The 144,179-nt window shown below is 47.6% G+C and overlaps 1 pseudogene across 1 annotated transcript; it reads left to right on the forward strand.

Moving 5' to 3' along the window:
* The first annotated feature begins 26,197 nt into the window (after positions 1–26,197).
* Positions 26,198–90,320, forward strand: LOC117005098 (annotated as a pseudogene). Its single transcript, XR_004419769.2, has 2 exons — positions 26,198–28,076; positions 89,380–90,320. The product of XR_004419769.2 is annotated as a sorting nexin-18-like (transcript).
* The last annotated feature ends 53,859 nt before the right edge of the window (positions 90,321–144,179 follow it).

The raw sequence follows: 144,179 nt of genomic DNA on the forward strand, positions 1-144,179 counted from the left end.
TACCAAAGGCCCCAAGGGCAGTCAGGTTACCAGCAGCTCCTGGGAAACTCCTGGCAGAGTGCAGGATGGCCCTGCACACAGACAACAAATCAAAAGCTCTTTTGCCCCATCCAGCATGCGAAATCCACCACTGAGTGTCGGGACCAGGACCGTGGATGCTCGGAGACACCATCACCACAGGAGATCCCAGAAAACATGAAGAAGTTCTGACACACGGAGCAATACAGGTGGGAACCCAGTGCTAGCTGGTAACCATGCTGTCCATTGACTTTATGGATGACTGTTTTTACCATATTCCCACAGGAAAGTACGGGCTGCAAGATGGTCCATGGGACATTCTCATCCTAGATGACACTTTTCATGGTCCAAGTAAAATTTTTGTTTTACCAGAAATTACACCCTGGACAAGAAATCTTTGTCCAGCTTCGCTGCACAGACACACCCTTTTACCTTTCTCAAGGTACACCAATCGCACAGGCCTTTTTACTCCCACAGAACTACACAGAACTGGTTTCCCTCAATCCAACAATAATGTGGGTACAGAGTGTGGGCTCCAACAAACCAATTATAGAATGTGGTCTGTTCTGTAAGGGGGAGAAGATCCACCAACCAGGGATATTGGACACTGGGGTGGATGTGACCATCATCACCTGTTCCAAGTGGCCAGCGAACTGGGAACTACAGTTGTTGGTGGGCATGATTTCTGGGATTGGTGGAATCACAGTGTCTATGAGGATCAAGCGGAATGTCATCGTCAAAGGTCCCGAGGGCAAGATGGCAACCATCCGGCCATTCGTGGTAAGAGCCCCCATCACCCTATGGGGCAGGGACCTTCTATCCCAATGAGGGGTTTCCATCCAAATTCCCAGCGGGGATTTCTGATTGGGGCCACTGAGGAGCGCGCACTACCATCTATCCCTCGGCTCACCTGGAAATGCGAGGATTCAGTCTGGGTCGAGCAATGACCCCTTTCAGAAACAAAACTGCGTGCACTGGAAGACATCTAGGAGGAGTAGCTTGCCAAAGGTCACATAACACCAACCACCAGCCCTTGGAACTCTCCTGTCTTTGTGTTGAAAAAGCCCAGCAAGGACAGGTGGAGGCTCCTCCATGACCTCTGCAAGATCAATGACGCCATTGAGGATATGGGTCCCCTCCAACCCGGACTTCTCTCACCAGCAATGCTGCCCTGGGACTGGATGCTTGCCATCATAGACATAAAAGACTGTTTCTTCAATATATCGCTCCATCCCCAGGATGCCCCCTGGTTTGCTTTCTCTGTTCCCTCCCTTAACAGACAGGCCCCACTCAGAGGATACCACTGGCTTGTCCTTCCCCAAGGCATGAAAAACGGCCCGACCATATGCCAATGGTACATCATCCACATTCTGTCCCCCATCAGATGCCTGTTTCCAGATGCCATAATCCATCACTATATGGTCAACATCTTGGTCTGTGTGCTGGTAAAAACTTATCTGGACATGAGTATAAAAAAAACTATTAAAGCCCTAGAGTACGCTGGGTTTGAGATTCATGAAGACAAAGTACAGTACACCAGCCCCTGGACTAACCTCGGTCTCCAGATCTGTGAAAGAATTGTCATGGTCAAGCAGTTTATCATCAAGGATGACCCTAGGACCCTAAGATACCTTGACCAATTATGTGGATCCATCAACTGGGTATGTCCCCTGTTGGGGATCATGATGGAAGACCTCGCCCCTCTCTTCAACCTTCTATGCCGCAGTGAGGATCTGGACTCCTCACGAGCTCTGACCCTGGAGGCCCGAGGTGCCACCTGCAAAGTCCAGGAGGCCCTGTCCTCATGACAGGCACACCATGTTGAGCCCAGTCTACCTCTCTTGTTTATTACACTTGGTAAGGGTCCCGTTTCTACGGGTTGATTTTTCAATGGGATCCGCAACTTGGAGACCATTTATTAATATTTGAGTGGATCTTTAAAAGTAATCAGCCTACAAAAACAATAACCACTCCTCAGGAAATGATGGTACATTTAATTAAAAAGGCAAGAACTTGCTTCCTCTGTCTTGCTGGGTATGGATCATAGAGTCCAATGTCTCTGTCACGGACTCGGCACCAGTCAACATTACAACTGGTGAGGGTCAATGTGATTCAACATAGCCATAACCTGCGAAAAGCAGGGGAGACAAAAAATGCCCAGAAAGAGAGGTAGGATATTTTGGCCAAGAGCCAGGGAAAGCTGTCTGGAAAGAGAGATGGAACGAAAATTTTGGTCGAGAGACAGGGAAAACATGGAAGGAAACAGCTCCACAGAAAAACACCCAGTCATCCAGGTATGGACTGAGGTTTTGAATGAATGGGAGATAGATTATGAGGAAGAATTGCTTTTTGACTTAATATCATGGACAAAAAGCCAAGAGGTAGAACCAACTAGAGGAACTGCATTAGATATGGACAACTGGACAAAAATTGGAGAACAAATCATAGATGAAGTTTTAATAAACGATCCAGAGGCAGTCAAGATGGTAAAACCTTGGAGGCTCATTCTAAAATTGATAAAACAGATAAAATCCAAAGTGCAGAGTAAAAAGGAGGGTGGTAGTTGAGCCCAGCTGATCCCCTACAGGTGGCAGCATGGAGGAAAAAATACCTTCTCAGTGCTCAGTGGCTCAGTGACTCTAGCAGGCTGCAGTGCTGAAAGGGTTAATCTGGTATTCGGGGGAACAATGGAGACAATCCCGGCGACTGGTAAACAGCCTCCCACAAGATGGGGCGACCACATGGTCACCAGTGGGAAAAGGGAAGCCCAGCCTCCTTCATGGGGAGTGGCTCCTACTCCAACCATTCCCTGGTGGGTGGTAACTCCCCCCTCCCCCCCGCTTCTATCCAGACTTGGTGGGTGGTACCTGTAATAAGGGTAAAACATAGTTTGTTCATCAAACTTAGTACAAGTTTTTACTGCAGCCTTAGAGACTTAGTTTCTTTTACTAACAAAACTCTGTTTACTAACAAAGTTTAGTTTGTTTGCTAATAAAGTAAAAGCTTTAAGTTGCTTAAACTATATAGCTTTAGAAGTTTGTTGTTTTTTGGGTTTTTTTTGGTTTTTTTGGCTACTCAGTATAACTAGGGCCCCAAAACTTATCAAATGGGGAATAGATAAGCTTGTAGAGCAATTATCTTTAACCATATATGGTAAAGTTGTTTCAAGTTTGCCAGGACAGCCAGACCCGAGAAACCAGTCTCCCCCAACCACCTGAACGAACATTACCTAGCAAATGAGACCAGCATGCGAACAAAGAAGCTGAAAGAGATAACAAATCCAGGAAACGATTCCAGATAAAAGGGGTTGGAAGAAAAAGAACCGTGTGAATTGCTGGAGAAAAACGGAATTGTAACGGGTTTTTCTCAGCAGCACCCAGATCTGTTTGCTCACTTGTTATTGCTTGCTCTATTATAATAAATTATCTTTAATTGACTACTGCCGATTCACTTCAAAATTTATTACAATTTGGTGCCGTGACTCGGATCGCGGTGTGTGTGGGGAAAGGGGCCCTCGGCGGGGGCGCCCCACCTGGAGTTAAGGCGGCCCCAGGGCGATCTCCTTTTCCCCCTACCTCGACCAACGAACCTAAATTCAATAACAAGTGAGAGGAAAGGCCGGTAACCCCTTAATCTTTGTGCACAAAGCCCGTGCGAAGACACAGACGTGAGTATATTAAAAACGGGAAACCATCCGGTCGGGGTGGGTACCCCAGAATGTAACGTATGAAACATCTCGAAGAGACGGCGCAAGTGTGGTCCCCAGAGTAGTGCGGTTCCTACGATCCCGCGAGGGACTAGGCCACTAAACGGGGGAAGTGCTTTTTGTGTGTGTGTGATTGAAGGCATTCCGGAAGATGGGACAAAGGAACAGCAAGCCCTTTGATCTCATGGGGAAAGGGGGGAGTCGTATTCAACTTCCCCTCATTTCGCCAGATAGTCCGTTAGGATTGATGATTAAACACTGGAATGATCCAGAATCCCAATGCAGGACAGGTGGGGCAGCCTGCACAGATCCCAGGGGTGGGCTATATAGCTTCGCCCCTGAATTCGGGGGACCTGAGGGACTTTAAGAAGGAGATGGGGCATCTCCTAGAGGATCCCTTAGGAGTTGGGGATGGACTAGATCAGTTTGTGGGGCCTAACATATATACTTGGGATGAATTGCAAGCTATCCTGAGCATATTATTCACCCCAGAAGAACGGGGAATGATTCGGATAGCGGGAATGAGAATCTGGGACAGAGATCATCAGGCAGGCCCACAGGCAGATGTTAAGTGGCCTATACAAAAGCCCAACTGGGATAATCAGAACCCAGAACATCGGGCTCACATGGCAGATTTGAGAGCAATGATAATCCAAGGGGTTAAGGAGTCAGTTCCCAGGGGGAGAAATGTGGGGAAGGCCTTCAGTGAACAACAGAAGCAAGAGGAAAATCCTACCAAATGGTTGGAGAGGCTAAAGAAAAGTTTTCAACTATATTCAGGAGTGGACCCTAATTCAGAGATAGGACAGGCTTTACTCAAAACGCAGTTTGTAGCTAAATCCTGGCCGGATATTAGAAAGAAGTTGGAGAAACTGGATGATTGGCAGGATAAGGGACTGGATGAATTGCTGAAAGAGGTTCAGAGGGTGTATATTGAAGGTCTGAGGAAGAGGAGAAGAGGCAAGATGAGAGACACGAGCAACAGATGAGAATAATGATGGTTGCTATCCAGGAGGGACAAAGGAAAACATTTCCTAAGCGGGATGAGGTTTCTGGCTCCCGAGGAAGGGAAGCAGCAGGGAGAGGAGAAAGGGACCGAGGGATGGTATGTTATTATTGTGGAAAGAAAGGACACATGAGGAGGGAATGCAAGAAAGCAGTAGCATATCTATCAAAATTCCTAGACCCAGTCGGTAGGGGGTGGCCCACTTGTTTGCAGGCAGTGGTGGCAGCAGCATTACTGGTGGAAGATGTGGGAAAAATTACAGTAATTTCACGACCATAAGGCGCACCGGACTATAAGGCGCACCCCCCGGGAGCCGGCACATTTTGCAACTTTGTAGATCAGATAAGGCGCACCGGTCTATAAGGCGCACCGGGTTTTTTTTTGCAGCGAGGCTCCGCCCCCAGCTCCTCCCGCACGCTTGCTGGCCGAGGCCCCGCCTCAATCCGGCAGCCATTGGCTCCCGGGCCTGCCTGTACCCGGCAGGGCCGGGCTATGCCCACCGCCGCTCCGTGCAGCATCCCCAGGACCCCGCTGTTCCGGGAGTTCCCTGGCGCTCCGGGTGACCCAATGCCGGCAGGCTTGCCCCGTGCCGCCGCTGCCCCGATTCCAGCTGCTTGCCCCCTCCCCGCGTGGCAGCCGCTCCGATTCTGGCGGTTTTCCCCCTCTCCGCATGGCGGCCGCCGTGCTTCCGGCGGTTTTCGCCCCCCCCCGCGCGGCGGCCACGGTGATTCCGGGGGCTTTCACCCACCCCGCGCGGCGGCCGCCGTGATTCCGGGGGCTTTCGCCCACCCCGCGCGGCGGCCGCCGTGCTTCTGGGGGTTTTCGCCCCGCCTGCGCGGCGACCGCCGTGATTCCGGGGGCTTTCGCCCCCCCCGCGCGGCGGCCGCCGTGCTTCCGGGGGCTTTCGCCCACCCCGCGCGGCGGCCGCCGTGATTCCGGGGGCTTTCGCCCCGCCCGCGCGGCGGCCGCCGTGATTCTGGGGGCTTTCGCCCCGCCCGCGCGGCGGCCGCCGTGTTTCCGGGGGCTTTCGCCCCCCCCGCGCAGCGGCCGCCGTGCTTCTGGGGGTTTTCGCCCCGCCCGCGCGGCGGCCGCCGTGATTCCGGGGGCTTTCGCCCCGCCCGCGCGGCGGCCGTCGTGCTTCCGGGGGCTTTCGCCCCGCCCGCGCGGCGACCGCCGTGATTCCGAGGGCTTTCGCCCCCCCCCGCGCGGCGGCCGCCGTGATTCCGGGGGCTTTCGCCCCGCCCGCGCAGCAGCCGATCCGATCCCTGCGGCTTTCGCCCCCCCCGCGCAGCAGCCGATCCGATCCCTGCGGCTTTCGCCCCCCCCCGCACAGCAGCCGATCCGATCCCTGCGGCTTTCGCCCCCCCCGCGCAGCAGCCGATCCGATCCCTGCGGCTTTCGCCCCCCCCGCGCAGCAGCCGATCCGATCCCTGCGGCTTTCGCCCCCCCCGCGCAGCAGCCGATCCGATCCCTGCGGCTTTAACACCCCCCGCAAGGGAGCCGTCCCAATGTCGGCGGGCCGGCCCCGCGCGGGGGTGGCCCCGAAGCCGGCGGGACGGCCCTGCGCGGGGGAGGCCCCGATGCCGGTGGGGAGGCCCCGAAGCCGGCGGGTCCGCCCCGCGCGGGGGCGGCCCCGAAGCCGGCGCGTCCGCCCCGCGCGGGGGAGGCCCCGATGCCGACGGGCTCTCACTTCCGGGGTGGCAAATGTCGCAACTTTGTAGATCAGATAAGGCGCACCGGACTATAAGGCGCACTTCCGGTTTTGGGGGGAGATTTTAGTCAAAAGGGTGCGCCTTATAGTCGTGAAATTACTGTACATTTGGGGGAGAGATTCAGGTAAAATCACCTCACAATATTAGGGGAGTTTTGCAACAAAAGGCAGAAAAATGGATCACAGATGCTCGGTTTTTGAAATATGAGGGTATTTTGCTAGAATCTCCAAAGCTGAAATTGGAGGTAACCTCAATACAGAACCCTGCTCAGTTTCTGTATGGAGAGCCTTTAACAGAAAATACTCTATTGCCTTTGGCAAATAGAGGGGCAGACAAAAATTCGGCCAGATTTGGAGGAAGAAGAATTAGAAGATGGGGACAGACTATTTGTAGATGGTTCCTCACAAGTAATTGAAGGCAGGAGATGATCTGGGTATGCAATAATAGAGGGAAAGACATTGTCTGTAATAGAATCTGGGTCTTTAAGTCCCAGTTGGTCGGCCCAAGCATGTGAACTCTATGCAGTATTAAGGGCTTTGGAGTTGTTAAAGGGAAAAGCAGGAACAATTTACACAGACTCGAAATATGCTTATGGGGTTGTGCATACCTTTGGCAAGATATGGGAAGAAAGAGGCTTAATCAATTCCCAGGGGAAAAGTTTAATACATGAAAAACTCATAAGGGAAATCCTAAAAGCCATCAGATACCCTAAGGAAATAGCAGTAGTTCATGTGAAAGGGCATCAGAAGGGGGTAGGAATGGTAACTAGAGGAAATAACTGGGCAGATCTGGAAGCCAAAGCAGCAACCTTGGGAAAAGAACCAAAAACTAAACAGGTGGTAACTAAAAGAGAGGACTGTGAAACTTGTGGGAAAGATTTAGAAGAAGACCCCTGTTATGGGTGTTGAAAGGCTTTTGGGGTAGATGCTATACAATGTGCTTGTGACACTCCCTCTAAGACCAGATGCTGGCATCACAGCCCATAATATATTCTCTCCTTCACAATCCAAGAAAAAGAGAAGTTGAGACAGATGGGGATTAGGGAAACTGAGGTAAGCAAGTGGATACTACCAGATGGATGGGAAATGCTTCCGAAATCTCTTGCGCTCAGAATACTACAAAATATACATGATAAAACATATTGGGGTACACAAGCCTTAGTAGATCAATTTTCTATTAAATACATGTGCATTGGGGTGCATGATTTGGCAAAACAAATTACTCAACGTTGTTTAACTTGTCAAAAAGTTAACAGAGGACAAATGAGAAAACAGCCCCCGGGCGGGTGGCCACTGGCACATAGGCCTTTTTCTCACATACAAGTTGATTTCACAGAACTCCCAAAGGTGGGCAGATACAAATACCTATTAGTTCTAGTAGATCATTTGACACATTATGTGGAAGCATTTCCTGTAGCCAGAGCTACAGCTCAGGTGGTAGTCAGAAAAATCCTGGAAGAAATAATTCCCAGATATGGGCTAATAGAGACCATTGACTCTGATCAAGGACCTCACTTCACATCAAAAGTGATTAAAGAGGTGTTCTCAGCCTTGGACATAGTATGGCAATATCACACTCCTTGGCATCCTCAGAGCTCTGGAAGGGTGGAACAAATGAATGGGGAACTAAAGAAACACCTCACTAAATTAATGTTAGAAACTAAAATGTCATGGGTAAAGTGTCTGCCGCTGGCTTTGCTAAACATTCGCACCCAACCCCGAACAGATGTGGGAATCTCCTCTTTTGAAATGCTGTATGGGGTTCCCTATGATATTGAGGTCCCTGGGGATCACCCAATGTTAGAAAATAACCAAATAAAAGGGTATATCATACAGCTAATGAACTGGAGGAAGGAACTCCATAAGAAGGGGTTAACAGCGCAAAGACCGCCCTTAGATGTGGCAATCCATCAACTTAAGCCTGGAGATAAGGTACTAATTAAATCCTGGAAAGAAACCTCTGTAACCCCTCGTTGGGAGGGTCCTAATGTTGTATTACTCACTACAGAAACTGCGATCCATACAGCAGAGAAGGGGTGGACACACGCCAGTCGAGTGAAAGGACCCGTTGAAGCTGACAACCCGTGGAGAGTAGAGGTTACCCCGAAAATCTGAAACTTAGGATCACTCGAACTTAATTGACTCATGAACTCGGTATTGGCTATTCAAATAACTCACAGGGGAGAGAGAAACGGATACCCCTATCCGCTGGTTAGAGATTACATTATATATTGTGGAACCAAGGGATGCAACTGTTACCCATTTGTGTGTTTTGTCTGTAAGGTTTGCCAAGAACGGTAGTGGGTCCATTGCCATAAAGGGAAACCACCAGTTGAGGTGTGTAGAGAGTGTTATAGAAAGGAAAGGAAACAGACAGAAGCTGTTTTGAGGATTGGAGAAATTTTTGGGAAGTGGTAAAAAGGATCCTCTGAATGGTGGGAAATATTTACTAAAGGAGTAAATCCGGAGAACTTCTGTTTCCATTCAAACAAGCCTTCCCCTTTCGTAGCTCATCTGGTAAAGAGCTGCTGTCAGCACAGAGTACCGGGAGTTCCCTGTAATGCACCTCCTGTAAAGGACAGGAATTGGGAACAATACCGGGTGAGGCAGGAGCTGAAAGGGAGACCCGACAGTGAGTACCCCTGTTGCCGAGAAGATGGTACACCCCGCGGCTCGAGGCAACCGAGTCGGCGGGCAAGGCAGAGGAGGGAAAGCAGGGGTACTTACCCAGTAGAGCCAGACAGGCTCCAGATGCTCCAAAAACTACCAGCCGACTATTGAGCCTTACCAAGGAGTAATTGGTGAAGGAAAGGGGAAAAGCGGAAACAAGAATCAATCGAGAACATCCAAGGGACAACAAGGTAGAGGAAAATTGAATACTGGGTGATTTGGACTCCACCCTTACTGGCAAACTATCTTAGTCCATGTAATTTTGTGGGGACAAGGGTTGTCGGAGGTGATAGACCACCAGCCTTTTAATTGGACACTGGCACGAGCTGATGGTGAAATAATCCAAGAATGGGTGGGGTAGGATCCCCCAGTTTTCACGTTACAGGATGTCAGTTAATTCCCACTAAACCATGTCCGTACAAGTGGTGTTATATGTGTCCTGCTTCAAATCCTGGTAAAGGCTATTGTAACTATCCAGAAGAATACTTCTGTGGGTACTGGGGATGTGAAACTATTGCTACCTGCTTGGATCAGGGAAAAGGGAAAGGATAGATTCTTACAGGTAGCATATGGTCCTAGCGGGTGTACCCTCCTGTTGTAACCCTATACTCTGCTACTTTAAGAATGGTATGTCCCTTTAACCCTGTAACCCCTGCAAGACCGATGGACTGACCCCTGCGATGGGATTGGCAAGAAGCCAAGGCTATCCCCTCCCCTTTCCTGACCCTTAAAAACCTGAGCCCTCCATTGGGACTTCCTCTTTATCCTCCTCCTCTCCCGCTCTGCCCACATGGAAGCCTAAGAATAAAACAGAATAACCATCCCTGGGATTAAGAGCCTCTGATATCTCATCTGTTCTACATGAAACAGCACCCCAGGCCAGCTCTGCAGGATATTTGAGGTACAGGGCCAGGCTAGGGTGGTGTTTCAGTTGGCGCCCAGCCCGTGGTGTTTTTTTAAATTAAAACCCACGTGAGAGGCTGTGACCCTTGAAGGGTTAGGAAGCCGATGGGAAGTCAACTGCCCTGTGGGCGAAACTTGCTTTGTAGCAAGTCTAGCTTAAGGGGAGGAAATCTACAAAATCATCCAGCCCAAGGGTGAGCAGATTTCAGAACAGACTACAAAGTACAGTTTTTCAGCTCCTTGGCACTTCGCAGACATTGGTAAGTATAAATTTTCCTCCGTGGGGGGAATTTTGAGGTGCTTTCTCTGTAACATCGAGGTGTCGGGGGCTGGACTGCACAGCATCCGCCCTGGGGGTTTTGGAGCTGTATGCAGCCGGAGACGGTGGTGGGGGTAGCAAGGCCGCCTTGAAACAGTTTTCTGCCGTGTGAAGTATCACGCCAAACAGCTGATTTTAAAAAGAGGCGCCGCTTTTGCTGAAGTCAGTGAGTCTCTGTGGGGGGAGGTGCCAGTTTTGCCGGTAGCTAGCACCCTTCTCTTTCAGTGTCATCTTACTGTGTTTTAACTGTGCATCGTAGTGAGATATTAGAGTAAATTGCTGTGAAAAAAATATGGGTACACAGCAATCTAGTTTGAAACAGAGCTTGGCTTCACGAATTACAGAACTTTTAAAGATTGCAAATGTGAATATTACTAACAGAAAACTAGAACGCTTTGCTAAGTGGCTGTCTGTGGAAAAATCTGATCTTAATTTGGAAGATATGAATTCGGTTTTATTTTGGAATGAAATTGGAGATTTATTAACTTTAAAAGTCGAAAATGGAAATAAAAAAGCCTTAATATTCATCCCAATATTTTTGCAAATTAGAAAACTGTTACTTCAAACAGAAAATAACAACCAGCCACAGCAAACTGCTTCAGAGTCAACCAGTTCTTCTATCTGTCCTTCTACATGTAATATTCCCTCTTCACCTAAGAAATCTGACTCCTCTGTCTCTCTAACTCAGTCTATCAGCCACGTGTCTCCTGCTGAAAGCAGACCCCAACATGACTCCAACCACATGGCTCTCAACTCTTCTTCTTCCCATAATACTCCTTCTCCCCTGCTAACACCCTTAAACCCCTCCCCAAACTCATCCTCACCCCTGGGTATTCAGGACTGTTCTCCCTCTGATCAGGTTTCGAATCTATACCCCCAAGCGATCAGGCTAGCAAAGAGGGGGGTGGGGGTGGGGGTGGGAATGCCGGTTCTACAGGTTCTACACAACCTCCCTCTGAGATAAGACCCTCGGCACCGCCCATTCCTCAAGACACTGTCTCTGTAGAGGCACATAATCAACAGATAACACAGTCCACAGCAGAGGGAGGGGTAGTGCCTATCCCTAAAACCCTGGATCTGGAAACGCAGATTCCGTCTGTGGCTCCTGTCATTTATATGGGTAGGAGAAATGGCAGAAGAACATATCAGCCACTAACATACCAAGATAAAAAGGAAATTTGTAAGGTTCAAAGAGAATTTGGCAGACACAGTGAAATGTTTAAAGGATTTTTAAGAGCAACATTCAGTTCTCATGAGATGGTACCAAATGATATTAAGGATTTATTTAGATGTTTGTTATCCCCTTCTGAATTTATTTTATGGGAAAGCATTTGGAAAAGATCATTAAGAGTGCTTTTGCAGGAACTTCAACAAAGCCCAGAAAGTGCAAAAGATGAGGATAATAATGATATTGCACAGGAACTTCTCTCAGGTGATGGGGAGTACCAAAGCCCTGATAAAAAGGCACGCTTATTAACTAAATTTGTTTTGGATAAGATCTCTCTAGCAGCAGAAAAAGCTTTCCATCAGTTACCTACTACTGAAGTTACAGGTAGTTATGTTAATATTAAACAGTTTCCTTCAGAAAGTTTCTTGCAGTTTCTGGATCGCCTCCGTGCACAGGTGGAGAGACAAGTCTCGGACCCAAAGGTGCAGGCAGAGCTATTAAAGGAGATGGCTCAGAAAAACGCTAATGAATCATGTCGCAGGGTTATACTTAGTCTTGCCCTCGACCCACCACCTAGCTTAGCACAGATGATAGAAGCCTGCACCAGAAAAGCAGAACTGTTCAGTGCACCAGAGAGAAATCCAGGACCAGCACAATCAAGGTCTGCAGCAGCTATGACATCAGGACCAAGGAAGCAACCGGTACCATCACAACAACTGCAGCACATCACCTGCTTCCAGTGCAAGAAAACAGGACACTATGCAAGGGACTGCCCACACAACCAGAAACAGAAGAAAACCAACAAACAAAAAAACTAGGTGTACAGCGTGTACCCGCCATAAATATCATAACGCGCAAAGATATAAATACTGCGGGTTCCACACGGGAAAAAACCTCTCCCTTTAAAAGTAAGGGGGAGGACGGGACAAGTGGTATGGGGATTAATGACAGCATTAATGTTAAATATTCAATTAGCAAGGGTTGGAAGCCTTTTGGTCGTCTCAATCTTAAGACTACTAAAGGTGTTTATTTTATGTCAAGAGAGTGGACAGCGATTACAGTGGACCTGTCTAGCAATTCACTGGACCTGACGCTGTTGCATTTGGAACTGCGCTGTGAGTATTTAGTTATGGGGGACACAGCACACACACCCTTGGAGATGGAGTTACTTCCATTATCCAAGAAGGAAAACGTTTCAGGTTTCGTTCTCTTAGCACGCTGCTCTCAACCACCTTATTACCTGAACGAGGGGCAAATCCTCGCCCAGGCCATTCCTGTTCCAAAGGAAATCACAGCAGAAGGAAAATCACCTGAAGTCTATTGGGCAGAGGTGGTGGGTGAGGAAAACCCTCTCTGGCATGCAATCTGACCCATGGTTCAGACCATCTCCATGTGGAGGGGGTACTGGACACAGGGGCAGATGTGACGATCATACCCGAAAGGATGTGGCTGTCACAATGGGAATTACAACCCGTGGCAGGAAAAATCCAAGGTATAGGAGGAATCAAATTGGCTAAAATATCAAAAAGCATCGTGCAAATTGAGGGGCCGGATGGAAAAATAGCTAGTGTCCGTCCGTTTGTTACAGACTATAAGTGCCCCCTGTGGGGAAGAGATACCATGTCTCAGTGGGGAATTAAAATGGTAATCCCCAAAAGTCCTCAGGATTTTTAAAGGCGGCCACTGAGGAGCGCCCTGCCCACAAATTGACATGGTTAGATGATTCTCCAATCTGGACAGCTCAGTGGTCGATGAGTAAAGAAAAACTTAACGCACTGGAGGAGCTTGTAGCAGAACAATTGGCAAAAGGACACATAGAAGAAAGTACAAGTCCTTGGAATTCCCCGGTATTTGTAATTAAGAAACCAGGGAAGGACAAATGGAGATTGTTACATGATCTCCGGGAAATAAACAAAATTATAGCAGACATGGGATCACTTCAACCAGGGATGCCCTCCCCAACGATGCTTCCTCAAAATTGGAAATTGGCTGTTTTAGATATTACGGACTGTTTCTTTCAAATCCCTTTACACCCAGCAGATGCTCCACGGTTTGCCTTCTCTGTTGCTACTATCAACAGAGAAGCCCCAATGAAGCACTACCACTGGAAAGTACTCCCGCAAGGGATGAAGTACAGTCCTTTCATATGCCAGTGGTATGTGGCCTCATTGCTGTCCCCAGTGCGTGCTCAGAGAAAGGAAGCTATCATCCTACATTATGTAGATTATTTACTTGTGTGTGCCCCCGATGACTCTATACTCCAACACACACTTGACCTAGTGGTTAAGGTTTTAACCTCTGCTGGATTTCAATTGCAGGATGATCAAGTTCAAAGGATGCCACCTTGGAAATACCTGGGCCTGGAAATCACTGCAAGGACCATTGTTCCTCAAAAATTGGACATTAATTGTAATCCAAAGACCTTAGCAGATCTCCATTCCTTGTCTGGGTCTTTGAATTGGGTTAGGCCCTGGCTAGGTCTCACAAATGAGGACCTAGAGCCCCTTTTCAATTTATTGAAGGGGGAGAGAGAGCTGATTTCTCCCAGGGAACTGACCCCAGAGGCAAAAACTGCAATCGAAAAGGTACAGAAAGCTCTAGCAGAGAGGCAGGCTCATTGCTACAAACCTGAACTGCCTTTCAAATTCATAATTTTGGGAAAACTTCCACACTTACACGGTTTGATATTCCAGTGGATCGAGGGGCAGAGAGATTCACTCTTAATCATAGAGTGGGTATTCCTCTCCCACCATGAAACTACACCCTATTGCCTCGCCCCCCAAATACCTTGCAGAGCTGGCCTTGGATGCTGTTTCATGTAGAACAGTAAGACATTAGAGGCTCTTTCTCCCAGGGTTGGTATTCTGCTTTATTCTTAGGCTTCCATGTGGTCAGAGCGAGAGATGGGGATAAAGAGAGAGTCCACACGTGGGCTCAGGGTTTTTCTCTGGGTCAGGAAAGGGAAGGGGTCAGCCTTGGCCTCTGGCCAATCCCACTGCAGGGGCCAGTCCACCGGTCCTGCAGGGGTCACAGGGCTAAAGGGACATACCATCCCCAAAACAGTAGGGTATTGGGTTACAACATCTCACTCTTTTTTTGTTTAAAAGAAGAGAGAAAGGTATTAGGTTGTTAAAAGGAAAACAAATATTTTAAAACATGTTAAAAGCCTCTGAGTCTGCCGGAAGGTCATCTTCTGTGTCAGTTCTCTCTCCTCTCCGGCGGCGTCTTCTTTTCGAAGCAACTGCGACTTGCTTCTCTTCCTCTTCAGCTGGAGCTGGCTGTTTAGGGACATAAGGCTTCACCCATTTCTGGGGAATCCACCGAGGGCCTGAGGGAGTGGATACGCACGCATAACCACGTCCCCAGGTAACAAGCTCATAGGGACCTTTGGTTTCCCATGTTTCTGGATCCCTAATCAAAACTGGTGGATGCTCAGACAGCTTGAACTGTTTGCCACTGTTAAAATGACGAACCACAGGAGGATTCATGTTTTCAAATGAACAGTTCAAGAAATTGATAGTGAACAGGGCTTTGCACAGCTTCTGCTGTCGAGACATCCACACAGTTGAATTGCTCTGTCTAGCCAGAACATGCTTGAGCGTCTGGTGTGCACGCTCAATCACAGCTTGGCCTGTGGGGGAGTGGGGGATGCCTGTCTTATGTTCCACTCCCCACTGCTGGAAGAATTCCAGGAACTCCTTGGACATATACGCTGGGCCATTATCTGTTTTGATTTCCTTAGGGATCCCCAATACTGAAAAAGCTTGCACTAGGTGTTGTTTGGCATGCACAGCTCTTTCTCCTGCGTGGGCAGAGGCATAAACCGCACCTGAATATGTGTCAATGCTTACATGAACATATTTGAGGCGACCAAAACTGGGAATGTGTGTGATGTCTGTCTGCCACACCTCACAGCTGCCAAGGCCTCGGGGGTTAACCCCTGCACCTAGCGATGGCATGGCCTGGAGCTGGCAGCTGGGACAGGTGGCCACAATGGCTCGAGCCTGACTCCGTGTTAGCTTGAACTGACGGATCAGACCTGGCACATTCTGATGGTATTGCTGGTGGCTCAGCTTTGCCTGTTGGAAGATGTCTGGGAGGCGTGCTTGTTCAGCTGGGGTGGCAAGGGAGTCTGCCTGACGATTCCCTTCTGCGATCTCACCTGGCAAATCGGTGTGTGACCTCACATGCATCACATAGAACGGATGTTCTCTATGAGAAATCAGATAGATTAGTTTTGACAGCAACCTGAAAAGCTGCTCATTGTCAACCTCTTTGAGCACTGCCTGCTCTGCCCTGGACACTACTCCCGCTACATAAGCCGAGTCTGTTACCAAGTTGATTGGCTCTGAGAACTTCTCAAAAGCTCTTACCACTGCAGCCAGTTCAGCTACCTGAGGCGAACCCTCCACAAACTCAACATCAGCTTCCCAATGCTGAGTCTGAGGATTTCTCCAAGTCATCACCGACTTGTGGGAAGCCCCAGAAGCGTCTGTGAACACTGTGAGAGCTTTGAGTGGTCTCCGACTCCTCTTCTCACGAGGAATGAGGTGGAATTCCTCATTGAACAGCTTGTGAGACGGGGCATGGACTGATATTTGTCCACTGTAGCTGTCCAGAGACAACTGGAGACTGGCATTGCTCTGGAGCAAGTGCTCGAACATCTCCTTTGTCAGCCTCTCAGGAGAGTTCTTTCCCTCCTCAGAGAGTTTGACTGGAAGGTGAATACATGTAAAGTCACAACCTGCCAGCTCATACAGTCTCATCCTTGCCTTACGAATCAGCTGAGCTATGAGTTCTTGTGGCTTAGTGATGGTTTTGGATCTTTGGTGGTGTTGTAACCCAATACCCTACTGTTTTGGGGATGGTATGTCCCTTTAGCCCTGTGACCCCTGCAGGACCGGTGGACTGGCCCCTGCGGTGGGATTGGCCAGAGGCCAAGGCTGACCCCTCCCCTTTCCTGACCCAGAGAAAAACCCTGAGCCCACGTGTGGACTCTCTCTTTATCCCCATCTCTCGATCTGACCACATGGAAGCCTAAGAATAAAGCAGAATACCAACCCTGGGAGAAAGAGCCTCTAATGTCTTACTGTTCTACATGAAACAGCATCCAAGGCCAGCTCTGCAAGGTATTTGGGGGGCGAGGCAATAGGGTGCAGTTTCAGTTGCCGCCCGGAACGTGGTGCTTTTTAAATTAAAACCCACGTGAGAGGCTGTGACCCTTAGAAGGGTTAGGAAGCCGACGGGAAGTCAACTGCCCTGTGGGCGAAACTTGCTTTCTAGCAGGTCTAGCTTAAGGGGACGAAACCGGTAAACCTTCCAGCCCAAGGGAGGTCGGTTTTCAGGAACAGATTACAAAGTACAGTTCTTCAGCTCCTCGGTACTTCGCAGAGAGTGGTAAGTATAAATTTTCCTCCATGGGGAGGGGGATTTTGAGGTGCTTTCTCTGTAGCAAAAATCTGCCTCACAGAAGAAGGCTCAAGGACAGGGTAATGTCAATTCACCCTGTGACCGATGTGGAAAACCTGGACGTGAAACCAAGGTATGCAAATCCAAAAATCATATTAATGGTCAACTTCTTAAGGATCAGGGAAATCCGAAGCTGAGCACGGTGGAGGAACGCGCCAAGATAGAAGAACTTCCTCAACCCACGGCACAAGCCTTTGTGACCAGCTCACAGCAAGGACAAGGGGATTGGCTGGCCTGGATGTTTACACCTCAGCCACAATAACCATAGACTCATTAGAGGTGCATAGGGTCCCCCTCGAGGCCCAGGGGCCCATAGGGAAAGGCCTAAGTGCTTTTCTTTTGGGAAGATCCAGTGCTACATTGAAAGGTATTTTTGTACACCCTGGTGTTATAGATCCAGATTTTACAGGACAAATACATGCTATGGTATCCACTCCTTCTCCACCTGTAACTATCCCTGAAAAAAAACAGAATTGCTCAGCTTATCTTTTTTAAGTCTTGTGTCCCCAATGCAGATTCTAGGGAGCAAGGAAACCAAGGCTTCAGATCAATGGGACAATCAGAGGTATTTTGGACTCAAATCATAGGTAATGACAGATCTATTACAGAGTGTACTGTTACTATGCCTAAAGCCAAGCCTTTGAAGATAGAGATCAAGGGTTTAATCATCATAGGATCTGATGTCGCTATCATTGCTGCTCACAAATGGCCTTTATCTTGGCCTACTTAACTTACAGGAACTACTATTTCTGGTATTGGAGGCACCACACAAAGCTATTTAAGCGATAATCCTGTGCTGATCAAAAGTGATAAAGGACAAACAGCCACAGTTCAGCCATACGTGGTTGTAGGATATATGAACATATGAGGGAGGGATGTGTTATCAGCATGGGGAGTCCAGGTGCGGACAGATTTTTTACAGGGGCCATTGTAATAGAGCGTGAAAAGCGTTCCACATTTGCTTTGAAATGGCTCACTACACAGCCAGTGCAGGTTCCACAGTGGCCCCTAACAGAAGAGAAAGTAGAAGCCCTCAAAACCCTGGTACAGGAACAACTGGATCAAGGGCGCATAGAACCATCTATGAGCCCTTGGAACACTGCAGTATTTGTCATAAAAAAGAAATCTGGAAAGTGGAAGTTACTCCATGATCTAAAAAAAATTAATGCTGTAATGGAAAGCATGGGTGCTTTGCAACCAGGTATGCCATCCCCCACAATGATACCTGCCTCCTGGGACATCCTGATTGTAGACTTTAAAGATTGTTTTTTCACCATTCCATTACACCCAGATGATGCTCCAAAGTTTGCTTTTACAGTGCCTTCCATTAATAATGCTGCACCAGGGCAACGTTACCAATGGCATGTGCTCCCACAGGGCATATGAAAGAGTCCTATGATCTGTCAGTGGTATGTGGCACAAGCACTCTCCTCCGTGAGAGAGCAATTTCCAGGGGCATATTGCTACCATTATATGGATAATATTTTGGTAGCAACCCAAACAAAAGAGGAACTCTCAAGAAATTCAGCCAAGCTTGTTGAAAGCATTGAAAACATTTGGGCTGCAAGTAGCTCCTGAAAAGGTGCAGCAGCAAGTACTCTGGAAATATTTGGGACCCAAAATTTTAGATCAGACCATACAGCCACAAACCATTCAATTTTCAACTAAGATTGAAACTTAAAATGATGCATAGAAACTTTTGGGCTCAGTCAACTGGGTCAGGCGATACCTAGGATTAACTGATTCACAATTGGCACCATTATTCAACCTTTTAGAAGGTGATTCTGAGTTAACTTCTCCCAGAAAATTAAATCCAGAAGCAAAAGCTGCTCTTGAGATAGTAGAGCAAGCCATAACAAACAAACAAGTTATGCCCAGAGGTGTATATCACTGTTTATCATCACTGTTAAGTTTCATCCAACTGGAACTATTGGGCAGTGGAATTCACACTGGCCTGATCCTTTGTATATATTAGAATGGATGTTTTTGCCTCACCAGCTCAAAAAGATGCCTCCCACCGTCTTTGAGTTAATTGCACAGTTAATTATCGAATGTCATTACAGGTGTTTACAATTAAATGCTAAAGACCCCTCAAAAATCGTTATTCCTGTGACACAAGAACAGTTTGAATGGCGCTTTGCAAATTGCACAGCCTTGTGAAGTGTCTTGCAAGATTTCTCGGGTCAGATTACTTATCATTTGCCAAACCATAGATTGCTTAACCTGAGTGGGGAAACTGCACTCTCAAACCTCTGAGTAGCCACACACCCTTAAAAGGTGTCACAGTGTTTACAGATGGCTCTGGGAAAACAGGAAAAGCCATTGTGACATGGAAAGAGGAAGGTAATTGGCAAACCCTAGAGGAATATGAGAGTGGATCACCTCAAATAGTAGAGCTACCAGTTGTTGCTATGGCTTTTCAACATTTCCCCCACACTCCTCTAAATGTGGTAACTGATTCTGCATATGTAGCCAATATCACTCAAAGATTGGACTGAGCATTATTAAAAGAAGTTGATAATGTACAATTATTTAAGTTACTTAAAACTCTGTGCCTCACTATACAAGCCAGAAATTGTCCTTACTATGTATTACACATTATAAGTCACACAAATTTACCAGGTTTCATCACAGAAGGCAATGCTCGAGCAGATAAGCTAGCTGCTCCTGCCTGGACAGCACCACAGCCAGATATGCTAACACAAGCAAGAATGTCACATGATTTCTTCCACCAAGGTGTCCAAGCCTTGCAGTGGCAATTTCAGCTGTCAAACACACAAGCTCATAACATTCTTAACACCTGCACTGACTGCCAAGGTCACACTGCACCACTGAAGATGGGGGTAAATCCTCGTAGACTGCATGCTTTGCAAATCTGGCAAACTGATGTAATACATATTGCTGAATTTGGCTGTCTAAAATATGTACATGTCTCAATTGACACATCCTCATCAGCAATATGGATTACAGTACACACAGGAGAAAAGGGTCGGGATGCCATCGCACATTGGCGATCTGCCTTTACTGCTTTAGATATTGCCCATATCATCAAAACCGATAACGGTCCTGCATACATGTCACAGAAAACAAGACATTTCTTACAGCTTTGGGGTGTGTCACACTGCACTGGCATTGCAAAAATAGCAACAGGACAAGCCATCGTGGAAAGAGTACATGGCACCTTAAAAATTACACTTGAAAAACAAAAGGGAGGAATGTGTGGTGAGACCCCAAAGAGCAGGATAGCAAAAGCTGTTTACACACTAAAACATTTGAGAGTAATAGAAAACTCCTAGAACTCAGTTATTTTAAATCACTTCTTATCACTACAATCGTGGTGATGAACAATTACAGTAATTTCACGAATACAAGCCGCACCATTTTGACTAAAATTTTGCTCCCACACTGGAAATGCGGCTTATACTCAGGAGCGGCTAATATGTGAATAATTTTCTGACATTTACAACCCCAGAAGTGCCAGCCAGGGTGCCAAGTCGAGCACCTGCCAGTAAAACCCAGGATTTCACGATTGTTACAAATTGGTTACTGTGTTGCGCGGCGGGTGGGGCCAGCTCAGCGCCGGCAGCGCGGGGGGAGGGAGGGAGGCAGGGGAGTTCCCTACTTCAGGCGGGGGGCTTTGTGCTGACATCCCCACGGTTCGGGGAGGAGGCGGGGGCTCTGTGCTGCCATCCCTGTGGCCCGTGGGGTAAGCGGGGGGCTCCATCCCCCGCCTGCCGTGGCAGGAATAGGCAGGCTCCGCCCCCGCCCTCCGCCGCCACGGTGGGAGCGGGGGTGCTCCGTCCCCGCCTGCCACCGCGGGGCAGCGCCGGGCCGGGGCGAGCAAGCCCAGAGGCGGCAGCCAGCCCCGAGTGGCCCCGCTGAGCGGCCCCACCGAATTGGGCCACCTTGCCCCGTCAGCAGCCCCGAGCGGGCCGAGCCTGGACAGCCTTAGCTGAGCCAGTAAACCTCCCGCCATGCCACGGTTCTGTTACTATTTGGCAACTTTGTTGCACGCGGGTCCTCACTGCGAACGACAGAGCGGCTTATACTCAGGTGCGGCTTATTTATGGACAAAGAACAAAATGTTTGCCAACACCCAGAGATGCAGCTTATAGTCCGTGCGGTTTGTATTCGTGAAATTACTGTACCTAAACCCAAGGTAATGGTGCAAGACCTTGACACCAGTAAGTGGGGGGGGTCCATGGAATCTCATCACCTGCGGACAGGGGTATGCATGTGTAACCACAGACACAGGTACGCATTGAGTGCCTGCCAGATGTGTTCATCTTGCATGGAATCACAGACAGCATCCTCCTGAAAGTTCCTGGACAGACATGAGGGAGCAAGATGCAGAACAATAATTGGAACAATTTACTCATCTATCTCACAGAATTACAGAACATTGAAATAACAGAGTCGTTTGTTTACAAAATACTTTCCTATTTACAAATCGTCTGTTTGGCTAAGTTGGAATTTTTCACAGTTCTACAGCTGAATGTTTTTTTAAGTTATAATTCCAAAAGAAGTTTAAAGTTTTATGGTTATACAGTTAAGTTATAATTCTATTTTCAAGCAGTTAAATTATGACATGTGAAACCAGAAGGTAGTAAATTTACCTAACCGCTCCTGAACACAAGCACTGCAGCTTCAGATACATGGAACTCATCACCATCTAAGAAAGCCAAATATATTAAGCTAGGTAAAAACCTCATTCAAATTGACCTTATGCTGTCTATGTCATCTTGCATGCAAAAGGGTCCTTGCAGGTAAGATAACAAGCTGCATATTTGTATTTTGAAATTTTTTTTCAAATTAATAAAAAAGAAATGAAGAATTGTCACAGTACAAGCTGGTTTGTTGCTGGGCAATTGATTCGGCCATAAATGGAAGAAGTAGCCTGGTCTGATAGACAGGCCTCTAGGGAACAATGATAGGACAGATTCAGAACCAGACAGGGATTTTACCCAATGAGTTCCAGCCTAAGCTGCAGAAGCTATTGGTCAGATATCTGAGCAGCCTAAACTTTCAACCAATCATAAGTGCTTGTCCAGGAACATTAAGATGGGTATTTAAGGTGAAGCTGAGAACAATAAAGTGGTTTTTGTCACATGGATCATAGAGTGCCGTGTCTCTGTCTCGGACTCGGCACCAGTCAACATTACACCCTCGATTAGTGTTTTCCTCCTTGAGTTGATGCACCTGTGCTGCCAGGACAGAAGGAGGTTTTCCATCCCACCTTCTCATATCTTCCCCATGGTCACACAGTAAGAGCCACAGGTCAGCTTGTGGGGTGTACCCCCTCTCCCTAGCTGGGGGGCACCGGGATCTGATGTTGGGGCCTGTGACTCCCACTGGTGCCACATGGGAGCTCTTCCTCCTCATGTCCTCCATCACCTCCCTAATCTCTTCTTGAAGGCTCTTAACCACGGCAGAGACATGAGCATGCATCGGGCCATTGACCATACTCTCATAATTCCTGAGCTTGTTGGCTATGGAACCCATTGTCTCTCGGTTGTCCTTGGCATTAATCATTGCAATGAAGGTGGTGTATTGGGATGGTCCTAGATTTGCCAGGTTTCACAACATTTGCCCTGTGCACCTGACCTTGTCAGGTTCATTACTGTGCTCTCCATCCCTTCCAAAGAGTGCTTCCAGTACTGTCGCTTCTCTCAGGTGTTCCTCAATGGTCTTCCAGGGAATTCTATGATGGTAGTCCTGCATTCTGTCTCTGTAAACAAACATCTCTCTTACACTCATAAAAAGCCGCTCCCAGAGAGAAAGGGGCCTTGGCTCCCTCACAAACATCTGATCAACACTCATATCCTGGGTCAAGGATCCCAAATTCCTTGCCTCGCCACTATCCAGTTGCACGCCTGGACCCATAAGGTCCCAAACCCAAAGTAACCATGTCAATAAGCCTCATGCCCCCATCGCATAATGTCTTTTCACAGATTATGGAGACTGTCCTATGACAGGGACTCGGTGATGATTTCAGGCTCCAGCTCCCTTGCTGGTTGTGAGGGTCCTGATTTGCCATCATCATTAACTGGGCATACTGATTTGGCCTTATAATTCCTCCTCTGCACAGGGGTGACTGCTGCTGGCTGTGGTTGCCCTTGCAGTTCACCTGGAATCTGGACTGTTGTAATGTCTGAGGGTTCCACAGCTGCACTGTTGGAGTCAGCGAGACAAGAGTCTGCCTGAATCCCTCAGGCAGAAATCAGAGAGCAGGGATTGAATTAAAGTCCTTGGATGGATTGAAGTATATCAAGCCACCCACACATAGAGTGGAAGTTTAAATAGAAGACTAAGCATAAGTTTAAGTGCAAGTTTAAGTTTTAGGATAAGTAAGTAAGTCAGTAAGTAAGTTTTAGTATGAGCTGCAGTGCTTTTAGTGAGTGAAAGGTTTAGATGCCAGAGTAGAAGAGCAAATTCTAGTGAAGGTTAACAAACATACTAATGTTTTTAGTAGAGGCTCCAGAAGCTCGTTGGAAGACCATGCTTAGACATAACAGAACTCCAGTAAGAATATTGCTTACATTTTTCAGATAGAACAAGATGGATCATATACGTAGTTTATACATATCCTAACATGTTAAGAAATTAGAATTCTAATAGGTTAAGAAGTAGTGGTCCGAGTTTATGTGTTAGCTTGTTGGAAAAATCCTATATAAGATTATGTATTGGGGAGAGCTAGTGCTTTTTGCCATTGCTTTTCTATTTTGCTTTGCTATTGCTATTGCTTTGCTTGCCAGCATCATCAACACCCGAGGAGAAGATAGGAGCTGCGGCAGCATCATTGGCCCTCACCGGGACCCCCAGGAGCAGCTCCTGCTTCTATTTGGGACTTTATACTAAAACTTAGCATGGACTTTAATGTCTGTGACTGTGCCTTTTGAGACTGATGTGCTTTTGCAATAAACAGCGTTTTAGCAACTATTAGCTGCTTTAATCATTTGGAAGATAACCCGACACGAAGTGGTGCGTCGAGAGCACCGGAGGTCTCGGTGATGATTTCAGGCTCCAGCTCCCTTGCTGGTTGTGTGGGTCCTGATTCGCCATCATCATTAACTGGGCATACTGATTTGGCCTTATAATTCCTCCTCTGCACAGGGGTGACTGCTGCTGGCTGTGGCTGCCCTTGCAGTTCAGCTGGAATCTGGACTGTTGTAATGTCTGAGGGTTCCACAGTTGCACCATCAGACTCTCCCTCTTTGAGGCAGGAAGAGGATTTCCCACCAGCTGGGGAAGTGTATTTCCTCAGCGTCTGGGGTATCTTCTCCATTACCCCCATCCAATCCAAGTGGTTCATTTCTGAGGTGGGCTGTTGGGCAGTGTCAGGCTGTGGGGCAGCATCTCTCGGGTAGATGTTAGAGTAGTTAGCCAAGGCAATCTCACTTTATGCCTGAATGCTAAACATAATAGGCCTATCAGCAGCACCAGTCATTGTACAATATGGTTAGCCTCTATAGAATATTTGACCCCTTCGAAAGCTGGTAGGATAGGCCCAAAGAACTGGGTGAAGCTTTGGGAGAAAACTTCCCCTGGTGTTACCTCTTCACAAGGGGTACAATTAATAATGAAACCCCAAAAACATACACTTAGTGTGTGATAGCCATGTATCCATGTGCCACATTCCCCTGAGGCACCCGAGTAGGTGGTGAGGGTCCTTTCCAGTGGTCTAACATGCTAGGCTGGCGTGAGCTGATGTATTCAAAAAATGTTAAGTATACAAGCCAAGCAACAGTAATAGAAAAGCACTGTGATAATATATGCACTAACATTGGGAAAATGAAGGTCAGAAGAAAAAAGTGAATAAAAGTAAAACCCAGATATCAAACACTAAAACCAGCAATGAAAGCAAGTAATGGGTCTTGTAGGATTCTAGTGAATTGCCCCAGACAAATTATTTGGCACAAAAACCTTTGAGAAGTAACATACGCTTTGAACTATGTCAGAGAAATTAATGAGAACTGTGTATCTGGCAGGATGTTGATAGGAAAGCATAAAGAACTGAGAGTCAAACAGGAACAATCTCTTCTAGAGGACTTCTTTCCTAGCAGGGGCAAGAAAGCTCACCATATGGCAAAGGCAGCGTTTACACCAAGGAGGAAGAGAGCAGGCAGGAAAAATATTTGTAACCAGTGCATGACACAAAATTTATTTCAAATTGTTCTTTAACAGGTAGAAATCTTGAGAGAAACTTGTATAAAGGGATCCAAAGACAGTCCATCATTAATGGGATAGGATCCATGTGATCAGACAACACTGGACCAAGTGTCACAGGAGTTATGAGAAGAAATTATCAGGGTGGGGAAAAACCCACGGGGATGGGATTGAGGCTGTTTCACAGAAAACCAACATAAGCAGCATGACCACATTTTTCAGGAGGGATAAAATATGTATTATCCACAACTAAAACACATGCTTTCCTATTTCTAGCTACTTTTCTTGCTTCTTTGTAAGCAAGAACCAGTTGGAGAAGGACCACCAGAAACAGTGTAACCTTTCCATAGTATCGGCCTAATACTTAACACCACCTTTGCCTCAGTTTACAACAGAAAGACAGGTTCTCCTCAAGACAACTGTCCTCCTGGGCTGGTAGATGGTGTCAGGGAGCAGAATAGTCCCCCTGTTATCCAGGAGGAAGCAGTCAGAGATCTGATGAGCCACTTAGATGTTGGCAAATCTATAGAACCAGATGGGATTCATCCTAGGGTGATGAGGGAACCGGCAGATGAGCTTGCGAAGCCACTGTCCACCGTTTACCATCAGTCCTGGCTCACCGGGGAGGTCCCAGATGACTGGAAGCTGGCCAATGTGACAGGAAGGGACAGCATAAATTCTTATCACAACATGGAAACCCTGAAAAGAAAACAAAGCATATGAGAAGACCCACAAGCTTCTTTGCCAAACTCGAGACGTGCTGAAACATCTTTGAGGAGGATTGGAAGTAATCATCATTTATTTGAATCAAGGAAATCTTGTAGACTTATGAAAATTTAATCGACAGATTTAAAGAGGCTGAACTTGGAATATTGCTACCTGCAAAACTTGGTAAAATCCACTCAAAACGCTACCAGATTATAGCCGTGTTATTGTTCTGGCCATGAGAATGGGATGCCTTTCTCGGATGAAGGAAGAGGACATGGAGGGGAGGGTAGGCGGGAGCACGACCGGAGTTTGGCGCTTACCCCTCGACCGGTCGGACGTCAGGGTCCGGGCGGGGAAGGGGCGGGCCGGACCGTGACCATCGATGGGGGCGGCCGCTCTGCTCTCGGCTCCTCTGTCCTGCCTCTCGGCTCTGGATTAGCGAAACTGGCGACGTGGGACATCCTCCGACTCGGCCCCTGCGCCCTGCCTCGCCCGCCGAGGTGAGGCGGGGACTGGGAGCCAGCCACGCCGCAGCGCAGGGGAGGTTGGGGAGCCAGCCGCCCCAGTGTTCCCGGGGCCCAGACGCAGTGGGCCGCGGCTCTCTCCTGCACAGCCCCGCCAGCGTGGTGAGGGGCGGCGGCGGCGAGCTCCCGGTTGGGCGATTGGGCGGTGGGGCCATGGCGCTGCGGGCCCGGGCGTTGTACGACTTCAGATCGGAGAACCCGGGGGAAATCTCGCTGCGGGAGCACGAGGTGCTGAGCCTCTGCAGTGAGCAGGACATCGAGGGTTGGCTGGAGGGTATCAACAGCCACGGCGACCGCGGTCTCTTCCCGGCCTCCTACGTGCAGGTGATCCGCGCCGCTGAGACGCCGCTGCCCGCCCGCTACACCAACCTGCCTGCCGGCGGTTTAGAGCCGCTGCTGCACCCTGCCGCCTTCAAGCCGGCAATACTAGAGGCCCCGCCGGCGGCGGCGCCTGAGCCCTTTTCGTTGCCCCCCCGCCGCCGCCGGGTACCCTTTCCTGCCTACGCCCTACGGCGGCTCCTGCCAGATCAGCAGCCAGGGCAGCGATGACGACTGGGACGATGACTGGGACGAAAGCTCCACGGTGGCCGATGAGCCAGGCTCCCTGAGCAGCTCCTACCCCGTCTACGAGGTGTCAGGCAGATGGGCCTCTGGCCACTACCGCCTGTCCATGCAGTCTGAGGTGTCTTTAAGCTCCCACAGTGGCCATCTAGCAGGCCACCTGCACCTGCCCAGCAGCAGCACCAAGAGTTCGGCCGTGGTAAGCCGCAACCTCAACCGCTTCTCAACCTTTGTCAAGTCCGGTGGGGAGGCTTTCGTGCTGGGTGAGGTATCAGGCTTTGTGAACGATGGGGACAAGCTGTGCGTGGTGCTGGGCCCCCGGGGCCCTGAATGGCAGGAGAAGCCCTACCCCTTTCAGTGCTCCATTGAGGACCCCACCAAACAGACTAAATTCAAGGGCATGAAGAGTTACATCGCCTACAAGCTGGTGTCCAGCCACACTGGGAAGCAGGTGCACCGCCGCTACAAACACTTTGGCTCTATGGGTGCCTGGCTGAGAAGTTCCCTGTCATCTCTGTGCCCCACTTGCCAGAGAAGCAGGCCACTGGCCGCTTTGAGGAGGACTTCATCTCCAAACGTCGCAAAGGCCTGGCCTGGTGGATGGACCACATGTGCAGCCACCCCGTGCTGGCTCAGTGTGATGCTTTCCAGCACTTCCTCACCTGTCCCAGCACAGATGAAAAGACATGGAAACAAGGTAAGCGCAAGGCTGAGAAGGATGAGATGGTGGGTGCCAACTTTTTCCTGACCATCAGTGTCCCTGCTGGCTCTGGGGCTGGCCTGGACTTGCATGAGGTAGAAAGTCAGGTGGATGGCTTCAAAGCCTTCATGAAGAAGATGGATGAAAGTGCCCTGCAGCTTAATCACATAGCCAATGAATTTGCTCGCAAACAAGTCACTGGTTTCAAGAAGGAATACCAGAAGGTGGGACACTCCTTTAAGTGTCTCAGTCAGGCATTCGAGCTGGACCAGCAAGCCTTTTCGACTGGCCTCAACCAAGCCATAACCTTCACTGCAGAAGCCTATGATGCCATTGGGGACTTCTTTGCAGATCAGCCCCGGTAGGACCTCGATGCTGTGATGGATTTGTTAGCACTGTATCAGGGGCATTTGGCCAACTTTCCAGATATCATCCAGGTCCAGAAAGGTAACACCCTTACATGTTTTCTGAAACTATAAAGTTTCAGTGGTATGCACACAGATATGGGGACAAAGGGCTAAATTTGCTCTGCATATGGCTTACTGGCCTTGAGTTAAATCTTTCAGTGTTTACTCAGGTAAGCTGTTGCTAAAAATACAAAGTAACACATCAGTGGCAATTTACATTCTGTGCCAGAGGTCTATAAATTGTTTGGAATTTTATTGGTCAGAGATTACTGTGTTTGTGTATCTCTGAAAGAAACTGCATCTTCCTACACTGCTGATACATTAGAGATTAATGGGCTTGTTTACAAAACTTGAAGACAAAGTGGTATGAAAACATCTATTACTCTTTGATGTATGTTAGTTATCTTAAATCTCTGACCTATTAGGTAATAAATATGAAGTAAACTGAAGATGGAGATATCTGATTGACTACTCTGAGGTGCACATGGTGGTGTGTGCATTTTTCAGTGTCAGATATTCAGATGAGATGTTTAAAGCTGCTGGGGTTTGTCAGTTCAACCATACATGAAACTCTCTTGCTACCTTTGTAAGGATGATGGTCTACCATGATGTTCTTAGTTGGAGTTATTTATCCTTTGCCCTTATTATCACAAAAAGATGTTGCTCACCTGTTATCCTTTTATCATCTTTCTAGCTGAAAATTTCTTCTGATGTTCAGGTTGGTGTTTGTATGATGCTTTGTGATCCACTGGAGTAAAAGGAACTCCAAATATGAAAAAATCATCTGCTATATAACTAGTGTTCAGACAAATCTAAGTTTATAGCATGATATATGTGTAGATGATTTCCCAGCTGTTAAGTTAATACTAGTAATATATTCATCATTATGAAAAGACCAGCCCATCATTCATTCTTTTTGCTGTTATATATGATCAGGGATGTGTGGGGACTAGAGCTGTAAAACAGTTGGAAGAGTTTTTTCACTAGATCAAAAAGGCAGGCTTCCAGGAGGTGTGCATTATTGCTGGGAAAAACTGAGGAGGCAAAGTTGGTATAAAGTACACAAATTGTTATTTTAAAAAAGTAAACTTTTCATTAAAATTACATGTATCAAAGTCAGATTTCCATTCTTCTGTCAAATCTTGAAACTTAGGAGTGGAAACTTAAACAATCACTATTGTTTTGAATGGAAAAGGGAAGTGTGGAATCTAATCTTAAAGGAGTTGTTCTGTTAGTTGCTGTGTCATTGTGTTCTGATAACAAATTTAAAGTATTTTAAATTTGGAAAGAAGGATGATCTTGGTAATGCCTCGTGTTTGAAAGTAGAGAATTTTGGAGTGAGTTGTCAAATAGGATTATTTGTAAGCTTCTGGAAAGAAAACAGAGGGAAAGATTTTTAATTACGTGGAATAAGACAGCAGATGATATACACTATTTAAATACTGTATTCTCAAGATTTAAGACTGTATAAAGTTATTCAATTTAATATTATTGGAGACTTTACTCTGAGGATTGTGAATAATAAGTTACGTGCTTGATTCAATCCATATTTCCTTCAACTTGTATAGGTCTGTTTCCTTTATAGTTCTGCTTAAATCTGCACTTATTGCTTAGGTTTACCATACCGAACCAGAGAAAGATCATCTAACTGAGCTTCCACTAGAGCAGTGCATGAGCATGACATATGTAGAGCTGATTTTGTGCCAGAGCACTGTGTTGGAACTGGTTGGAGAAATGTACAGTCAGTCTGTGTGCAGATATTGATGCTCCAGCACCTCTTGTCTAAAACTGCCTTTAACACAATATTATCCCTGGTACATAACTGCCTTTAGAAAATGGCATGCTGTATTGGTTTTGCATGGCCTGGTTTTCGGTAGTGGGGGGGGCACAGAGGTACCTTCTGTGAGAAGCTGCTAGAAGCTTCTACCATGTCTGGTACAGCCAATCCCTGATGGCTCTGAAAATGGACATACTGCTGGCCCAATTATAGAGATTGGTAAAGCCTCTGTGATAAAATATTTAAGAAAAAAAAAATGGGGGCAGTTTTAATTCCAACTAGAGAAGAGGAAGAGGTGTGAACATGTGAGGGAAACAACATGGAGACAGTTTCCAGTCAGTGGAGAAGGAGTGGGAGGAGGTGGTCCAGGTGCCAGAGCCAAGAGTCCTCTGCAGGCTGTGGTGAAGACCATGGTGAAGCAAGCAGCTGCCCCCCTGCAGCCCATGGAGGTTCATGGGGAATACAGAGATCCACTTCCAGCCCATAGGGGAGGTTCTCATGCCAAAGCAAGTGGATGCCTGGAGGAGGCTGTGATCCAGTGAGGACCCCTGCTTCCAGGCTGGAGCAGCCTGTCCTTGGAGGGCTATACCCTGTGGAAGAGTGACCTACGCTGCAGCAGTTTTGGAATGACTGTTTGCCCATGGGAGGGACTCGTGTTGCAGCAGATTTGGGAGGACTGCTGCTCGTGAGATTGGAACCACGCTGGAGAAGTTGGCAGAAAACTGTCTCATGTGGGAAGGGACCCCACGGCGTAGCAGGGGAAGGACTCCTCTCCCTGAGCAGCAGAAGAAAATCTCAGGTGATAAACTGACCAAAACCCCCATCCCCTGTCTCCATGTGCTGTTCGTGGGAAGGAGGGAGGGGCTGGGGGAAAAAAGATGGTTTAAAAGTCTTATTTTTTTCTTATTTTTGTACTGTGTTCTTCTTAGTAATAAGTGCACTTTATATCTTTTAGTCAAGCCTGTTTTGCCCTTGTTTTCTCCCCATCCTTATCTCAACTCATGAACCCTTTGTTTAAATATTTCTCTCCTCATTCCAACTGTGGCAGGGGAGGGCGAGTGAACAGCTGTTGTGGGTGCCTGGCATTTGACCAGTGTCTAACCACCACACATGCTTTTGAGATACTGGTCTTCTGAGTGCCCATGTTAATCATAGGAATAGGGTTAGAGCCAGGTTAAAAGTTTGTTGTTGTCATTCCCTTTACAAAATAGGGAAACTAGAAGAAAACTGAGAGGAAGATCTTTTTTACTACCAATATATTGCTGTTTTATTACAGTAATTTCACGACTATAAGGTGCACCAGATTATAAGGTGCACCTCCGGGAGCTGGCAAATTTCGCAACTTTGTACATTATATAAGGCACACCGGACTATAAGGCGCACCTTTTTTTTGCAGCGAGGATCCGCGCCGCGTGCAACAAAGTAACGAATTAGTAACGGAATCGCGCGATCACGGGGTTTACTGGCAGGTACTTAATTTGCAAACATTTTTCACAGATTGGCGTAGCTTTTAAACGCAGCCCCAGACGCCCTCCCCGTGCCGCAGGCCTTGACACTCCCACCGGCCCCTGGCGCCAGCTGGTGAGGCGCAGCTCGGGGCGGCCACGGCTCGCGGTGGTCCAGGGCAGCTTGGGGCTGCCCGCGGTCTGGGGCGGCTTGGGGCGACCCGGGGCTGCCGTGGCGTGGCCACAACTCGCACTTCCAGGTTGGCTCGGGGTGGCCATGGGTCCCGGCTTCTGTGGCCGCCAGCTCCCTCCCTCCCCGCGCAGCTCCTACTGACCGGGGCTGCCGGCTCCCTGCCCCCCCTCGCAGCTCCTGCCGGACCGGGGCCGCTGGCTTGCTACCCCCCCTCGCGGCTCCTACAGGGCTGGCGCTGCCTGCTCCCACCCACCCTCGCGTCTTGGCGCTCCTGCGGCGCTGCCCCCCCTCGCGGCTTCCACTTCCGGGTTGGAAAATTTCACAACTTTTTCCATTTATATAAGGCGCACCGGACTATAAGGCGCACTTCCAGGTTCGGGCCAAAATTTTAGTCGAAAGGGTGCACCTTATAGTTGTGAAATAACTGTACTTTAATAAAGTTACTTGTAACAAGGTATCACTTTTTGGATCAGATGAAAATATTAACTTTTTGGTGTTCTTGCAACATAAGAACTGTCTTTTAAATTTACTGTGATAGTTGTCAGTGTTTGAGAATTATTGTCTGTATAGACCAAACAAAAATCTTTCAGTGTGCAACTTCTTTTTGCGTGTCCTTAGAAGTGGTAGAAACAAGCTGTTTGATATATTGCTTACATGATCACGACTTTAAAAAGATGAACTCTGTAGTTAGGAGTACTTTTCCATTTTTATTCTACATAATGCAAATGTATTGTCCACTCGGGGCAAAACTTGAAGCATTTTCTAGACTCCATTTCTATATTGTCCTAGACCTGAGAAGGACCAAAAAATAATGGCTGCTATGCTCAAAACATACCTGTGGGTAAAATGAGACTCCCTTGCCCTGTTATAGGTTTGCTCTACTGCAGATAGTTGACCAGGTGCTTAATGTGATTTGGAAGTGTGTTTTGTGGTATGGACTGAGAAGTCTGCATGTCTGGGGTTTTTGAATAATTTCTGCAACTCTTCTGCAAAAAGAAGGCCAGAGGATCTCTGAGCCAGAGACAAAAATTTCCCTCCATTCGGGCTTTATCTTTTCTCTTAGAATTATGAACCAAAGCCATGTAAGCCTCACTACTGCTTTGTCTGTGTATGAGCAGGAAGATATGCTAATTATTGTGATCTTTTAATGTTTTGGCGTCCAGGTCTTTCTGCTTCCCATGTTGAGGATACCATACATGATCTGAAGTGTGTCAAAAGAGGTTGTCATTTTGGTCACTTGTGTAAAATATGTGGGCCACTGGACTGTGTGAATATTTTCAAGCTGTTTATTATCTTATTAATATTGTAAGTATTTTATTAAATGGCAATAACTTCAATGGGAAGTTTTAAATATTCCTCACCTTCCTCCTGTGCACCCAGAATTTAAGGAATGTTCTGTGAAAAAAGAAAAAATTGAACTTCCTACTCTGGAAGAGACAGAGGAAATATTTGAACTCCCATATGCCATTTGAGGACCAACTTTTATTTTAGTAGGCTTTGTCACGACCCACTGGTAGGGGACGTGATGTTCATTGTAAGTTCTCATCAGGCTGAACAAAGACACCAGACCAAGGGTCAGGGAACTTGTCTGTTTTATTCTACAATCATCTTAACTCTGGCAAGTAACCCATTGCTTAGACTCAAAAAGTGGTGACTAGCAAGCCCTTAATTTACAGTACATTTCAATAAGCTCTCAACTCCTGCAACAAAATTCTCAAAGGTACTGGCTCACAAACCACAAAAAAATCTGCAAATCTTGAAACCTCCCATCTTCACAGCTGTGTTTGTGGACCATGTCCAATTCATGGGGTATTACTTTTAAGGGTAAGTTGTTCAAAGGCAAAAGTTATTTTTTATCTGTTTTTCTTCAAATCCCTCTGTTCATACTTTATTCTCCAGGAACAGCGATCCCCCTTTCCCTCGGGGCAAAGGATCTTTTTCTCAAACACTTCAACTCCCTCGTGTTTTTCTTCACGATTTATAGGAATCTTCAATGCAGTACAGTCTAAACCATAGCTTACAAAAAAGATTTTTCAGCCAACTTTCATGGCGTTTCCTCAATTTCTTCCCATCTTGAAACTGAGCTCTTACTTCACTGACTTTAGTGTATTTTCTTTCTGCTCTATTACTTCTTAATCAAAGGAGGAGGATAGGTCTGCAAGTCTCATCCGAGCATTGGAAGGGTTAAAATTTCCCACAGTAGGTGCAGGGGGCTGGGCCAGGCCATGCTGGAATCGTGCCAGGATTTTCAGGCCACAAAGGCCACGCTCGAGGGGGAGGGGGCTGGATGAAACTGCAAAGCCCAGCAAGTACATGCGTGGGGGTGCTCTGTTAAAACGGAGTCCAGCTGCATTCCCCTAAGCCCCGTAAGTGGCTGGGGGGCTTCGCCTCTCCACGGCTGCTCCGAAACGGCGGCAGGGCCCCGCTGAGCTGTGGCCACGTTGGAGGGCGAAAGCTAGGATCTTAGCAAAGGCTTCTCTTTCCCCTGGCCATCAGGGCCACTGGTTGAAAACAGGAGGAGCCCACCCCTGCCCGGCCGGGCCGCATGGAGAGGGGGCCGGGCCGGGCAGGCCGGTATTACAGTAATTTCACGATTATAAGCCGCACTGAGTATAAACCGCACTTCTGGGTTTCAGCAACTTTTTGTTCTTTGTCCATATATAAGCCGCACCTGATTATAAGCCGCATGTTACAATACAGAGTGTGATAAAAGGTATCTGTTCGATCACCATCTGTTGAGGGTGGGGACAGTGATCCTTATCTCAATGGCAGATAATCTACTAATGGGCCATCCATTGAAACTAGGCAGGGCATTGTTCTTTATCTTTTCACAACCCATCCTTCCTCCAGAGAGTCATTGTCTGCTAATGGCCCATTGAGTCCCACTGTGTGACTGATAAAATTACTGCATCCCATGGAAAGTTGCTCCACCCAGGGGGAAGAGCCCAACATTTCTTACCAAGATAAAAACAGAGGTTTTGGGACACTAAGGTAACCCCTTTCTCCACTGGACTCCAGAGGAAAACTGGATTTCTCCACATCACCACTGGACCTCCGGAGGAAAACTGCACCTTCTGCAGGAGCACTGCTTCAACTGAATCACATCTGTCACTGTAGGAGGATGCAGCCACCATTTAATGGGACTGCTACCAACACCCTGCCTGACAGGGTGTCAGGTTGTGCTCTGACTTTGTCAGGGTTTGGAGTTTGTTCCTTTGTAGTACTGTATTTCTATTTTGATTTCCCTAGAAAAGAACTGTTATTCCTAATTTCCATATTTTTGCCTGAAAGCCCCTTGATTTCCAAATTATAATAATTTGGAGAGAGGGCGTTTACATTCTCCATTTCAAAGAGAAGTTCCTGCCTTTCTCAGCAGACACCTGTCCTCCAAACTAAAACAGCAACTTTTTGTTCTTTGTCCATATATAAGCCGCACCTGATTATAAGCCGCACTTTGGGTTCGGACCAAAATTTTAGTCAAAATGGTGCGGCTTATAATCGTGAAATTACTGTACTTGCTCGACAGCGGGAAGAGAAAGAGAATTTTTCTGACTTTTTCTTGCTTTTACCAATGTGATTCATGGAGGCAAAGTAGCTTCTCTAATTGGTTTCCCAGGCTGTCAGTTATTAAATCAGCTTCCAATGGTTCCATCAACTCACAGAGGAAGTTCTCATAGAGAAAAACCTCTCCGTGTGTGTGTGTGTGTGTGTGCCCTCCTCCTAAGTGACTTCTATGCAAAACCAGCACACTCTAACACAAGCTCCCCACTCCCACAAAAATCTTTCGTACAGAGTACAGAGTAGAATATGATACCTGTACTTTGCTCAGACAAAGCAAGGGAGAAGAGAATTAAAGGCAGAAAAGAGAGAGAAAGATCACCAATCCTTAGATCCCCCATTGGTACTGCTGCGTGGATTGTCTGGAGCTGGTGAAGCAAAGAAAGCAAAAGAGAAGAGGGAAAGCTATCAGTTTGCTTTTATAGTTAATCTGGTGCATGCCTCATGTAAACTAGACTTTTCACGTTGTTTTCTTCATATGTGTTCAGTCAGCCCTTTGAGCCCTCCTTCGGGGAGGGAGAGATGATGGGAGTATGAGTCTCAAGGAGGAGCAGGAAGCTGGCTCAGAACAGGGCTACCCCACCTCTGCAGGACCCGCTCTTCCAATCACATCTTTCTTGTAACAGAATGTTTGAGACAAAACATGCTTACACCTGGTCCTCCATAGGCTTGAAATATGAGTTGCACTTCTGTAATTTCTTTTGCAGAAATGGTGTAACTTTCAAGATATGCTAGTTTTAGTGACTCTAATTTCGAGAAGAAAAGCAGCCTCTCATCTTCATTTGTAATGGATAATGCCTTTTTTCCTGTGTTTTTAAGGTCTGCTATGATGGGTTGACCCTGGCTGGAGGCCCCTCTGTCACTTGCCTCCTCAACTAGACAAGGAAGAAAAAACATAACAAAAGGCTTGTGGGGGAAGATAACGACAGGGAAAGATCACTGAGATTACTGTCATGGGCAAAACCGAATTGACTTAGGGAAAATTTTAACAGATTTGAGAAAGTGGCCTAAATGTTTTCTAAGATCTAAGCAGCAATTCCATTTCATCTGCAGGGCAAGATTTAAAATAATTATTTTCAAAAATATCTGAATTACTCTTTTGCTTCTTTATCACCATTTGTTCAAGTAAAGTAAGGCAAATGGTCTTATTTACCTAAAGCAAACTTAATTCTAAAAATGTCTAAAGAATATTTGAACAGTCTACTGGGAGTATTTTTAGAATAACTCTCAAAATTATAATAAAAAAACCCCATTCCATATAGGCATACATCAAAATTTCAAGCATTGAAAAACCCCAAACAGCACTGAAACCTGGATTTTTATAACGATTTTAGGGTTTTTTTGAGTGAGGGTATATGTGTTCATAAGTAAATCAGACTGGTCAAAATGCACACCTAAAATTTTATATCACAATTTAAAATCAGTTCTCTTGCTTGATTTCTTGCCTCTTAAATTTGTTGTGCAGACATGTTTTTTCTGTCCCTATTTTTCCTTTATCCACTTATCCCTCCCTCCATCCCTCAGATACATACAGTTTCCAAGGGGTGTTGCCGAAGAACAAAAGGACAAAATCTTGCAGCAAGTGTTAAAATGGTAAGATAAAAAGCAGATAATTAATGAAAGCTTTCAGGTCCACAAAACATGGGTATGCGCACAAGTGATAAAGAATTACTACAATTTTTATAAGGTTAATTAATTAGTATATCTAGCCGATATATCCAATAGGAAATCAGTTACCCCAGTAACCCACCCTTGGGTCTGCCCCTTGGAATTGTTCCAGGGACTTCTTTGCCCTATTTCTTGTTATGTCTTCTCAGATTCTGGTTGAAAAACAAAATGTCCTTGTTAGAAGTTCTTTTTTTTTATAATAAGACTAAACAGAATTTCAGGAATGGTCAAAACATTAGCTTATTATTCTAAAATCAAAGAGAAAGGGTAGAAAAAATACTGGGAGCTATATAACCATGTATTAACAGTCTACAGAGCTACAAATATATGAAAAATATATAAAAAGCAAAAATCTTTAGGCATCAAAGGTCCAATTTTATTGTCTAAAAGCTAAGCATGTAAACCTAGCAAGATGACCCTCACAAAGGGAACAAATAGTTGTGTATTTACATATCATCTGTTTAAGCATTTTAATGAAAAAAGTTGAATTGCTCTAGGATGACTTTTTTCTTGCCCTGTCAGGTTCCCCATTTCTATTACAGCAATGATGTAGTGCTGTCTACTTGCTGATAAATCACCCAATATTACCTCCCAGTAACCTGAAGGAAAGTGAGACTTTAGCATGTTTAAAATATGAAAGAATCTAGAAACCATATAAAATTCTAGGTTTCTTGGTGTTTGTAAATCACACAGAAGACAGCAATGAACAGGACTAAAACTGAGCAATGGCTTAATTTGAGGAAGATTAAACAGGGGAAAATATTTGACTTAATGTCCTGTCTACCAAAAATGTGCATAGGTATTTTTTAATATGTTTGTTTTTTCTCTTTTCCTCTCCCTCCCCCCAATCTCACCTCACCTTACCTTACCTTACCTTACCTTACCTTACCTTACCTTACCTTTCTAAAAGAGCAAGATTCACTTAGTCACGATGAGTTTCTCAATTCAAGTACAGTTATTTCATGACCATAAGGCGCACTGGACTATAAGGCGCACCCCCCGGGAGTCGACAAAATTCACAACTTTGTAGATCATATAAGGCGCACTGGACTATAGGGTGCACTTTTTTTTGCCGCAAAGATCCGTGCCGCGCTCAACAAAGTAACTAATTAGTAACGGAATCCCGCGATTGTGGAGTTTACTGGCGTGTGCTCAAATTGGAAACATTTTTCACAGATTGGTGTAGCCTTTAAACGCAGTCCCAAGCACCCTCCCCGTGTGTGGGCCCCGGCACTCCCGCCCGCCCCCGACGCCAGCTGGCGAGGCGAGGCTTGGAGCTGGTGCCGCTCGGAATGGCCGTGGTACCGAGCGGGCGGTGCACAGAGTGGTGGCAGCACGAAGCGGGCGGTGCCCAGTAACTCTTCGCTCCCCCCGCGGCCAGTGGCACCCAGCGGCTCTTCGTTCTCCCCGCGGCCAGCGGCACCTGGCGGCTCTTCGCTCCCCCCGCGCCCGGGCTGGAGCCAACTACAGCTCCCTCCTTCCCTGTGCGGCTCCTGCCGGCTGCAGCCGCCCGCTCCCGCCCCCCCTCACGACTCAGCGCTCTCACACCACCGCCCCCCCATTGCAACTCACACTTCTGGGGTGGCAAATGTCGCAACTTTGTACATCATATAAGGCGCACCGGGCTATAAGGTGCACTTCTGGTGATTTACCAAAATATGAGTATTGGTCTAATACCGATACTCAACTGTGACAGACAAAAGACTCTCTAACAATTTAAAGTTAGAAAGGGTATGTTTATTCAGCGCTGGGCAGCAGCGTGGGGTAGCCCCCTAATACGCACTGCGAAATTACAGGTGGTCACAGAGTCTATTTATTAACAAAAGGTTTAAATAAATACATATTCATAATACCAACCCCTCCCATCCCCTACTTTCTATGGTAATTAGCTTGAATGGCTATTAAGCATGTGTGGTTGGCTTCTTGAATTAAGTCTGGGGTCATTTTTGTGGGGAGGGATCCTAAAAGGAGGAAGTAAGGCGAGTCTTCCTCGCCCTGAACTTTCGACCCTTTTCTATTAATGACAATACAAATGATTTCTGGGGATATTCCAATTTTTCAAAGAATGGGTTTCTGGTTGCGATTGTTCATGCTTCTTCAGGCCTGCTTACCAGTTTCGTCGTTTCCCATTGTAAGCACACCTGAGCAAACATGAGATGACAGACGATCAATCAATTATTTAAGTTTAACTAAAATCTTAATTTTTCTAAGATTAGTGTTTCACTGGGTTCGGGGGAAAATTTTAGTCAAAAGGGTGCGCCTTATAGTTGTGAAATTACTGTAGTCAGTTTGGAACCTATTTGCATGATATATAAATTAGATGGCAGATAGATGTTTCATAGCTGATAAAACTGCAGTGATTTTTTCTTAAAAATAAACTGGTAGCAGAGGAAGAGTGTGGCTTTCTTTTTTGGTCCCTGGTGGTATTTACTAGGACCAGAGAGTGCTAAAATTATTTAGCTATCTCTCAGAAAGCACACATTTTGCCAGCAGACAAAGACTGGAGGCCTTAGTTGACGAGTTCCACAAGAGTCTTTATTTCATGCGAAGGGTGATCAAGCAGGTTCTTTTGTTGTTTCTGGGGTTTGTGCAAATTATTATTAGGGTTTGGGGAAGCTGATTTTTCTGGGCAGTTTTTTACAAAGTGTCCAATTTCTCTACAGTAAAAACAGCGAGCTTTTTTTTTTAATTCACCACTGCAAAAACATCTGAGACTGCCTGTGAAATCCCTTTAGAAACTGCCAGGGCTACTGTGTTTTCAGTGGATGTGTGTTTTGTGCAGCTTTCTACCATTTGTTCAATGGTTGACTCTGTGTCTATGGGCAGAGCTCTTAAAATAGATTTGCATTGTTCATTTGCATTGCACAAGGCAAGTTTTGTCAGCAATTCTTTCTGTGCTTCGGAACTATCAATCTGTTTTTCCAGGGCATCCTTAAGTCTGTCTACAAATTTTATGAAACTCTCATCCACACCTTGTTTTATAGTAGAGAAATGCAAGGTAGGTTTTGAGTCATCAGGGGTTAGAAGGAATGAGGTCTTTGCTGCATTAGCTATTTCTTGCAGAACCTCTTCAGGGAGTGTGTCAATTTGTTTTTAAGGTTTCTCAAATTCACCTTCACCAGCAAGCTGTTGAATGGTGTATTTTGTCCCATTTGGAATCTTGTCATATTTATCAACTAACAGTAGTAAATGTTTTCTCCAGTGTCTTTCCCACAACATGAATTCAGCTGAGGTGAGGAGACATCTGAATAGGTTTTTCAGATCATGTGGAATTAGGGTGTGTCCAGAAAAGGTAGCATCTAAAGAATTTTTAAAAATTTGGGAAGACCTGCCATGTTCTGAAGCCAATTTGGACAAATCATTAATATATTTTGGGTTAAAATTGTGCCACTCTGCTTCTCGTTGAGCCCCAGGATTCCTGCTTTTCTTATAAGTAACTGGGAAAGCAGAAATTTTTTTGGGCCATTTTCCACTGATTTGAATTTGCAGCTTGAAGTTGGACAGAAGTCCATGGGTCAGGTTTATTTGCATTCAAAACATTTGGTTGAGAACCGGTGTGGTCTGAATAGGAAATGGTTTGTTGGCAACAATGTTCATGGCTTGTAGAGGATTCTGTCATGTGGTTGAGTGGGGGAGCAGTGGAGTGTTTATGTTCAGGGGGGTGTGTGATTTGTGGGACGTGAGCTGGGTAAGGTTGGTGATGTGACATGGTTTGAGCTGTAGGTGACGCTGCCTGGGGAGGGAAGCTGGGACCCAGTGGGTGCCCAGGGCAGGCTTGGGGGCATTCACTGCGCATGTGCGGGGGAGCGGCGACAACGCTGTTCAGTGCAGGTGGGGAGAGAACGGGGGGGCTCATGGTTGGGGGGCATAGAGGGGTTTGGTGAGGAGGGTAAAAGGCACCCGTGGCTTGGGGAGGGGGGTGAAGGGCTGTCGCGAATGGCTGGGGGGGACCGAGAGGGTAGGGCTGGGTGAAGGGGGATGACGACACGGACTGCGCATGTGTGTGTCTCAGCAATGGCTGCAACCGGTCCGCACCTCTGTGCGGGCAGCATGGGGAGGGACGGCACAACGGCGGGATGCCGCGCGGCAGGGGAAGCGGGGGGGAACGCAATCGGCGCGGGGGGACGCGGGGGTGGCGGAGCAGAGGCGGGGAGGGGCGGTCCAGGCAGCGGCGCAGTGGCGGCAAGGGGGATGGAAGCGAGGGGAATTGCCGGGGGGATGGGGGCAGGGTTGGGAGCTGCAGCGTGTGCGGTGGGGGAGGCAAACGAGACTGGGGGGGGTCGCGGGCATGGCTGAAGCGGGCGGGGGAGGGGCAGGGGCGGGCAGGGGCTGGCAGGGCAGAGAGGAACGGCGCAGCGGGTACAGGGGGGAACGGGGCAGGGGACGTGTGGGAGTGCGGGCACTGGGGCAGCGGCAGAAGGTTGTAGGGGGGCAGGGGGAGGAGGAGGGGGCGCAGTCATCGAGGAGGGGGCGGGGAGGTCTGTGGAGTTTGGGGGAGTAGAGGAAGGTTGTGCAGCTGCTGCGGGGGGGGACAGGCAGGGCGTGCTGAGAGGGCTCTTGGAGCTGGCTGTACTGGGGGAGGGGTGGTTTTAGGGGTGCTAGGGGAGGGGGAAGGGGGTTTTTCATGGTCAGGACACGGGGGGGAAGGGATGGGGGAGGGAGAGATGGGCTGGGACAGAGTGGGATCATTTTGAGTGGGAGGAATTTGATTTTTTACTGCATGTTCTATATGTTGGAATAAAGGAATAAAAGAAGAAACACGAAAGTTGCCTTGGGTTTGTAAGAGATAGATGTGAGTACCGATTGAATCTAAAAAGGAGGGTGAAGTAATAGTTTCAGAGTTACAGTGAGGAAATTCAACAGAAAACCATTTAATGAAATGTTTTAAGTTAGCTTTAGAAAGGTGCCCTTTTGAGAAGGTGAAATTGTTAGAAGAAAGCAGATTGAAGGTTTTTAGGAAGAGATCTTTCTCAATATGGGAAAGCTTGGGGGTTGTGAGTTTGTTTCCCATATTTTTTCAAACCAGCAGAAAAAAGAGAAAAAAAATCAAACAAAACAAAAATCCCAGAGAGTGACCCAGAGATTCCCGCGCGGGTGTTAGAAAGGGCAGAGTGAGAATACTCATGGATTCTTCAGTCAACAGGGTCGAGTTGCTGCTGGTTTGTGCTGACTTCGTCGGGTCTCAGGTCCGGACTCCTGAGGTTGTCCGACGTTCCTTCAGAGATGCTGCTCTTTTTACAACAAAGAGCAGGTTCTGAAGGGTGGTGACGACTGGAAGACAGATCAGTTCCAGAGAACTGCCATTCATCAGTGTGAAAACCCAGTTTTCAGGCACTGTTCAAGGCGCCACAAATGTGGCTTTTCTTTTTGGTCCCTGGTGGTATTTACCAGGACCAGAGAGTGCTAAACTCATTTCTCTATCTCTCAGAAAACTCACATTAAGCCAGCAGAGAAAGACCGGAGGCCTTACTTGATGAGTTCCACAAGAGTCTTTATTTCATGCGAAGGGTGATCAAGCAGGTTGTCTCAGAACAAAGGGCAGACAGCCATATTTATAAGTTCAAGGGGATTGAAACTACAACCAATAAAAGTTTATACAAAGAACAGCATCCAATTTAAGTGAGAAGTTCTAAAGGTAAACTGACCAATTACACAGACTAATTTCTAACCAATTATCTTCCAAAGTGTTAGGAGAGTGACCAAATTCTTAAGGAATTTGGCTCAACCTTGGTATCTAGGAGACCTTATCTATTATAGCAAGTTCCAGGGGCCAGGGGAAGATGGCTTTGGCAGAATTGTATCATACACAGAAGAGTATAACTATTCCTCCCCTGGCAAAGACTATATTGATTGCTACACATCAGAAAGTGTATCCAGATTGCCTATTTAGTTCCAACAGGGTGGAGAAGTTTTGATTAGAGCTTACACACATAGATTTGACCAAAGACAGTACATTGTCAGCTCTTGTGTTCTTATGGGTACTTGTTCACTGAAGGCAGTAAGATCCTATCTACTGAGAAAACCTTGTGGACAGCTAGAGAGTAGCAGAACAGTGTAGATATTGAAAAAATAAAAATTGTTTTGGAGAAAGAAGAAGTAATTTTATTTTAATGACTATCTAATACCTTTTCAGCTTGAAGCTTGCAAAGAATCTAGATAGTCAGATGGTTCTCTCTTGCAGCTGAGAGAAATCCAGGTCTTGCTAAAAGGATTTCCATCCAAACAGGGAAGACAAAAATTGGTAGCCTAAAACCAGAAAGTAACTCCCAGAGCTTTTCCAAGTCTTTTTAAGCACATAATTTAAAACAAATTACCTTTCCAATTTTGCTATTTTGCAATCACCTTTGAAACAAAATGTGCTGATTTTGGCTGGGGTAGAATTAATTGTCTGCACAGTGACCAGTATGGGGCTGTGTTTTGAATTTATGCTGAACACAAGGTTGACAATATAGAAATGTTTTTGTTATTGCTGAGCAGGGCTTGCACAGAGACAAGGCCTTTACTGCTTTTCCTAATGCTGTGCTGGCAAGGGGATTAGCAGTACATGGGAGGTTGGGAGGAGATACAACTGCGACAGGTAACCCCAAATGACCAAAGGAATATTCCAGACCATATGACATCATGCTCAGTATAGAAAGTGGTCCTGGTTTAGGGCAAATTTAAAAAAAAACAAACAAACCAACCCCCCAAGACTCCTCCCCCACCACTGGGTTCGGGAAAGAATTTCCTCAGAGGAATAAAAGTGGAAAAAACCTGTTTATTAATTAAACAAAACACTCCCAACACGAGAGAGGTAAATTAACAACCCCTGATGACAAACAAAAACTTTTTCACCGGTGTAGGAGGTGACAAGCTCAGGAAAGTCTCTCCTGTAGGTAGCGTTAGTTTCCGGGCAGGATGACTGCTGCAGGTCTCAGCTTTGCAGGGTTCCCGGTGTCCCTCGGTGATCCAAGTCCGGTCCAAACAGGTTTAAAGAGTGTACAGAAAAGAAAAAAAGGAAAAGAACAAAGAACAGTCCACAGAAAAGATTGGACTGCCTAACTAATAAGCAAAAACAAACTAAAGCTACCAGAAGCGGCTGGCATGCGGCAGCAGCAAAGCAGCAAAGCAGCAAAAGCAGCAAAGCAGCAAAGCAACCAAGCAGCAAAGCAGCAAAAGCAGCCAAGCAGCAAAGCAGCAAAAGCAGCCAAGCAGCAAAGCAGCCAAGCGGCAAGCAGCAGAGCCGAGCAGCAGAGCTAGCCTCCCAAGCACAGACATGGGGGAGGGGAGCCAACTGATAAGTAGACTAAACAAACTTCTACTTAAACAGGACACACGATTGGGGATACAGACCACCATAACGTCACCCCAGGACATTCCACCCCTTATCTCCATATCGTGAGTCCACTACTAAACACCATGTAAAACTTCATCAATTAAATACTTCCATCTCATGCCTGTGTGATCTAGTATTTTGTGTCACCCCACAACCAGATCTCCCTGAGGTACACATCGTGTTGTTCCATCTCTCTGCATTACCCACCACGTACAACCTGGTCCTTGAGCAAAAACAATCCCACGAATGGGTTTGTCTGTACTCGAGGCAGAATTTATCCATACTGTCTTTCCTAACAAACCTCTGACATGGGCCACTGGGACTTTATCTCCCTCTATTATATGAAGGGACTCAGACTGGGCAGGACCTGCTCGGTTAGTGGAGCCTCGAGTGTTAACTAACCAGGTGGCCTTTGCTAAATGTTGCTCCCAGTTTTTAAAAGAGCCCCCACCCAATGCTTTTAGAGTAGTTTTTAACAATCCATTGTACCTCTCCACTTTACCTGCAGCTGGTGCATGGTAAGGGATGTGGTACACCCACTCGATGCCATGTTCCCTAGCCCAGCTGTTTATGAGGCTGTTCTTGAAATGAGTCCCATTGTCAGACTCAATTCTCTCAGGGGTACCATGCCTCCAAAGGACCTGTTTCTCAAGGCCCAGGATGGTGTTCCGAGCAGTGGCGTGGGGCACAGGGTAGGTCTCCAACCATCCAGTGGTGGCTTCCACCATGGTCAGCACGTAGCGCTTGCCTTGGCGGGTTTGAGGCAGTGTGATATAGTCAATCTGCCAGGCCTCCCCATACTTGTACTTGGACCAACGCCCCCCATACCAGAGGGGCTTCACCCGCTTGGCCTGTTTGATGGCAGCGCACGTATCACAGTCATGGATAACCTGAGTGATACTGTCCATGGTTAGATCCACCCCTCGGTCTCGTGCCCACTTATAGGTGGCATCTCTACCCTGGTGGCCTGAGGCATCATGGGCCCATCGTGCCAAGAACAATTCTCCCTTGTGGTCCCAATCAAGGTCTATCTTTGACACCCCTATCTTTGCAGCCTGATCTACCTTCTGATTGTTTTGCTGCTCTTCATTAGCTCTACTTCTGGGGACATGGGCATCTACATGGCGAACCTTCACAGGTAGTTTCTCTAACCGGGTAGCGATGTCTTTCCATTCTTCAGCAGCCCAAATTGGTTTTCCTCTACGCTGCCAGTTCGCCTCTTTCCATCTTTCCAGCCATCCCCACAAAGCATTGGCTACCATCCAGGAATCAGTGTACAGATAAAGCTTCGGCCACTTCTCTCTTTCGGCAATGTCTAGGGCAAGCTGAATGGCTTTGAGTTCAGCAAATTGACTTGATCCACCATCTCCTTCAGTGGCCTCTGCGACCCGTCGTGTGGGGCTCCATACGGCTGCTTTCCACCTCCGATTCATCCCTACGATGCGACAGGAACCGTCGGTGAATAAAGCGTAATGAGTTTCCTCTGCTGGCAGTTGGTTATATGGCGGAGCTTCTTCAGCCCGTGTCACTGGTTCTTGTTCCTCATCTGTGACACCAAAACTTTCACCTTCGGGCCAATTTGTAATTACTTCCAAAATCCCAGGGCGATTCAGTTTTCCAATCCGGGCGCGCTGTGTGATAAGGGCAATCCACTTGCTCCATGTAGCACTGGTGGCATGGTGGGTGGAGGGAACCTTTCCTCTGAACATCCACCCCAGCACTGGTAGTCGGGGTGCCAGGAGGAGTTGTGTTTCTGTGCCGATCACCTCTGAGGCAGCTTGGACTCCTTCATAGGCGGCCAAGATTTCCTTCTCTGTTGGGGTGTAGTTGCCTTCCGACCCCCGGTAGCTCCGACTCCAGAATCCCAGAGGTCGGCCTCGAGTCTCATCGGGCGCCTTCTGCCACAGGCTCCAGGACAAACCATGGCTCCCAGCTGCAGAGTAGAGCACATTCTTTACATCTGGTCCTGTCCTGACTGGGCCAAGGGCTACGGCATGAGCAATTTCTTGCTTTATCTGGGCAAAAGCTTGTTGCTGCTCAGGGCCCCAATGGAAATCATTCTTCTTGCGGGTAACCATGTAAAGAGGACGCACAATCTGACTGTACTCAGGAATGTGCATCCTCCAAAAACCTATAGCACCTAAGAAAGCTTGTATCTCCTTCTTATTGGTTGGTGGGGACATAGCTGTGATTTTGTCGATGACATCAGTAGGAATCTGACGCCGCCCATCTTGCCACTTCACTCCCAGGAACTGGATCTCCCGAGCAGGTCCCTTAACTTTACTCTTCTTGATGGCAAAGCCGGCTTCCAGGAGGATTCGGATGATTTTCTCTCCTTTCTCAAACACTTCTGCTGCTGTACTCCCCCACACAATGATATCATCAATATATTGTAGATGTTCTGGAGCCTCACCCTTCTCTAGTGCAGCCTGGATCAGTCCATGACAGATGGTAGGACTGTGCTTCCACCCCTGGGGCAGACGATTCCAGGTGTACTGCACACCCCTCCATGTAAAGGCAAACTGAGGCCTGCACTCTGCTGCCAGGGGAATGGAGAAAAATGCATTGGCAATATCAATAGTGGCGTACCACTTTGCTGCCTTGGACTCCAGCTCGTACTGCAGTTCCAGCATGTCCGGCACAGCAGCACTAAGTGGTGGAGTCACTTCATTCAACGCTCGATAATCTACTGTTAATCTCCATTCCCCTTCAGATTTACGCACAGGCCAGATGGGGCTATTGAAGGGTGAGTGGGTTTTGCTGACCACCCCTTGGCTCTCCAGCTCTCGGATCATCTTATGGATGGGAACTACAGCATCTCGAGTTGTTCTATATTGTCGGCGATGCACTGTGGAAGTGGCAATTGGTACCTTTTGCTCTTCTCCCTTCAGAAGTCCTACTGTAGTTGGGTTCTCAGACAGTCCAGGTAAGGTGTTCAATTGCTGGATGCCCTCTGTCATCACAGCTGCTATCCCAAATGCCCACCTGAATCCTTTTGGGTCTTTAAAATACCCCCTTCGGAGGTAATCTATGCCTAAAATACATGGGGCCTCTGGGCCAGTCACAATGGGGTGTTTTTTCCATTCCTTCCCAGTCAGACTCACTTCAGCTTCCACCAAAGTAAAGTCCTGGGATCCACCTGTCACGCCAGCAATAGAGACGGATTCTGCCCCCACGTATCTCGATGGAACTAATGTGCATTGTGCACCAGTATCAACTAAAGCTTTGTACCTTTGTGGTTCCGATGTGCCAGGCCAACGGATCCACACAGTCCAGAAAACACGATTTTCCCTCACCTCACCCTGGCTAGAGGCAGGGCCCCTCTAAGCCTGTTTATCCTTCTTTCCTTGGGCACATGTTTTGGAGGTTCCTTCAAGGGGATCGGACATGTCGTCATCATCATCATACTTGGCAATTCGGCTACGGGCAACTGGAGCTGCTCTCCTTTTGGTGGAATTTCCTCTTTGAGTCTTGCCTTCCTTCAATTCATGCACTCGTTGTGCCAGAGCAGCAGTAGATTTTCCATCCCATCTCCTCATGTTTTCTCCACAATCACGCAGGAAGAACCACAGCTCAGCCCGTGGGGTGTACCTTCTCTCCCCATCGGGGGAACGTCTGCGTTGGATACCAGGGCCTCTAATTGGTGCAGCCGAGATTTGGAGAAGGTCCTCCTTAATCTCATCCCTGAGTCTCTTATGATTCTCCTCTATCTTGTCTTCTAATTTCTGCAGACGTGTTTCCACAGCTGCGATTCTGGCATGTGTTGGACCATGTACAGCATCTGCATATGCTCGGAGCTTCTTTGCCATATCGAGCACGGTCTCATCCCTCTCATCCCTCTTCATTATTGCCAAAGCAGAAGCGTATTCATGTGGTCCAAGTCGCACAAGTTTTCGCCACATCACAGATGTACATGGTACCAAGTCTGGATTTCTAGTTGTTATGTCATCTGAGAAGATAATCTCTGCCACTGCCATTTCTCTCAGGCGTTGGATTCCTTGTTCTATAGTCTTCCACTGCGTCTGCTGCATATAGAGATCGTCTGCACACAGGTATCTTTGTGCTACACTGTCCAGGACCCGTGCCCAGAGGCTGTGAGGGTTAGTCCCCCTCATCATTCCTTGATCGATGACAGGATCATGTGACAGGGATCCCAAATGCCTCGCTTCAGTGCCGTCCAGAATTGTAGCCTCGCCTGCAGCATCCCAAAGACGGACCAACCAACTAATTATAGACTCATCAGGTCGTCGAGTGTAATCCTTTCTTAGACCACGGAGGTCCTTTAGGGAAAAGGATTCAATATTGGCCTCTGATCTTGTACCAGTTGCTTTGACTCCTGGTTTTATGTCAGGAGGCGCTGAGGGTCCTTCTCCTGCATCACCATCATCATCATCATCATCCACTGGTCGATTGGTCTTGTCTGTGGATTTCCCACTTCTCGTGCTAGTAGCAACAGCCATTGGTTGAGGCTTACTGTCTGGTTTAGCTGCTGGCCTTGAGCCTGGGATGTTGGCTGCAGCCTGAGTGACTGGGATAGTGGCTGATTTATCTCCCTGTCCCCTTTCCTCTGCCTGCTGCCCTACAGTATCTAGCAGAGTGCGATAAGCATATGCCAGGGACCAGCTCACCGCAATGATCTTTTCCTCCTTGGAGTTATCATGGCATTTCTCTTTAAGGTATTTTGCCACCTCATCTGGGTTCTGAATTTGTTCAGGGGGAAAGTCCCAGACTATAGGATCTGAAAATTCCTTCAAGATTTGACCCATATGTTCCCATTTCCCACACCACTCAGGATTCCTCACACTTTGCTCTAATCCTAAATCAGGAGTCACATCAGCCCCTCTAGAAATCTCAGCTCTTATCCTATAGAAGCTGCATACTGTATAAAGCAAGGTTGCTACATTAAACAGCAGAAAGATGGTCTCTTTAGCAGTCAAGGGAAACTGAACATACTCTAATAGGAATGTAAAAAATTCAGGGGAGACGAAGGAAAACAAAGGCTGAAAAGCCTCATCCCCTGCTTCTCCTCTAACAAACTGGGCACATAACCATAACCATGAACCATACATTCCTGGAACAGACTCCAGCATCTTTATAAACCTCCTACAAGCCATTACAACTAAGCCCAGCCCAATGGATATTCTGGTCATTGCCCCCCTGCTGCAGAAACTGCGTACTAGGGAAAACACCGGAGCTATTTCTGGGTGAGAAAATAAACCCAAGGACCATAGAGGTATTAAGACCTCAAAAAACCCTAAAGAGCAAAAATACATGCAAGCCTCCACCCCCAGAGACATTATAAATTCAAACAACATTATTAGAACGAAGTTTTTTCCACTTTCTCTTGCCCACAAGGTTGGGCGCCAAAAATTTGTCCTGGTTTAGGGCAAATTTAAAAAAAAAACAAACAAACCAACCCCCCAAGACTCCTCCCCCACCACTGGGTTCGGGAAAGAATTTCCTCAGAGGAATAAAAGTGGAAAAAACCTGTTTATTAATTAAACAAAACACTCCCAACACGAGAGAGGTAAATTAACAACCCCTGATGACAAACAAAAACTTTTTCACCGGTGTAGGAGGTGACAAGCTCAGGAAAGTCTCTCCTGTAGGTAGCGTTAGTTTCCGGGCAGGATGACTGCTGCAGGTCTCAGCTTTGCAGGGTTCCCGGTGTCCCTCGGTGATCCAAGTCCGGTCCAAACAGGTTTAAAGAGTGTACAGAAAAGAAAAAAAGGAAAAGAACAAAGAACAGTCCACAGAAAAGATTGGACTGCCTAACTAATAAGCAAAAACAAACTAAAGCTACCAGAAGCGGCTGGCATGCGGCAGCAGCAAAGCAGCAAAGCAGCAAAAGCAGCAAAGCAGCAAAGCAGCCAAGCAGCAAAGCAGCAAAAGCAGCCAAGCAGCAAAGCAGCAAAAGCAGCCAAGCAGCAAAGCAGCCAAGCGGCAAGCAGCAGAGTCGAGCAGCAGAGCTAGCCTCCCAAGCACAGACATGGGGGAGGGGAGCCAACTGATAAGTAGACTAAACAAACTTCTACTTAAACAGGACACACGATTGGGGATACAGACCACCATAACGTCACCCCAGGACAGGTACCTACATGCTGGGTGAGATTTTAAGTTCAGTATTTTGGATTGGGATACTGAAGACGTTGATATATTGGTGACTTAATGGATGATGCACATTCCTGAGAGTGAGTGTGAATTTCAGACCTCCCTGACTTCAATAGATACTCAGTGCTTTATTCTAGCTATGTTGAACCAATGCTTCTTTTTCATCTCAGATGCAATATTAGTGTATGCACTTAAATCATTGTTGCTGCAGCAGTTTCTTAGATGTTTTTCAGTAAAGTGATACAGTTATGAAGTGTATGTTCAATTATTGCTTGTGTTTTTTAAGAACTGAGCAAACCCAGCCATGGAACAGATGTGTACTGTATTAAGCACTCTGCAAATAAAAACTAAAAAAAGGGTCCTGCCCTAAATAATTCCCTTTCTCTAGACTTGTCTTTATTTGGACTAATAACTAAAAACACACCTGAAGTTTTTCTCTCTACTCCTGTATGCAACACTGGAAAGCTGATGTTCGGGTACTTTGGGCAGATAGTACTCTTCTTTAGCTTCTGATTGCCCATGCTGGCAGATACAGGGCAGACCTAGCTTCAAGTGAGAGAAAGGAGTTGACGGAAGAGCAGTCTTGATTGCATTGTTGATCACCTGAGTCCTGAAACTTTTCCCTTCTGGTTACATTGCAGGCAGCAACTTGGGCTTATGTCAGGTACACTAAACATGAAGAACCAGTGTAGAGCTGGCTACTGGTAGGTTGATCATACCATGCAGTTGGAGAGCTTGGAGACATATATGTATCAGCATGGGTTTACAAGTGTATGTGTATCTCTGTGGGGGGGAAGTAAGTACAAACTCAAGTACATATTCAAACCTACCCTTCACACAATCTCAAAGTACAGTACAGTAGTTTCATGAATACAAGCCGCACCATTTTGACTAAAATTTTGCTCCCACACCAGAAATGCGGCTAATACTCAGGAGCGGCTAATATATGAATAATTTTCTGACATTTACAACCTCAGAAGTGCCAGCCAGGGTGCCGAGCCGAGCACCTGCTAGTAAAAGCCGGCATTTCGCGATTGCTAAAAATTGTTACTCTGTTGCCCCACGGGTGGAGCCTGGCTCCCTGCAGGCAGCATGGGGGGGCGGGGAGAGAGGCGAGAGAGCTCTCTCCTTCCCTCCTCTGCCGCAGCCCGGGGGAGAGACGGGGGACCCCGTGCCACCATGACCGTGGCTCGGGGAGGCGGCGGGGGCCCCGTGCCACCATGGCCGTGGCCCGGGGAGGCGGCGGGGGCCCCATGCCGCCATGACCACGGCTCAGGGAGGCGGCGGGGGTCCCATGCCGCCATGGCCGAGGCTCGGGGAGGCGGCGGGGGACTCCGTCCCCGCCCGCCTCCGCCGCCGTGGGAGCTGGGGGGGCTCCATCCCTGCCTGCCACCACGGGGCAGCGCCGGGCCAGGGCGAGTGAGCCCAGAGGCGGCGGCCGGCCACGAGCGGCCCGCCGAGTGGCAGCGCCGGACTGGGCCGCCTGGCCCCATCGGCAGCCCCGAGCGGGCCGAACCTGCACAGCCCGAGCCGAGCCAGTAAACCCCGCCCTGTTGGCGGGCTAGTCGGAGCTTTGGCTCTTGCTCTGATATATCACAAGATTCCGTAAGACCGGACAAGTAACTTTTAGGTCACTATAACCTTGGGCTTCCTCGCTTGAAAAACAAAGTCATAAATATTCTACAAGAAATGCACAAGGATGAAGGAAAAGACATCTGGAGAAGTAAGGATCCTGCTTGTTTAGTATACTATAACCACTTCAAAGAGAGTAGTTTCGCAATAGCAGGTTTTAAAAGAGTTTATCTTAGAGTATCCTGTCAGCATATACCTTGCATTATACACAGACAAAGTTATCCAATGATATTGCATGTTACATTCAAATGTATCTGAACTTTTCTCTATAAAGAGAGATTGTTAGACAATAAAACCGGACCTTTTGCTACTTGTTAGACAATAAAGCCGGACCTTTTGCTACCTGTCAGACAATAAAGCTGGACTTTTGCTACTTAAACTTCTGGTCCGTGTTTGGTCTCTCACACCGCCCTGCTGCGGTTCTGTTACTAATTGGCAACTTTGTTGCACGCGGGTCCTCGCTGCGAAGGACAGAGCGGCTTATACTCAGGTGCGGCTTATTTATGGACAAAAAGCAAAATGTTTACCAACACCTGGCAATGCAGCTTATACTCAGTGTGGCTTATATTCGTGAATTTACTGTAATTTCACGACTATAAGGCGCACCCTTTTGACTAAAATTTTGACCCGAACCCGGAAGTGCACCTTATATTCCGGTGCGCCTTATATATGGATAAAGTTCAGAAATTTGCCAACCCGGAAGTGTGAGCCGCGAGCCGCGGGGGGAACTGGCAGGGCCATGGCTGCCAGGTGGAGGCAGTGCCGTGGGGCTGCGACTGCCAGGTGGAGGTGGGGCTGTGGGGCTACGGCTGCTGGGTGCAGGCGAGCCCGGGGACCCGTGACTGCCAGGTGCAGGGGGGTCGGGGGCCCGGGGCCCCGTGGCTACCGGGTGCAGGTGAGCCCGGGGGCCTGCGGCGCTGCTCCTGCTGGGTACAGGCGGGCCTGGGGGCCCGTGGCCACCAGGTGGAGGCGGGACCTCGACCAGCAACCGCGCGGGGGGAACTGGGGGCGGATCCTCGCTGCAAAAAAAAAGTGTGCCTTATAGTTCGGTGCGCTTTATATATCGGTCAAAGTTCGGAAAATATGCCAACACCCAGAAGTCGTGAAATTACTGTACATGGTGTGTACCCCACCACCTCTGTATACTCCTTTCCCTCCCTACTGATACAAATTGTTCCAATTACTCTCTTATCCAGAAACCAACTCTCGGGTCTTTGGAGTGTTTTTGAGATTTGTGTATTATCCCCTCTCAGGAGCTGCTCTGGAGTTAAACCCTCACCTTTCCAGGACCACTTTTCTGCTGACTTAAGTCCTCCACAGATCCAGCAATTGGACAATCCTAATTCAGTTGCAATTTCTTGCATTAGGTCTATAAACAAATTCTTGTCTGAGCCCAACAATCCCCAATCGTTATATTGTTTTTCTAGTTGATCATATTGCTCACTCAAGGTCCTTAATCTTTCCTGTTCTAGTCTCTTTTTCCTCATTGCTGACTCTTGTTTTTTTATTTCTAAGGCCACTTGTTTCATTTTGCTTTCGGGATTCATGCCCTCCCTGTCCCTTGAAAAACAGAAAGTGTTATCGAATTGTGCACAGATCCGATCGTCATTTTCCTCAAGGAGGTCGATGATGACTGGTTCACTGTTAGTGACTAATCTGTTCTCATACCTCAGATTCTTGCCCACCTACCATGTCTTGCCCCCCATGACACACATTTTTAACTGAGTATGGTCATAGCACAATTGATTTACTTGAAAGTAAGCCACAAACACTGACTTCTTTTTTCTCTCTACCCATACTGTACGATTACATTGATCACATGTGGGAATGGGTGCTTGATTTGCATTTCTTTTCTGGACACAGTGAGCGAATGTCTCTGACTGCCCATTCCCATACCTTACCTTGAGATTATAACATATTATTTTCCCATCTAATTCACACCTTGCATATGGAGTGCCGTTAAAGGTACAATACTCGTCTTTTCCCCTGTTGGTGCAATTGGCTGGAGCAGGGTATGCTGGGATGTTAATCTGTGGGCATTCCCTGCACTCATCACTGAGGCTTTGTTCCACAGGGCTTGTGGAACTTCTTGGGTGTGCATTAATTGGTTGGCACACGACTAGGCTCAGGCTCCCTAGGATTCCCCATAGGCATATTTCTCTGCCTTTGCCTACGCCCACTGGGTTGCGTCCAGCGGTGAGGTTCGCCATCTTCTTGGAAACAGAAGTATTCTTCTGGGGACCAATACCCAGTCCGAGCTGCATACCGCCTCTTAAAGACATCCCACCTAGATAATTTGACCGTGTCTGCCCCGCAGAGTACTTTATTCGACCTTCGACACTCGACTGCTGGAATTTGAGCCCTGCACTCTAGTTTTCCACTAACCCCATGCCAGTACAAGAGTAACCACGCTGGAGAGTCTAATTCAATGAGATTCAAGTTAGTGGCAAGTATGAGGACTTGGTCAGTCAGAGACAACTCTTCTTCGAGACAGTGCACAGGCCCCTAGGTCTAGCTCCCCATATACAATGTGTGACCCAAACCTCGCGACAAATTTCGCGTCTGAAATGAATAAATGGAAAATATGCACACCCAGGTAATATAGACCTTATTCGATCCCTCTTGTTCATTTACTTGATCGGCACAACTTTATCTTGAGATCCCCAGGAGAGGAAGCAACTTTCCCCTTGGGTGTCTCTTCCCTTGTCTCGATCCTTTTCACCTGAGAAGCGTGTGTCCAGCCCATTTCTGCCATTCAGACAGCTGTGTCTATGGTCAAAAGGACAAGAAAAAGACCTTCCCAGTGAAGAGAGAGGGGGACCTCTTTCCAAGTTTTTGTAAGAACCCGATCTCCCGGTTGGATTTTATGTATGGCGAACCCCAAAGGAGCATTTTGAGATATAATTCCCTGCTTTCGCAGTTTCTGCAAATTTTTATTCATTGCTATTAGGTAGGTGATAAACCACCTTAAGACTAGTCCTGCTCTGTTATACCCTGCAGAGCTAGCCTGAGGTGCTATCGTGTAGAACAGGATAAGATATACAGAAGCTCTTTCCCAGGGTTTTCCTCAGTTTATTTCTTCATAGCTTCCGTGGGGAAAAAGAGAAAGATCCTTAAGGTCTGGGGTTTTTTCTAGTGTCAGGAAAGAGGAGGAGGGAACCTTTGGCTTCTTGCCAATGCCATTGCAGAGGGTCAGTCCATGGGTTTTACAGGGGTTACAGGGTTACAGGGACATACCATTGTTAAAGCATCTGGGTACAGGGTTACAATATCTCACCGTTTTTTTGTTTAAAAGATAAAAGAAGGATATTAGGTTATTCTGGATTCAAATTATGATCTTTCCCACCACTTGGAGTTAGTAGGAGAATTAGATTGTTTCAGAGTTTTCATCTCTATGTGATTTACCACTGAGACAGAAGGCATGAGACCACTAACGGCCTTGAGAACTAAGTGATGAAGGATTCCAAATGCCATTATTACAAGGAAAAGAATAACAAAGAATAACAAAATAGTTTTAACTATAGAAGTCCACCACTCAGTGAATCCCCAGCCTTTGAACAGTTCATTGAACCAATCTTCAGATTCTTGCTTCACTTGTCCGATCAAGCTGTTCGTGTCTCAGAGGGCAGCATGGATGTTAGGAGCTTTCGAGGTTAGGTTCATGCAGCAAAGTCCTTCAAATTCCTGGCACTCATGTCCATGTAGCAGCAGGAGAAAATCTCTAAAAAGAAAACAAACATTTTTAAAACATGTTAAAAGTCTCTGAATCTGCCAGAAGGTTGTCTTCTATGTAGATTCTCTTTCCTCTCCGGCGGCGTCTTCTTTTTGAAGCAACTGCGACTTGCTTCTCTTCCCCTTCAGCTGGAGTTGGCTGTTTGGGGACAAAAGGCTTCACCCATTTCTGGGGAATCCATCGTGGGCCTGAGGGAGTGGATACGCACGCACAGTCACGTCCCCAGGTAAGAAGTTCATAGGGACCTTTGGTTTCCCATGTTTCTGCATCCCTAATCAAAACTGGTGGATGCTGAGACAACTTGAACTGTTTACCACTGTTAAAATGACGAACAACAGGAGGATTCATGTTTTCAAATGAACAGTTCAGAAAATTGATCATGAACAGGACTTTACAGAGCTTCTGCTGTGGAGACATCCCCACAGTTGAACTGCTCTGCCTAGCCAGAACCTGCTTGAGCGTCTGGTGTGCACGCTCAATCACAGCTTGGCCTGTGGGGGAGTGGGAGATGCCTGTCTTATGTTCCACTCCCCACTGCTGGACAAATTCCAGGAACTCCTTGGACACATACGCTTGACCATTACCTGTTTTGATTTCCTTAGGGATCCCCAATACTGAAAAGGTTTCCACTAGATGTTGTTTGGCATGCACAGCTCTTTCTCCTGCATGGGCAGAGGCATAAACCGCACCTGAATATGTGTCAATGCTTACATGAACGTATTCGAAGCGACCAAAACTGGGAATGTGTGTGATGTCTGTCTGCCATACTTCACAGCTTCCAAGGCCTTGGGGATTAACCCCTGTACCTAGCGATGGCATGGTCTGGAGCTGGCAGCTGGGACAGGTGGCCACAATGGCCCGAGCCTGACTCCGTGTTAGTTTGAACTGATGGATCAGACCTGGCACATTCTGATGGTATTGCTGGTGGCTCAGCTTTGCCTGTTGGAAGATGTCTGGGAGGCGTGCTTTTTCAGCTGGGATTGCAAGGGAGTCTGCCTGACGATTCCCTTCTGCGATCTCACCTGGCAAATCGGTGTGTGACCTCACATGCATCACATAGAACGGATGTTCTCTATGGGAAATTAGATAGATTAGTTTTGACAGCAACCTGAAAAGCTGCTCATTGTCGACCTCTTTGAGCACTGCCTGCTCCGCCCTGGACACTACCCCCGCTACATAAGCTGAATCTGTTACCAAGTTGATTGGCTCTGAAAGCTTCTCAAAAGCTCTTACCACTGCAGCCAGTTGAGCTACCTGAGGCGATCCCTTCACAAAATCAACATCAGCTTCCCAATGCTGAGTCTGAGGATTTCTCCAAGTCATCACCGACTTGTGGGAAGTCCCAGAAACATCTGTGAACGCTGTGAGAGCTTTGAGTGGTCTCAGACTCCTCACGAGGAATGAGGTGGAATTCCTCATTGAACAGCTTGTGAGACGGGGCATGGACTGATATTTGTCCACTGTAGCTGTCCAGAGACAACTGGAGACTGGCATTGCTCTAGAGCAAGTGCTCGAACATCTCCTTTGTCAACCTCTCAGGAGAGTTCCTTCCCTCCTCAGAGAGTTTGACTGGAAGGTGGATACATGTAAAGTCACAACCAGCCAGCTCATACAGTCTCATCCTTGCCTTCCGAATCAGCTGAGCTATGAGTTCTTGTGGCTTTGTGATGGTCTTGGATCTTTGGGGGGAGAGGAAGACCCACTCTATGATTGAGAGTTAATCTCTCTGCCCCTCGATCCATTGGAATATCAAACCATGTAAGTGTGGCAGTTTTCCCAAAATTATGAATTTGAAAGGCAGTTCAGGCTTGTAGCGATGAGCCTGCCTCTCTGCTAGAGCTTTCTGTACCTTTTCGATTGCAGCTTTTGCCTCTGGGGTCAGTTCCCTGAGAGAAACCAGCTCTCTCTCCCCCTTCAATAAATTGTAAAGGGGCTGTAGGTCCTCATTAGTGAGGCCTAGCCAGGACCTATCCCAATTCAAAGACCCACACAAGGAATGGAGATCTGCTAAGGTCTTTGGATTACAATTAATGTCCAATTTTTGAGGAACAATGATCCTTGCAGTGATTTCCAAGCCCAGGTACTTCCAAGGTGGCATCCTTTGGACTTTACCATCCTGCAATTGAAATCCAGCAGAGGTTAAAACCTTAACAACTAGGTCAAACGTATGTTGGAGTATAGAGTCATCAGGGGCACACACAAGCAAATCATTTACATAATGTAGGATGATAGCTTCCTTTCTCTGAGCACGCACTGGGGACAGCAATGAGGCCACATAACACTGTGTCCTGGGGTGATGTTATGGTGGCTTGTATCCCCAATCGTGTGTTCTGTTTAAGTGAAGGTTTGTTTTCTCTACTTATCAGTTGGCTCCCCTCCCCCATCGTCTGTGCTCGGGAGTCTAGATTTTGCTCGCTGGGGCTGGCTCTGGCTTTGCTTTGCTTGCTAGCTGTCTTACTTGCTTGCTTTGCTCGTCTTGCTAGCTTTAGTTTTGCTGCCTTTTGCTTATTATTTTAGTCAGGCAGTCCAATTTCCTTCCCTGGTCTGTTTTTATGTTTTTTCCTTCTTTCCCTTTCTGCATACCATCTGAACCTGTTTTGGACCGGACCTGGAACACCGAGGAACACTGGGAGTCTGCAATTTGAGATCTGCAGTCATTCCCAGCGCCAGAGACTGATACCACTCGCAGGAAAGATTTTCTGAGTTTGTCACCCTCTCACACCGGTGTAAGAGTTTTTTTTTGTCATCTAGGGCTGTCCATATTCTTCTCTTGTGTTGGGGAGTGTTTTGTTTGATTAATAAACAGGTTTTTTCCACTATTTTTTTTCCTCTGAGGAAATTTTTCCCGAACCCGGTGGTGGGGGAGGAGTCTTGGGGGGTTTGTTTTTTTTCTGGGGGCTCCTCCCAGAGGTTTTCCCTAAATTTGCCCTAAACTAGGACACACTGGCATATGAAAGGACTACACTTCATCCCTTGCGGGAGTGCCTTCCCGTGGTAGCGCTTCATTGGGGCTTCTCTGTTGATAGTAGGAACAGAGAAGGCAAACCGTGGAGCATCATCTGGGTGTAAAGGAATTTCAAAGAAACAGTCCTTAATATCTAAAATAGCCAATTTCCAATTTTGAGGAAGCATCGTTGGGCAGGACATCCCTGGTTGAAGTGATCCCATGTCTGCTATAATTTTGTTTATTTCCCGGAGATCATGTAACAACCTCCATTTTTCCTTCCCTGGTTTCTTAATTACAAACACCGGGGAATTCCAAGGGCTTGTAGTTTCTTCTATGTGACCTTTTGCCAATTGCTCTGCTACAAGCTCCTCCAGTGCCTTGAGTTTTTCTTTACTCATCGACCACTGAGCTGTCCATCTTGGGGAATCATCTAACCATGTCAATTTGTGGGCAGGGCGCTCCTCAGTGGCCACCATTAAAAATCCTGGGGAGTTTTGGGGATAACTATTTTAATTCCCCACTGGGACATGGTATCTCTTCCCCACAGGGGGCACTTGTAGTCTGTAACAAACGGACAGACACTAGCTCTTTTTCCATCCGGCCCCTCAATTTGCACGATGCTTTTTGATATTTTTGCCAATTTGATTCCTCCTAAATCTTGGATTTTGCCTACCACAGGTTGCAATTCCCATTGTGACGGCCACATCCTTTCGGGTATGATCGTCACATCTGCCGCTTTGTCCAGCACCCCCGCCACATGGAGATGGTCTGAACCATGGGTCAGGTTGCATGCCAGAGAGGGGTTTTCCTCACCCACCACTTCTTCCCAATAGATTTCAAGTGATTTTCCTTCTGCTGTGATTTCCTTTGGAACAGGAATGGCCTGGGCGAGGATTTTCCCCTTGTCCAGGTAATAAGGTGGTTGAGGGCAGCGTGCTAAGAGAATGAAACCTGAGATGCTTCCCTTCATGGATATGGGAAGTAACTCCATCTCCAAGGGTGTGTGTGCTGTGTCCCCCATAACTAAATACTCACAGCACAGTTCCAAATGCAACAACATCAGATCCAGTGAAGTGTTAGGCCGATCCATTGTAATAACTGTCCACTCTGTTGACATAAAATAAAAATCTTTTGTAGTCTTAAGGTTGAGACGACCAAAAGGCTTCCAACCCTTGCTAATTGAATATTTAACATTTATGTTATCTTTAATCCCCACACCATTTGTCCCATCCTCCCCCTTTGTTTTCAAGAGAGAGGCTTTTGCCAGTGTGGAACCCGCTATATTTATATCTTTGCGCATTATGATATTTATGGCGGGTACGCGCTGTGCACCTAGTTGTTTTGTTTGTTGTTCTTCTTCTGTTTCTGGTTGTTTGGACAATCCGTAGCATTGTGTCCTGTCTTCTTGCACTGGAAGCAGGTGATATGCTGCTACTGTTGTGGAGGCACCGGTTGCTTCCTTGGTCCTGGTGTTACAGCTGCTGCAGACTTTGGTTGTGCTGGTCCAGGGTTCCTCTCTGGTGCACTGAACAGTTCTGCTTTTCTCGTGCAGGCTTCTATCATCTGTGCTAAAGTAGGTGCTGGCTCGAGGGGAAGACTAAGTATGACCCTGAGACAGGCTTCATTAGCATTCCTCTGAACCATTTCCTTAATTAACTCAGCTTGCACCACTGGATCTGGTACCTGTCTTTTCACCTGCACTCGAAGACGGTCCAGAAACTGCAAGAAATTTTCTGAAGGAAACTGTTTAATATTAACATAACTACCTTTAACTTCAAGAGTAGGTAATTGATTGAAGGCTTTTTCTGCTACCAGGCAGATCTTATCCAAAACAAACTTGGTTAATAACCGTGTTTGTTTTTCAGGACACTGCCAATCTCCTTCACCAGCCATATGTTCATGTGTAATATCATTATTATCCTCATCTTTTGCACCATTTGGGCTTTGTTGAAGTTCCTGCAAAAGCACTCTTAAAGATCTTTTCCACATGCTTTCCCACAGATCATACTCTGGGGGAGTTAATAGACACCTGAACAAATCCTTAATATTATTGGGTACCATCTCATTTGAACTAAATGTAGTTTTTAAAAATCCTTTAAATATTTCACTGTTTCTGTCAAATTCTCTTGGAACCTTACAAATTTCCTTTTTATCTTGATAGGATAATGGTTGATAAGTCCTTTTTCAATTTCTCCTACCCAGATAGACCACTGGTGCCACAGATGGGGTCTCAGTCCTCTCCAGGTTTAGAGTGTCAGAGCTGGGCAATACCCCCCCTTCGGGCTCTGTGATTTGTTTATCCTTTTCCTCTGCAGAGACATTGTCTCGTGGGGGTTGTGAACTCAGCCCTGGCCCACAGGAAGGTCCTGCAGAGTGTCCTCCCCCCCTCCCACCCTTCCGCCCTGATAGCTTGGAGGAAAGGAATGTGTAACCTGAGCCGGGGAGGGGTAGCTATGGAAACCAAGAGTACAGGATGGGGGTAGGAACGGATTTAAGGGTGGACCCAGAGGGAAAAAGGGATTATGGGATGAAGGAATGGGGGCCATGTGACCACTATTGTCTAACAACCCCCGGGGACAAGCCACGGGGCCGGAGCCATGTTGGCTCTTGCCCCCAGGCCTCTCAGGATCAGCCATGTGGCCGGTGCCCTGAGGGAGAGGGGAGTCGGAACTCTGCTCTGAAAGAAACACAGTAAGTAAAGAGGGGTAGAGGAAAGAACTGCTGACCATTTTTGAAAAATCCTCACATCCTGGATACTGGGGAGGTCTTTGGGACCCTGAAGTTTCCTCCAGCCCCAGGTGAGTGGATTTTAAAGAAAGGGAAAAAGAATCCAAGGTACTTTGCTGTGGCTGTCTGTTGTTTTCTGTTTGAAGTAAAAGTTTCCTAATTTGCAAAAATATTGGGAGGAATATAAAGGCTTTTTCATCTCCATTTTCCACTTTTAATGTTAATAAATCTCCAATTTCATTCCAAAATAGAACCGAATTCATATCTTCCAAATTAACATCTGATTTTTCCACAGACAGCCAATTTGCAAAATGTACTAATTTTCTGTTAGAGATGTTAACATCTGCAGAATTCAAAAGTTCTCTAATCTGAGAAACCACACTTTTTTTTAAACTAGGTTGCTGCGTGCCTATTTTGATTTTTCCCAAAGCAATCTACTCTAATATCTCCCCCGCAATGCACAGTTAAAACACAGAAAAATGCAGTTATTGTTTGTATTTCCCGCACGTTGCAAGGAGGAGGGAAAAAAACTGCCAACTCTTTGCTTCCCCCCCCTGCCAAGGAGACCTCGCTGGCTGCAGGACGGTGCTGCCATTTTTGAGACCAATTCTGGCGTGCTGAACTTCCGGCAAGGCAGATCTGTCTCGGGCTTGCACCACGCCCTCCCCCGCGTGTCTCCAGCTCTGCACAGCCCCGAGCCCCTGGCCGACCGCTGTGCGAACGAGCTTCCCTTGGCACCCCGCTGTTACACAAACACCCGTATCCTCCCCCACAGAGGGAACTTTTATGCTTACGATTCTCTAGCGAGTGCCTGGGCTGTGAAAACTGTGCACTGAAGTCTCTGTTCTGAGATCGCCCACCTTGGGCTAGGCGAGGTCTCAATCTCGTCCCTGTAAGCTGAAACTACTGTAAAAGCAGTCTTTTGCCTTCAGAGTAGCTGCGATCCTTCGGCTTTCTGAACGCTGTAGGGGTTCACAGCCTCTCACGTGGATTCTAATGAAAAAAAACCCACGTTGGAGCGCCAACTGATAAATCACCCTGAGGCTAGTCCTGCTCTGTTATACCCTGCAGAGCTAGCCTGAGGTGCTATCGTGTAGAACAGGATAAGATATACAGAGGCTCTTTCCCAGGGTTTTCCTCAGTTTATTTCTTCATAGCTTCCGTGGGGAAAAAGAGAAAGATCCTTAAGGTCTGGGGTTTTTTCTAGGGTCAGGAAAGGGGAAGAGGGAACCTTTGGCTTCTTGCCAATTCCATTGCAGAGGGTCAGTCCATGGGTGTTACAGGGTTACAGGGACATACCATTGTTAAAGCATCTGGGTACAGGGTTACAACAGGTAGGGTTGTATTTGTCCATCCTCTATCCTAGGATGTCCCACCAGCATCCCATGATCATAAGGCATTCCATATAACATTTCAAAAGGAGGCAACCCTGTTTTAGAGTGAGGCATGGTTCTTATATTTAATAATGCTAAGGGGAAGCATTTCAGCCAGGACATTTTTGTCTCTATCATTAATTTTGATAATTGAGCTTTTAGTGTCTGATTAATTCTCTCGACTTGTCCCGACCTCTGGGGATGCCACGGGGTGTGATATTCCCACCGAATTCCTAAGGCTTCAGCCAAGTGTTTAATAATTTTTGAGGTGAAATGCGTTCCTTGATCTGAGTCTATATAATTGATTACAGTAATTTCACAACCATAAGGCTCGGGGCGGCCGTGGCTCACACCTCGGGGTTGCTGCGGTTCAGGGCGTCTTGGGGCCGCCCGTGGCTCAGGACCATCTGCGGCTCGGGGCGGCGCGGCACTGCCCGCTCCCTCTCTCCCTGTGCGGCTGCCGCAGGCCGGGGGCTGGGCGGTCCCTCTCAGCTCGCGCGGCTGCCGGGGAGTGGGACCAGGGGCTGGGAAGTCCCTCTCTCCCTGCGCGGCCTCCGCTGGCCGGGGGCTGGCCGCTCCTGCCCCCCTCTCGCGGCTCAGCGTTCCTGTGGCACCGCCCCCCCTCGTGGCTCAGCTCACGGCTTGCACTTTTTTTTTGCAGGGAGGAGCTGCGCCGCGTGCAACAAAGTAACAAATTACTGGCAGGTGCTCAGTTTGCAAACATTTTTCACAGACTGGTGTAGCCTTTAAACACAGCCCCAGGCGCCCTCCCCGTTCCGTGGGCCCCTGCACTCCTGCCCGCCCCTGGCACCAGCTGGCGCGGCTCGCAGCTCCTGGCTACCACCGCACGGCCGCGGGTCTCGGCTTCCCCTGCCCGGCATCTGCAGCTGCCGCGGGCCCAGGCACTCCTTCCCGGCGCTGGCTGGCGCAGCTTGGCTTCTTCTTCCCCCTGCGCCTGGGCCTCTTCCTCCAAGTCTGTTCTTATTTTCGTCTGTAATTCCACTACCTCAGCACACTCATGGGTTGGTCCCTCTGATGCTTCCCCATACAGAAATTGAGCTGGATTCAGTGCTGTGGTTGTTCGCAATTCTAAATCATATGAGTGTATTAGTATGGCCTCGTACTTCAAAAGCCTAACATCCATGAGCCACTTATCTGCTTTTTGTTGTAATATACTCCTCACATTGTGAGGGGTGTATACTACCAGTGATGCCCCAAACATTATTTTCTTTGCTTCTTCTACCAACAATGCTACTGCTACATTTGCTTGTAGGCAAGTAAGCCATCTCCTGCTTACAGGGTCCAAAAGTTTTGATATGTACCCCACCGGTTTCATAGCTCATGCCCAATCCTGTGTTAAAACTCCATGGGCAGTGTGGTTACTAACATCCACGAGTAACTGAAATGACCTTTTTACATCTGGAAGATTTAATACAGGAGCAGTCATGAGGGTTTCCTTTATTTCTTTGAACCCCTCCTCATCTTGTTCTGTCCATTTCAATCTATCAGTAGTGAGTTTTTCATATAGGAACTTTACCTTCTCACTGTATCCTTCAATCCACTGTCTGCAATAACCCAAAAGTCCCAGTAGCTGCCTTATTTCCCTTTTTGTTCGTGGGGAGGGTAGAGTGACAATCCCTGCTACCCTTTCAGGGTCTAGTTTCTTCTTCCCCTTTACTAACCAATGCCCCAAATATTTTACCTCAGGTTCAGCAAACTGTAGTTTTGACTTGGAAACCTGTGCCTTCTGCTGCTCCTCTTCCCTCTTCATATAAATCCGCTGTGACTCTCTAAGTAATTCCTGTAACCCTTTCTCCTGCCACCCTTCTATTTTCTCGAGCTTCCTCCATATATCCTCCCATGACTTTGCAACAAACTGTGTTTTCAAAAGGACGTCCCCGATGGGGGAGTCAGGGTCTGTTCCTGAATACATTCGGAGACTTTTTCTCAACCTCTCCAACCACTCAGTTGGCGTCTCCTCCTTCCTCTGACATTCCCTGAGTGCCTTGCTCATGTTCTGCCCTTTCGGTACCACTTCCCGCACGTCTTGTATCACCATGCCCCTCAGCGCTATCATTCTTAGCCTGTCTTCTTCTGTCTCTGTGTCCCACAACGGTCTCTGACTGGGCCACCTCTGGTCACCTTGCACTCCCTGGAGGTTTATACGCTCCCAATCCCAAATCGCGGCTTGCCTTATCATTTCCCGTTCCTCGATATTAAACAGTGACCTCAATATAGCATTAATATTATAATACGTACATATGCTAGTTCCCAGAAACTTGTCCAGCCTATCTGCCCCCTCTATTGGGTCATCCATCAAATTACCCTTTTCTTTCTTAAAAGCTCTTACATCCCCGGTATTAATTGGTATGTTCACAAATCCGTTAACTCCCGGGGCAGTGGGTACTTCCCTTAAAGGGAGGAGTTTGTGCTTATCTTCTTCCTCCTCACTATCGCTATTGTTCAGTTTCCTCATTTTATACCGTGTTCTGCTAGCTGAGGGGGACTCAATTCCTCCTGCGGCAGATGTTTTTTCTGTGTATCCTATAAGCGGTGCAGAGGATGGGGATTGGGGTATCGCAGAGGCCTGCCCTTAGGAGAACGGGGCTTCTGGGGGCTGCACAAACAGAGGGGGTGCCTGGGCTGGGATGGATTGATATGGAAGACCCGCGGGTGCAGGAAAAGGGGCCAGAGCAGGAATGGGTTGAGGTACAGGATTTAGGTATGGCGGTGGGAGACTATCTAATGGTTCCCATGCCTCGCCTGGAGGTTCAACACCCTTGCAAGTTTTGACCGGATATAACCCAGTACTAGTGTACTTCCATAATTTGGCATAGTCTCTTTCATCTTTTACTTGTGGATAGTTACCACTCACATGGCTAAGCAGGGCTAGACAAACCCATCTTTCGAATGTACCAAAAATGGACCAAACTACCTGTTCTCTTATTTCCTTATCTCCCCAAACTTCTATGCAGTAATGAATCATTTTCTCCTTAGATTTTTTCCTCCTGTCAGGACTATCCTCCCAATGTTCCAACATCCATCCCAATGGGCTTTCTCTTGGGATCTCGGGTAACTTGCCCCCTTGTGCCTTTACCGGCTTCTCTGGGACTTTTCCCTGAATTTTACTTTTCCTCTGTCCCATCATCCTAAAAGTTTACCACACACTATCCTTGTATATTTCCTTACCATGATTTCACACCGGGATCCTCTAAGTCTGAGTGGTATCATTCTCGAGTCTTACTTTATTTATTTGAATTTACCAATCTACTCACCTCACACAGAGAACCGTTCCATGGGGTTTTTTGAAAGGTCATGAGCTCTCTTTTTCCCTTCCTGGACTTACCTAGTCCTGGATCTTAAAGGTTTACCAGCTCCCACTTGCCAGGGAACATACCCTCCCTTTTGATCCTCCCCATGACCGACCCCCAAAAATTCCCTAATTTTAGGCTTGACATGGGAGAAAGAGTCCTATCACGTTACATTCGCTTCTCCCACGACTGACCACATCCCTTGCAGGATGGTGGAAATGTGATCTTGGGGTCCACACTTGCTCCGTGATCAGATCACGTCTCACACACACGCTCAGTCACACCTCACTCAACCACGCGATACTTACGGTTCCTTTTCCTGCGTGGATTCTTCGTGCACGTCGAGTTTTATGAGTGAAAAAAAAAATTGCCGCAGTTATCCGAGAGCTCTGGGCCCATCTTATCCCCTTTTTGATTGTGGCTCTGACTTTTAGTTTGGGATCCTGATTGGTTCCGAGGAATTCCCTGATTCCATCAGACCGCTGAAATCAGCGGGGCACCTCCTGAGCGGAAGTGGGGGCCTTCCTGGACCCCCAAATCAGGATCACCTCGGGATCACCAAGATTGTTATAGATAATAAATGAATCAAGCCGAATTAAAAAGATTTAATAAGCAATTTTTTTTTTTTTTTTTTGCGACTGAAATACGGTCCTCAATAACCACAATCAAAAAGTCAACACCAAGCCCGAGATCGGCGCTGGGTGAACACACACACTGATCCAACCTCTATCGCATTGGATGCCCCTGTGTTCACAAATGCCATCCTGGGCAGTCCGTTTTTATACAGTTTTTCTGGCCTGGGGCGAAAGTCCTTTTTTTTCCTGCCGTGGATTCCCATATTCATATAGTCTCCTTTCTCCACAGTGGACTGGACAAAACAGTTTCTGGGCAGCGATGGATTAATTTTGATGTGTGCAGATTTTGGTTTACTGGAACTGAGTATTGAAATGTAGGTTTTCCTGAGGACCCTGGTTATCTTGATTGATGGCGATTATCAAGTACTCATGGCCAGGGAGTTTCCTGGACTGTCCCATAACAAGTTGCCTCCTTTGGGGCTGGTTCTATTAACTTGCTTATTGCGGTTTTGTTAGCGGCTGCAGCGCTGGAATTCTATGAAGCAATCTTTTCTCCTTGCTGTGGCTCAGTGTTCCTAAAGTTACTTTATTAACTCTTTATTTATACAAATGTGATTCATGTTTCCTAAAACACGAATTTATAACATATATCACACCACACACCCCAAACAACTCTAGAACTTTGTTAAAGTAATAGGATATATGAAGGGAAAATGCTCTGACAGCTCCAGAGATGGGCAACTTACTGCAACAAGCTACACCCTGATCACTGCCTGCCAGACGCTGCTTGGTATGGTACAGGACCTTCAGGAGGAGGAGAAAAGAAACAAATCAACAGGCACTGTGTACACTGTGGTGGTTTTGCATGGTTTGGTTTTTTGGTAGTGGGGGGGGGGGGACACCAAAGTGGTTTCTGTGAGAAGTTGCTAGAAGCTTCCACCATGTCCACCAGAGCCAATCCCTAATAGCTCTGAGGATGGACGTGTGTCTTGGGGTTATTTATGATGATAATCTCTTCCCTGATCCCCTGCTTTATGCCCAAAAATGATTGCTGTATTTTTAAGGTGGGTCTAGGGGAGAGGGGAGCCTTGGGCCTTTTGGTGGGCTTTTTCAAAGCATCACTCCCTGGGCATCCAGGCGTGTGGTGTGATCTGGGTTTTTTTGCTTGACTAACTTGGTTTTAGCTAGCCCTGGCAAGAATTTTTTTCCCTTCCCTGGCCTTGGAGAAGCTGCAGCAGCAATCCTTTGGCAACTTTTAAAGGTGAACTGGACAGTTTGTTTAGTCCAAGACCAGAGAAAACAGTACCTGCGGGTTGCTCAGGATCGGTGGAAGAGGGTCCACTCTGTTTTTGGCCCCAAACCTTGGGAAAACCGAGCTGGGGAGAGAAAGCACAAGCCCAACTGTTTCATCTGCTAGTGGAAAGGATGTTAATGCCAGAGAGTCACCAAATTTTTCATCAGTATCCCAAACTACTGAGTGAAGCTCCTGTATGTTTTTTTTTCCCCTGAGACTGAAACTGGCACCAATCTTCTACTGCATGGCGTGAGCCAGAATTTTTTCCCTGGAATTTTGGAGTTTTGTGCTGGTGTGTGTGGGGTGGGGTAAGGTCTGACCATTTAATATCTAGCATTTATTTACTTTTTTTTCCATGTCTTGTGGGCATTCTACTTGTTAATAAACTGTTGGATTATTTTTTTCACTTTCATCCACTAGTATTCATTTCCTATTAGTCTAAAGGGATTGTTGGAACCCTTTTTAGAGGAGAAGACTCATTCCAGAGTGTTTTCTCTTAAATTTGTCTCTAAACTGAGACAACATGCCACTGGCCAAGACTGGGCCAATTAGAAATGGGGGTAACACCTCTGTTATAACATATTTAAGAAGAAAATCAAAATTATGGTTGGTGGTGCAGTTTTAATTCTAGAAGCCAGAGAAGAGCAAAATGACAATATGTGAGAGACACCAAGGTCAGTGAAGAAGGAGGGGGAGAAGGTGCTTTAGGTGCCAGAGTCAAGATTTCTCTGCAGGCTGTGGTGATGACCGTGTTGAAGCATGCTGTACCCCTGAAACCCATGGAGGTCCACGGGGAATGCAGAGATCCACCTGCAGCCCGTGGGGGAGGTTTCCATACCGGAGCAGGTGGGTGCCTGGAGGAGGCTATGATCCAGTGGGAGACCTGGTGGAGAGAGGGGCCCCTGCTCCCAGGCTAGAACACCCTGTCCTTGGAGCAATGCACTATAAGGAAGAGTGACCTACACTGCAGCAGTTTTGGGAGGACTGTTGCTCGTGAGATTGGACCCATGCTGGAGAAGTTTGAGGAGAACTGACTCCTGTGGGAAGGGACCCCACAATCTCACAGGGGAACGACTTATTTCCCTGAGCAGCAGAAGGTAACCTTGGGTGACCAACTGACCAAAACCCCCACCCTCTCTCTCCCTTCAATGTTGGTGGGAAGGAGGGAGGGGTTGGGGGGAAAAGATGTTTTTAAGGGTTTATTTTTTTTCTCATTTTTGTGCTGTGATCTTGTTAGCAATAAACACACTTTGTATCTCTAAGTCAAGCCTGTTTTGCCCTTAGAATGTTTTCTCCCAGTCCTTAACTCACAAACCCTTTGTTAAATTTTCTCTCTTCTTCCCTGCTTTAGCAGAGGAGGGTGAGTGAGCAGCCTTCATTTTCCAAGTCTGGCTTTTGACCAGTGTCAAACCACAATATCCACACAAACCAGAGCTGAGCCAGAAGTAGAAAAGGAAACAAATCAACAGGCACTGTGTCCACACAAACCAGAGCCGAGCTAGAAGAACAGACAAAGTTGATGGCAGTTGCTCCTGTTCAGAAAAGAAAATCCAAGATTAAATCAGTCTGCATAGTGAATGGTGAGGAAGAGGCAGGACCTTTATACCCAGCAGAAGAGGCAGTTGTTTTCCACCTTGATGATTTTGTGATTCAATTGCTATAAATGACTCTTGTTAAATGTGTTAGATCATCTTGTGTTGTCTAATCTCATATTTCGAACAAGCACTAAAACCTGCAAGTTTCTCTTAAGCCTTTAGTAGCATTCAGTGAGCACCACTGCCTGTTTAACATCAGTCTTTGGAGCAATTAAAAGCAGCATTCACATATGCTTTTCACCACCTTTAAGAACAGAAATAGATATAGCACAACTTTTTTCAGTGTCTTTGATTCAGGCCCTCTTCACTGTTCGAAAGCTAATCCTGATCACTGGAACATGATCTCCTGACCGAAGTTCTTTTCATCAGACCAGAAGTTTTAAATGTATGGGCAAGTCTTTAAAGAATCTGTACAGCTGGAGTAAATAAATAAATAAATAAATAAATTCCAAATTTGTATCCAGCTAATATCAGCTAATATGCATAAGGACGTGACTCCTGTTTCTTTTTCCTAAAGTGTGTGCTAGCCTTTTCTAGGACTGTCATAGTTCTACTTTTGTTTTGAAATACATCTTGCTCACTGTATTGTACAAACCAATGTTCAGTGTTCACATCTTTAAATTCAGAAACCAAGTTATGTTTCTGCAAGTATGCTTAGGGCAGAGGGGGCTTACTCAGTCAGCAATCTGCAAGAGTGGCAGTGGAAGCTGGGAGGTGCTAAGGATAATGTATAGATTAGTGAGGATGGAATAGGGGAAAATGTTCATGGTGTACAGCCTGGAGTGAGACCAGTTAGGAGTTGCAGGCTAGGAGGCATTAGGGGTTACCACAGGTCCTGTCCTCCACTCAGGCATCTCTGAGCAAGACCCTTGTTTTCAAGCAGGGCTGCACAGAAGGAGCTGCTCTCTTCTTCCCTGTTCCTTCATGCTGTCCTCCTCCTTCCTTTCACCATTAGAAACCTGTTTGGATTGATACATCCTTGGCAGCAATGAATCTCTGCTCAGCGTTTTGCTCATGTAGATTCAAGTACAAGGACTCTAAGCTATGGAGAAGTGTTTTGAGAAAATTTGAGATGAAATGTAGTATGTTCATCTTAGTAATGCTGTTCTCAAAGTTGTTTAGACAACTTTTTTTTTTCCTAGAAATCACTATGTCTTGCAAACTTCAGTAGATACTGAACAAATTAAAAATGACATTTTAGAACAAATTATCATTGTTTTTTAAAAAAGCACATTGGCGTTTTTATGTGTGCTTTGGCAAGGTTCTTTGATAGACTTAAAATAAGCTAAATTTTTCCTTCAATTAAGGTTAATTGTTTCACTAATAATTCAACACTTCATTTAAGGCACTTCAAAAACACAAGCAAATTTCTGCTTAAGCATATGTATAAGCTCTTGTCATACATTGCTGACTTCCAGTTGTAGTCTGCCTAGGTTTTAAAGGAAATTCCAGTATAGGATCAGTATGAATCTATATGCATTAAGAGAGCAGTATTATTGGTTTCAAGTTTCCCCCTTGAATTTCCTTCAGTAATTATAAAATTTTCTATTTCTTTATTAATGACAAAAAATGCACAATGCATTTAGTGGTTAATGGTTTAGTGTTTGTATTGGGTCTGAATGAGAGTTCATTTTCCCTTAGCAGCCCTCACAGTGCTGTGCTTTGCATTGGTAGCTGGAAAGGTACTGATAACACACCAGTGTGTTTTGGCTACTGATGAGCAGCGCTGGCACAGTATCAGCACTGTCTCTCTTAAGATTTTTCCCCCCCCATCAAGGGGTTGGGAATGGGCAAGATCCTAGGAGGAGACACAACTAGGCCAGCTGACCCAATTAACCAAAGGGCTATTCCAAACCATATGATGTCTCAGCTCAGATATAAAACCTAAGGGAGGGAGGAGGAACAGGGGGGTATTCATTACTGTATAATGTTTGCCTTCTGGAGCAACTGCTACACATGCTGAAGCCCTGCTTCCTGGGAAGTGTCTGAACATCGCTCGCTGATGGGAAGTAGAGATTAAATTTTCCCCCTCTGCTTATGCATGTGCAAACTTTTTTCCTTTTTTTCTTTAGTAAACTGACTTATTTCAAGTACTAGTGGTTTTCCATCTTATTTGCTCCCCTGTCCCACTGGGAAAGGAAGTGATAAACCAGTTTGGTGTGGACTTGGCATCTAGCCAAGATCAACCCACTATAGTCTTTTTTGGTGCCCAAGGTGGGGGGAGATAAAGGTAGTTATATATATATCAGGCTATAGTAAATATTAGTTATCAAGTAGCAAGCTCCTGTGTGCAACACAGAGTTTGTCAGCTGCACTGCTTATGGCTTTATTTTGCTGAGTTTGGGAACATGTAACACACAACGGATCTGTGCTTTGCCCTTACATTGGCAGCCTTGTTAGGCTGGGGCAGCTATCCTCTGTGAACGATGAGGGAATCCATCTCCTCCTCCCTGCTCCAGATTGATGTGAATGCTTTTATAATGCAGTCTCCCATGTTTTTTGCTCATCACAGCTTACATATGTAAACTGTTTAATACTGTTAACAATATTAGCTAATGCTGTTGGTACACTATGGAATTCATGGAATCTGGTGTCATCCTGGTGTAAGAGAAAACAAACTTTACATGAGAAGATATTGAAATCTTCCCTGAGGTGTCTAGTTCCTCGGTGGAAGGGTGTGTGGAAGGATTTGGGCAGGTTTCTAGGGCAGTTATCACCTCCCATTACCTGGGACTGCACCTGAACAGGTAATCAACTCTGACAAACTGACCCATCAACGGATAAAAGGGTGCCTCGCCTACTCCAATGAAAACCACCAGCTTTTTGCCCTTTACTGGGGTCTGACCTGTGCCTACAGCCCACAGTTCAGTAGTCTCAGAGGACTGTAGTTGAGGCAGGAACCCAAACTACTTTTGATGACACTATGGCTGAGACAGGGACTCAAACCATAGCAACTACAGTAATTTCCACAGTAGTGTGTTCTGGGGTGACTTTATGATGATGAATTGTATCCCCATTCATCTGTTTAGCCCAGGAATAAGTTCTGCACCTTTAAGATTGGTTCTGAGAGTGAAGGGGGAGAGAAGAAGCACGCAGTTTGTTTTCAGAAACTGCACTTGCTCCCCAGCTTTTTTTTTTTTTTCCTCAGACTGTGTTGTCTGCAGCACAGACAGCGGGAGAGAGTTCTCCTTTGCTTTTAGTTAGTTTTTAGGTAGCTGAGGCAGAGAACTTCTTCGGACTCTGGCTTTTCTTTTACTTGGAACTGTTCAAACCTGCTCTGGACTGAAAAGGCAGAAAAACACCGGGAGCTCACACCTGTGGCTCACTGGGGCCCGGGATGCGGCATTTTCCAGTGCAGGAGGGACTGATAAGAGACTGAGCGAGCCGAGTTACATTCCATGAAAAGGACTTTCTGAATTTGCCATCTCTTCAGAAAAGCAAGCGGTTTTATTGTTTAATATTATTAATTTTCTATGCTTGTGAATACTTTGTCTGTTAAAGAAACAGTTTTTTCCACTTTTCTCCAAGGAAGTCTTTTCCCGAATGTCCTGGTTTGGAGGACAGGCACTGCCAAGAAAAAGGCAGGAGCTCCTCCTGAAGTGGAGAGTGAAGATCCCCTTCCTCCAATTTATTATTATTTGGAAATTAAGGGGGTCTCAGGCAAAGGTATGGGTTTAGAAATAACAGTTCTTTACTAATATATCTACAAGACAAACAAAAACAACATCAGCAATGAAGATCAGCGACAAAACAGAACAAATAACTCAGTTCCAGTCCCTTTTCCAGTCGCAGACACTCTTTTCCTCCGCACGGTCTCTGTGCCGCGGCGGCAGCAGGCGAGAGCAGGGAGGCGGAGGCGGCAGCGGCAGTGCCAGGTCCCAGGTGGGAGAAGGGTGGAGGAAGGATCCCCGCTCACCGTTTGGGTCCCCATGCTCAGCGGTGTTCTCAGAGGTGGGAAGCTGGAGCGGAGCAGGGTGCAGGGCAAATCCGACTGCAGAGAACCTCTCTCCTCTGTGTTCAGATGGTGTGTATCAGAAGAAAAAAAAAAAAACGAGCAGTCTCTCCGACCCCCCAAACCCCGCTGGCGATTGAGGGAGGGAGACAGCTCCCGCCCATCCCTTTGTCTTGAGCAATCAAAAGCTGGGGTTGCCGTCGGCAGGCTTCCTTAGCATAATAATGGGAAAAATTCTCCAAAGAGGAGGCAAAGTAAGGGAACAAAACCTCCCAACACCGAACCAGTCGGGGGAGGGGCCACTTGAATCTGCTTTCTAGAGGGACCCCTTTGCAGTTTCCTCCCAAATTTGCCCTAAACCAGGACATAGTGAAAACAACAACAAAAAAAAATGGACAAGGCAAGTTACAGGCCCATAACATCAATTAGTAAGGGAGGAAGAAGAAGAAGTAGGAGAGGAGGGTGGAAAAGAGGGGTTAGATGAAGAAACAGGTCCTTCAACAAAGAAATCAAAAGGAGTGAGGCAAATCAAACAGGAAACTGAAGTTAATCGGTCCCTGACATCAGAACTTCAAGACTTGCAAAAAGATAACAGTTGCTAGTGAGGTTAGCAGATTTCTGCCTGGCTGCTTCAATGCTGGGATAACGGGGCTGACAGTCAGCCAGTTAGAAGGTCATGAAGCCAAACAGCTGGGATTCCTTGCTAGAGATTGGGAAACTGAAAAAGGAATTGGAAAAGAAGTAGCAATTTGCAGATGGCTCCTTTCAAACATGAGGGCAAGATATCTATTTAAGACCTTGTGAACTCCCCAGGAAAGTGGACCACTGCAGATGAAGACATCTAGTACTTGAGAGAATTAGCAGTGCTTGGAATTGTCTATAGTGATCTAAAGAATGAGTGTCTCTAAAGAGCCAGAGGATGTTCCTTGCACAATGGCCACGTGGAGGAAGGTGGTTCAAAACGCCCCTGCATCATATTCCAGCAGCTTGGTATCATTGTATTGCCCACAAATGGATTTACTAACTCTAGAGATTGCATCCTCCTGGCTCCAAAATGTAGAAGAAAGTCTGGGTACTTTCTCATCCCTACTAGCCAGCACTCCAGGTTTTAGGGGCAGCCTAAGAGATAGCTCCTCTCCTACCCTGATCAGAGGGAAGTCCCAAGCACAGGTCATGTGGCAAACTCTGGTTCTTTCTGCATGAGTAGGAGGAGGACATGAGGAATTGGGATGGTGAATCCACCTTTAAACTGGAAGCCCGTGTCCATAAACTGAGACAGAAGAGAGCTGTTAAGAAGGGGCCACCCAAGAAGACTGTCAGTGTAGTTGCCAGAGAGATACAAGAAGGCAATCAGTGATCTCCCAGACATAAAGGAACTGAATCACTTCCGTTAACCCTGGTGAGGAGACTTCTCGTCTGGCATCACAAAGGTCATACAGTGAATACTCTGACCAGAAACAGGAATAGAGGGTCCCTGCCTTCAGCCAGGAGGAGGAAAAGGATGACTGGGTATACTGGACTGTGTGGATTCGATAGCCTGACACATCAGATCCTCAGAAGTATAAAGCTTTAGTAGATACTGCTGCACAGTATACACTGATGCCATCAAGGCACAGGCGTGCAGAACCCATCTGGATCTCTGGAGTGACAGGGGGAGGCCAGGAGTTGCCTATATTAGAGGCTGAGGTGAATCTAATAGGGGACAAGTGGGAAAAGCACCCTATTGTGACTGGCCCTGAGGCCCCTTGTATCCTTGGCATCAATTACCTTAGGAGAGGATACTTCAAGGATCCAAATGGGTGTTGTGTTGATAGGCTTTTGGTGTAGCTACAGTGAACACAGAGAAAATCAGTTATCCACCCTGCCTGGCCTCTCAGAAGATCCTTTCATTATGGGATTGCTGCAAGTTGAAGACCAGCAAGTGCCAGTTGCCACCAGGACAGTGCACTGGTGGCAATATTGCACCAACTGAGACTCTGTAACTCCCATCCATGAACTAATTCATCTACTGGAGAGCCAAGGAGTGATCAGCAGGACCCACTCACCCTTCAACAGCCCCATATGGCCAGTGCAGAAGTTAAATGGGGAATGGAGGCTGACAGTAGACTATCAGGGCCTGAATGAAGTCATGACACCTCTGAGTGCTGCTGTACCAGCCATGTTGGAACTTCAATATGAACTGAAGTCAAAGGCAGCCAAATGGTGACACAATTGATATTACTAATGCATTTTTCTCAGTCCCTCTGGCAGCAGAGTGCAGACCACAATTTGCTTTCACTTGGAGATTGTCCAGTACACCTGGAACTAAATGCCTCAGGGATAGAAACATAACCCCACTATTTGCCATGGCTTGATCCAGACTGTGAGTGACCAAGACATGGACTCAGACCAGCAGGGAATCTGAATCATTTATTCAAAGAAACAAGCTGGTTTTATACACTTTTTCAAGGCACAGTATTTCCTTACATGGTATTTCTCACTATGTGACCTATCCCACATTGCCACATCAGCAATATGCTTTCTTAATGTCCTTCTATGGGATGATCATGCACTGCTCACCCATCTGCCTGCATCCGGCAGGCTCCTCTCCCGTAGGGGTCTGCAGCTTGGCACCTCCTTCTCACAAGGTCAGGTGGAGACAAGCTTCTCTGTGCCACCATGTGCTCCTTTGTGATGCCATGTGCTTCTCTGTGTTGCCATGTGCTTCTGCAGACGTGTCCCACAGTCCACAGCTCAACTCCATCCCATGTCTTCCCACACCAGACTGCACTGGAACCAGGTGCAGCTCCAGAACACCAGTGTTTTGGCTACTGCTGAGCAGCACTGTCCCTCTAACATTCCTTATCCCCTCATCAAGAGGCTGGTAGCAGGAAAGATTCTGGCAGGGGACACAACTAAGCCAGCTGGCCCAAATTAACCAAAGGGCTATTCCAAACCATATGGCATCAGCTCAGATATAAAAGCTAAGGGAGAGAGGAGGAATAGGGGGGGATTTGTTATTCTATGTTTGCCTTCTGGAGCAACCATTATGCATGCTGAAGCCCTGCTTTCCGGGAAGTGTCTGAATATCACTCACTGATGGGATGTAGAGATGAACTTTTCTATTTGCTTATGCTCACACAAACTTTCCCTTTTCTTTTTGTTTTGGTAAACTACCTTAGCCTACTAATGGTTTTCTATCTTATTTTCTCTCCCCGTCTCATTGGGAAAGGGGAGCAATAGGCCTGGTGGGCACCTGGCACCCAGCCAAGGTCAACCCACTACAGTGAAAGTTATGAATATATAATGGTAATGAATGGCTTTTATTGATGTAAAATAATTTGGAGGATATACATGCTCCAGAACTTAGTTATGCTTTCATGATAATTTCCAATTTTGTCATTCTAGAAAGAACATCTAAAGCTCTTTCCCACATGACAATTGAAGAGTTTTCATGTTTATTTAACCAGATCCATCTGGCTTACAGTAAGTCCCAATTTAGGTTTTCCACAGCCTTGCATGGATTTCTGCTCTGCCAACAGAACACAGAGAACATTTTTGCTAAGCTTGGTATTGTTTGTTGAAAGAGGTGACCTTTTTGCAGAAGAGGGGATTAAATATTTTTCAAATTGTGCCTACCTCAGAGATTCCTCATTCCTTGAAGGAGAAAATACTGATCATCTGGCATGATCCCGCTGCTGGCACCCCTACATGTGAAAAAGATTTTTCCTTGTTTTTTTGGGCCAAGCTGGAGATGGTGAGGTCAATCAGCTGTAGCAGCTGATGCCAAGCTTTTAGCCTTCAAGCTAGTGGGCCATGGGGACCAGGAAGGTGTGAAGCCAGGCCCTGCCACCACCTTACAGCCCTGGGGGAGAGTCACTTCTCTTGACCTCCCAGCAGCTCTTTGGCACACCAGCTTCAGAGTACGGCCTCTGCCACTCAAATACCAGTATCCTTGGCCATGCAGTCTTCAGTGTACACTTAACCTTGATAATAATTTCCCTGCCACAGTTTAAAAAAGAAAAGGAAAATCTTCTCTACTGTCTTTCTGCAAGTGCATCACACCAGAGGGGAATTTCTTATGCTCACAACTGAGAGTTCGTACCAGGACTGCAGACAGGACATGTCACGAAGAGAGCAGCTTAAATGCAAATTAAGGAGAAAACATTAATTTTAGAGTAGAGAGAAACTGAAAACATAGAAAATATTTTTTGCGTATTTGCTATTCAAAACACCCCTAACCAAGTTAACAAGTTGTTGTTAGAAGTTGTACAGAGAAAAATCACACATGCTTATCTGAATTTTAGAAAGTACAGATTTTATTTATAATGCAAGGCACAACCCTCATTTCAAAAATGCAAAAAACTTTTTTCCCTAAGTCTGCCAAATCATATGGTATTTTAACTTCCTGGTGGTTTAACCCCAACCAGTAGCCAAGCTCCACACAACCGCTTACTCACTCCCTCACCAGTGGGATCAGGGAGACAATTGGAGGGGGAAAAAACTAGAAAACTCATGGATTGAGATAAAGACAGTTTGATAGAGAAAGCAAAAGCTGCACACACAAGCAAAAACAAAGCAAGGAATTCATTCCCTGCTTCCCATGGGCAGGCAGGTGTTCAGCCATGTGCAGGAGAGATGACTTGAGTGGACAAACAGTACAACTCTGAATATCTCACTCTTCCTTCCTTTCCATTCAGCTTTATATACTGAGCATGATATAGCCTGGAATATTGTTTTGGTCAGTTTGGGTCACCTGTCCAGGCTGTGTCTCTTCCCAAATTCCCATTGAGAAGAAGTTACAGTAATTTCACAACTATAAGGCGCACCCTTTTGACTAAAATTTTCGCTCGAACCCGGAAGTGCACCTTATAGTCCGGTGTGCCTTATATGTGGGTAAAAGTTCAGAAATTTGCCTACCCAGAAGTGTGAGCCGCGAGCTGCGGGGGGAACCGGCAGGGCTGCGGGAGCGGGGTGGAGGCGGGGCCCGCAACGCCCCTTCTGCCGGGTACAGGCGGGCCCGAGTGGAGGCAGAACCGTGGCTGCTGAGTGCAGGGGACCAGCGGAGACATGGCTCCTGGGTACAGATGAGCCCGGGTGGAGGCAGAACCATGGCTGCTGGGTGCAGGGGGCCGGCGCAGCCACGGGTTCTGGGTACAGACGAGCCTGGGTGCAGGCAGAGCCGTGACTGCTGGGTGCAGGGGGCCGACGGAACCGTAGCTCCTGGGTACAGGCGGGCCTGGGGGCTGGTGGACCTGTGGCTGCTGGGTGCAGGGGGTCCGTGGAGCCGTGGCTCCTGGGTACAGGCGGGTCCACGGCACCCCTCCTGCCGGGTACAGGTGGGCCCGGAGGCCCATGGCTTCCGGGTTGAGGCAGGGCCTCGGCCAGCAACCACGCGGGGGGAGCTGGGGGCGGAGCCTTGCTGCAAAAAAAAAGTGCACCTTATAGTCTGGTGCACCTTATATGATCTACAAAGTTGCGAAATTTGCCAACTCCCGGGGGGTGCACCTTATAGTCCGGTGCGCCTTATAGTTGTGAAATTACTGTATATCTTATTTAGCTAGCAGTCTTGTGCTCCTCCAAATTTTGCAAGAAACTCTGTTTTAGTTACAGTAATTTCACAACTATAAGGTGCACCCTTTTGACTAAAATTTTGATGGAAACCCGGAAGTGCACCTTATAATCTGGTGCGCCTTATATATGGACAAAGTTGGGAAATTTACCAACCCGGAAGTGCGAACTGCGAGAGCCGTGGGGGGAGCCGGCAGGTCGCAGCTGGTAGGGGCAGGCGGGGCCGCGGCGCCGCCGAGCGGCATGGGCTCCTGGCACCGCCGAGCGGCATGGGCTCCCCGTTCTGCCGAGTGGCAGAGGCACCCGGCACCAGCAGCAGCCCCGAGCGGGGCCAAGCCCGCCCAGCCCCGAGCTGAACCAATAAACCCTGCGATTGCGCGATTCCATTACTAATTCGTTACTTTGTTGCTCGCAGCACGGATCCTCGCTGGGGAAAAAAAAGTGTGCCTTATAGTCCGGTGCACCTTATATATGGACAAAGTTTGGAAATTTGCTGACTCCCGGAGGTGTGCCTTATAATCTTGTGTGCCTTATAGTCGTGAAATTACTGTAATTAAGGAATTTTTGGTTTTTTGGACTTTATTATCTTAGCTACTTTCAGTTTAAAACTGTGTTTCAGTAGAACAAGATAAAAACCCTAGGAAAATTGAGTAACCTAACTGCACCTGCAGGAAATTACTCCATAGACCTACACACCCCAGAAAACTTAACAGAGAATTGTTTAACTAGAGGAACAAATTCAATAAAGCATTGTTTAGCTAAGAGGGGATTTGGGTTATCTTTTAACTAAAGAGAAATGCACTGTCTTAGTGGTAACTAAAAGAATAAGAAAACTGGGACTCAGCAGAAGTGGAATGCGTGTGTGCTGGAAGTTGCCAAACTGAAAGTTCCTCTAAAGGATAAAGTGGTGAAGACGATAGCTGATGAAGAGTTGACCCCCCCCCCCCCCAAAATGATATCAGGAAAAGGACACTAGATGGCAGTCTTTTTCCACAAAAGAGCATCAAGGCTAAATTTGAGACGGCATCTATGATGCAAGAAGATGGGTAGACTCTGGGAGGGGGCTGTGGGGATGTCTTGAATGATATAGTGTATTTAAACTCCTGGACATAGTTATTTTGTTGGACATGTCTATAGCAAATAAATTCCAAATATGTCCCTAGCCTGACCATAGCTGCAATAAAGGAATGTTCTGTCTAGCAGAACTTTTCTGTTGGATGTAAGTTCTTTATTTCACCATGCACCTCCAGCCTCCTTGCCAGCATGGCAGTATGAGAAGCAGAAAAGGCTCTGTGCAAGCCCTGCTCAGGAATAACAAAAACAACTCTATATTATCAACCCTATGTTCAAGCACAAATCCAAAACACAGCCCCATACCAACCACTGGGAAGAAAACTACGCCAGCCCAAACTAGCATAACCTAGTAAGAGCATACCTTGGCCTTCCATTCTACCTGACTGCCTGATGAGGGGCTGGAGATGGGCAGGTGATGAACCACAGCAGGCAAGGGAATAAAAGAAGTAGGAATAAAAGAAACAGAACAGTAGCTGGGCTGCCCGATTGCCTCCCAAAACACTGCCCATAAACAAAACTCAGACACTGCTGTGCACAATCTCACGTTCCAAATCTGAATTGAAGAGATGTGTCAGGGCACTGGGGGAAGACTTTTAAGAACTGACTTGTTAAATGGACATGCAGAGGAAAGGAAGATAACATCACTGGTGATAAACTGTATTTTTACTGTTTAATGGTGTTTACTACATGTGTGCATTCCAGCTGACAAGAAGACAAACCTGCCTCTGCAGCAGATAGTATGGAGATTATCCTCCTGAAAGGTAGAGAACTTTGTTAGCTTGCTGGCTAGTGTCACTGTAGATACCATAGGAAAACATTTCTTGAAGGCAATGAATAGGGAGTCCTGTCTGTGAACTGTAGTCACAGTATGGTGTATTGAGTCTGCATGGACAGGTTTTGGTAGGGGGGGGAGGCAGGGCAGCTACAAGGGGGGCTTCTATGAAGCTAGAAGCTTCCCTCATGTCTGGCAGAGCCAATGCCAGCCAGCTCCAGGACAGACCTGCCACTGGCCAAGGCCGAGCCAATCAGTGACAGTGCTAGTGTCCCTGTGATAGCATATTTAAGGAGGGGGAAAAATTGTGGTGAGAACCTGCAGCTGGAGAGAGGAGTGAGAATATGTAAGAGAAGCAACCCTGAATTGGATTCTCCCTTTTTAGGGCAGGGGGAGGGTTTCTCACCAGCTGGGGAAAGGCACTCCTTCAGCATCTGGTCCATCTCACGTACCTCCTTCACTAGAAACCCCACCCACTCCGGGTGGTTCCTTTCTGAGGTGGGCTGTGGGGCAGGGTCAGACTCTGTGGCAGCATCCCTAGTTTCTGGGGCAGGGTCAATGTCTGCAGCAACATGAGTACAGTAATTTCACGACCATAAGGCGCACCGGACTATACGGCGCACCTTTTATTTGCAGCGAAGGTCCGCACCATGCGCAACAAAGTAACAAATTAGTAATGGAATCTCGCGATCGTGGAGTTTACTGGCAGGTGCACAATTTGGAAACATTTTTCACAGATCAGCGTAGGCTTTCAAAGGCAGTCCCAGGCACCATCCCCGTGCAGTGGGCCCTGCCACTCCCGCCCGCCCCCGGTGCCGGCTGGCGCGGCTCGGCGCAGCCGCGGGGCCGCCTCCCCCTTGCAGCTCCGCGGAGCCACTGTGCCATTCCCTGGCTCGGCTTGGCTCTCCTGCCATGCCACTTGTCCCTCGCTCGGCTCGGCGCTCCTCTCGTACCGCCTGTTCCTCGCTGGGCTGGGCGCTCCTGCTGTGCTGTTCCCCCTTGTGGCTCCACTGCCACTGCCCCATTGCCCGTCCCTCGCTCGCCGCGGCGCTGCTGCCTCCCAGCCCCTCGCTCACCACAGCGCTGCCACCGCCTTGCCGCCCGCCCCTTGCTCACCGCCTCAGGCATGGTTCCCTCCCTCTCCCGGCCCAGGCGCTCCCTGAACAGGGGCTCTGTCAGCAGGATGTGGCACAGGATGGCCAGCATGGACTCGACCATGCGACCACCATACACCTTGAGTGGCCACCGCTGCCACAGCTGCTTGATGCAGGCGAAGGCAGCCTGGGGACACAGGGACAGTGAGGGGACAGCGTGAGGACAGCGTGGGAGAAGCTCTGGGTGCCCCAAATCGTTGCTGTGTGCCAAAGTTTTTGTGTCCCCAAATCATCTCTGCTCTGGGTGCCAGGTTGAGCTCAGCTCCTGAGCCCTGATCTGGGTGCCAGGCTGATCTGAGCTCGGCCCGTCCCTCGCTCACCGCGGCGCTGCTGACTCCCTGCCCCTCACTCACCGTGGCGCTGCCAACTCCCCGCTCCTCGCTCACCGCGGCGCTGCATTGCTACAACCCTGCCACCCGTCCCTCACTCGACTCGGCACTGCCGCAGTGCCGCCTCCCCCTCGCCGCACAGGGCTCCTGCGACACAGGGTTCCCGCGGTTCGGGGGGCCACGGGGCTCCCGCAGCGCCGGAGCAGGGGCGGCTTGGGGGGGGGGGGGGGGCCACGGCTCCTGCGGCGCCGGGCATTCACAGCTCGCACTTCCGGGTTGGCGAATTTCTGAACTTTGTCCATTATATAAGGCGCACCGGACTATAAGGTGCACTTCTGGGTTCGGGCCAAAACTTTAGTCAAAAGGGTGTGCCTTATAGTCATGAAATTACTGTAGGTATCAGGGTTGTTATCCAGCTCAATCTCTCCTTATCTCTAAATTTTAAATAGAACAAGCCTATCAGTAACACCAACCATGTATAATATCATTAGCATTTAGAAGAGATTTGAACCCTTCAAGAACTGGTGGGGTAGACCCAAAAATCTGGGTGAAGGGTTGGGAGAAATTTTCCCCTGCTGTCATTCCCTCACAGTAGGTGCCATTATTAAAGTAACCCCAAAACCATGCAGTTAGTGTGTGATAGCCCTGAATCCATGTACACGCCTTCCAAAAGAAGTTAAAAATCCATGAATTCCTCACCTTATCAACCCATAAAGAAAAATGGATAACGGTCACAGTAGCCTAACTTACAGGGCCCATGTTTAGATAAGGGCCTGCAAATGGGAGAAATACAACCACAACCACGTGTCACCCAAACCAGGGTAAACTATACAACATATTGCTACCTTATGAGGTTTCTGTATCAGCACACAAAAAATGAGGTAACTCAAGAACTGCTATTCCTTTTATCACTCAATGCCCTTGAGCCCCTCGTTGGGCGCCAAAATCTGTCCTAGTTTGGAGGACAGATGTCTGCTAAGAAAGGCAGGAGCCTCTCTTTGAAATGGAGAATGTAAACCCCCTCCCTCCAAATTATTATAATTTTGAAATTAAGCGGCTCTCAGGCAAAGATATGGGAATTAGGAATAACAGTTCTTTACTAGGGAAATTAAATACAGTACTACAAAGAAACAAACCCCAAATCCTGAAAAAGAGTACAACCTGACACCCTGTCAGGCAGGGTGTTGTAGCAGTCTGATTAAATGGTGGTTGCAGTCCTTTTGCAGTGACAGATGTAATTCAGTTGAAGCAGTGGTCCTGTAGAAGGTGCAGTTTCCCTCCAGAGGTCCAGTGGTGATGTGCAGAAATCTGGTTTTCCTCTGGAGTCCAGTGGAGAAAGGGGCTACCTCAGTGTCCCAAAACCTCTGTTTTATCTTGGTAAGAAATGTTGGGCTCTTCCCCCTGGCTGGAGCAACTTCCAATGGGATGAAGTAATTTTATCAGTCACACAGTGGGACTCAATGGGCCATTAGCAGAAAATGACACGCTGGAGGAAGGATGGGTTGTGTAAAGATAAAGAACAATGCCCCACTTGGTTTCAATGGATGGCCCATTAGCAGAATAACTCCCACGGAGATAAGGATCACTGCCCCCACCCTCAATAGATGGTAATAGAATAGATACCTTTTATCACATCCTGTAATGTAACCCAAGACAATGATGGAATGCTGTAGATCATGGGACACTTTTTGAGTCTGATGGTTTATGACACCTATGAAAATGCCACAACTGCCTTTCAGGTCAGCACAATTGTTTAAATTATAGCCCATCAGAAGGGATGATTACTTTTGGGCTACATGTGAATGTCGTGATGCTTCCCAGAGGGGAGTTTTCACAGCTGAGCCACTTGTGTAAGGACTTTGGCATGATAAAAAGCATTATCCCACCTTGAAGGATTTGCCTCTTATCAGATTCTTCCCTTATGTTGTTCAACACCCAGCTGTAGCCTGAGGTGGCGAGTATGCTCACCCTCTGCACCTGGGCAGTTATTTTGCACATCCTCAACTTGCATCCTGATTGTTTGAGCCATTAACATTCCAGTCCCTCACAGAGAGAGGCAGGGATGTTTTAACTTTCGAGTTTATTGGTCATTATCCTACTCTGATTTTTATTGGTAATAAATTCAATAATTTCCCCAAGTCAAGTCTTTTTTGCCCATGAAAATAATCGATGACTGATCTCTCCCTTTCTTTATGTCCACCCAGGAGCCTTTTGTTATAGTTTTTCTCCCCTGTCCAACCACGGAGGGGAGTGATAGGGCAGCTTTGCTGGGCATCTGGCATTCAGCCAGGGTCAACCCTCCATGTATGTTAAGAAATGCAATGTGAAAAGAGAAAATTAGTTAAGACCTTACAAATAGTTGAAGGAACAAGTAACTTAAGTGTGATCATAAAGGTTGTGAAAATTGCCATATTACTAACACTTTGTGAGAAGGTAAAAGTTTTATTGGTCTGACTAGTTTCAGTTATATGAATAAAATATATAATATTTAAAGCAAGGAAGTTGCTCTTATGGGAAATTGAGACAGAAATGTCTAAGACTCCTCTATGTCTCACTAGATGAGTCTACTGTTTTAAGTGAATCTAATTTGGGTGATAGTTTGGCTTTGTAAGATGTATATGCTTTAATAAGCTATTTGGACAAGGAAGACTATTAGTTATTTTGCTAGGTGTTTCTTCTAGCTCTTACAAGCTTGTGTTAGCTCTACCTGGATCTCTACAACTTTGAAATAAACTTTTAGATTATCTACCAATCAATAATTAATTTTGGGATATCTGCAGTATAAAAGCAGAATGGTGTATAAGCAAGATTTTGTGTATTCAGATCTTTTTATATTTCACAAAAATTGTGAAATGTGATGTTCCACTGTCCTGGGGTGACGTTATGGTGGCCTGTATCCCCAATCGTGTGTCCTGTTTAAGCAAAAGTTTGTTTAGTCTACTTATCAGTTGGCTCCCCTCCCCCATGTCTGTGCTTGGGAGGCTAGCTCTGCTGGCTCGGCTTTGCTGCTTGCTGCTTGCTGCCGCCGCATGCCGCTTGCTTCTGCTAGCTTTAGTTTGCTTTTGTTTATTAGTTAGGCAGTCCAATCTCTTTCTGTGGACTGTTCTTTGTTCTTTTCCCCTTTTCTTTTCTGTATACTCTTTAAACCTGTTTGGACCGGACTTGGATCACCGAAGAACACCAGGACCCTGCAACTGAGATCTGCAGCAGTCAACCAGCCCAGAGACTGACACTACCACAGGAGAGACTTTTCCTGAGTTTGTCACCCTCCTACACCGGTGAAAAAGTTTTTTTGTCATCAGGGGTTGTTAATTTTCCTCTCTTGTGTTGGAAGTGTTTTGTTTAATTAATAAACAGGTTTTTTCCACTTTTATTCCTCTGAGGAAGTTATTCCCGAACCCAGTGGTGGGGGAGGAGTCTTGGGGGGTTGGTTTGTTTGGTTTTTTTTTAAATTTGCCCTAAACTCGGACATCCACAAAGTCCAGTTTCTGAATAAGGCTATGGCTATTTTTCTGGTGTTTATGTAAGCTTAAATTGATCTGACTAATTCTCTAGTGTTTTCATGTTTTTTTCGCTGCTGGCATACTGTATTGGGTTTGCATGGTCTGGTTTTTGGTAGAGGGGGAGCCACAGAGATGGCTTCTGTGAGAAGCTGCTAGAAGCTTCCACCATATCTGGCAGAACCAATCCCTGATGCCTCTGAAGATGGACATGCTGCTTGCCAAGGCTGGGCCAATTAGAAATGGTGGCAAGGCCTCTGTAATAACGTATGTAAGAAGAAATCAAAACAAAGATTGTGGCACAGTTTTACTTTTCAGACAGAGAAGAGCAAAGTGAGAATATGTGAGACAAACAACTATGCAGACACCAAGGTCAGTGAAGAAGGAGGGGGAGGAGGTGCTCCAGGCACCAGAGCCAAGATGCCTCTGTAGGCTGTGCTGAGGACCATGGTGAAGCAGGCTGTCCCCCTGCAGCCCATGGGGATCCATGGGGAATGTAGAGATCCACTTGCAGTCCTTGGGGGAGGTTCCAATGCCAGATGGATTCCCAGGTGGATTCCTGGGAGGAGGCTGTGATCCTGTGGGAGCCCTGTGGAGAGATGAGCCCTGCTCCTAGGCTAAAATTGCCTGTCCTTTAAGGATTGCATCCTGTGGAAGAGTGACCTATGCCACAGCAGTTTTGGGAGGACTGTTTGCCTGTGGGAGGAAATCACATTGCAGCAGGTTACAAGGAGCTACTGCTCATGAGATGGACTCACATTGCAGATGTTCATAGAGAACTGTCTCCCGTGGGAGGGACCCCATGATCCAGCAGGGGTGAAACACTAATCTTAGAGAAATTACGATTTTAGTTAAAAGTTAGTTATTTAGAAAGCAGATGGATATATAGGCCTTGCTGAAAATACAGTAATTTCACGACCATAAGACACACCGAATGTGGAGAGTTAGGGACATGCGTGCGGAAGATATCGTGCTGTACGGTCAGTTAGGACACACCCCTCTGCAGTCAGACCTTTGCCCTGTACCTGGCTGTACCTAGCTGACATAAGCAGGAGGAAGTGACACTAACTACTCAAGCTATAAAAACCCTTGCGACCCCTCAATAAACGCCATTTTGCTGTCCACCACATTGGTGTCAGGAGCATTTGGACCGAGTGGCCCTGGGCTTGGGACCACTGTGCCAGGCTTGGACCAGGTCGCCACGCCTTGGAAGGCGACAACCGAACTATAAAATTTCACAACTTTGTACATTATATAAGGCGCACCAGACTATAAGGTGCACTTTTTTTGTGCAGTGAAGAGCAACAAAGTAACGAAATAGTAGCAGAATCGCGCAATTGCAGGGTTTACTGGCAGGTGCTCAATTTGCAAACATTTTTCACGGATTGGCATAGCCTTTAAATGCAACCCCAGGCATCCTCCCCGTACCGTGAGCCTCGGCACTCCTGCCTGCCCATGGCGCCAGCTGGCGAGGTGCAGCTCAGGGCGGCCGTGGCTCGCAGTGGTCCAGGGCGGTTTGGGGCTGCCCGTGGTCTTGGTTTGCTCCAGGTGGCTGTGACTCATGACTTCTGTGACCACCCGCTCCCTCCCTCCCTGCATGGCTGGCGCCGGGCCAGCGGCGGCGCTTCCCTCTCTCCCTGTGCGGCTCGTACGGGGCCGGCACTGCCTCCCTCTCTCCTCGCGCAGTTTGGATGAAACTGGCGCCGGCTTCCTCTCTCCCCGCACGGCTCCTACCGGCTGCGGCCGCCCGCTCCCACCCCCCTCGTGACTCAGCGCTCCGGCAGCACCACCCCCCCCATTGCGGCTCACACTTCCGGGTTGGCAAATTTTGCAACTTTGTCCATTATATAAGGCGCACCGTACTATAAGGCGCACTTCCGGGTTCGGGGAGAAATTTAGGCAAAAGGGTGCGCCTTATAGTCGTGAAATTACTGTAATTAAAAGTTAGAAGTTAGGAGAAACTAGGCTTGAGATAGTTATCTGAAACTTAAATAATTGATTGCCTGTCATTTTATGTATGCTCAGCTGCCCTTACAATGGGAAAAAATGAAACTAGTAAGTAGATCCAAAGAAACACAAATTATTTCAACCAGAAACTTATTCAAAGTCACGAAGATAAGGAAATTGGAGTTCTCCCAGAAGTCATTTATATTGTCATTGATAGAAAAGGTCAAGAGTTCAGGGCGAGGAAGACTCGCCTTACTTCCTCTTTTTAAGACTCCTCCCCACATAAATGACCCCAGACTTAATTCAAGAAGCCAACCACACATGCTTAATAGCCATTCAAGCTAATTACCATAGGAAGGGAAGGATGGGAGGTGCTGTTATTATGAATATGTAATTGTTTGAAACTTTTGTCAATAAATAGACTCTGATCACCTGTAATTTTGCAGTGCATATTAGAGGGTTACCTTACGCTGCTGCCCAGTGCTGAAGAAACATACACTTTCTAACTTTAAATTGTTAGTCTTTTTGTCCATCACAGTTGAGTATCAATATTAGACCAATACTCATATTTTAGTAAATCAGGGAAACAACTCCTCTCCCTGAGCAGTGGAAGAAAACCTCAGGTGATGAACTGACCGTAATTCTCATTCCCTGCCTCCATGCGCCACTGCGGTAGGCGGTAGAGCTGGGAAGGAGGAAGGGGTGAGGGGGAAGGAATTTTTAAGGGCTTATTTAACTTCTCATTATCCTGCTCTGATTTTGTTAGCAATAAATTCACCTTATATCTCTAAGTGGAACCTGTTTTGTCCATTATGGTATTTATGAATGATCTCTCTCCCAGTCCTTACCTCAACTCTTGAACCCTTCTTTAAATTTTCTCTCCTCTGTCCAGCTGCAGAGGGGAGTGAATGAGTGGCTTTTGTGGGTGCCTAGCATCTGGCCAGCATCAACCCATGGGATACATTTATCATATATTCTCTGAAGTATATAATCAGATTTTTAAAATTGTGAAACAGACAATTTTTGTAAGTTAGCACCTTAACGTATTTTTTAACAAGATTCACTGTTGTGTGATTTTTTTGATCTGAAAAAGTTTTAATTTTATTACTTTTCATTTATATATATATATATACAGTAATTTCACGACCATAAGGCACACCGGATTATAAGGTGCACTTCTGGGTGTAGGCAAATTTCCGAACTTTTGCCAATATATAAGGCGCACCAGACTATAAGACGCACTTTTTTTTTGCAGCGTGGATCCACCCCCATCTCCCCCCACACGATTGCTGGCCAAGGCCCCGCCTCCACCTGGAAGCCACAGGCCCCCGGGCCCGCCTATACCCGGCAGGAGCGGTGCCGTGGGCCCCCGGGCTCGCCTGTACCCTGCAGCCATGGACCCTCGGGCTCGCCTGTACCCGGAAGTCACTGGGGTGCGGGACCCCAGGTCCGCCTGTACCTGGCAGGAGCGGCGCCGTGGGCCTCCGGGCTCGCCTCCACCCGGCAGCCGTGGCCCTGCCGGCTCCCCCCACAGTTCGTGGCTCACACTTCCGGGTTGGCAAATTTCTGAACTTTGTCCATATATAAGGCGCACTGGAGTATAAGGCGCACTTCCGGATTCGGGCCAATATTTTAGTGAAAAGGGTGCGCCTTATAGTCGTGAAATTGCTGTATATATATACATACATAAATACATTTAGAATGAGCCTTCTATGAATCATTCTTGTTGTTATTAAATCACTTGTTAAAGTACAGGAGTTGAGTCTACATTGTCCCCACAGTTCAACTATTTTGTTTTGTTCTTTACACAGGAGCCCTCACCAAAATAAAGGAGAGTAAGCGACATGTGGAAGAGGGGAAGATGGAACTCCCAAAAGCTGAGGGTATTCAAGAACGCTGTAACATTATTTCTTTTGCAACCCTAGCAGAAATTAATCATTTCCACAAAATTCGTGTGAGGGACTTTAAAATACAGATGCAGCATTTCTTGAAACAGCAAATAGTCTTTTTTCAAAAAGTGACACAAAAGCTAGAGGAAGCTCTTCGCAAGTATGACAGTGTGTAATCTCTCAACTTTGATTTGTGGACTTTCCGCAGTATGAATGTGACTCAACAAGCAGAGTAAACATTGCTGCTGCTGAAAAACTGTTGGCAGTGGTAGGTTGTGGTACAAGGGTGGTTTTGTGTTAACCTGAACTCTTCATTTAATCTCTGATTATGTAGAAAGGAAACAGTTATAGAGCTATGCAGTAGAAACAGTACCACATGTAACCAATTTATATTGTGTATGCCTATACTACCACTGTAACTTTTTAAAAATAATGAGTATAATATTTGCCTTATTGCTTTTTGAAATATGGTATCTTAGTCCATACTTTGCAGACCTCAAAACTGTTTGAATCTTTAAGGAAGTTGGCTAGCTAAAAGCCGACTTCAAATGTCTTTTTACTTTCCTAGATTTGGATTTCTTAAAGCGATTCTTTGTTTACAGATTCCTAGTGGAGCAGCCACATGATTCTGTGCCTTTAGACTATTTTCCCTTTTGTAATAAGTCACATTTTTGTGATTGAATGAATGAAGGATTGATGTCCATAACTGGAACTTATTATCAAACTGATTATTGACTGGAAAAAATCAGCTCCCATTCAGTTTGCACAGCAAGCACTGTCTTATGACAAATTGTCCTGGTTTAGGGGACACATACTACCAGAAAAAAGGCAGGAACTTTTCCTAAAATGGAGAGTGAAAATCCCCTCCCTCCCAGTTTACTATAATTTGGAAATTAAGGGGCTCTCAGGCAAAGGTATGGGTTTAGGAATAAGTGTTCTTTTCTGATATACCTATAACACAAACAAGAACAACATCAACTATGAAAAAATCAGCAACAAAACCGAACAAAACTTAGTTTCAGTCCCTTTTTCCAGTCTCAGATACTCTTCTCCGCATGGTCCTGGGGGGAGAGCGAAGCGGGCCCCTAGCAGCCGTGGATGCAGCAGCAGGAGCAGGGAGGCAGAGGTGGAGGAGGCAGAGCCATGTCCCAGGTGGGAGAAGAGTGAAGGAAGACTCTGCTCACCATTTTGGTCCCGGTTCTCAGCGGTGGTCTCAGAAGCAGGAGATTGTAGCAGTGCAGGGCTGCACAGCAAATCCGAGCACAGAGAAAAACCCCTCTCGTCAGCGTTCAGACCGGCAAGAGTGTCCCGAGCCAGAAAAAAACGACCAGCCACCCAGACCCCCCAAAACCCCCTCCAGCGATTCAGTCAACAAGACAGCCTCCAAACATCCCTTTTGTCTTGACCAATTAAAAGCTGAGGGAGTCATCTGGCAGACTCCCTTAACATGATAATGGGAAAAATTCTCCACAAAAGACAGAGAGTTAAACCCCCCCGCAACCCCCAACACAAATGTTATCTCAAAAAGGAGAACTTAAATGTATTCACACTTCCTCTAAAAATGGCAACTACAGTAAATTCACGAATACAAGCCACACTGAGTATAAGCCGCATTGCCGGGTGTTGGCAAACATTTCGTTTTTTGTCCATAAATAAGCCGCACCCGAGTATAAGCCGCTCTGTGTTCGCGAGGACCCGCGTGCAACAAAGTTGCCAATTAGTAACAGAATTGCAGCAGGGCGGGGTTTACTGGCTCAGCTCGGGCCATGAGGGCTCGGGGCTGCCGACAGGGTTGGGTGGCCAAACTCAGCGCTGCCGCTCGGCGGGGATGCTCGGGGCCGGCCGCCGCAGCCGCTGGGCTTGGTCACCCCGGCCTGGCGCTGCCCCGCGGCGGCAGGGGGGGCACAGAACCTGCCGGCACCTGCGGCGGCCATGGGAGCCGGGGATGGAGCCTGCCTGCTCCTGCGGTGGCGGCACGCGGGGACGGGAGCCCCCCGAGCCGCAGGGTCAAGCGGAGAGAGCTGCCCGCCTTCCCCCGAGCCACGGGGCCAAGCGGAGAGAGCTGCCCCTGCTTCCCCCAGGCCGTGGGGCCAGCAGGAGAGAGCCCCTGCCTCCTCCGAGCTGCGGGGCCAAGTGGAGAGAGCTACCCGCCTTCCCCCGAGCCGCGGGGCCAAGCGTAGAGAGCTGCCCACCTTCCCCCGGGCCGCGGGGACAAGCGGAGAGAGCTGCCCCTGCTTCCCCCAGGCCGTGGGGCCAGCAGGAGAGAGCCCCTGCCTCCTCCAATCCACGGGGCCAAGCGGAGAGAGCTGCCCTTGCTTCCCCCGAGCCGCGGGGCCAGCAGAAAAGAGCTGCCCCTGCCTCCTCCGAGCCACGGGGCCAAGCGGAGAGAGCTGTCCCTGCCTCCCCCGAGCCGCGGGGCCAAGCGGAGAGAGCTGTCCCTGCCTCCCCCGAGTCGTGGGGTCAAGCGGAGAGAGCTGCCCCGCCTTCCCCACCCTCTGTGCTGCCGGCACAGAGCAGCTCCACCTGCCGCGCAACAGAGTATCAATTTGTAACAACCGCGTAAATGCAGGGTTTTACTGGCAGGAACTTGACTTTGCAGTTTGCACTGACTTGGTTTGCACTCCCAGGGTTGAAAATGTCAGAAAATTATTCACATATTGGCCGCACCTGAATATTAGCCGTTTTCACGGTATGAGAGCAAAATTTTGGTCAAAACAGTGCGGCTTGTATTCGTGAAATTACTGTACTTGTTGCATGGACTACTGTTGTCCTAAAACAGGTTCTATCACCTGGTGTGCAAGAAGCCAATCCACACGCAGTTGAGGTATTTGATTTATTCACAGTTCTGTACAGAAAGGGGCACTGGATGGCAAATCCACAAAGTCAGTAGCATGACTATCAACATTTTTCACTTTTATACATTTTATCATACAAAGGCACCAGTGTTCATTGGCAACAAGTTGCATAGTTTTCTCATTAATTAGTATTCTACTTTCTATTGGTTAAATTATTCTCTCACTTCTTATGCTAATCACAGTAATTTCACAAATACAAGCCGCACCATTTTGACTAAAATTTTGCTCCCACACCGGAAATGCGGTTAACACTCAGGAGCGGCTAATATGTGAATAATTTTCTGACATTTACAACCTCAGAAGTGGAAACCGAGGTGCCAAGTTGAGCAACCTGCCAGTAAAAGCCGGCATTTCGCAATTGTTACAAATTGTTACTCTGTTGTGCCGCGGGTGGAGCTGGATCCCTGCAGGCAGCATGGGGGGGCGGGGGGAGAGGCAGGGGAGCTCCCTCCTTCTCTCCTCTCCTGCAGCCTGGGGGAGAGACAGGGGGGCCTCGTGCTGCCATCCCTGCGGCCTGGGGGGAAGGCGGGGGGCTCCGTGCTGCCATCCCCGTGGCCCGTGGGAAAAGCGGGGGGCTCCTGCCCCCGCCTGCTGCGGCAGGAGCAAGCAGGCTCCGTCCCCGCCCGCCGCTGTGGGTGCCGGCGGGCTCTGTCCCCGCCCACCGCTGCTGCTGTGGGTGTCGGCGGGCTCCGTCCCTGCCTGCCACCACGGGGCAGCGCCAAACCAGGGCCAGAAAGCCCAGTGGCAGCAGCGACCGGCCCCGAGCGGCCCCCCCGACCAGCCCCACCGAGCTGGGCCCCCTGGCCCTGTCGGCAACCCCGAGCGGGCCGAGCCTGCACAGCCTCAACCGAGCCAGTAAACCCCCCGTCATGCCGCGATTCTGTTACTATTTGGCAACTTTGTTGCACGTGGGTCCTCGCTGCGAAAGACAGAGCGGCTTATACTCAGGTGAGGCTTATTTATGGACAAAGAACGAAATGTTTGCCAACACCCAGAGATGTGGTTTATAGTCCATGCGGTTTGTATTCGTGAAGTTACTGTAGTCTGTATACTCAGTCTTCTTTTGAGTTGGTGGGTTTCTTGGGTTGGTGATTGTGATTCAGTGGTCACGATCTCCCTGACCAGAATTACCTTCTACCCAAATTAGCACTTTATATTGATGGTTGGCCTTGTTTGCTCCTTCTTCTGGTCTTGGATGTTTCACCAAGTGTCCATGGTTAGCTGGTTTCAGCATTCCGTTATGTCTGGTTTCACTTGATATATTACTTCAAGTTTCCTTTTTTCTATTCTTTCTCTATAGCTGCAGTTACTGAAGCTTATTAAAGCTGCAATTACTGAGACGTTAAACATAATTTATCTATTTGGAAGCCCAGCGGTACGTCACTTGGAAGTTAAGCACATATACAAAAATACACCACTAAATCCCCTTTCCAAAATAATTATTACAGTGAGGTTGGTTTTGGGGGCTTTTTTTTTGTATAAAACATTACTTTGAATGCAAATTTAAAGAGTTGACATAATAAAAATGAAATTAAAATTTTTTAAGATGATATGAATACAAGCAGTATGGCTTGAACATTTTTTTATTTTTTAACTGATCTGGTCCTTTTTGATTGCTGAATTAGTTTGTCTTCAGATTTATATCTCCATTTCCAGTTGTCTGATTTGACACTCCACTGAGATTCATTAGTTTAGTAATTACAAATTTTCAGGGATGTTCAGTAATATAAATGATCTGAAATAAGTTTTGGCTGAATTGACTTGAAAAACAGGTTACAGTAATTTCACGACTATAAGGCACACCCTTTTGACTAAAATTTTCTCCCAAACCCGAAGTGCGCCTTATAGTCCGGTGCGCCTTATCTGATGGACAAAGTTCAGAAATTTGCCTACCTGGAAGTGAGAGTTGCGAGCCGCAGGGGTAGCAGCAGGGCCATGGTTGCCAGGAGGAGGCGGGGCGGAGCAGTGGCGGGCACACCCCGGCCCCATGGAGGCGGGACGGCCCCTCCACAGGCATAGTCCAGCCCCGTGGAGGCGGGACGGCCCCTCTACAGGAACGCCCCGGCCCCGTGGAGGCGGGATGGCCCCTCCAGAGGCACTCCCTGGCCCCGTGGAGGCGGGACGGTCCCTCCAGAGGCACGCCCCGGCCCCGTGGAGGCGGGATGGCCCCTCCAGAGGCACTCCCTGGCCCCGTGGAGGCGGGACGGTCCCTCCAGAGGCACCCCCCCGGATCAGTGCAGGCAGGACAACCCCTCTACAGGCACGCCCCTGCCCCATGGAGGGGGCACGGAGGGGCGGCGGCCATAGCCCGACCCTGGAGAGGGGGCATGGAGCAGGGGCAGGCATGCCCCGGCCCCAGAGAGGCAGCACTGAGCAGGGGCGGGCATGCTCTTGCCCTGGAGAGGTGGTACGGAGCAGTGGCGGGCATGCCCCGGCCTCGCCGTGTACAGGCGGGCCTGGGAGCCCGTGGCACCACCCCTGCCACGTACAGGCGAGCCTGGGGGCCAATGGCTGCTGGGTTGAGGCGGGGCCTTGGCCAGTAAGTGCGCCGGGGAAGCTGGGGGCAAAACCTCGCTGCAAAAAAAAAGTGCGCCCTATAGTCCGGTGCGCCTTATGGTTGTGAAATTACTGTACATTTTTATAATTATAGCACTTGAGAATTAGCAGTTGTCTTAATTTTTTGTAAAAATATTTTTGAAAATCAGAGTGCATTTATATATACAGTAATTTCACGATTACAAACCATACCTGATTATAAGCCGCACGTCTGGGTGCTGGCAACGTTTAGGTCTTTGTCCATGTATAAGCGACACCGAAATATAAGCTGCGCTTTCGTTCGCAGGGAGGACCCGCATGCAACAAAGTAACGAATTAGTAACGGAATCACGGGATCGCTCACTCTGGTCTGGCGCTGTCCCCGAACTTTTTCATATATTGGCCGCTCCTGAGTGTAAACCACATTTCCGAGTTGGGAGCAAAATTTTAGTCAAAATGGTACAGCTTATAATCGTGAAATTACTGTACCTAAAGATCTTTTAAAGTGTTTTCTGAATTATTTCCCTTGAATGAAGTCTGAAGTCTGTGTTTATAACCTATTGGTTTTCTTCATATAGGTTAGTATAAAAGAGGGTTTTTATTTATCCTACCTTTTTTCTCCTAAACAAAAATAACAAAACATTCCAAGAAAACAAAAAGTTTACCTTTTTTTTTTGTTTTGTTTTAATTAAATTAATCAGAATTAGATTAAACAAGTGAAAGCCTGGAAAAGGAAGTTAGGCAATAGTTACATTCATGTGTAAACCATTCCTCACCTATGAAGCAGAAATGCACTGTTCTTTTGGTCAGTCATGAGTTTCTGTAGTTTAATCTCGCACTTCTGTTTTAGTGGAATAAATGTAGTAATGTAGTTTTGGTTTTAAGATATATCCCCAGATGCTTGGAGATTGCTATTTTGATCATGTTTTATTTAGCAGTGCTGCTATTATGTACTCAAAGAAGTAAAATACAGAACAAGAGAGAGAAAAAAAAACCAGTCTGTGTAAAAGAAAGGACAATCAGTGAGGAAAAACTCCATTTCCAGATTATTAAGAGTACTGCACACAAGGTTGACAATATAAGAACCATAGTCTTAGGGCTGACTTGCTCTTTATCGTCCTCATGGTATTTTTTTCTAAATTCAAAACTCACCACTTCCCATAATATCTCTTCCCAGCAGTATTCCAATGTTGAAACCCTGTACCCAGATGCTTTAAGAATGGTATGTCCCTGTAGCCCTGTAATCCCTGTAAAACTTATGGACTGACCCTCTAAAAGGCAAGAAACCAAGATTTTCCCCACCCCCCATTTTCCTGACCCATAGAAAAACCCTCAGACCTTGAAGATCTTTCTCTTTCCCTCCTCTTTCCCCCATGGAAGCCATTAAAGAATAAACTGAAGAAAACCTGGGAAAAGAGCCTCTATATATCTTATCCTGTTCTACATGATAGCACCCCAGGCTAGCTCTGCAGAGTACATAGGGAACAGGGTCAGCCTCAGGGTGTTGTATCAGTTGGCCCCCATCGTGGTTTTTTCCTAAGAAACCACGTGAGAGGCTGTGACCCCTACAGGGTTCAGAAAGCCGACAGGCAAACCAGCTACCCTGAAGGCAAAAGACTGCTTTTATAGTCGTTTCAGCTTACAGGGACGAGATCGAGACCCCACCAAGCCCAAGGTGGGCGATCTCAGAACAGAGACTTCAGTGCACAGCGTTTCACAGCCCCAGGCACTCGCTAGAGATTCGTAAGTATAAAAGTTCCCTCCGTGAGGGAGGGTATGGGTGTTTGTGTAACAGTGGGGTGCCGAGGGAAGCTCGTTTGCACAGCGTCCGCCCCGGGGCTCGGGGCTGTGCAGAGCTCGGAGACGCGCGGGGCAGGGGGTGTAGCCAAGGCTGTTCTGCCGTGCGGGAAGCATAGCACACCAGCATCGATTTCAAAAAAAACGACGGCACCGCTACAGCCGACGCAGTCTCCGTGGGGGGGGGGGAGGGAACAGCAAAAAGAGCTCTATTTCCTCCTCCTTGCAACATGTGGGAAATACAAACAATAACCACATTTTCTGTGTTTAACTGTGCACTACGGGGAAGATATTAAAGTACGTTGCTGTGGGAAAAATCAAAATGGGCAAACAGCAATGTAGTTTAAAACAAAGTGTGGCTTCAAAGATTAGAGAACTTTTAAATTCAGCAGATGTTACCATTTCCAACAGAAAACTAGTATATTTTGTGAAGTGGCTGTCTGTGGAAAAATCAGATCTTAATTTGGAATATATGAATTCGGTTCTATTTTGGAATGAAATTGGAGATTTATTAACATTAAAAGTGGAAAATGGAGATGAAAAAACCTTTATATTCCTCTCAATATTTCTGCAAATTAGAAAACTTTTACTTCAAACCAAAAACAACAGACAGCCACAGCAAAGCACCTCAGATTCCTTTTCCCTTTCTGTAAAATCCACTCACCTGGGGCTGGAGGAAACCACGGAACCCCAAAAACCTCCCCTGTATCCAGGATGTGAGGATTTTTCACAAAGGGTCAGCAGTTCTTCCATCTATCCCTCTTTACCTACTGTATTTCCTTCAGAGCAAAGTTCTGATCCCTCTCCCCCTCAGGGTACTGGCCACATGTCTGCTCCTGAGGGGCCCGGAGGCATGGTTCAACATGGCTCTGGCCACATGACCCTCATTTCTTCATCCCATAATCCCTTTTCCTTCTGGGACCACCCTTAAATCCATTCCTACCCCTATCCTGTAATCTGGGTTTCCATGGCTACCCCTCCCCAGCTCACGTTACAAATTCCATAAACCCAAGTTGCCAAAAGGGCGGAAGGGTGGGGGGAAGAGGACTGCTTGCAGGACTTTCCAGTGAGACAGGGTTGAGCTCACAACCCCCTCAGAACAATGCCTCTGCAGAGGAAAAGGATAAACAAATCACAGAGCCCGAAGGGGGAGGTAATGTCCAGCTCTGAAACTAAGATCCCGTCTGTAGCACCTGTCGTTTATATCCATAGGAGAAATGGCAAAAGAACATATCAGCCACTAACATATCAAGAGAAAAAGGAAATTTGTAAGGTTCAAAGAGAATTTAGTAGAAATAGTGAACTATTTCAAGGATTTTTAAAAGCTACACTTAGTTCAAATGAGATGGTACCCAATAATATTAAGGATTTGTTCAGGTGTCTGTTAACTCCCCCAGAGTATGATCTGTGGGAAAGCATGTGGAAAAGATCTTTAAGAGTGCTTTTGCAGGAACTTCAACAAAGCCCAAATGGTGCAAAAGATGAGGATAATAATGATATTACACATGAACATATGGTTGGTGAAGGAGATTGGCAGTGTCCTGAAAAACAAGCACGGTTATTAACCAAGTTTGTTTTGGATAAGATCTGCCTGGTAGCAGAAAAAGCCTTCAATCAATTACCTACTATTGAAGTTAAAGGTAGTTATGTTAATATTAAACAGTTTCCTTCAGAAAATTTCTTGCAGTTTCTGGACCATCTTCGAGTACAGGTGGGAAGACAGGTACCAGATCCAGTGGTGCAAGCTGAGTTAATTAAGGAAATGGTTCAGACGAATGCTAATGAAGCCTGTCACAGGGTCATACTTAGTCTTCCCCTCGAGTCAGCACCTAGTCTAGAACAGATGATAGAAGCCTGCACCAGAAAAGCAGAACTGTTCAGTGCACCAGAGAGGAACCCAGGATCAGCACAACCAAGGTCTGCAGCAGCTGTAACACCAGGACCAAGGAAGCAACCGGTGCCTCCACAACAGTTGCAAGAAGACAGGACACTATGCTAGGGATTGCCCACATAACCAGAAACAGAAGAAGACCAACAAACGAAAAACTAGGTGCACAGCACGTGCCCGCCATAAATGTCATAATGCGCAAAGATATAAATATAGTGGATTCCACACGGGCAAAAGCCTCTCTCTTGAAAACAAAGGGGGAGGATGAGACAAATGGTGTGGGGATTAAAGATAACATAAATGTTAAATATTCAGTCAACAAGGGTTGGACGCCTTTTGGTCGTCTCAACCTTAAGACTACAAAAGGTTTTTATTTTATGTCAACAGAGTGGACAGTTATTACAGCGGACCTGTCTAGCACTTCACTGGACGTGACGTTGTTGCATTTGGAACTGCACTGTGAGTATTTAGTTATGGGGGACACAGCACACACACGCTTGGAGATGGAGTTACTTCCCATATCCATGAAGGAAAGCATCTGGGGTTTCATTCTCTTAGCACGCTGCTCTCAACTGCCTTATTACCTGGACAAGGGGCAAATCCTCGCCCAGGCCATTCCTGTTCCAAAGGAAATCACAACAGAAGGAAAATCACCTGAAATATATTGGGAAGAAGTGGTGAGTGAAGAAAAACCCTCTCTGGCATGCAACCTGACCCATGGTTCAGACCATCTCCATGTGGAAAGGGTGCTGGACACAGGGGCAGATGTGACGATCATACCCGAAAGGATGTGGCCATCCCATTGGTAATTGCAACCTGTGGTAGGCAAAATCCAAGGTATAGGAGGAATCAAATTGGCAAAAATATCAAAAAGCATTGTGCAAATTGAGGGGCCGGATGGAAAAATAGCTAGTGGCCATCCGTTTGTTACAGACTATAAGTGCCCCCTGTGGGGAAGAGATACCATGTCCCAGTGGGGGATGAAAATTGTTATCACAAAACTCCCCAGGATTTTTAAAGGCGGCCACTGAGGAGCACTCTGCCCACAAATTGACATGGTTTGATGATTATCCAAGAGGGACAGCTCAGTGGTCGATGAGTAAAGAAAAACTCAAGGCACTGGAGGAGCTTGTAGCAGAGCAATTGGCAAAAGGTCACATAGAAGAAACTACAAGCCCTTGGAATTCCCCGGTGTTTATAATTAAGAAACCAGGGAAGGATAAATGGAGATTGTTACATGATCTCCAGGAAATAAACAAAATTATAGCAGACATGGGATCACTTCAACCAGGGATGCCCTCTCCAATGATGCTTCCTCAAAATTGGAAATTGGCTGTTTTAGATATTACGGACTGTTGCTTTGAAATTCCTTTACACCCAGAAGATGCTCCACGGTTTGCCTTCTCTGTTCCTACTATCAACAGAGAAGCCCCAATGAAGCACTAGCACTGGAAAGTACTCCCGCAAGGGATGAAGTACAGTCCTTTCATATGCCAGTGGTATGTGGCCTCATTGCTGTCCCCAGTGCGTGCTCAGAGAAAGGAAGCTATCATCCTACATTATGTAGATTATTTACTTGTGTGTGCCCCCGATGGCTCTGTACTCCAACACATGCTTGACCTAGTGGTTAAGGTTTTGACCTCTGCTGGATTTCAATTGCAGGAGGATAAAGTCCAAAGGATGCCACCTTGGAAGTACCTGGGCTTGGAAATCACTGCAAGGACCATTGTTCCTCAAAAATTGGACATTAATTGTAATCCAAAGACCTTAGCAGATCTCCATTCCTTGTGTGGGTCTTTGAATTGGGTGAGGCCCCGACAAGGCCTCACTAATGAGGACCTAGAGCCCCTTTTCAATTTATTGAAGGGGGAGAGAGAGCTGGTTTCTCACAGGGAACTGACCCCAGAGGCAAAAGCTGCAATCGAAAAGGTACAGAACGTTCTAGCAGAGAGGCAGGCTCATTGCTACAAGCCTGAACTGCCTTTCAAATTCATAATTTTGGGAAAACTACCACACTTACATGGTTTGATATTCCAATGGATCGAGGGGCAGAGAGATTAACTCTCAATCATAGAGTGGGTCTTCCTCATCCCCCAAAGATCCAAGACCATCACAAAGCCACAAGAACTCATAGTTCAGCTGATTTGGAAGGCAAGGATGAGACTGTATGAGCTGGTTGGTTGTGACTTTACATGTATCCATCTTCCAGTCAAACTCTCTGAGGAGGGAAGGAACTCTCCTGGGAGGTTGACAAAGGAGATGTTCGAGCATTTGCTCCAGAGCAATGCCAGTCTCCAGTTGTCTCTGGACAACTACAGTGGACAAATATCAGTCCATGCCCCGTCTCACAAGCTGTTCAATGAGGAATTCCATCTCATTCCTCGTGAGGAGTCGGACACCACTCAAAGCTCTCACAGTGTTCACAGACGCTTCTGGGGCTTCCCACAAGGCGGTGATGACTAGGAGAAATCCTCAGACTCAGCATTGGGAAGCTGATGTTGAGTTTGTGGAGAGATCGCCTCAGGTAGTTCAACTGGTTGCAGTGGTAAGAGCTTTTGAGAAGTTCTCAGAGCCAATCAATATGGTAACAGAATCAGCTTATGTAGCGGGGGTAGTGTCCAGGGCGGAGCAGGCAGTGCTCAAAGAGGTTGACAATGAGCAGCTTTTCAGGTTGCTATCAAAACTAATCTATCTAATTTCTCATAGAGAACATCCGTTCTATGTGATGCATGTGAGGTCACACACCGATTTGCAAGGTGAGATCGCAGAAGGGAATCGTCAGGCAGACTCCCTTGCAACCCCAGCAGAACAAGCACGCCTCCCAGACATCTTCCAACAGGCAAAGCTGAGCCACCAGCAATACCATCAGAATGTGCCAGGTCTGATCCGTCAGTTCAAACCCACACGGAGTCGGACTAGAGCCATTGTGGCCACCTGTCCCAGCTGCCAGCTCCAGACCATGCCATTGCTAGGTACAGGGGTTAACCTCCAAGGCCTTGGCAGCTGTGAGGTATGGCAGACAGACATCACACACATTCCCAGTTTTGGTCGCCTCAAATACGTTCATGTCAGCATTGACGCGTATTCAGGTGCGGTATATGCCTCTGCCCACGCAGGAGAAAGAGCTGTGCATGCCAAACAACGCCTAGCGCAAGCTGTTTCAGTATTGGGGATCCCTAAGGAAATCAAAACAGATAATGGCCCAGCGTATGTGTCCAAGGAGTTCCTGGAATTTGTCCTGCAGTGGGGAGTGGAACATAAGACTGGCATCCCCCACTCCCCCACAGGCCAATGTGTGATTGAGCATACACACCAGACGCTCAAGCAGGTTCTGGCTAGGCAGAGCAGTTTAACTGTGTGGATATCTCCACAGCAGAAACTCTGTAAAGCCCTTTTCACTCTCAGTTTTCTGAACTGTTCATTTGAAAACATGAATCCTCCTGTGGTTAGTCATTTTAACAGTGGTAAACAGTTCAAGTTGTCTCAGCATCCACCAGTTTTGATTAGGGATGCAGAAACATGGGAAACCAAAGGTCCCTATAAGTTTGTTACCTGGGGACATGGTTATGGGTGCGTATCCACCCCCTCAGGCCCTCGGTGGATTCCCCAGAAATGGGTAAAACTTTTTGTCCCCAAACAGCGAGCTCCAGCTGAAGGGGAAGAGAAGCAAGTTGCAGATGTTTCAAAAAGAAGACGCCGCAGGAGAGGAAAGAGAACCTACATAGAAGACTCCCTTCCGGCAGATTCAGAAACTTTTAACATGTTTTAAAATGTTTGTTTTCCTTTTAGAGAATACCTTCCTTCCACTCAACCCGTGATGAACTCCTTCCAAGTTGTCATCCTGTTAACATTGAACAGTCTGGCAGCTGCATGGATCGTCCCTCAGCCGCGTCAAAACGTTTGGGTGACCCTGGCAAAGACACTCCAACAGGAAAACATATGCCTGTCCACGGCAGTAGCAGAAAATCCTATGTCCACCTGCCTGGTAGGAGTTCCCTTGAAGGCTGGAGAATATTCAGTCAGTTTTGAAATAGAGATGCTAAATGAACTTCCCGAGTCACACACAATTTCAGTATACAAAACTCGTAGGTAGCAAACAGAAAAGAATCCTATAGAGGAACTGCTGCCAAATTTGCCAAAAGCAGCTCAGGAACCTCAGGAATTAGAGTTGTTAGGTTCCTATCCAACACAATACTGCATTCATCTTGCAATCTATCCAAAACCTTCTGACACCAAAGAATTCCACAACATAATGCAATATAGAGAGGAATTCATGGCCAAAACCTGGTGCAATGTTTTGAGTCATCTTGCAGCAGACTTCCCATCTCTAACAAGTCCCAAGAGCCTCCCTAAAGGGTTGTTTTTGGTTTGTAGATATCGGGCATGGGCAGGCATTCCCTCTCAGCTTTTAGGAGGACCTCGTACCATAGGGTGGTTGTCCCTGTTGGCACCCAACGAAACCTTAATTAATTATTGGACTCATAAAAACAAATCAGTGGATAAAATCCAAAGAAGAAGTGCAGACAATTTGGACAGAGATTGTGACTCTGAAATTTTTCATTGGACCAAGTAAAAAAGAATTGCTGTATCCATGTTTCTTCCATGGGTAGCAGCAGCCAAGGCTCTGGGTGAATTGGACCACCTAGAGTGTTGGGTAGTCAAACAGGCAAATTTGACATCCACTGCCATCAGCTCCCTCCTAGAAGACGAGCAAATTACCAGGCAGACCACACTCCAAAACTGTGCTGCCATAGATTTTCCCCTGCTGCTACATGGACATGAATGCCAGGAATTTGAAGGGCTTTGCTGCATGAACCTGACCTCGAAAGCTCCTAACATCCATGTTGCCCTCTGAGACATGAACAGTTTGATCGGACAAGTGAAGCAAGAATCTGAAGATTGGTTCAATGAACTGTTCAATTGTTGGGGATTCACTGGGTAGTGGACTTCTACAGTTAAACTATTTTGTTATTCTTTGTTATTCTTTTCCTTGTAATAATGGCATTTGGAATCCTTTTCCCCACCCCCTCCTCTGACCCATAGAAAAACCCTCAGACTTTGAAGATCTTTCTCTTTCCCTGCTCTTTTCCCCCATGGAAGCCATCCAGGAATAAACTGAAGAAAACCCTGGGAAGAACCTCTATTATCTTATCTTGTTCTACATGATAGCCCCCCAGGCTAGCTCTGGAGGCCACATAGGGAGCAGGACCAACCTCAGGGTGTTCTATCATTCCAACTTCCAATATGGTGTTCAATTACATGAGATAGTGATGAGCTAGGTTTGACCTGAGTTTCATGGCTTGTACTTGCTTAAGCCAGATATTGTCTTATTAAATGTCTTTGAAGCAATTAGATCAAACTACAGTCAAATTAATTCTACATGGAGGTATTAGGATCTGTTAAAAAATTGATCTTGTTCCAGTTGAAGTATTCTAGGAGGTTAGTATTAATGACATATACATGTCCAGGGAAAATTAAGCTGTGATATGTATACATGCAACATTATGTACAGTTTTCCCAAATAAACTGTATTTCACTTTACTTTCTCATTTGCAAATTTTTGGGGTGGGGGGGAAAGTGGGGGTGCTCATTGGTTAAACTTGATGTACAAAGAAACCTTGACTGGAATCCTGGATCTGAATTGTTACAGACTTCAGAAAGGTTCAAATCTGAATCCATATTAGCATCTTCCTTTTTTCCTCACTCATTATACAGTTGAACTGACATAGAGAGTCTAAATTCCATTAATCCTCACTGCACTATGCAGGAATGTTATGGTTCAGGAATGGTATTCTTAAATTGTGTTCTCACTGAAACACTCCAGCATGGGTTGAAGGTGGATCTCTGTATTCCCCATGGACCTCCATGGGCTGCAGGGGGGCAACCTGCTTCACCATGGTCCACACCACTGCCTGCAGAGGAATCTTGACTGTGGCGCCCAAAACGTATCCTTCCCCTCCTTCTTCACTGACCTTGGTGTCTGCATATTGTTTCTCTCAAATGTTCTCACCTCCTCCTCTTCTCTGACTGGAATTAAAACTGTGCCCTACTTTGTTTTGATTTTCTTCTTAAATGTTATCACAGAGGTGTTACCATCATCACTAATTGGCCCAGTCTTAGTCAGCCTTAGCCATCAGGAATTGGCTGTGCTGGACATGGAGGAAGTTTCTAGCAGCTTCTCACAGAAGGCACCTCTGTGGCCCCCAGCTGCTAAAAACCAGGCTATGCAAAATCAGCACAATACACAAAAAAATCAAAGAGCTGGGTGAGAGAGTACAACATTTTATTTGTAGTGAGTTTGATGCCTAGAAAGGTTGATCTGGAACCAAGCCTAGACAGAGTAAAAGGAATAAAATAGGTATTTATTGAAAGGATACACCTTGGGCAGTGCAAGAGCATGGCTGGGGCTACACCCAGGATGAATCCAAGATGGATCCAGGTCACAAATTTTTACACTTTTATAAGTTTTGTTTCATCTACGTATTGGGGTCAATTGTCCAATGACAGCTTCAGGTTATGAAGTCTCAACCCCCTGGCTTTCCCCCTTCCTTTCCCTGTTTATGCTTTTTGGGTAACGGTTGTCCTTGATTCTCTAACTGGGAAGGGATTTTTTTGTCTCACTACCCTGTGAAGAGAACTTACTAACAGCTAATATGAAGTTTCAGAGTTACACACCAAGCAGCAGAGAATCTGAAAAATATAAAAGCTAAGACCCAAGGCATCAAGTTAAGGGGGTTGTATTTCTCATGACTGGTACTGGTTCACCCCATGATATTTTTAAAACATTTTTCTTTTGAAAAAATAAAGAAAGAGTAATTTCTTTCATTAAAAATAATAGTGAACTAATATAAGAACATCCCCCCCTTTCCCTTTTTAATCACTAACTCTCAAGTAAGAGTTTTAGGAGATACTCCATTCCTTCTCTGACCTTGAAGAGTATTCAACCATCTTTTTCTTTCAGGAGGGTACCATACCCATCACAACAATTCCAGTGGCTCTTCAGGTGATGATGCTACCAAGACTGAACATGCTAATGAAGGACAGTAAAGAAAGTCTGCCTACCCAAGCTCAATTACCTTCTCCAGCAGATTCTTTAATTTCAAAAATGTAGTGCATACATATTTTTTTAATTTTTCTATTCTACTTCCTACTGCCTTCCTGGGACTCACTTGTGATAAAAACATAGGCAGTTGCTCTCAGATAATTTGAACTGTTTCATAAGCAACATCCATTCACAAGCTGTGTGCTGAAAGGTAGATGGATCTCTGTTTTGATTAAGGTAAACAATGTGTCAAGAGTGCCTTTAAGTTGAATTTTGAGTGGCATGAAAGATGGAAAATTGAAGTTTAGATAGTATACATTAAACCCTGAATAATAATGGGGCTGATGCATCATCCTGCAGTGGTCAGCAGCTGGAGCTGTTGTCCTTTTCTGCCTGTCTTTTCCTCCAAGTAAGCAATGACACTTCAGTCTTGCAATGTCTCAAATAGGTAATTTTCCAGACTTAGCTATCCATAGCCCTGCAGTACATGCAGTGATGAATCAGTGTGCTGTAGTTCAAGAATTGATTGCTCACACTTTGAACTATAGTTAAAGAATGTGTTTCACCAAAAGAGTTGAACATGCCTGGGAGTGAGGGCAAAAGACAACTGCTCACAGTAGTAACCAGATAAAGGGAAAACCCTGCACCTTGGAGCACTGCTCAGTGTACCAATGTGTCAAGAAAAGCCTGACTGGAACTTGACAGGGCAGGGAGATGGAAGAAAGAGGAAGCAATTTGCTCTTTCTTTGCATTTTGAGTAGAGCATAGACTGGGGAGCTGTGTGGTGACAGTCAGAGAAGGGAGCTGGAAGATGTTGCAGGTTTCCTTCTGGACCACTCTTAGATCATGAGTGCCCATCCAAAGGATGAAGTATCTGTCCTGGTTTAAAGGGACAGTATTGCCAGGAAATGGAAATTCAGGAACTCTCAGGCAAAAAAGGTATGGGTTTGGAATAACAGTTCTTTACTGATATATTTATAAGACAAACAAAAACAGCATCAGCTATATGAAAGAAAAAAAAAAACAGTGACAGAACAGAACGGAACTCAGTCCCAGTCCTTTTTTTCAGTCACCGATGCCCCTCCTCGTCCGCCAATCCCGATGGAGCAGGGCAGGCAACCTCTCAGTCGCAGCTGCTGCAGGAGCAGGGAGAGCGAGGCAGCAGTGGTCGTCCCAGGTGGGAGAAGGGTGAGGAAAACACTGCTCACCGTGGGCGTCCCAGTTCTCAGTTGTTCAGAGGAAGCAGGAAACTTTAGCAGTCCGAGTCCAAAAGAGCCTGATCTCACCACGGAGAAAGCAACCTCTCTCCTCGGCCGGCGAGCTGCGAGTGTCCTCCTCACTCGCGGAAGGACAAAAGCAGCATTCCACTTTCGGCCATCAAGAAAATCGGGGCCCGCCCAGGCATCCTTTTGTCTTCAGCTCTTAACGGCTAAAAGGGGAGCCATCCCGGCTAGCTTAACATAATAATGGGAAAAATTTCTAAAACCTCCCCCAACCCACAACATTATCCACCCCAAATTTTTTCCATGCTAACATACTACATCAAATTACAACCTTTAAATTACATACATACATGTAGTTACAGACACAGTATCATAGATGGTTCACCCTAGAACAAGGTCTCCTTGGGGTATGCATCGGGTTTCTCCATCCTTTTGCATCACCCACCAGGTACAACCTGGTCCTTGAGCAAAAACCACCCCACGGACAGGATTGTCTTTGCTGGAGGCAGAGTTCACCCAAACAGTTTTCCCTAGCATACCTCTCATGTGTACCACTGGAACCTTATCCCCATCTGGTGTTCCCAAGAGCTCAGATTGGGCAGGACCTGCTCGATTAGTGGAACCTCGGGTATTCACTAACCATGTGACCTTTGGTAGATTACTTTCCCAGTTCTTGAAAGTCCCCCCACCAAGTGCCTTCAAGGTGGTTTTAAGCAGGTCATTGCACCGTTCGACCTTCCCAGCTGCTGGTGCATGGTAGGGGATGTGGTACACCCACTCAATGCCATGTTCCCAAGCCCAGGTGTTGATAAGGCTATTCTTGAAATGAGTCCCATTGTCTGACTCAATTCTCTCAGGGGTACCATGCCTCCAAAGGACCTGTTTCCAAGGCCCAGGATGGTGTTCCGGGCAGTGGCGTGAGGCACAGGGTAGGTCTCCAACCATCCGGTGGTGGTTTCCACCATGGTCAGTATGTAGCGCTTGCCTTGGCGGGTCTGAGGCAGTGTGATGTAGTCAATCTGCCAGGCCTCCCTGTACTTATATTTGGACCAACGCCCACCATACCAGAGGGGCTTCACCCACTTGGCTTGTTTGACGGCAGCACACGTATCACAGTCATAGATAACTTGAGATATACTGTCCATGGTCAGATCCACCCCTCGGTCTCGTACCCACTTATAAGTGGCGTCTCTGCCCTGATGACCTGAGGCATCATGGGCCCATCGAGCCAGGAACAATTCTCTCTTGTGTTGCCAATCTAAGTCTATCCGTGACACCTCTATCTTCAAGGTCTGATCTACTTGATCGTTGTGTCAGTGTTCCTCATTAGCCCGACTCTTTGGGACATGGGCATCCGCATGACGAACTTTCACAGGTTGCTTCTCTACCCGGGTGGCAATGTCTTTCCACTCATCAGCAGCCCAGATTGGTTTTCCCCTACGTTGCCAGTTTGCTTTTTTCCACCTTTCCAGTCAACCCCACAGAGCATTGACTACCATCCATGGATCAGTGTAAAGGTAGAGCTTTGGTCACTTCTCTCTTTCAGCAATGTCCAAGGCCAGCTGAACAGCTTTGAATTCAGCAAGTTGACTTGATCCACCTTCTCCTTCGGTAACTTGTGCAACCTGTCGTGTGGGGCTCCATACGGCTGCTTTCCACTTCCAGTTCATCCCCCCGGTGCGACAGGAACAGTCAGTGAAAAGAGCGTAGAGTGTTTCATCTACTGGCAGTTGGTTATACGGTGGTGCTTCCTCAGCCCAAGTCACTTGTTCCTGCTCCTCTTCGTCAGTGAGACCAAAACCTTCACCTTCTGGGCAGTTTGTAATTATCTCCAAAATCCCAGGGCGATTCAGGTTTCAAATGTGGGCGCGTTGCGTGATGAGGGCAATCCACTTGCTCCATGTGGCGTCGGTGGCGTGGTGGGTAGAGGGAACCTTTCCTGTGAACATCCACCCCAGCACTGATAGTCGGGGTGCCAGGAGGAGTTGTGCTTCCGTGCCGATCACTTCTGAGGCAGCTTGGACTCCGTCATAGGCAGCCAAGATCTCCTTCTCTGTGGGAGTGTAATTGGTTTCAGACCCTCTGTAGTTTCGGCTCCAGAATCCGAGAGGTCGGCCTTGAGTCTCCCCAGGCACCTTCTACCAAAGGCTCCAGGACAGGCCATGGTTCCCAGCTGCAGAATAAAGCACATTCTTCACCTCTGGTCCCATTTTGACTGGGCCAAGGGCTACTGCATGAGCGATCTCCTGCTTGATCTGGGCAAAGGCTTGCTGCTGCTCAGCACCCCAGTGGAAATTGTTCTTCTTACAGGTGACCAGGTAGAGAGGGCTCACAATCTGACTGTACTCAGGAATGTGCATTCTCCAAAAGCCTATGGCACCTAGGAAAGCTTGTGTTTCCTTCTTGCGGGTTGGTGGAGACATCACGGTGATCTTATTGATGACCTCAGTGGGGATCTGGTGCCGTCCATCTTGCCATTTTACTCCCAGGAACTGGATCTCTCGGGCAGGTCCTTTGACTTTGCTTTTTTGAATGGCAAAGCTGGCTCCCAGCAGAATCTGGATGATCTTCTCTCCTTTCTCAATTACCTCCACTGCCGTCTTCCCCCACACAATGATGTCATCGTTGTATTGCAGGTGTTCTGGAGCTTCACCCCTCTCCAGTGCAGCCTGGATTAGTCCATGGCAGATGGTGGGGCTGTTTCCACCCTTGGGGCAGACGATTCCAGGTGTACTGCACACCCCTCCAGGTGAAAGCAGACTGAGGCCTGCACTCTGCTGCTAGAGGAATGGAGAAAAATTCATTGGCAATGTCAATGGTGGCATACCACCTTGCTGCTTTGGACTCCAACTCATACTGAAGCTCCAGCATGTCCAGCACGGCAGCGCTCAGCGGTGGAGTCACTTCATTCAGTGCATGAAAGTCCACAGTCAATCTCCATTCTCCATCAGACTTGCGCATAGGACAGATGGGGCTGTTGAAGGGTGAGTGGGTTTTGCTGACCACCCCTTGGTTCTCCAGCTCACAGATCATCTTGTGGATGGGGATCACAGCATCTCAGTTCGTCCGGTACTGCCGGCGGTGCACTGTTGAGGTGGCAATTGGCACTCATTGCTCTTCCACGTTCAGAAGTCCCACTGCATATGGGTTTTCTGACAGTCCAGGCAAGGTGTTCAACTGCTTAATGTCCTCTACCGCTACAGCAGCTATTCCAAAAGCCCACCTGAATCCCTTTGGGTCTTTATAATAGTCACTCCTGAGAAAGTCTATGCCTAGAATGCGTGGAGCCTCTGGGCCAGTTACAATCGGATGTTTCTGCCACCCCTCCCCTGTCAGGCTCACCTCAGCTTCCAGCAAAGTCAGTTCCTGTGATCCCCCCATCACTCCAACAATGGAAACACGCTCTTCCCCCACATGTTCTGATGGTATTAGGGTGCATTGTGAACCAGTATCAACTAATATCCTATATTGTTGTGGTTCTGATGTGCCAGGCCATCGGATCCACACCATCCAATAGACTCTGTTATCCCGTGCCTCTCCCTGGCTAGAGGCAGGGCCCCTCTAGCCCTGGTTATTATTCCTTTCCTGGACATACGTAGTGATGGTTCCTTCAAGTGGGTCTGACAGATCATCCTCCCTTCTGTAATGCCCAGCACCTTGGTCATGGGAGGTTGAGGATACCTTCACTTTAGTGTAGCTCCCTTGGTTAGCATTTCCCTCTCTGAGTTGATGCACCCGTGCTGCCAGGACAGAAGTGGATTTCCCATCCCATTTTCCCATGTCTTCCCCATGGTCACACAGAAAAAAACATAGGTCAGCTCGTGGGGTGTATCCTCTTTCACTAGCTGGGGGGGGTTGGGCTGTAACCTTGGGGTATGAGGCTCGCACTGGTGCTGCCTTGATCTTCCTGATCTCCTCCCTCATCTCACTTATGTCACCTCTCATCCCCCTCACCTCCTTCATCTCCTCCCTTATCCCTGCCTATATGCAATCCATGACCACGGAAGAAACCTGGGCCTGCATTACGCCATTCATCATACTGTGAAAATCCCTAAGCTTGTTAGCAACAGAGCTCACTGTTTCTTGGTGTTCATCAGCATTAATCATTGCAATAAAGGTGGTCTATTGAGATGGCCCTCGGTTTACCAGATTCCACAGCATGTGCCCTGTGCACCTGACCTTGTCAAGGTCATTGTCATGCTGTCCATCCCTCCCAAAGAGTACCTCCAGTACTGCCATTTCCCTCAGCTGTTGAATTCCTTCCTCAAGGGTTTTCCAGTGCATTCTATTGTGTTGCTCCTGCATTCTTTCCCTGTTGACAAACCTCTCTCTTACACTCATTAAAAGCCACTCCCAGAAGGAAAGGGGGCCTGGTTCCCTTACAAATATCTGGTCCACACCTGAGTCCTGGGACAAGGATTTCAAATTCCTTGCCTCTGTACCATCCAAGTGCACACCTGTACCCATGAGGTCCCAGACCCAAAGTAACCAAGTTGTCAAAGCCTCCCGGCCCCGATGTGCAATATCGTTCCGCAGATTGCGGAGATTTTCATAAGACAGGGACTCAGTGATGATTTCAACCTCTGGCTCCCCTGTTGGTTGTGAGGGCCCTCCTCTCTGGTCCTCTTTGTCTAGGTGCCTTGTTTTCATTTTAGACTTCCTAGTTTCTACAGGGGTGACTGCTACTGGCTGTGAGTGCCCTTGCAATTCAGCTGGAAAGTGGGCAGATGTAACATCTATGGGTTCCACTGCAGTATCACTGGATTCTCCTAATTTAAGGTAGGGCTTCTCACCAGCTGAGGAGAGGTACTCCTCCATCATCTGGCCTATCTCCTTCACTAGAACCCCTACCCACTCCGGGTGGTACCTTTCTGAGGTGGACTGTGGGGCAGGGTCAGGCTCTGGGGCAGCATCCCTAGTCTCTGGGGCAGGGTCAATGTCTGCAGCACCATCCCTATTTCCTGGAGTAGGTATCAGGTTTGTTATCCAGCTCAATACCCCCTTATCTCTAAATGTTAAGTAAGACAAGTCTATCAGTAACACCAGCTACTGTATGATATCATTAGCATTCAGAGGAGATTTTAACCCTTCAAAAACTGGTGAGGTAGACCCAAAAATCTGGATGAAGGGTTGGGAGAAAATTTCCCCTGGTGTTATTCCCTCACAGTAGGTGCCATTATTAAAGTAATCCCAAAAACATGCAGTTAGTGTGTGGTATCCATGAATCCATGTACCCGCCTTCCAAAGGAAGTTAAAAATCCATGAATTCCTCACCTTATCAAGCCATAAAGCAAGTTGGATAACAGCCACAGTACCCTTAGTTACAGGGCCCATGTTTATGTAACGGTTTGCAAATGGGAGAGATACATGTATGAATACGTGCAGCCCAAACCAGATTAAACTGGACCACATGTTGCTAGCACACAAAAAGACAATCTTAGGCAACTGAAGAACGATTATTCCTTAACCTCTGCCCCACATTTGGCTGCCAAGATCTGTCCTGGTTTAAGGGACAGTATTGCCAGAAAAAGGCGAGAGGTTTTTTCCCAAAATGGATAGTGAAAAAATTCCCTCCCTCCCAGTTTACTATAATTTGGAAATTAAGGAACTCTCAGGCAAAAGGTATGGGTTTTGGAATAACAGTTCTTTACTGATATATCTACAAGACAAACAAGAACAGCATCAGCTATGAACAGATCAGTGACAAAACAGAACAAAACTCAGTCCTTTTGTCTGGTCAGGCCACATGGTCCCGGTGGAGCAGGGGCAGAGTGGCTTTTTTCTCAGTCACGGGAACTGCAGGAGCAGGCAGGCGGCCGCGGCAGAGCTTTCCCAGGTGGGAGACGGGTGAAGGAAAAGAAACCTCCGCTCACCGTTTGCATCCCGGTTCTCAGCGCTGTTCTCCGAAGCAGAAAGTTGTAGCAGTGTCGGAGTGCAGGGCCTGGTCGCACCACGGAGCAAGAAGAATTTCTCTCCTCCACATTCGGGCAGGCCAACGAGTGTCCCCCCCGCGCCAGAAGGACAAAGCAGCCACCGACCATCCACCCCCCACCCCTCAAACCCTCCTCCGAAATTGAGCCATCAAGCCAGCCTAGCTATCCCTTTTGTCTTGAGCACTTAACAGTTAAAGGGGAGTCGCCCGTCCAGCTTAACATAATATTGGGAAAAAAATTCTCCACGGAGGGAAAGAGCAAAAAACTCCCCCAACCCCCAACATACGGATATGCATAATAATTGGTTACAGAGAAAAAAGAAAGACCTTAAGGACAGAGACTTTGATACTGCGGCAGAAATCTTTGTGGTCCCTGTGCAACTTGGCCCGAGGGGGGAAACCCACAGTGGGAGCCTTTGGGCCACTCAGAAATTAAGGAACTGTGCTGTCCTGCGGTGGAATATGGTCTGGGGTTTCCTTACTTCAGTAACTCATTAAGAGCAATTTTCACTACTCACCTCATGACTCCTCAAGACATTAAATCTTTGGTAAATTTTTTGCTCACTCCAACACAATATGGAATATTCATGGCGTAATGGAAAAAAAGACTGGAGAACTTAATTGCAACATATGCAGGGCACGCTAACCAAGCCCTGGCTGCCTTAAACATTGACCACCTAGCAGGAGAGGGGGTGCATGCCGATCCTAATGGGCAAGCCGCTTTACCAAGAGAGGCCCTAGAGGGAATCACGGAGGCAGTTCGTCTGGCTTTTCTTAAGGTTCCTGATGCCAGAACCTCCAACAGTCCTTCATAAATATCAAACAGCCTCCCCAGGAGCCCTATATGCAGTTTGTGGACAGATTTAAACAAACACTGGAGAGACAAATTGATAATGATCAAGCAAGGGAGGTTGTACTCCTTAAGTTGGATATAGAAAATTCACATGAAGACTGTAAGCACCTCTTGAAATCCCTGCTCCCTTAACCACATTGCTTCAAATGATAGAAGCCTGTAACCACTTGGGAACATTGCAGCACACCACAGCAGTCACCTATCAGGCCGTGGGGCAAGGCATAGCTGACACTTTTGCTGCCCTCAAATTAGTCTCCGGAAAACAGTTGGTTTGTTTTGGTTGGGGGAAATTTGGGCACATTAAAAGGGACTGCAAAAAAGCATGAATAAAAAAATCCAAGATCCTGGATATATGCCCTCGTTGTCAGAAAGACCCTCATTTTGCTAATCAATGCCACTCTAAGTTTCACCAGAATGGCCAACCTTTGCAGCAGGGAAACTCCTCTTGGAACACAGGGTGGCAACGCATGTAGACACAAATCCCACAGCCAATGCAGCAACCAGGAGCAACTTTCAGCTTTAAACTGGCCCAGCCCCCACCTACCAGACCATCGCTGACCTACGTGCAACCACCCCAGGCAGTGCAGGACTGGACATATCAACCAATAACACAGTAACATTGTCTAACAGCAGTTTTTTGTCTCACTACAGGAATCTATGGACCCTTGGAAGTCAGTTACCATGCCTTGCTCGTAGGTAGATCATCTACCTCGATAACAGGATTGGTTTTGCTGCCAGGAGTCATTGACTGACTTCGTTGGGGAGATAAGGATCATGGCTTGTACCCCCCCACCCACCCTGTGTGGTCCCAGCCAGGAACAATATAGCCCAACTCATACCTTTCCTGGCAGCACCCCTATCTGCACCCCTGATAGCTGAGCAGAGGGGAGACGGTATGGTTCCACAGGGGTCCTGCAGATTCTTTGGACACAACGTATTACATCTCAGTCTCACATGCCAATGCAAAGTGACTCTGAAAGGCAGGGACATAATCTTTACAGGTCTTATTGATACTGCTACAGACCTAACTGTTATCTCAAAAAACCAAGGGGCCAGTGATTGGCCATTAATGACTCATGCTCTCAGGCATGGATGGGAACAGTCAAAGCCTGCAAAGCCAACACTTGGTGCAAATTACAGGACCTGAGGGGCAGGTTGCTACAGTTAAACCTTTTGTGCTTTCTGTCCCCCTGTTTTTGTGAAGAAGGGATGTGCTGACTCAGTGGGGAATTTTTATGCAGTCAATTTGCATAGGGGCCATTGGAACATTCGACACCCTCAAATTGACTTGGAAAACCTCTGACCCTGTGTGGGTGAGTCAATGGCCCCTATCATTGCATAAACTGCACCGTGTTAACAGAACTGGTTCAACAACAACTTCAGAAAGGGCATATAGTCCCTTCTACCAACCTTTGGAATTCTCCTGTGTTTGTTATTAAGAAACAAACAGGCAAGTGGCATTTGCTCCAAGACCTCCACAAAATTAATTCTGTAATGGAGGAAATGGGAACCCTGCAGCCTGGGCTCCCCTCTCCTACCATGATTCTTCGAAATTGGCATTTGACAGTCATTGATTTAAAGGATTGTTTTTTTGACATTCCTTTGCATCCTGATGATGCTCCAAAATTTGCTTTTTCAGTTCCTAACACAAATATGAAGGCACCCTTATAGCAATATCACTGGTTTGTTTTACCTCAGGGCATGAAGAACTCTCCTACTATTGGCCAGTGTGCTCTGATTTTGCATTAATTGGCTCTTAGAAGAGGGCATCCATGGAAGTTTTCTCCCTAAGAACTTCCTTCGTGAGTTGATGGAACCAATCGGAGGTTTCTTTGGTTGTTGACAGCCTGGGAAACCAATGGGAGAATTTGGTCCTTTTCCGTGAATTCACATTTTGAAGCTAGCAAACCCGGGAAGGGTTCTTTTTCTCTACCAGCAGGAGTACAGGTAACAGGGTTGGGCCCTGCTCCACTGTATAGCCTGCGGTCCTTGCAGGGGGCAGGGCCCCCCTGTCTGGGAGGCTGGCTTGTCCCAGCAGGAAGGAGGGGTGGCCATTGGCAGTGGGTTTCAGCTGAGCCCCGAGAGGTTGACTGAGGTCTCAGCCGTCCTCCCGCTCCCTCCTTTCCAGAGCAGCCGCTGCCATTTCTGGCCTGGGCCAGCCCCTCCCATTGCAGACTGAGTCTCCTGAGATCCTGGCACAGATCCAGCATGGCCTGGCCGAAGCCTCTGCATTCCCCATGTGAGATCTTAACTCTTTCAATGCTCAGATAAAACTTGCAAACCTTCAATCCTCCCCTGACAGAGAGGGAAAAAGAACAGAGAGAAGACACCAAGGTCAGTGAAGCAGGAGTCAGATTCCAGATGGAAGGAGAGTGAAGAAATGCCGTGAATTTAGGCTGCAAATCCTTTTGTAACCTATGAGAATGGACTGTACTACACTAAAAATTCCTATAAACTATAAAAAAACCCATGGAGTCTTAGAGTATTCAACTTATAAATCATAAGCAAAGGCACTTGTGTTGAGGACACTTTGCCCCGAGGGAAGAAGGGGATCTCTTCTAATGGAGATAAAGCATGAACAAAGAGAGAGAGAAATGAAGAGAACCTTTGCTTTTGAATGGCTCATTTTTAAAAGTAATACCCCGTGAGTTTAACATGGCCCATAAACACAACCGTTGGAGAGAGAAACTCAAGGCAAGAACAGAAGCGAAGACATCATGTCTAGTTATACTGACCATTCTGATGAGAGAGACTGTAACAAGGATGTTACTAGCGTAAGAAGGATAATCGAGAAGACTGTGTTTTTAAGGGGACCGGGGTAAAGGGGTCGGAGTGGAAAATTTTGTACAGAAAGTAGAGACCTATAAATACTGGTGAACTTGTGTAATAAACTGACTTTGCTTTCCTGGCACAGCAGAGTCTGTCTGTCAATCCCCACATCATATATAGTATATGTTTGTAACATGGAACTGTAGACAATCAAAGAAGAAGAAAAATATCATCCCAAGTGCATGTCAGGATAGGAAGAAGAATCCAGCACTGTGAACATCATATTTCTCCCAGTGAGGAACTCTAGGGGCCAATATTCAATGGTATTATCCTCTCCTGGTGTCCAAAGCTCCTGGCTTGAAGGTCCAGAGGAGCAGTGGAAAAGTGAGCATAACTCCATATAATAGGAAAGAAACTAATAAATATATGCGTTACAATTTTACTGTTGCTATTATTGAGACCTTTTCTGTAAAGCTGTTCTCTAGCTGCATTATTAGTCTCCCTTTTCCTGCAGTAATAAGATCTAGACTAGTAATGATTCTTCAATTAGACTTTTAAGATTTACATTGTAATAAAAATAAATTATTGACTTCATTTATATATATGGTATGCTTTCTGTTTGCCCACAAAAAAATTTATAAGCATAATGAAGTGTCATTTCCCAAACAGAAGTAAAGGTTTATTGGCATCTTGGGAGTGCCTAAGCTAAGACAGAAAAGTCCTCCAAGTTCATTGCCCCAGTACCAACACTAACTGCATGGCTACACTGAAGCTAGCACCCTTTAAAAACAATTTTCCAGGTCACATTTCTCTTTTATACTTTCCTTTGCAGATACTGTTTCACAAAGAAGCAGGATGTTTCCAGTCATGAGTCACCCTGGAAAGCCATGACTATTGATCATTTGGGGGGCTACAGAGGTTTTCCTTGTTATCTTTACAAAAAGAGTAGACATAACGGCTTCTTCTCACCTGGGAACCATAAGTCAACTTTTGCAGTTTAGCACTAACACTTGCTCTGTTTACTCCAGTGATTTTAACCCTTTACCATCCAGGTTTGAACTTCTGTTCTGGGAGAGGGGTCCTTCCCCTGTGAGGCATTGGGGTCCCTCCCACAGGAGACAGTTCTCCGTGAACTTCTCTGGTGTGGGTCCATCTCATGAGCAGCAGCCATACCTCACCTGCTGCAGTGTGAATCCCTCCTACAGGCAGACAGCCCTCCCAAAACTGCTGCAATGTGGGTCTCTCTTTCCACGGGGTGTACAGTAAATTCATGAATACAAGCTGCACTGAGTATAAGCCGCATCGCCGGGTTTTGGCAAACATTTTTTTTTTTGTCCATAAATAAGCCGCACCCGAGTATAAGCCGCTCTGTGTTCGCAGCGAGGACCCGCGTGCAACAAAGTTGCCAAATAGTAACAGAACAACAGCAGGGGAGGGTTTACTGGCTCGGGCCGGGCCATGAGGGTTCGGGGCTGCCGACAAGGCTGGGTGGCCCAGCTTGGTGCTGCCGCTCAGCGGGGCTGCTCGGGGCTGGCCGCCGCAGCCGCTGGGCTCGGTCACTCTGGTCCGGCGCTGCCCCACGGCGGCAGGGGGGGCACAGAGCCCGCCTGCACCTGCAGCGGCGATGGGAGCCGGGGATGTAGCCTGCCTGCTCCTGCGGCGGCAGCACACGGGGACGGGAGCCCCCCGAGCCACGGGGCCAAGCGGAGAGAGCTACCCTTGCTTCCCCCGAGCCGCGGGGCCAGCAGGAGAGAGCTGCCCCGCCTTCCCCTGAGCCGCGGGGCCAAGCGGAGAGAGCTGCCCGCCTTCCCCCGAGCCGTGGGGCCAGCAGGAGAGAGCTACCCGCCTTCCCTCGGACCACAGGGCCAGCAGGAGAGAGCTGCCCCGCCTTCCCCACCCTCTGTGCTGCCTGCACAGAGCAGCTCCACTCGCCATGCAACAGAGTATCAATTTGTAACAACCGCGTAAATGCAGGGTTTTACTGGCAGGAGCTCGACTTTGCAGTTTGCACTGACTTGGTTTGCACTCCCAGGGTTGAAAATGTCAGAAAATTATTCACATATTGGCCGCACCTGAATATTAGCCGCATTCCCAGTATGGGAGCAAAATTTTGGTCAAAACAGTGCGGCTTATATTCGTGAAATTACTGTAGTCCTCCAAGGACAGGTTACTCCAGGCTGGAAGCACGGGCCCACTCTACTGAGTCTTGCACTGGATCACAACCTCCTTCAGGCATCCACCAGCTCTGCCATAGGCACCTCCCCCACGGGCTGTGGGTGGATCTCTGCACCCCTTGTGGACCCCTGGGCTGCAGGGGGACAACCTGCTTCACCATGGTCTTCACCACAGTTTGCAGAGGAATCTTGACTCTGGTGCCTGGAGCACCTCCTCCCCCTCCTTCACTGACCTCGGTGTTGCCATGTTTTTTCCCTCACATATTCTCACCTCCTCCTCTGACTAGGAGCAAAACTTGCAACTTTGTTTTGATTTTCTTCTTAAACATGTTATCAGAGAGGCATTACCAACCTCTCTCATTAGCCCAGTTTTGACCAGCAGCATGTCCATCTTCAAAACCATCAGAGATTGGCTCTGCTGGACATGGTGGAAGCTTCCAGGAGCTTTTCACAGGAGTAATCTTTGTGGCCTCCCTGCTACCAAAACCAGACCGTGCAAAACCAATACAGACGGAATGTAACATTTGATTTAGAGTTCCCTTTGTTGGTGATGACCATCCAAATAAAGTGTCCTGCCAGCTATGTTCTCCATGTTTCTTTACTCTTTCTAGGACATGGTGTATCTTCTTTGTATCATGATGAACGGTGATTAGAGTTCTGTGCCCATTGTTACAGTCATGCTCTAGCAGTTGACATAGGTTGTTGTGGTGCAGTAGTTTCCTCACTAATATAAGATTCATTTCAATGGGGTTAGGCAGTAAATTTTGATACGATGTCTAATTAGACAGTAACAATTTGTGGGTTGTGAGAGGAGCTGAATAATTAAAGTCTCATTTCTCAGTTCTGGAAAAATTACACAGATATTTGAATGATTACTTGTCCCTACAGTGATGTTTATCTGTAAGTATAGAATCACAAAGAGTTCTCATATAAATGCATCCATTTCCAATGTATAGAAGTACCATTTTAGGGGTTTCATCAGGGGGAAATTTGAAATGACAAACATTTTGTTCAGTGTCAAGATACATGTCTTGGGCCTTAATGATGTTACTTTCATGAATAAATCCCTGTTGGTGCCATATAACACATGCATCAACATCAGCGGTTTGCCACTTGTTCCCATTTTGTTGGACTTGTACTCTATGTTCTAATCAATATAGTTCCTAGTGCAAAGATTGGATATATGAGATAAACCGAAGCACTTCATATTGCGAAAACAAAAACTGTGGCTTTACTGTCACTAGGGTCAAAAGTGAAAATTACTAGATGTCACCAAGATTGGAATTCCCTTTCAAATTTAGTTGAACTATCCCAAATTACCTTTCAAATCTCAGCAAGTAAGGTAACCTCATCACTTTGCCTTATAATTGCTCTCACTGTAGATTGAATCCACAACTGAGCTTGGCTACAACTAAGAGAAAAAGAGACATTGGTTTGGGCTGCACCTAGACCATCCACTATTGGTGATCCTTTTCATCAATCCTCTCCCACTGAGGTAATATATATGATAAGACCCATTGGTTGGTTCCTAATGTTGTTAGAAAATATGATGATGGATGTTCTAATTGGTATAAATTACAGTAGTTTCACGAATACAAGCCGCACGGATTATAAGCCGCACCCCCGGTGCCTCGACAATGTTGCTGTCTTTGTCAATAGATAAGCCGCACCCCGAATATTAGCCGCACTTTCGTTCGTCGCGAGAATCCGTGCGCAGCTTTCACAAATTGGCCAATTAGTAACAGGATCGCGGCATAGCGGGCTTTACTGGCTCGGGGCGGGGCCAGGCAGGCTCGGCCCGCTCATGGTTGCCGACGGGGCCGGGTGGCCCAGCTCAGCGCCACGGCTCGGCGGGGCTGGCCGGGTGGTGCTGCCGCCGCCGCCGGGCTCGCTGGCCCCCCTCTCCCGTCAGCACCGCCCCGCTGCCGCGTTCGCTCGCCCGGCTGGCAGGGCTGCCGCCGCCGGGCTCGCCGCCCGCCCCGCTGCCGCTTTCGCTCGCCCCGCGCCGCGCCTCGCGAGCGCCGCGCCCGCCCCGCGGCGCTTTCGCGGCTCGCGGTTCGCGGCTCGCGGCTCGCGGCTCGCGGCTCGCGGCTCGCGGCTCGCGGCTCGCGGTTCGCGGCTCGCGGCGGCGCTTTCGCGAGCGCCGCTTTCGCTCCCCCCGCCGGCAGGGCTGCCGCCGCCGCCACCAGGCTCGCCGGCCGCCCCCTCCCGTCTGCACCGCCGCCGCGTTTCCTCGCCCTGGCCGGCACTGCAGGCCCCCGCACCGCCGGGCTCCCCCACGCTGCTGGCCCCGATTATGCTGGGCTTCCCCCGCTGCCAGGCAGCCCCACCCGCCGGCCTTCCTGCTTCTGCCATGCTCCCCTGCGCTGCTAGCCCCAGTTCTCCCGGGCTCCCCCGCCCTGCTGGCTCAGGCTCTGCCGCCCGCCCCCGACACTGCTGGCCCCGCCTCTGCCAGGCTTTCCCACCTCTGCCGGGGCCGGCCGGGCTCCAGCTTGGCTTGGGGCTGCCGCGGGCTCTCACTTCCGTGTTGGCAGCTTTTAGAATTTTGTTAATAGATTAGCCGCCCCGGAATATTAGCCGCACTTCCGGGTTTCCACCAAAATTTTGGTCAAATTGGTGCGGCTTGTATTCGTGAAATTACTGTACTTGTGGTTAAGTTTATTTTGTTTGTTAAAACTTCTTCATCCATGCTATTTAAGACTTCTAATCATGATCCCAAAATACCAGTCACATCTCTCCTCACTCATTTTAGAGAGGTGGCAGTTCATGCATGTAATCATGATAGCCATCCTGTATATGATGTATCCAGGAATGGTGAGCAGGTAGGTTTAACTGCAGATATAACCTGCATTGTTAGTTCCACTCATTTGAGGAACCATGAGGGATTAAATAGAACTTGATGCTGGTTGGTATATCTGATGGCATAGGTTCCAGTTTTAGAAATTTGAGAGGATGGAAATTTTTTATCTTTTACAATCAGGGCAAATGTTAAGTGTGGAGTGGATGTTGTTGCACTGGGTTCAGGAATATCTATTTTAAATATAAACATTAGTCCTATGTTTTTATGAGCCCAGAGGGTCTATGACAACAGGTTGTACCAAGGCAAAATTGTACCAACAGTCACACTTCTGAGTTTCACAAAGTTTAGTATCAACAGTGTTTGATGTAACATAGTGCATGGAAAACTGAGATGCCTTTTCATGGGCACAGCCATTAATCATTTGCCATTCTACTTTAATTTCTTGTCCTGCCATTCCCCAAAGTTGAAAAACTTTATGAGGGTGTGTTTCACTTCTACCCCACCTCCTTTCATTTTCTAAGTATGCTTTTATTCCATGCATGACTGCAGTGGCAAGATAGAAGTTCTTCCTCTTAAGAGTCTACTACCATTGTTCTGGTGCATTTAATACGAGCATGAAACCATGGCCACTCTAGGTTTTCTCCAGTCACATTTCTTAATAAAACTGGGGGAGTATTCAAAGTGAGTACTGACACCGATCCCTGGAAAGGCTGCCTTGGAATAGAGACTAGACAGAGCAAAAGGAATAAAATAAGCATTTATTGAAAGGACACACTTTGGTCAGTGCAAGAGCCCAACCGGGGCTACATCCAACCAAATCCAAGATGGATTCTGGTCACAAGTCTTTACACTTTTATAAGTTTTGGTTTGTCTACATATCGGGATCAATTATCCAACCACAGCCCCAGGCTATGAAGTACCAGCCCCCTGGCTTGCCCCCTTTCCCTCGCTGTTGTTTATGCTTTTTGGGTACCAATTGTCCTTGATTCTCTAGTTAGAAAGGGGTTGTTTTGTCTAACTACCCTGTCAAGAGAACTTACTAATGCCTAATATGAAGTTTCAGAGTTATACACTAAGTAGCAAAGATTCTGAAAAATATAAATGCTAAAACCCAAGGCATCAGGCCGGTAGACCCAAAACCCTCCTCCCCCGTCTGTTTTCACACTGTATTAGTAGACATTGGCATTGTAAAAAATATTAACTGAGCAATCTTAGAACCTTGGGGTACAGTACAGGGGGGAAGGGGGTCCAGACCATGATTTTGATTTCTCCTAAAAAGTTTCCATCTGTTGCTTCTGGGAGCACAAACAATCCCATTAAAGTAATTGAAGAATGCCCCAAAAGCAGGGCAGTCTGTCCCTGCCATAAAGGTCCATTAACTCCTATGAGGATCAGATGGACAGAGAAATCTAAAATAGTTACTGCTCAGGCGGTTGCCAGGTCCACCCTGGCGCTGCGACTGGTAGCTGGCTGTGAGGCAGCAGCACTCCTGCTGCAGAGTTAGGCTGAAGAATTTGTGTCTGAGCACGTCACCATCCCGTGCTTTGTTTTGAGTTTCAGGAGATCAGTTTGCTGTCAATATCACATTTAGAGCAACAATGGTTAGTGTATTGCCATCCTTTGTGGAGTTTTTTTTGGCTTTGCTCCTTTTGAGGCATGGCAGTCTCTTTTAAGGTGGCCTGGTTTTCCACAGCCAAAGCTTAAGGGCAGCAAAAGTAGCACCCATAGTTTCAAACTTGTGTTCGATCATCCTGATATGGTTACAAGCTTCAAACATTTCTACAATTGTGGGATTTTTAAGTGGCCTAAGAACCTTTTGACAGTCACTTGTTTGCATTCTCTACCGCTAATTTTAAAAGAATAATATCACGAGCTTATTGATGAGCAACTTGTTTGTCTAGTGCCTCTCAGAGGCAATCAATAAATTGCATATAAGGCTCTTTTGCCCCTTGAGTTATGGATGTGAAAGCCTTTTGCAGCTTACCAGCATCGGGGTCTTTCATAAAAGCATGGTAAGCATCATCTCTAATATCATCTAAAACTTCCCATGGCATTCCCCTTGCTTGAGCCTCTGGCTGAGAATGTTGCCCTGTCCCCATGAGCTGATCAAAAGTTAAGGCAGCAAGTTTCTGATTTGCATTTTTCGCATAGATTAAAAGCCTTGCTTCTAAAAGCTTTTTCCATTCTGCCTTCCACAGCACATATTGCGTTGAAGAAAGCAGCAGTTGGGAAAGCGACTTCAAATCATGAGGAGTCATAGTATAGGAACTGAGAACAGTGGACAGCATATTAGTAAAATATGGCGAATTAATACTGTATTCCATCACAGTGCGCCGTAATTCTTTGATGACTGAAAAGGATAGGCCTTCCCAGGCAGGCTGTGTTTGTCCTTGGTATATGACTGGTGTGACAATTGCTTGTGCGATTTCTAAATGGTCTGCTTCTAGTGCCTGCTGCTGGAGCCACCACCAATTGTTATGCGGATTAGGGGGATATAAATCAGGTTCATTCTCCATTTCAACAAGTTCAGGATCAAAGGGATCGTTCTCAAATTCGGAATCCCCATCAGAGGCAGCAAACTGAATTTCAGGAGCTCTAATCGGCATATTATAAATTTTCGCTTTTGCAGAAGGAGGGGCATGGGGAATATTAAAAGCTCATCTTCAGAGTCTTTGCCTGTTGCTGAGGGGGCAGTGGGAGACGATTCTTCCCCGGCACTCTCCTGAGCTTTAAGAGTTTCTAAAATAGCCCACCACAGGGGTAGGAAGCCACCCACAATCTTATCACCTCTTGTCACTCAGTCCCAGAGCCTGACTCCCACTTCATCCCACAGTTCTGCTGTGAAAGCCGTGCTGGTGTTTAACCCTTTAATGTGTGATTCCACCCAGTGTAAAGTCACCTTAAGAGAATGAGAAGCAGCCAGTTTGTTGTGCTTGCCTAAAAGTTTAGACATAGGTTCAACTACATGTTTCCCTTCTGATGACATATTATTCCCCATGTTCCCTACAGTTCACTTTCAAAACCTGAAGGGATGGTTGCCAGCCGGCTCCTGCCTCCTTTCAGCAGCACTTCCAGTCCCATGGGGTTTCTTATCAGACACCAGATAGGCAAATTGTCGCTCCTCACACAGGAACACCATTTGCAGGAATTGAGAGACACGGACACTGCTATACAAGCAAAGCCGTTTAATTACACTAGATCACCAGTATTTATAGGTCACTACGTTCTGTACAAAATTTTCCACTCGGACCCCTTTGCCCCTGTCCCCTTAGTAACACAATCTTCTCGGTTATCATTCTTGCACCAGCAATGTCCTTGTTACATTCTTTTGTTAGAGTGATCAAAGTGACCAGACATGATGTCTTCCCTTTTATTCTTGCCTTGAGTTTATCTCTCCCATGACTTCCACTTTACCAGGGCCAGGAGGTCTGTGGCACTACCCAACTCCGCTTCAGTAGCTGTCTGATCTTCCACACATGAACATACCAAGGCAACAGTTACATAGTTACCGTGGTAGAGGCAATGACTGTTAGGCTGGAAACACTCTGTAAACCATGTTGCTGCTCAAAACATCATCTTAGGCTTTGAGAGAAATTTTGTCATGGCATGGTACCCCAGATATAATGAAATCAGAAAATGATGCTCATTTTTGAAAGAACCTCATAAACTCTTAGGCAAAGAAACATGCATTGAGTGGATATATCACATCCCTATTGCCCAAAAACCTCTGGAAAAATTAAGAGGTATGTTGGTGTCTGGGGTTACAATACAGGATGTGATAAAAGATATCTATTCTATCACCATCTGTTGAGGGTGGGGGCAGGGATCCTTATCTCCGCTGGAGATATTCTGCTAACGGGCCATCCATTGAAACCAGGAGGGCATTGTTCTTTATCTTTTCACAACCCATCCATCCTCCCAGGGAGTTATTTTCTGCTAATGGTCCATTGAGTCCCACTGTGTGACTGATAAAATTACAGTAATTTCATGACTATAAGGTGCACCCTTTTGACTAAAATTTCTCCCCGAACCTGGAAGTGCGCCTTATAGTCCGGTGCGCCTTATATAATGGATAAAGTTGCAAAATTCGCCAACCCGGAAGTGTGAGCTGCAATGGGGGGGGCGGTGCCGCGGGAGCACTGAGTCGCAAGGGGGGGCGGGAACGGGTGGCCGCAGCCGGCAGGAGTCGTGCGGGGAGGGAGGGAGCCAGCGCCGGCCCCGGCCTCGGTCTCCGAGTGGGAAGAGAAGGAGGCGGCGCCGGTCCCGTGCGAGTCGCGCGGGGAGAGAGGGAGGCGGTGCCGGTCCCGTACAAGCCGCGTGGGGAGAGAGGGAGGCGGCACCGGTCCCGTACAAGACGCGCGGGGAGAGAGCGGAACGGCGTCGGCCCCGACCGCTGCATGGGGAGAGAGGGAAGCACCGCTGCTGGCCCAGCACGAGCCGCAAGGGGAGGGAGGGAGCGGGCGGCCACAGAAGCCATGAGTTGCGGCCACCCAGAGCCAACCAAGACCACGGGCAGCCCCGAACCGCCCCGGACCGCCGCGAGCCGCAGCCGCCCTGAGCTGTGCCTCGCCAGCCGGCGCCGCAGGCAGGCAGGAGTGCCAAGGCTCACAGCACGGGGAGGGCACCTGGGGCTGCGTTTAAAGGCTACTCCAATCTGTGAAAAATGTTTGCAAATTGAGCACCTGCCAGTAAACCCTGCGATTGCGCGATTCCGTTACTATTTTGTTACTTTGTTGTGCACGGCGCAGCTCCTCGCTGCACAAAAAAAGTGCGCCTTATAGTCCGGTGCACCTTATGGTCGTGAAATTACTGTACTTCATCCCACTGGGAGTTGCTCCAGCCAGGGGAAAGAGCCCAACATTTCTTACCAAGATAAAAACAGAGGTTTTGGGACACTAAGGTAGCCCCTTTCTCCACTGGACTCCAGAGGGAAATGGGACTCCACCACATCACCACTGGACCTCCGGAGGGAAACTGCACCTTCTACAGGACCACTGCTTCAACTAAACCACATCTGTAACTACAAGAGGACTGCAATCATCATTTAATCAGACTGCTACCAACACCCGGCCTGACGGGGTGTCAGGTTGGACTCTGACTTTGTCAGGGTTTGGGGTTTGTTCCTTTGTAGTACTGTATTTCTATTTTAATTTCCCTAGTAAAGAACTGTTATTCCTAATTCCCATATCTTTGCCTGAGAGCCGTTTGATTTCATAATTATAATAATTTGGAGGGAGGGGATTTACATTCTCCATCTCAAATAGAGGCTCCTGTCTTTCTTAGCAGACACCTGTCTTTCAAACCTGAATAGTTGGACTGCTGAAGACTATGTCAAGAAGGATAGGCAATGTGGGATGGAAGCATTGGGATACGAATTTAGCAGAAGCCATTTGGTGGGTTAACACCAGAAGATCTGCTAACTGCACTGTTTCTGCCAGTAATGGTTTTGAAAGCAAAACCAGTGAGATACTTCAAGTCAGAAATACAATTTAATAGGAAAAAAAAGAGAAAAATAAAATACATGCAATAGTACAAAAAAAAAACCCCACTGACAGAGTCAGAATACAACCTGACACCCCACTAGTGAGAGTGGTGGTAGTAGTCCAAATGAAGTGGCCTTGTTGAAGTAGTGATCCTGTAGAAAGATCTGGTAGCTCTTGTCCTCTGGAAACCAGCAGGTAAGGGCGTCCTTGGTGTTGCAAATCTCAGTTTTTATCTAGGTAGGAAATGATTGGCTCCTCCCCCTGGGTGGAGAATCTCACAATGGGATGATGTAATTTTATCAGTCATGCAGTGGGACTCAATGGTCCATTAACAGAAATCTTCCTGGAGGAAAGATGGGTCGTTGAAAAGATGAAGAACACTGCCCCACCTGGTTTTTAACAGATTGCCCATTAGCAGAGGATATCCCTCATGGAGATAAGAATCACTGCCCCACCTGGTTTCAGTAGATGGTAATAGAATGCATATTTTGGGCATATCTTTACATTGTAACCTAGAACACTGCCTAAACAAAACGACTACATACTGTGGGCAGAGGTAAGGTTCTTCTACTATAGATGGGGAAGTTCTCCTCCCATGGGAAAAGGCAAACCCATTTGTGGGATTATCTTAGCTCAGGGACCACGGTGTACTGGGTGGGTAACACAGAAGGATGGGGAGACCCAGTGTGTGCCTCAAGGAGATTTAACCTTGGGGGGAAAATAATCTGTGTGTAAATTGTATGTTGCAGGGAGTAAAGAAGCCAGAGTTACATGAATCGTCAAACAGTCAACTTTGCAAGGAGTGAGGAGAGTGTACAGTAATTTAACGATTATAAGCCACACCTGATTATAAGTCGTACTTCTGGGTGTCAGTAAATTTTCGTTCTTTGTCCATATATAAGCCGCACCTGCTTATAAGCCGCATGTTACAATACAGAGTGTGATAAAAGGTATCTATCGCCATCTGATGAGGGTGGGGGCAGTGATCTTTATCTCCGTGGGAGATATTCTGCTAATGGCCCATCCATTGAAACCAGGTGAGGCATTGTTCTTTATCTTTTCACAACCCATCCTTCCTCCAGCGAGTCATTTTCTGCTAATGGCCCATTGAGTCCCACTGTGTGACTGATAAAATTACTTCATCCCATTGGAAGTTGCTCCAGTCAGGGGGAAGAGTGCAACATTTCTTACCAAGATAAAACAGAGATTTTGGGACACTAAGGTAGCCCCTTTCTCCACTGGACTCCAGAGGGAAGCAGGATTTCTCCACGTCACCACTGGACCTCCAGAGGGAAACTGCACCTTCTACAGGACCACTGCTTCAAATGAACCACATCTGTCACTACAAGAGGACTACAGCCACCATTTAATCTAACTGTTACCAACACCCGGCCTGACAGGGTGTCAGGTTGGACTCTGACTTTGTCAGGGTTTGGAGTTTGTTTCTTTGAAGTACTGTATTTCTATTTTAATTTCCCTAGAAAACAACTGTTATTCCTAATTCCCATATCTTTGCTGAAAGCCCCTTGATTTCAAAATTAGAATAATTTGGACGGAGGGGGTTTACATTCTCCATTTCAAAGAGAGGTTCCTGCCTTTCTCAGTAGACACCTGTCCTCCAAACTAAAAAAGCAACTTTTCGTTCTTTGTCCATATATAAGCTGCACCTGATTATAAGCCACACTTTGGGTTCGGACCAAAATTTTAGTCAAAATGGTGCGGTTTATAATTGTGAAATTACTGTAATTACAAACTGGCCAGAAGGTGAAAACTTTAGTCTCACTGACGAAGAGGAGTCGGAACAAGTAACCTGGGATGAAAAAGCACCACCGTATAACCAACTGTCAGCAGACGAAGCATGCTATGCTCTTTTCACCAACTGTTCCTGTCACATCATGGGGATGAAGCAGAAGTGGAAAGCAGTCATATGGAGCCCCACACAACAGGTTGCACAAGTTACTGAAGGAGAAAGTGGATCAAGTCAGCTTGCTGGACTCAAAACTGGTGGCTGCCCCTGGACATTGCTGAAAGAGAGCTTGGCAGGCGGATGGCATGGGCTGCAGCGCAGGAGGCCCCGACTGGCGGTGTGCTGTGTGTAGCTGCAAGCGGTGGCAAACGCAGCGGCGGCGGGCCGTGTGGCACCGGCACTAACTAATGGCTGCAGATTTAAAAACGGTGCGGCCGGCATGTGGCACTCCTTCCAAACCGGGGTTGGGAGGAAGTGAGAAAACATCTGCCTGTGTTTGCGTTTTACTGCAAAGAAAGGTAGATTAGTTTGCATAATTGGCTTTTAACATGACTATGGGTTCTTGCCTCTCTACGCAGCAAAGGAGAATATATTCCCAAATTCAGGAATCATTAGGTGGGGGAAATGTTAAAACTTCTAAGAAACAGTTAAAGCAATTTGTATGCTGGCTATCTATTCAGTTCCCTCAGTTCACCCTGCAGAATGTAGATTCTATCTCTTCTTGGGACAAAATTGGAGACCTATTGACCTCAAAAATGAAAAATTGAGAGGAAACAGTAGCTCAGTTTCTCCCAATATTCCTGCTAATTTGCAAAGAATTGATAAAGAGGGTACTGAAGAGACAACTGCAGGAAACCCCTCTGACTTCTCCTACCCCTTTTTCCACTACCTCTGCCCCCAAAGTGGAGGGGACACGCAGGACAGTCCGAGATACGCAGAGTACCCGCCACAGCTGCAGTCCCCCTGGCCCCGCGCAACACCCTACTACCCTGGCTCTGGCAGATGTGCACAGGCTGACAGAGAACCTTCCCTGTACCCCAATATCCCAGCTGTTTCACCCCAAATTTGGTGTTCTGTTAGCTTTAAAGATCACCCCTCCCATACACTAAATGCCAATCGCATGGTTGTGTCCCAAAATGGTGGTAGCCACATGGCAAAGCCCCAGGGAGCCGCCAACTGCGTGGCAAGGGTCCGAAATGGTACCAGCCGCATGGCGCAGAGCTAAGATGGCGGCGGCCACATGGTGGGTCTTCCATCCTGCCTTTCTTCTTCCCACAATCCCTTTTGCCCACTCGTCCCCGCCCCCAACCCTTTTCAATCCCACAATGCCATCCTTCCTTTGGATGCCTCTCGCCCTCCCTTCTCCATGTTCCTGCCCTGCATGACATCATCCTGCAACCCCACCCCCATCTGTTGCAATCCTAATTCCCATGGTTGTCCCTCCCATCCAGGTGGCTCCGCCCCCTCTAAAGTTACTGTTTCCCACCCCCCCCCCCCGCCTCCACGATGCCGTGGGGATGGGAGCAGGAGCAAGGGAGGAGGTGTCCCGCCTTCGGTTTACCGTGAGGTTGGGCGGGGAGAGAGTTCTTCCCTCCGGGTTGCGACGGGAATGGGGGAGGAGGAGCGGGTGTCCTCTCCTCCCGATTCCCACGGGGAGGGGTGGGTCCCCTGCCAGTCCCTGCGGGGGAGGGAGGTGGCCACCTCCCAAGGCCTCATGGGGGGGGAGGCGGGAGGGGGGATCCTTGGAATCAGGAACCCAGGGATCACAACCAGGAACAGGAAGCCATACCCTCGGTTGCTCCTGTCATATATTCTGGCAGGAGAAATGAAAATAGCAGTTATCAACCCTTCTCATAGCAAAAAAAAAAAGAAAAAATTAAGACCCAAATTAATTTGGCCAAGACAGTGAGATCTTTAAAGGGATGATGAGGGCTACCTTTAACTCGCATGAGTTAGTCCCGGCCGACCTCCGAGACCTTTTCCGGTATCTCTTAACACCCTCAGAATTTGATCTGTTGGAAAGCACGTGGAGAAGATCTCTAAAGGGACTCCTAGTGGAGCTTCAACAAAGCTCCGAGGGAATGATGCTGATGGGAATGATATCACTTTTGAACATTTATGCAGTGAAGGGGACTGGGCTAACCCCGAGAACCAAACTCAGGTGCTAACCAAGTTTGTTTTAAATAAGATCTGTAGTATTGCAGAAAAGGCTTTTAACCAGCTACCAACAGTCGAAACCACAGGTAGTTATATTAATATTAAACAGTATGTCTCAGAGAATTTCTTGCAGTTTGTTGACCATCTTCGTTCGCAAATAAGGAGGCAAGTCAAAGATCCAGTGGCACAGGCAGTGTTAATTAAGGAGGTGGCTCAGTGGAATGCCAACAAAGCCTGCTGCAGGGTAATCCTAGGATTGCCAATTGACCCTCCACCTACACTAGCACAGATGATAGAGGCCTGTGCCAAGAAAGCAGAGCTGTTCTGTGCACCAGAGAGGAAGTTGGGACTGGCAAACCCAAAGGCAGCAGCTGTAACATCAGGAGTGAAGAGGCAACCAATGTCACCAGAGCAGCTTCAACAGGTCATCTGTTTCCAGTGCAGGAAGCCAGGACACTTCGCCAGACACTGTCCTCAAAGCCAACAGCAGAAGAAGAAAAAAGAGAAAGAAGGAGCAACCAACAAACAAAAAATCTGAGACCAGAGTGCACACCCGCTTCAAACATAAATGCGTGCCATGTTATAAATACAACGGGCTCCGCAGTGGGGAAAGCCTCTCTCTTAACAAAGAAGGGGGAGAAAGGGAAGAAGAGCGTGGGACAGCTGGAAAATAAAAATGACAAATGTTTGCTTAGCAAAGTTTGGCAACCTCACGAGTGTTTCAGACTCGTGACTACCAAAACCTTTCATTTCAGGTCTACTGGTTGGAAAATCATTGGAGTGGACCTGCCGGAAAACTCACAGCACGTGACAAGAAACCACACGGAATTGGATTGTTAGTATTTTGTTATTGGGGACACCGCACGCACCCCTGGAGATTGAGGTGGCTCCCATGACCATCAAGGGAGTCAAAATTCACCTCATTGTCCTGGTGCGCTGCCCTCAGCCACCCTTCTATTTGGCCAAGGGACAAATCCTCATCCAGGCTATTCCCATTCTAGCGGAGGTCCCAGTAGATGAAAAAGCACCTGAAGTCTACTGGGCAAAAGTGGTTGGTGAGGACAAACCTTCTTTGGCATGCAACCCAACCCATGGATCAGGCCATCTCCACGTGGAAGGGTTGCTTGACACGGGGGCAGATGTGACGATCATACCCGAGAGGATGTGGCCGTCACATTGCTAGTTGCAACCTGTGACTGGCAAAATCCAAGGTGTAGGAGGGATCAAATTTGCAAAGATCTCAAAAAACATTGTGGAAATTGAAGGGCAGATGGAAAATTGGCCAGTGTCCGTCTGTTTGTCATCGACTACAAGTACCCACTATGGGGGAGAGACACCATTTCCCAGAGGGGAGGCAAATTAGTTATCCCTATGACTCCCCAGGATTTTTAGAGGCGACCACTGTAGACTGCCCTACCCACAAGTTAACTTAGCTGGATGACACCCCAGTTTGGGTAGGACAGAGGCCATTAAGTAAGGAAAAGCTTAAGGCGCTTGAGGAGCTTCTGGAGGAGCAATTGGCCAAGGGCCACTTTAAAGAGACAACAAGCCCTTGCAACTCCCCGGTCTTTGTAATAAAGAAACCAGGGAAGGACAAGTGGCGGCTCCTACATGACCTCCAGGAAATAAACAAAGTAATTCAGGACATGGGGTTAATGCAGCCTGGGATGCCTTCCCCAACGATGCTCCCCCAAAATTGGCAATTGGCTGTCCTGGATATCAAGGACTGCTTCTTCCAAATTCTCCTACACCCAGAAGATGTCTCACAGTTTCCCTTCTCAGTTCCTACTATCAATCAAGAAGCCCCAATGAAACGCTACCACTGGAAAGTATTACTGCATGGCATGAAGTGCAGTCCTTCAGCCTGCCAGTGGTATATGGTCTCATTGCTGTCCCCGGTGTGTGCCCAAAAAGGGAGGCTGTCATCCTTCACTACATGGATGACGTGCTTGTGTGCGCCCTCGATGACTCTATACTCCAACACACACTTGACCTAGTGGTTAAAGTTTTAACCTCTGCTGGATTCCAACTGCAGGAGGACAAAGTCCAAAGGGAACCACCTTGGAAATACCTGGGCTTGGAGACCACTGCGTGGACTGTTCTGCAGAAATTGGAAATCGATAGTGATCTCAAAACCCCAGCAAATCTCCATTCCTTGTGTGGGTCTTTCAAGTAGGTCAGGCGCTGGTTAGGCTTCACCAATGAGGACCTAGACCCCCTCCTCAATTTATTGAAGGGTGAGAGAGAGCAGATTTCTCCCAGGAATCTGACCCCAGAGGCAAAGGTAGCAATTGAAAAAGCACAGAAGGCTTTGGCCGAGAGGCAGGTTGATCGTTATCAACCTGAGCTGCCTTTCAAATTTATTGCCTTGGGAAAGCTACCACACTTGCACAGTTTGATATTCCAATGGATCAAAGGGCAGAAAGATCCACTGTTAATCATAGAGTCTGTCTTTCTCTCCCACCAATGATCCAAGACCATCACCAAGACACAAGAACTGATGGCTCAGCTGATCTGGAAAGCAAGGATAAAACTGCTTGAGCTAGCTGGTTTTGACTTTGTGTGTATTCACCTCCCAGTCAAACTTTCTGAGGAGGGAAGGAACTCTCCCGAGAGGTTGACCAAAGACATGTTCGAGCACTTGCTCCAGAGCAATGCCAACCTCCAGTTATCTCTGGACAGCTACTGTGGACAAATACCAGTCCATGCCCCATCACACAAATTGTTTAATGAGGAATTCCACCTCATTCCTCATGAGAAGAAGAGCAGTAGGCCGCTCAAAGCCCTCAAAGTGTTCACGGACGCGTCCAGGGCATCCCACAAGTCAGTGATGACTTGGAGAAATCCCCAGACTCAGCACTGGGAAGCTGATGTTGAGTTTGTGGAGAGGTCGCCCCAGGTAGCCAAACTGGCCGCAGTCGTGAGAGCCTTTGAGAAGTTCTCGGAGCCAATTAATTTGTTAACTGACTCAGTCTACATGGCAGGGGTAGTGTCCAAGGTGGAGCAGGCAGTTCTCAAAGACATTGAGAACAAGCATCTCTTCTGGTTGCTCTCAAAACTAATTTATTTAGTTTCACATCGAGAGCATCCATTCTATGTTATGCACGTAAGGTCACATACCGATTTGCCAGGAGAAATCGCAGAAGGGAATCGTAAAGCAGACTCCTTTGCTGCCCCAGCCGAAAAAACACACCTCCCAGACATCTTCCAACAGGCAAAGCTGAGCCACCAGCAATACCATCAGAATGTGCCAGGTCTGATCCATTAGTTCCAATTAATATGGAGTCAGGCTCGAGCTATTGTGGCTACCTGTCCCAGTTTCCAGCTCCTGGTCATGCCATCGCTGGGTATTGGAGTTAACCCCGGAGGCCTTGGGAGCTGCGAAGTGTGGCAGACAGAAGTAACAGACGTTCCCAGTTTTGGTTGCCTCAAATATGTACATGCAAGTTTTGACACATATTCAGGTGTGGTTTATGCCTCTGCCCACACAGGAGAAAAGACTGCGCATGCCAAACAACACCTAGTGAAAGCCTTTTCAGTATTGGGGATCCCTCGGGAGATCAAGACTGATAATGGCCCAGCATATACATCCAAGGAATTCCTAGAGTTTGTCTAGCAGTGGGGAGTGAAACATAAAACTGACATCCCCCACTCCCCCACAGGCCAAGCTGTGATTGAGCGTGCCCATCAGATGCTCAAGCAGATCCTGGCTAGACAAAGCGGTTCTACAGTGTGGATGTTGCCACAACAAAAGCTCTGCAAAACCATGTTTACGATTAATTTTCAAAATTGCTCATTTGAGAATATGAGTCCTCTGGTGGTACATCACTTTAACAGTGGTAATCAGTTTAAGTTATGCCAGTGGCCACCTGTCTTAAATAAGGACACAGAAACGTGGGAGACCGAGGGCCTTATGAACTCGTTAACTGGGGGTGTGGCTATGCGTGCGTATTTCCCCCCCCAAACCCTCGATGGATACCCCAAATGTGGGTAAAACTTTTCGTCCCCAAAAATCCAACTCCAGCAGAAGGGAAGGAGAAGCAAGTAACCATTGCTTGAAAAAGAAGACACTGCCAGAAGGAGGAGAGAAAACCTTCCTAAGATCTGGATACCTTCTGGCAGACTCAATGAATTTTTAATATGCTTTAAAAATGTTTTTCTTTTTAGAAAAACCTACCTTCCACTCAGCCTCGCGATGAGCCCTTTCAAAGTTTTCATCCTGTTTGCGATGAGTAGCCTGACAGCTGCATGGATCGTCTCTCAGCCATGCCAAAACATCTGGGTGACCCTGGCACAGATGCTCCAACAAGAAAACATATACCTGTCCACTGAAGCAGCAAGAAACCCTATGTTCTCATGCCTGGTAGGAATCCCATTGCAGCCAGGAGAATATCCAACCATCTTTGACACACCGATGCCTAACCAAGTTCCCGAGTCACACTGCATCCGACCACGCCAGAATTGTTGGCGGTGGGTTGTAATGATTAAGAACCCCATAGAGGTGTGGCTGCCAAGTTTGCCCAAAGGAGTTGAGGAACCCCAAGAACTAGAGCTATTGGGTTCCTCCCCAGCACCATACTGCATTCACTTTACTTTCAGCCCATTATCTAGCACCAAAGCCTTTCACAACATACTGCAGTATTGGGAGGAGTTCATCGCCAGAAGGTGGTGTGATATTCTGAGCCATGTTGCAGCAGACAATCCCTATCATTCAAGTCCCAAAAGCCTCCCTAAGGGTCTGTTCTTAATTTGTGGAGACTGAGCATGAGCAGGGATCCCTTTTTGGCTATTAGGAGGGCCATGTATCTTCGGGCAGTTGTCCCTGTTGGCACCCAACCAATCCTTAACTGGTGAATGGACTCTTAAAAGCAATTCGGCCAACAAAATTCAAAAGAAAAGTGCTGCCAATTTGGACCCAAACTGTGAAGCTGAAGTTTGAGTTGCTGTGTCTCTGTTCCTCCCATGGATCGCAGCAGCCAAAGTCCTAGATGAATTGGGCCACCTAGAGTGGTGGGTGGTCAAACAGGCAAACTTAAAATCCACTGCCATCAGCTCCCTCCTGGAAGACAGGGAAATTACCAGGCAGGTGTTGTGGGCTGGGGGAGTTTTTAGAAATTTTTCCCATTATTATGTTAAGCTAACCAGGGCGGCTCCCCTTTTAGCCGTTAAGAGCTGAAGACAAACGAATGGCTGGGCTGGCCCGATGGCTCCATTACGGAAGGTGGGGTGCTGCTTTTGTCCTTCAGCGGGTGGGGGGACACTCGCAGCTCGCCGACCGAACTGGAGGAGAGAGGTTGCTTTCTCCATGGTGGGATCAGGCCCCCTGCACTCCGACTGCTAAAGCTTCCTGCTTCTGAGAACAGTGCTGAGAACCGGGACGCCCATGGTGAGCAGAGTGTTTTCCTCACCCTTCTCCCACCTGGGACGGCTGGTGCCGCCTCGCTCCCGCCTCGCTCCCCTGCTTCTGCAGCAGCTGCGACTGAGAGGCTGCCTGCCCTGCTCCATCGCGACTATGCGGACGAGGAGGGCATCTGTGACTGGAAAAAGGGACTGAGACTGAGTATCGTTCTGTTCTGTCACTGTTTTTTTCTTTTCTTATAGCTGATGCTGTTTTTGTTTGTCTTGTAAATATATCAGTAAAGAACTGTTATTCCAAACTCATACCTTTTGCCTGAGAGTTCCTGAATCTTCAAATTATAGTAAACTGGGAGGGAGGGGATTTTCACTATTGATTTTGTTGGAAAAAAACTCTCGCCTTTTCCTTTTCCTGGCAATACTGTCCCTTTAAACCAGGACAGCAGGCCACATTCCAAAATTGTGCTGCCATAGACTTCTTCTGCTGCTGCTGCATGGACACGAGTGCCAGGAATTTCAAGGACTTTGTTGCATGAACATGACCTCGAAATCTCCCAACATCCACGCAGCCCTCCGAGACATGAAAAGCTTGATCAGACAAGCAAGAATCTGAGGATTGGTTCAGTGAACTGTTCAAAGGGTGGGGGACTCACAGAATGGCGGACTTCAATAGTTAAAACAATTTTGTCGTTTCTTGTTTTTTTCCTCATAGTGTTGGTGTTCGGAATTCTACGTTGCTTAATTTTCAAAGCAATTAACAGTCTGATTTCTACTACCTCAGAAGTCAACCACATGGAGTTGGCAAAGCAAAAGCAGTCTAACTTGCCCGCAAATCATAAGTGGTGGGCAAGTCCATATTCTGAATCAGAATAAACCCCACGCCTTTCTTTTAACTTTATTAAACAAAAAAGGAGGAGATATTGTATTGCACTGTTGTGGTTCTATATTGCACTGTTATGTTTTATATTGCACTGAGAAAATGGTTTGCCCTGTATCTCCCCAAGGCTTGTGAAGATGGTTCAGCTCTCCCCGACCCCTCCCCGCTGGCGGGATCTCGTTGGCTGCGATTCGGTTCCTCCCCTCCCCTTTCCCTAGGTTTAAAAATCTCCCACCATCTTCTCTCACTCTCCCCTCAGACATGGTTCATGAATAAAATACTGGACGTTATCCCAAGGAAGAGGGAGCCTCCTTTTGTCTTTTACCTTTGTCCATGCGGTTTTTCTAGCCTCCTCTGGTCAAGAGCTAGCCATAGGGACCGGAGAGAGAAGAGGAATTACCGCAGGTAACACCCCAGTGTTTTGGTCACTGCTGAGTAGTGTCAGCACAGCATCAGTGCTGTCTCTTCAACATTCTGCCCCTATCATTAGGCTGGGGGTGGGCAAGATCTTGGGAGGCAACACAAGTACACCATCTGACCCAAACTAACCAGAGGGATATTTTGTAGCATATGATGTCTGCTTAGCTATAAAAGCTACATAATGGAGGAGGAAGGAGGCACATGCATTATTTACAGTGTTCACCTTTTTGGAATAACCCCTATGCGTGCTGAAGTCCTGCTTCCCGGAAAGTGGCTGGACAGCACTTGCTGATGGTAACCAGAGGATAGAATTATTTTCTTTTTCCTCTTTGCTTTTTGGCATACAATCTTTCTCTTTTGCTTTAGTAAACTGCCTTATCTACACTTACGAGTTGTTTTCCATCTTATTTTCTCTCCCCTGTCCAGCTGAGAAGTGGGAGTGATAGAGAAGATTGGTGGACATCTGGCATGCACCCAATGTCAACCCATCACAAATGCTTTTGATGCTGCCCAGGTGTTGCAGGAAAAGGGTCAGAGGTGACTCAGAGTGATCTTATCTAATAGCATATTGACTTCTAATCAGTAAATTTATGTACAGTAGTTTCACGAATACAAGCCGCACGGATTATAAGCCGCACCCCCGGTGCCTCGACAATGTTGCTGTCTTTGTCAATAGATAAGCCGCACCCCGAATATTAGCCGCACTTTCGTTCGTCGCGAGAATCCGTGCGCAGCTTTCACAAATTGGCCAATTAGTAACAGGATCGCGGCATAGCGGGCTTTACTGGCTCGGGGCGGGGCCAGGAAGGCTCGGCCCGCTCATGGTTGCTGACGGGGCCGGCCGGGTGGTGCTGCAGCCGCCGCCGGGCTCACTGACCCCCCTCTCCCGTCAGCACCGCCCCGCCGCTGCGTTGCTTACGTACTCGCCCTGCCGGCGGGCCAGCCACTGCCGCCGCTGGCAGGCATGCCGGCCGCCTCGCCGCTGCGTTGTTTACGTACTCGCCCTGCCGGCGGACCAGCCACTGCCGCCGCTGGTAGGCATGCCGGCCGCGTCGCCGCTGCGTTGTTTACGTACTCGCCCTGCCGGCGGGCCAGCCACTGCCGCCGCTGGCAGGCATGCCGGCCGCCTCGCCGCTGCGTTGTTTACGTACTCGCCCTGCCGGCGGGCCAGCCACTGCCGCCGCTGGCAGGCATGCCAGCCGCCTCGCCGCTGCGTTGTTTACGTACTCGCCCTGCCGGCAGGCCAGGCACTGCCGCCGCTGGCAGGCATGCCGGCCGCGTCGCCGCCGCGTTGTTTACGTACTCGCCCTGCCGGCGGACCAGCCACTGCCGCCGCTGGCAGGCATGCCGGCCGCGTCGCCGCTGCGTTGTTTACGTACTCGCCCTGCCAGCGGGCCAGCCACTGCCGCCGCTGGCAGGCATGCCGGCCGCCTCGCCGCTGCGTTGTTTACGTACTCGCCCTGCCAGCGGGCCAGCTGCTGCCGCCGCCGCCAGGCTCGCTGGCCCCCCTCTCCCGTCAGCACCGCCCTGCTGCCGCGTTCCCTAGCCCTGCTGGCGGGCTGCCGCCGCCGCCGCCCAGCTCGCCGGCCGCTCCGCGCCGCGTTCCCTAGCCCTGCCGGCGGGCTGCCGCCGCCGCCGCCCGGCTCGCCCGCCGCGCCGCGTTCCCTAGCCCTGCCGGCGGGCTGCCGCCGCCGCCGCCGCCCGGCTCGCCCGCCGCGCCGCGTTCCCTAGCCCTGCCGGCGGGCTGCCGCCGCCGCCGCCCGGTTCGCCGGCCGCGCCGCACCGCGTTCACTAGCCCTGCCGGCGGGCTGCCACCGCCGCCGCCCGGCTCGCCGGCCGCCCCCTCCCGTCTGCACCGCCGCCGCGTTTCCTCGCCCTGGCCGGCACTGCAGGCCCCCGCACCGCCGGGCTCCCCCACGCTGCTGGCCCCGATTCTGCTGGGCTTCCCCCGCTGCCAGGCAGCCCCACCCGCCGGCCTTCCTGCTTCTGCCATGCTCCCCTGCACTGCTAGCCCCAGTTCTCCCAGGCTCCCCCGCCCTACTGACCCGGCTCTGCCGCCCCCCTGCCCCGCCCTGCTGGCTCAGGCTCTGCCGCCCGCCCCAACACTGCTGGCCCCGCCTCTGCCAGGCTTTCCCACCTCAGCCGGGGCCGGCCGGGCTCCAGCTTGGCTTGGGGCTGCCGCGGGCTCTCACTTCCGTGTTGGCAGCTTTTAGAATTTTGTTAATGTATTAGCCGCCCCGGAATATTGGCCGCACTTCCGGGTTTCCACCAAAATTTTGGTCAAATTGGTGCGGCTTGTATTCGTGAAATTACTGTACATAATATTTTTCATAATTATAGGTGGATTGCTCTTCAATAGCTATTTACTACACTTAATGTCAGTATGGTATGCAAAGATTATCACGTAAGCTTATTATACTTATGTCGCTTAGCCACCCATCAATGCCTAGTGTCAGGTAAGGGATAGCCTCAAGGGGTAACCTTGAGAGGTCTCCCTACTCGAAAGATCACTGAAGTACAGCCAGCTGCTATGGAGGCAGAGCTCAACAGACCTTGATTGCTGCATATATTAATAGCATCAAGTGATTGACTAGTAGTCAGATTTTCTGCTGTGTTCATGCAGATTTGGCCACTTATCAGCTGTCAGAGACTGAAATAATTCATGCCACAAACACTGATATGAAGTTTTGCTCATTATAGCAAAACTGTATAAAGGAGCCATCAAAGTCCACTCCTCCCTAAAGAATGCCTGGCTGGAACTTTGGACTGAAAGTCAAACAAGGCAGATTAGATAAAGGGAGACTCACTCTTCAATCATCTCAGGCCTGGGGAGAGGTAAACAAGGAAAAGAATGAGAGCCAAACTCAGTAGCCATGCTAAGAATCATCTCTGGCTTCCTTTGGGATGGGAAAGGCCATAGCCCACAGACCAATTTGCTAGGAACAGGTGTGCACAGATTTTCCCCCCAACCAAGGGGGAGGGAAGAAGTTTCAATGTGTTGTAACTTCTGCTCAAAGGCAGTGAACCCATCCTCCCTTATGCAAACTGGCCATGGAACCCCCAACCTCAGGAAGGCTATATCTATGGGACATTCGCATGAGCAGCAACTGAGGGGGTGCCTTAACCTATCAAAGACCACCCAAAGGGCTCCCCAGACTCATTCCTGAGGCCTTGAACCACAGGACTGAACGTGATGCAACAAATCTGGAGTCTGTTGTAAGAGACAGTGGCAAACCCCCCACCAAGGAGGATGCCTGGGTTTTCCTACAAAGCCTGAGTGTATATTAACCCATCAGATTCTATGCTTTTTGGGGGAGCTTTCACCACCAAGAAGACCAGCTGGAGGGGATCAACAGAACATCATTGGGATCCAGATGGTGATGTTTTCTTTATTCCATCTGTCACTCTCTCTCTGTCCCCCCCACATATTTTCTATTTCTTTCTTTCTCTCTCTCTCTCCCACTCCCCCCTTTATATTAACTACCAAATAAAACCCATACTATTGACTTTGGCATATAGTCTCATTTGCACCTTAATTCTAGCAAAGGTATGTCTAATAACTTTATTAACCAGATAATAACATCAGCCCAGCCTCCAGTCAAGACGGTTTTCTGGGTTTGGTGCTGGTTTCTCAGAAATAGCCTCACACAGTAGGATGAATTTGAATAGTCCTACTTGTCGAGCATCTGCCTGGGCCAAAGTTCAGGTAGTTCAAGCTGGTACAATGCATACATGACACCAGGTTTCCCCCTGCAACAATGTCAGAGCTCTGAGGGTGGTAGTTAAGGGCATGGGGGACCAGGGGGTGTTCACCTCAGTCCTGTTGCTGATGGAAAAGAGAAGGAGGAGGAGGGCACTGATAATGTGGCTCAATAATTGGCTGTGGAACTGGTGCTGGAGATAGAGATTTGAGTTCTCTGTGCATGGGCCCCTGTTTGTGGATCAGCATCTGCCTGGGATAGAAGGACTCCACCTCACTGATACAAAGGTATCCAACTTCGAACTGACTGACAGAAGTAAATCCAGATGTGAAGGAGACTACATGCTTTTCTGTTCTTGGGGTAGAAAGAAGAACCCTCCCCCATTTCCTGAAGCGCCCCTACATAACAGACAGGATGCTCCTGGTTTAGAGACTGAAGAGCACATGAGTAATGGACAGGACCCAGGACAAAGCCAACTATGCAAAGCTGACCTAACCACCTGCCCGCGTTAGAACCAGTGCGACCAGAGAAGACCATAAAGGTATTATTAATTGGAGGTTTCCTCCTGAGAAACAGTGAGACAGCCATTTCCCACCCCAATGATTTCTCTAGAGAACTCTGCTGCCTACCAGGAGCTCACATTCATGGGTGTCACTGAGATGCTGCTGAGGCTGGTGAACCCTACAGACTATCATCTACTCCTACTCTTCTCTGTAGTGTCTGATGAGGCAACTTAGAATCCTCCCAGGAGTCTATTATGTCTGTAGGAACAATGTTAAAAGGATCAGGATCACAGCCTCTATAGGTGTCCAGTCTGAGGAAGGGGTCCAGGAAGGAGGAGACAAACTGAACAGTTGAATGCCGGGCTGCGTAGCTGGTGCCATACTCAAGGTTTTGCCTTCTATGATCATGGATCTACCTTTAAGAAGCCAGGTCTGTTGGGAGCTGATGGGATTCACGCCAGCAAGCGTGGCAAGATCGTCTTCACCAGCAAGCTTGCCAGACTTACAAGGAGGATTTTAACAAGACTCAGCGGGGAAAGATGATGGAGTTTTGAGCAACAGAGAAGAGCCAGGGGCTGGTGATGTGTTTGGAAACGAAAGGGGAATACTTGAGAAATGCTGCAACGGAATTAGGGTTACATCCTCTAAAGAGTGATGTGGTTGACAACCCAATGGAAGTGCCTCTGTACCAATGAACACAGTATGTGTAACAAAGAGGAGGAGCTGGAAACCACTGTGCAGCAGGAAAGCTAACATTGTAATCACTGGAATAGGAATGTGCTGGGACAGCTCAATAGACTAGAGCTCTGCAATCAATGGCTATAAACTGGAGGCAGAGGTGGTCCTCTATGTAAACAAAAAAATAAGAGGGATTTCCTGTACAGAGCTGTCTTTGAAAGACACTGATGAACAGGTTGAGAGCTTATGGGTGAAAATTAGAGGCCAAGTTGTTGCGTTAAGAGTAAGAAATTTGGTGGAAAATAAAGCCCCTTGCTTTCCAGCTGGTCCTCAGAGATCAAAGGGACTGGGTGGGGTCAGACTTAATTTCCGATTGCAACCAATTCAGCACTATAAGTCTGGTTGCGTTCTCTAAAAGCCTTTGTGAGCACAGATTCAGGAATACAGTGGTTTTCTGAAGTTACAGAAATAAAGATTTGGAACTGCTATTGAGAAATGCACTAACTGTGATAGAACTCTAATAACATCGTGTTAACCCATGGAATACTAATAATAACAATTGTATGCAGAAGCTTCCCAAGAATGCGACCCTGCTTGGGAGGAGGGAGAAGAGAGCAGACCATCGACTGGCTCCAAGGTCTTTTGGGAATTCCTGCTACCTAGCTGAAATTTCTACCCTCCTTATATACAGCCCGAACTTTTCCTCCTTGCGTATAGCATGATCTAAGCAGGAGCTGAGTAATACAATCATAGATGAAGTAGCATGTATGTTTTGGTTTGAAAGACAAGTGTTTGCCAAGGAAGGTGGGAACCTCCCTTTGAATGGTGAATATGACCCCCTTCCCTCCGAATTTACCATAACTTTCAAATTAACAGGCTTTCGGGCAAAGATATGGGAAAAGGAATAACAGAGGTTTTTTAGTGTGTATTTGTATAACAAAGCAAACAAACTACAACAACGGCAGTAACAACAAACAAAAACAGCAACCCAGTAACGGTCTTCTCTCGGCTGCCAAGCACCTTCTACTTTGGTGTAGTTATGGTCACAGCTGGCAGGGGTGCTAGTGGTTCCGCAGCCAGGCAGGGCAGGTGTGATGATTCCCCCGCGGCTACAGGGTGCGCTCTGGCACAAGTTCGGTCGTCTCGTTCACGTGGTAATGGCGGACGTGCCGCCGGAACGGTTGGAAAAGGGACTTTGTCCATAAACCCCCAGGAGCAGCTGATCCCAGTGCCCCAGCAGGAACCGCGGAAGCAGCAAGTAGGAATGGCAGGAACGAGCTCACCTGGGGTAGGAAGCAAGAGGCAGTAGAAACTCGACAGCTGTAATTGGAACCTCAGAATGTCCCGGCAGGTAGGGGATGAAGGGCTACAGTGTAGCAAAAAACACCAGAGCAGTAGCAGAGGCACGACTGGGGCTGGGCAGCAGCAGTCCTGCTCCCAAAATGGACGGGAGAGGCTCCCTTGGATGGGAAAGGGGCTCGGGGATCCTAGAGTTTCCCAAGGCATCCGAGCAGATGTTGAAAGGTCTTTGGTGAGGTAGGGTGTTAATAAGGTCCCAGTGCAACGGCCGCTCTTACAAGCAGAACTCCACTCAGTAGAAGAAAGGCAGCAGGAGACAGAATCCCGCAATAGTGGCAAATTCTTCCCACAGAGACTGCAACCTCTTTCCCCTCCAAATGCTGAGAAAGCAAGAGAAAGCTAGGAGCAGCAACAAACCCCTTCCCCCAGCCTAAATCTCAGGATATCTCTACCATTCCCAGGAAAATGTCCCTCAGTTAAAATAGTAAAGCCAGATGCACTCCTCCCCCTTCTCTCTGGTTACTTCTTTTGTCTCAAGTACCAGATGTTGTTTCTTATCAAAAAATTGGGAGAAAATTCCGTAAGAGAAAGAAAAAGTGTTTAAAACTACAATGTAATATTGACTTTCACATTT

This window comes from Catharus ustulatus, chromosome W (genome assembly GCF_009819885.2).
Source record: "Catharus ustulatus isolate bCatUst1 chromosome W, bCatUst1.pri.v2, whole genome shotgun sequence".
Lineage (NCBI taxonomy): Eukaryota > Metazoa > Chordata > Aves > Passeriformes > Turdidae > Catharus > Catharus ustulatus.